The following is a 134,804-nucleotide window of genomic DNA, read 5'->3' as shown; positions in this document are numbered from 1 at the left end:
GAGTGTAGCATGATTATGACTGCAATTATTATTGCTAATACTTAGGCTATTGCAGAAATTTATATATATCTAGCTACTGTTTAGGTGAATGGGATTAGGAATTTTGAATTTTTGCTTTTGAATTGGTATATAAAGTGATTCCTATATCGATGGTTACATTATTACATTTATTATAAATCCTTGTGAAGAATTAAGCATTCTTTAGGTTGAAGGTAGCTAGTTAGCTATATGTTCAAGCCCTTGTTATCCTATGAAGGAATTATTAACTTGTTTCCATTTTGAATGAGTTATAAACTAAATTTTATTAAGAAATGTGCAAAACCAATGGATATATCGTGGGTATTAAATAGAAAACTTTGAAGCCCTTGAGCGAGCAACAATTTATTTAGTTGATTTCTTGAATTGTAGTGTTTTGGCCGGATGAGTATGTGAAGTCGTAAACCAGGTTCTTGATGCGGTATAAGCTTAAGTTTAGGAAACTATATTATTGTTGGTGGACAGCAGCTATTTCGGATACTTCGTACCATTTTATATAATCGGCATGGAAACAAATATATGTATGTATTGATATATTTAATACTCTTATGTCGGTTACCGCTTGATAACAATATTCTTGCTAAATTAACAATTCAAATATAAAACGCTTTAGCTATATCTAGAAGTTGTATTTTTATGCCAAAGACAGAAAAATTGATAGGCCTTAATTATATGTTTAAGTTGCGAGTTGGGTTACTTAAAGTGTGCATTAGTTTAGTGACTAATGTAGAGTTTTAATAACAATTAAATATGATGTTTATACCTTGAACAAGAATGATTGGTAATATGTTTGGAACAAGTGAAGGTTATTTTTAATTTGCGAGTTATGGTTGAATGGTGATATTGTTGTTTTGGAAGGAGGATGGGATTTTAAATTGATTGATTGCCCGACGGATGGGCTGTGTGCATTGATTGATAAAGATATAATAATATTGTGATATTTGAGCAGGTAGATAGTCCAATTTTTAAGGGAGGTGCTGCCGAAATTTTGATAGAACTTAGACTAAATTTTAATTAATAACATAATAAATAAGCTTATTTAGACAAATTCTATAATTTGATACATAATAAATAAAGTGCTCTAATTATTTATTTTCGTTGTTATTGTTTATTATTATTATTTATTTTATTGTTGTTGTTTATTGTTAATATTATTATTTATTTATTCATTTATTTGCATTTGAGAATGGATGTCTAATTGTGCATCGCATTACGACGTGCAACTGATCAATATGTCTGCATTTGATTGCAATGTTTGATTAATTATGTTGTGATAATGCTATGCTTTGTTTGTGTGGAATTGAGATGAAGTGGACCACCGTGGGTTTGTGAGGACGGTCTGTGATATGGATCCTGAATATGATATGATATTTGACCGTCGGCCGGGAAAATGGGAGATCGGCGCCCCCGTGTGCACCTGATGATATGGATTATGTGGAAAACCACAGGATGGCTTCTTGTTGTTGCACACCTGATAATCTAGATTTGATTGTAGCCCGCAGGGTGGCCTCCTGTTGTGAGCACTTGATGATCTAGATTGGATGGAGACCGCAGGGTGGCCTCCTGTTGGTATGGAAAAGAAAAGGGAGAATGGAAAAAAAAAAAACAATGAGAGGACTGGTTAGTGAGGATTAGACCAGTTGGCCGTATGGGGGATCGGCTCCCTGGTGCACATGTATGAGAGGGCGAGCCATGTGTGAGGACAGCTCGTTGGGGTTTCAGGTGGCGCCACCGACTAATTTCCACGTGATGTGATTATATGAAGATGTTTATGATTGTGAGTGTTGGTGATATGCCATTTGTGATATGCCGTATGGGGGATCGGCTCCCTAGTGCACATGTATGAGAGGGCGAGCCATGTGTGAGGACGGTTCGTTGGGGTTTCAGGTGGCGCCACCGACTAATTTCCACGTGATGTGATTATATGAAGATGTTTATGATTGTGAGTGTTGGTGATATGCCATTTGTGTGACTGGCTGTGTGAGCATATAACTAGTCGGATGACTAGATTAATATGTGTACACATTTGTGTGACTGCGTGTGTTGTGTAATAATTATTACTCCTTAGAAAACTCACATGTCTTATTTAAATTTTTCAGGAAGTAAGTTTCTCTTTAATTCGGTTGAAGCTATTTTTCTTCACCGCAGGGTTATTAAGAAGTTTTCCTAGTTCTATAATTATTTTGCTATGTAATTATATGTATAAGAAACTATGTATAACAAACAGTTAGTGACTCCGCAGTTGTAGAATTTACATACATCTAGTCGTGTAGTAATATAGATGAAGTAATTCTGTTAGCCCATATTAAAAATGTATTGTATTGTAAATGGGGCTCGAACTGTGAAATGTTGAAGATGATAAATTGAGCCGAGATATAATAAAAATTTTGAAATATATATTGAGATAATAGATTTTAGTGATTCAGGCTTACTACGAGTCTCGAGAGCCTTAAGCTTACCTGGGCCCTAGTGCCGGTCCGGTCCATGGAAACGGGTCGTGACAGTATTCAATTCAAACTCTTATAAGATCCATAAAAATATGATAGTATTCAATTATAACTTTTTAAAAGTCTATACAAATTTAATGGTATTCAAAAAATTGCTGATTTTGAAGGATTTTATAAAATTATTGATTTCGTTGAATTTTAAAGTACTAAATATAAAAAGAAGAGCCATTCACAAATCCATTATTCAATCCAACGATTTCGTCGGATTTTAGAATGCTAGGTATATTTTTATTTTAATTTTGGATTTTAAATTAAAAAATATATATTTAAACCTGTGATTTTTCCACAAGACGGTTGCTAGAGGTATGCGTTGCTAGAGGTATGCAAATTTACCAACCGAACCAAACTACCAAATTGAAAATCAAACCAACTATTTGCTCACTTTTAACCGTGAGTGTTCAATTAAGAGATGAGAAACCCGTGATCTTTCGACCACATGACTGTTATGGGGGTATGGGATGGGCAGCGACGATGTTGGTCATTGTAGGCCTTTCATTGTCCTGGCCAATGAGGTTTTAACTTTCAATAAAGAAGAAAATGATTTTGAAGAAAATTGACGCATTTTTTTTTATCCCTCATTGTTTTTAGTTTTCAATTGGGCTCAAAAACCTTTTAATTTGTTCAATTGGATCTTTAGATTAATTTTGATTATATATATAAAAATCATTGTAATTCAATCAAAATTTATAAAAAAAGTCTAAGCAATTTCATAAAACTGTATGTCAAATTTTAGTGGAATACGTGAAAATCTTAGAAAATCATTTAATTCGATCAAATACAACAATTTTTTTTTTAAATATAACAGAATCTTAAACCGATAAACCCTTTAATTATTTAAAATATTAATTCTATATTAAATATTATTTAAAAAATAAATTAACATAATATATTAAAATAAAAATAATATATTCACCTAAAGAAAGAATTGATTAGCTATACCAAAATGGCGTCAATGTCGTCTTCAGGAGAGAGTTTCTTCGTCTCCCTGCGAGCTCTCTTCTCCTCGGCTTTCGCAGTTTTCTCTTTGCTTTTTCCGGTTTCTTCGTTTTCTTTCCCATTTATCTTTTCTTCTTTCCTTAAACTAAGCCAAATAACCGTACCCTTTGTAAGTGCAGACTGCAGAGTGGTGGCGCAAGAAAAAGAAACCAAACTCTTGAGACTGGGAGATGCATTTTTAAACGATTGCTTCTCTGCGGAAACGATGCCGTTTTATTCGAGGCAAAAAAGTGCCGTGCTGCCGCTATTTTTCATGTTCCAAAACTAAGGGCCAGGCCCAATCCAAGTGCTAGATAATTCTCCGCCGGTTGATACTTGATAATACAGAATTTAAAAAAATCCCATGAAGTGCTACAGTATTTGTTTGGAATAAGTTTCAATTTGTACCCTCAAATTGGATTTGCTTCGATGGTCACTCGCTCTCGAAACTTAAGTAGCATATCTCATTTTCTTTCTCTCTGTCGCTTTCCTTCTCCAACTTGGTAGATTTCGTTTAACAGATGATAGATTTAGGGATATAAGTTTAAAGTTGGGAATTTTGGCTAAGGAGATTGGGTTAAGTGAAATAGTTACTGTTACTGGAGAAAAAAAAATTTTAATTGATTTATTTCTTTTTGTTCATTGCTTTTGGTACACACTTTAACCATTAGTGAAAAATTGGGCGAAATGAGAATAAAATACCAAGTTCGTTGATTTTTTGACCCAAAAGTTCGTTTATGGGTTTTTTGTACATTTAATCCAAGTTCATGATATAAATTGAAACTTTTTCCTATATGTTTCTTTTAAGTGCAAGAGAATTTTAATGGTTGGCTGATGGATATAATTGAAATCAATCAATCCAAATGAAATGCCTATAAAATTACATAGAAATTAAATAATAGTCTTAGCCCGGAAACTCGAAAATGGATATAGAAAAAGACATTTTAAATACAACTTTACACGAATAAATGAAAATATTTTAAGCACATGGAAATGCACATGGCTGGAGTTAAGAGAACTGCATAGAGAACCAGAGAAAGAAAGAAAGAAAATACTCTTATCATACTGAAGGAAAACACTAACAAGCGTGGGTAGCTTTCTCCAGTAAAATTGGATATAGACATATAGCGACCATACAACAGCAAAACAAGAATCCATGATAAGACATGACAAGAAATGAAGAAATTGAGCTCTGTAAGTGGAAGATGCAATTAGAGGTAAATGTGGAGTAAGTACAGAGAAATAGGAGAAAGGTTCGATCATAGCTCAAACCACATTTTTATTTTAAAAGCATGCTAATACTTTAAAAATTACAATTATAACTGGCATTTCTCATTTCTGGCTTAGTGGAAAGTGAGGTGTGGCAATGACATGCAGATGCACAGTTCTGTGCACTGATATGCCAAAAGCTTCTGTATTATCTATATCAGCGGCTTTTACTCCTGCAGGAAGTTCCCAATCAAAGCTATGGAGTAGTTGAGCTAAAGCAAGCTCAACCACTGCTGATCCAAATGCAATGGCTGGGCAGATTCTTCTACCAGCTCCAAATGGTATAAACTCAAAATCCAGCCCCTTATAGTCTATAGTGCTACCCATAAATCTTTCTGGTTCAAAAATTTCAGGATTTTCCCATATTTCTTGATCTCTTGCGATAGCCCATGCATTGATATAAATCCTTGTTCTAGCTGGAATATCATACCCATCTATCACAACATCTTCTAATGATTCTCTTGGCACTAAAACTGGGGCCGGAGGATGTAGTCGGAAAACCTCTTTAATAACAGCTTTCATATATTGCAGCTGATGCAAATCTCTCTCCTGCACAACCGTTCTAACTCCGACAATGCTTCGTACTTCCTTTTGTGCTTTTTCCATAACTCTTGGATTCATCATTAGCTCTGTCATTGCCCAATCCAGAATTATAAAAGTCGTATCAGTTCCTGCAGCAAACATATCCTGTCATACCATAGCAACTAATTAGTATATACAATACTTAAATTGATTTTAAAATTATCAAGAATTAAAACTATAACCTACTAACCAAGATTACTGCTTTAACATTATCCATGGTAATAGGCAAATCAGAAGATGAAGACCCGTTCTTCTCTGTATCAAGTAAAACGTCTACAAAATCTTTCTTTTCTTCTGTTTTTCCTTCGGAATTGCTATGTTCAGCTATTACGCTGTCAAAGAACCGGTCAAAACGTCTAAAAGTGTTGATTAATTTTGACTTCATTCCCGTTAACCTGTGTACAAACTCCATAGAAGGAAAATAATCTCCAAGGCTAAATCCGCCAAGCAAATCCTGGTAATCATTGAGCATCTTTTCAAAACCAATTCTATCATACTCTCCTCCTCCCGAAAAGTCTCTTCCAAGCGCAGCCCGGCAAAGAACATCATTTGCATATAGTCCAATCATCTTGCTTAGGTTGGTGGGTTGTGGATAAGACTCCCCTATCCGCCTAACCAAACGAGCAACTTCTTCTTCTCTAACATAGCCAAAAGATTGGACGCGCTTGGCGCTTAGAAGCTCAAGTACGCAAACTTTTCTTATATTTCTCCAGTAAGCACCATAAGGGGAAAAGACAATATCAGTGCAACCGTAGAAAAGGTATTTAGCAGAATAGAGTTGAGGACGGCTAGAAAGTACAAGATCATGGGTTTTTAGGGCTTCTTTAGCTAATTTAGCGGATGAAACCACAACCGTTGGAATCTCGCCAAGCTGCAAGAATAGGATCGGACCGTACTTGTGAGATAGGCGGTAAAGAGATATGTGAGGCATGTTACCCAGTTGGTGAAGGTTGCCTACGATGGGTAATTTTTTCGGGCCAGGAGGGAGATTCAGTTTCTTTATTTTGTTGTGTTTGTTCTTCGACAGAAACAGATGTATGATCAGTACTATAAAAATGGAGGCGAAAAGCAAGGAGGTTTTGATGGAGCCTTCATTTGTAAATTGAAGGAGAGCCATTGGCTTTGAGTTTTCTTCAACAAACTTTTTGAGTGGTCCGATGTCCAGGTTCAGCGAAGTAGATTTATGTGGCAAGACAGTATCGCCATGCTAATTCTCAAAACAAAGCTAGCAAAGGTCCCATCACAGTATTTTGAAAAGTTATCCATAATTCTGTGAACAGCAGTGGAGAAAAAGACGGCTGAATAGGTAAACTCCGCTTGGAATCTTGTAATTTTAATATTATGAAACGTTAATTTGCAGATGATTTATTATACACTTAAGTAAATTTTGATGATATTACGTACATTTCAATATTTATGGTAATTATTTTAAGATTTTAAGTTTTTATCTACAAAATATCAATTTAATATGTTGTTAATATGACTTTTAAAATAATAATTTTATATAAATTTTAAATTTTAAATAGTGTTTAATTAATTTAATTCTACAAATTGAATACATTTAATTAGAGTGTTTAACACATATAATATTATAAATTAAAGTGTTTGATGGATTAAAATAAAAGTCAAGAGTATACAAGATTAAATTAATAAAGTTCAAAAGTTAATTTATGTAATTCGGGAATAAAAGACATATATTACTAATATTTACGCAATGGAAAATTCGACTGACTACATGCCTCCACTATAAATTAAATTAATGAAAATAAAATATTCATAAAAAATATTTTTACTTTTTCCTTTTTTTTCCGACATATAATTAGAAATACATATTATAACAAAATTTTTATTTTTATTAATTTAATTTATAACTGGAATTATGTATTCAATTTTAGGTAAATATCTTTAAAGGGACAACTCGATAGCCACTTATATGTATATATTAGTCGCATTCTTCTAACGGGTCTTTTATTTATTGAAAAGTTCAAAAAGTATAATGATTTTTCGTTTTCTCGTTTTCTATACAAACATGAAAAATCAAAATTATCAAATGTAACTATGTAAGTGAAACACCCCGAATTTTTATTTTCGAAACCTTTAAAATTTTTATTAAATCAAAAACTGGAATTTTTAACTGTGTGGGCTACAAATACAATACAGTCTCAATTTGAGTCCAAATTGGCGAGTTGGGCCCAAGCCCAAAATATATTATAGAAATTTTCGATTTAAAAACACTTAAAATTTTCGAGATATAATATAGAACTCTAGCTATTAATCTATTTTATATATATATATATATATATGTGTGTGTGTGTGTGTGTGTGTGTGTGTGTGTGTGTGACTACTATATAAATTAATTATCCTAAAATCAATTATCATTGTTTCTATTATTATTGAGTAAATCGAGGAAATGTTCTAGAACTTAATTAAAATAATCAAAATAAATCAAATCGGACCAGAAAACCAAGCAAATCGAGCCAAATCATAGAATTAGACCAAATCGGTTCGAATCGAATTGAAATGGTCTAGAAGCTCTAGAATTCTCCTTTCTTTTCTTCTTCTTCCTCCTCCATGGCGCGACAGCCTCCTCTTCTCCCCATGCACTGCGTTTCCAGCCACCGCACGACTAGCACGAGGTGGCGGACGACTCACCTTGTGCCGCTGACTAAGTTTCCAGCCTCCTCTCACGCGAATGGAGCTCCAGCGTCGCGATCGGACCTGTTTTCGCAAAACCGCACCCTGCTATTCGATTTTTCGACGAAATCTCGCCGTTCAGTGGATATCAGGCTTCGGGAAGGGGCCCAATCGACTCCTAGTCACCTCCAGAACATTTCACCACCATTAATTTTGAAGATGGAGCCCGTGAAGTGGAAGTGCCATTGAAGGCGGCAATGAAGCGGCTGTCGAGCCCGCTTTGTCCAATTAGATGGCTGATCTCACTAAAATAACATCGGAAATGGAATCCTTGGTGAATTTTGAGTCGAATGGTACGATCGTTGCAAATTTTTGGGCGGTTTTGACTTTGCCGGCCACCGTGCACGGCGACCGACCGGCGACACTCCGGCGAGGCACCAAGAGCCAGAATTTTCCTCTCCTAGCGTGGATCCTGAAATCATCACCCGAATTTCCATCTGTATGCCCTAAGACCTATTTTCCGATTTGTGTTATAAACTCTGAATTTAAAACTATTAATTGATTAAATTGAATTCGAATAAATAATTAGTCAAACATAATCCTACAAATTAGTTTTTAACATTGTTAAATAAACTACATGAATTATTATTATAATTAGGTGATTTGAGGAGGAAGATAAATTAGAATTAGTTAATTAGTTAATTAGATGATCATTAGTCTAAAACTAGCTGGTTGTGCAAAAGAAAAGTAAGACGAGTTTTAGTCGGTTAATGGTTAGATGCGAAATTGCGATAAATTAAGGTTCGGGAGGCCTAACCACTTTTGATATTGACATAATAATCGAATTTAAATAGGGAGTAGCTATAATTAGTTATTGTTAACGTAAGTGTTAACAGCTTAACAAATTAGTTACCATAAAGCAATTAATTTAGTTAACTTATGATTTATTAAATAATATTATATTGATATTATTGGAACTGGTTTGTAAATTTACGGTTGAAGTTTAAGGAGGATGGGTACTTAAATTGATTGATTTCCCGATGGATGGACTTTGTGAATTGAGTGAATAAGTAGATGAATGAATACTGGTTATGCGGACGTAGTTAATTATTTTGAATTTGCCCGAAGGATGGGCTTTGAAAACGTACCATTGAATTGAGGTTTAGTCAAATTTTAGGAAATGTGCTGCTGAAATTTCGATAGAACTTAGGCTAGTCTTAATTAATAACATAATTAATAAGTTTATTTAGATTAATTCTTTAACTTGATACATAATAAATAAAGTGCTCTAATTATTTTATTGTTATCATTATTATTCATTTAATTATTCAATTATTTATTTATTTTTATTGTTATTGTTTATTATTATTATTTATTTTATTATTGTTGTTTATTGTTAATATTATTTATTTATTTATTTGCATTTGAATATGGATGTCTAATTGTGCATGCATTACTATGTTTAATTGATTAATATGTATGCATTTAATTGCAATGTTTGCTTAGTTGTGATGTGACAATGTTATGCCCTGTTTGTGTGGAATTGGAATGAAATGGATCACCGTGGGTTTGTGAGGACGGCCTATGAAATATGGATCCTGAATATGATGAAATTATGGAATTTGACCGTCGGCCGGGTATGGTAGATCGGCGCCCTCATATGCACCGAATGATATGATATGGATGATATGAAAAACTACAGGGTGGCCTCCTGTTGGCATGAAAATAAAAGAGAGAATGGAAAACCAATGAGAGGGCTGGTCATGTGAGGATTAGACAGGTCAGCCATGTATGGGGATCGGCTCCCTGGTGCACACGTTGTGAGAGGATGAGCTATGTAGGAGGACAGCTCATTGGGGGTTTCGGTGACGTCACAGACCAATTTTCACGTGATGTGATTATGTGAAGATGATAAGGTTGTGATTGCTGTTGATATGTCATTTGCGTGATCATTTGTGTGATCATATAACTAGTCGGAGGACTAGATTGATTTATTTAAGCATTTGTGTGAATGCGTGTGCCGTGCAAAAATTATTACTTCTTATAAAACTTACATGTTTTATTTAACTTTTCAGGTAGTAGAATTTTTTTTATTTCGATTTAAGCTTTGTTCCTTATCAAAGAGCTAGAAAGAAATTTTCTTAGTTTCAGTCATTAAATTATGTACAATAATATAATTGTAATTATCTATTGGTGAACTCCGCAGTTGTAGAATTCATATACTTTTAGTCATATATTAATATAGATGAAATAATTCTATGAGCCCATATTATAAATGTGATGTATTGTAAACTGGGCTTGATCTGTGGAATGTTTAAGATGTTAAATTTGAGCCGAGGTATAATATAATTCTGAGATTTATTTTGCATGGTAATATGGGCTGAATGTTTGAAATTTATATTGAGAAAGTGGAGTTTTAGTGGTTCAGGCTTACTAGGGGCCTCAGGGGCTTTAACCTTACTTGGGCTCTAGTGCCAGTTCGATCCATAGAAATGGGTCCTGACAGTAACCACAATAAAGGAGGAAAAAATTTGCTCTAAATTTATAATTCCTCTAAGAGTCCTTTTCGAACAAATGAATTTCACAATCATGATTCATTTACAAATAAATTCTATAATCATATGAATCATTTGTTTCAGACGGGTGTAAATTTCCTCCAAGGTTATATTAAGTTTCTTGTAACAAACTAAAAGTTCATAATATCTATAAGTATCTTTTCATCACAATATAATACTCATGAGGAGAAATTTAGATTGTCAACAAATTTATCAGAGTAAACTAGTCTGGTTTAGTGTAGAATTATAATAAGAAAATAAAATAAATTAAAGAAAAAGTTAGGAAGAATATGTAGTTGCAACGGCTAAAAGAGAAAATTTTGGGTGAATGCTGAGGCCGGTGCACTCGGCAACGTCCAAGTCCTCTTCTCCTTCAACACCATGCAATGCCCAATCAAACTTATACAGTAAATTTGAAATTTTATAAGTATTGAGGAGGAATGATTCGAATTTATATTTATAGTTAGATTGTATATACACTTATATTAATTAGATCAAATTTTTTATTTAATTTGTAAATGGATCAAATCTTTTATTTAATTTGTAAAAAGATAAAATGCTGGTGGCCATTAAATTGGGCCTAACATTGGTAGATAGAAAGAAGACCATTTTCATCCATACAAAATATGGGTGGTCTATATATTATTAGCAAAAGATATACCTACATCAAATATAAGTCTAATAGCAAATTATATGTGATCTAGTTATACAAATATCAGAAGCAAAATGTATTGTGTTTGAGTTCTTTCGATAAGCTTTTATCAATTTAACAAATCAATATAAAGGTAGCCCTTTTATATAGTTTAAAATATTATTTCAACCTGGTCTCCAAATAAATAAAAATAGAAAATGTGCCCATATTTAGTTTATGGAATAATCTATAAACCAAATTAATGAAAAAATATTTTTTTTTTCAAAAAAATTACTATCTCGTCATGATAGTTTGGCCAATTTATTTAAATAGTCCCCGCTATTTGGTCAAATATTCACTATATCCTCAAGTTTGGCTTCCCTAAACTATATAGTGATTCCATCCAAATTTTGTATTTTTATTGTTAAATCACAAGAAAAAAACTTAGGACGGTGTATTGGATTATGATTCTGTTAAATTTTCAAATATTTTAAAATTCCAATAACATTCAATCTATATTATTTTAAAGTCTATTAAAATTTTGTGGTATTAAATTTAAACTCTTCTAAGATCCATAAAAATATTATGGTATTCAATTATGACTTTTTAAAAGTCTATACAAATTTAATGGTATTCAAAAAATTGCTAATTTGGAAGGATTCTATAAAATTATGGATTTCATTAGATTTTAAAGTGCTAAATATAAATAGAAGAGTCATTCACAAATCTATATTCCAACCCAAAGATTTCGTTGGATTTTAGAGTGCTAGATATATTTTTATTTTAATTTTCAATTTTAAATAAAAAAAAATATTTAAACCAATGATTTTTCGACAAGACGGTCGCTAGAGGTGTGCAAATTTACCGACCGAACCAAACTACCAAACTGAAAATCGAACCATCTCATTTCGATTCGGTTCAATCAGCTGAATCAAGAAAGGTTTGGTTGTCGATCTATTCGATTTGAACCGAATGTATGACTCGGTTGGAGTCGGTTTCATAAAAATCTATCGATTACCCTTAAAATTGAATTGAAATGGAAAAACTGGTCAAAATTGATTGAACCGACTAGTTCGATTTGATTCGATTGAGAAGGTAAATTCAGTTCATTTTGTTGATAAAAAACTTTAGTTTGTAATTTTTTTATCTCGGTTCAGTTTGATTTGAACCAAACCGACTATTTACTCACCTTTAATCGTGAGTGTTCAGTTAGGGGACGAGAAGCTCATGATCTTCGATCACATTGCGACTGTTCTGAGCGCGTGGGATGGGCAGCAATGATGCTGGTCATTTCAGCCTTTCATTGTCCTCGTCGGTGAGGTTTTAACAAAGAAGAAAATGACGGATTTTTCGATCCCTCATTGTTTTTCAGTTTTTCAATTGGGCTCAAAAATCTTTTAATTTATTCAAATGGATCTTTAGATTAATTTTGATTGGATATATAAAAATCATTATAATTCCATCAAAATCTATAAAAAAATTCTAAGCAATTATATAAAACTCTATGTCAAATTCCAGGGGAATAAGTGAAATATTAGAAAATCTTCAATTCCATCAATTCAACAATTTTTTTAAAATCTAATAGAATCTTTATCCGATAAACCCTTTAATTATTTAAAATATTAATTTTATATTAAATATTACTTAAAAAATAAATTAACATAATATATTAAAATAAAAATAATATATTCACCTTAAGAAAGAATTGATTAGTTGTACCAAAATGGCGTCAATGTCATCTTCAGGAGAGAGTTTCTTCGTCTCCCTAAGAGCTCTCTTCTCCTCGGCTTTCGCAGTTTTCTCTTTGCCTTTTCCCGGTTTCTTCGTTTTCTTTCCCATTTCTCTTTTCTTCTTTCCTTAAACTAAGCCAAATAACCGTACCCTTTCTAGGTACAGAGTGGTGGCGCAGTAAAAAGGAACCAAACTCTGAAACTGTGGGTACTTTTCAGGTTCCAAAACTAAGGGCCAGGCGCAATCGAGTGCTAGAAAATAAGAATAAAAACACTAACAAGTGTGGATAGCTTTCTCCAATAAAATTGGATATAAACATATAGCAACAACACAACAGCAAAACAAGAATCCATTATAAAACATGACAAGAAATGAATTGGGTTGGAGAACCAAAAAAATCAAAAGCAAAACAAGCAAAATATTGAGAGACATTTAAACAATCCTATACAAAAGTGAAATATTGCATAATTATAGATCATTTATAACGTTATATTCCATTAAAGGAATCACTTAACTTGCAAGGCTCACCTTCTTCAAATCGTCCAATCATGTGCCTGATGCAAGTATACAACTTCTTAATTTACACTCAACAAGTGGGTGGGAGGTATCTTCGGTTGGTTGATTTTGGTTGCTAATAGTTAAGCTAACCTAGATTGCAATGCCATATTTGTTATTTTACTTTATTTTTCTTCTAAACTTCAGTTTATGGAAGCTTATAGCCTTGTACTATCAATTTTCTTCTTTTCTTGGTGGCGCAAGATGGAATTAGATGTAAATGTGGAGTAAGAAGTACAGAGAAATAGGACAAAGGCAAAGTACATTTTTATTTTTATTTTTTTTTTGAATATAGGAAGCAAACAAAGAAACAGAACATTAAGCAACAAAGAGCATAGGGCAGCTCACCCACTGATATCATGAAGATGAAATGAAGAAATGCCATTCGGAGGCGTTTCAAAGTAATGAACCCCCAAAGGAAGCTGACTTCCATAATGAGCTAACCAATCCGCACTGTGATTACTTTCCCTGTAAACATGATGAACCTCAAGACACCACTGCCTCCTTGACATTTTTATTTTAACAGTATGCTAATACTTAAAAAATTACAATTCCAACTGGCATTTCTCATTTCTGGCTTAGTGGAAAGCGAGGTTTGGCAATGACATGCAGATGAACAGTTCTGTGCACTGATATACCAAAAGCTTCTGTGTTATCTATATCAGCGGCTTTTACTTTTGCAGGAAGTTCCCAATCAGAGCTATGAAGTAGTTGAGCTAAAGCAAGCTCAACCACTGCTGATCCAAATGAAATGCCTGGGCAGATTCTTCTACCAGCTCCAAATGGTAACAACTCATGATCCTGCCCCTTATAATCTATACTGCTATCCATAAATCTTTGTGGTTCAAAAAAATTTCTGCATTTTCCCATATTTCTTGATCTCGTCCGATCGCCCATACATTCACATAAATCCTTGTTCTAGCCGGAATATCATACCCATCTATCACAACATCTTCTACTGATTCTCTTGGCACTAAAACTGGGCTGGAGGATGTAATCGGAAAACCTCTTTAATAACAGCTTTCATATATATATATATATATATATATATATATATATATATATATATATATATATATATATATATAAATAGTACATATATATAATAGTACATCATAATATATAAAAATAATTATATTTTTTTTATAGGGATATTAATTATTTAATCCCTAAGGTATGATGAAAATATTTAAGCAGTCTCTTTTTTTTTATGAATACCCAAGGCAACCTTGACGTTTGCCTCCGTCACTCTAAATAGTCTCTCTGTTTTTTTCATTAAACAGTGGCAAAAATAAAAAAAGGTGAGAGAAAATATAGAGAAGTAACAAAATTACCCTTCTTTTCTTTTTTTTTTTTTTTTTCAATGGAAAATCCTTCAGCTGTGGATATTTGGTAATTTACTTCGGCAGTATTGCAATTGGAATAACCAATTAAAAAATTCCTAATCAAGAGGAAGTAATTGCTCCAAAACCGCTATATTTTTTAACTAATTTCTCTTTGTTGGCTAATAGCAAGAAAATTCAAGTTAAAGAAGATCACTTGAACAGTACAATACCGAGAAGGTCAAGTCCATTTGTGAACAAACGACAATGGAACAACTGTCACCTAGAGATCAGGATTAGTTGTTGTTTTTGCAAATTGGGGGAATGTGGCTTGGCTCACCTGGCTGTGGCTGGTGAATTTTCATCACCTGTTTATAGGGAACCGTGAATAACAGTTTTTTAATAGCCGGATGCACATGCGATTCGAGCTGTGTATCAGCGCCCTTTAAACCCTCCACGAGTGCCAATTCGGCTTTCGGCCCGAATGGTCATCAGAAACTCGTAAAGTTCTAGCCCAAATTCAAATAAGATGGTCCATTAAGTGTTCTAGTTTCAGGACACACGGCATCCTTGGTTCGAACAAGCAAAACGCCGATCATAAAACTAGGACTAGGATATGAAATCACTGGTGGCCAAACAGGCCGAAGCATTTAGCAGAAAACGTCGTTCTCTCTACTGGACAGAGAGATGAAGAAAGCCACAGCAACAACTCTACTTCTTTTATTGATTTCAAATTTCCTGCAGCAAACGTTATCTAAGGTATTGAATCATAATTTCTATTTTTGTTCGACTTCTCTTTGTTTTGATCTAAATCATTCGGTGAGATTGGTCTGATCAAGCAACGATTTCATTTAATTTGAAAGACAATTTTTAAAAATTGCGTTTGATTCCTTGAGATTCTTGTTTCTTGAGCTAATTTTGTTTGATTACGTAATAACTTTTTTGCTTGAGCTCTATTTTGTTTCCTTTATTGGTACTAGAATCAAAATGCATTAGCTTACGCTAGAATTTATTGATTTGTGCCAGGAATTTGGAGAACACGCAGATGAAAGGTTAAGTTTTTGATTCAATTATATATATATTCTTTTTATCTTTCTTGCGTTGCTTTATTGGTGATTTTATAAACAATATTGATGCTCTTCTTGTATTTGGTGAATAGTTTTATTCAATTTTCTTTTGGATTGATGTTTCTCAATCTCATCATTGTTTTGTTTAGAACTATTAAGCAAGAAAACCATGCACATGAAGTACATTGCTCCAGAGAAAGAAGCAGGGCTGCCTGGCAAGTTATAGATGAGGTGAAGAGAAATTGCAATTTTCTGAAAAAATGCCGTGTGATATAAACTTCGATGATATTTTATGTTTGTATTTGTACAGTATTTGATGCCATTTGTGGAACGGGAAAAGTACCAGATTTCACGGAAGTGTAGACTTCATCCCGACAATGATCTGTTCAGGGACCAAGAGCAGCATAAGGTTCACCTAGACATAACTGAGTGGAAGTGTGGATATTGTAAAAAGAGCTTTCGCGCTGAGAAATACCTTGATCAGCATTTTGACAGCAGGCATTACAATCTTTTGAATGTTGTATGTGGATTCTGGACCCGCATTCTGTTATGAGCATTACTCATATCTTATGGTTGATGCTTTTTGGATACACCGATTTTTTTTTCCCTCTTTTTTGTTTGGTGGGGAAGGTGAAAGAAATTGATTTGAGACCTTTACTTTATGACAAAAAGACTGTTTCTTTTTAATGATTTCAGAGTGATGGCAAGTGCTTGGCTGATTTGTGTGGGGCATTGCATTGTGATTTTGTGATAAATTCCAAATCACCAAAAACAAAATGCAATCCAGCAGCTGTTGCAAAGAATCGCCACCTTTGTGAGGTCATTGCTGACTGCCATATTTGTTGCATTCTTGGTTACAATCACCTGCACTAATAATCTTTCCTGCACAGAGTCTTGCAGATAACTGCTTTCCTATTAATCAGGGTCCTTCAGCCAGCCGTTTGCATGGTAGTTTTTCAAATCAATGAGATAAATTTCTTTTCTTTTTTACTTTTGTGACGGTCTGATGTTATCATACTGACTGAATTCTTTCATTTGTTTAAAAAGGCGTATTTGTTGTATGCACTAATTTCTTACTTCTGTTGACATTCTTATTTGTAGAATTGTTTTTGCGCCAATTCTGTGATGCTCACACTTGTTCAGGAAAAAGAAAATATTTTCCAAAAGGTGGCCAGGTAATGCTTTACCCCAGGTGCAGGAGTTGCATAAGAGATCAAATATTCAGTAGAGAAAACTTTAGAGTAATATTGTGATTATAAAGCTTGTAGAGGGATTTGCTCGACTTTCCATCTATAAAACTTGTTAAGAAAATGTTTAACAGAGCCTAAAAAATTTTCATGACCTTTAGAGCTCAAAGATATAGTACCAGGTTGAGTGAACTCACTAACAGTAACTTGCAAATTTCTCTTTAAATGCTCAAAGTTTCAAAATTTCCTGGCTTTTGTGTTCTTTATTTGTTCTAATAGACCATTAAAATAATTCTAAATTGTCTGTTTCTTATCGTATTTTTGCCATTTGCTTTAGATGCTCAATGCTTTACATTTGTTTCTTCATCTTTTCAATTTGTGCAGAAGCAAACGAGTGTGTTCTACCTGGCTATTTCAATACTGACTTTGATGTTGCTGCCTCTTTTCTATCTTATTGTTTATTTGTATCAAAGGTACTATTTCTAGTTTTTTAAAATTTGAAACTGACCTAGTTTAGGGGAGCATTTTCACGAGTTTTTTTGTTTGCATGCAGAGAAATGAGGCGGGGAACCCAAGAGCTGAGGCGAATACCCAAAGTTGGCCAGAAGACAAAACCATCGTGATTCAGAGGTAAATCTTTTGTATGTCTTGTTTGAGAAACTTCCTTATCTGATTACCAAAGTTGAAAAGAATTTTAATAACTAAAACAGTGGACTCATGTAATGGTATCATGATCCTGAACTTTTGGTTGGAACTGTGAATACTGGATTTCAAGCTAGTGGTTCAAACTTCAAACAGCCTTCATAGAGGCTTTTTTTCTAGCAATCTTATAATATTTCAATATTTTCTGATATATCTATTTTGGATTAATGCAACTTTTGATTTCCATTCATGGAAATAAGGAGGCTGTAAATTCATGTTTCTGTCAGCTAATGCCTCAATCGGAGGAAGTAGATTTATACAAGGTATTAATGGAAATTTAGCAAAGTTTAGTCTTCTTGCAGGCATATTCATAGGTGTCCACCCCCAGACCATCAAAAATCATGTGCATTAACGGAGGGCTCGGTTAAAGGTCTCAGTTGATGATTTCCAATCACCTTGTATTGGCGTTGTATTATCTCTAGACTCCAGTGAAATAGCGTCCAGCTTCTTTTTCAGTCCTTGAGATGGGAAAATGTGAAGATACTCCTATACATTTTTGTAATAGCCTTAGCTTTTACTTTTTACATTTCAGATTGATGCTACACTGGGATTCAAGGGGGAATAGAAATGTCTTTCCAAATCGATGTAATTTTAATTTTAACAGTTGACATTTCACATTAGTTGCAATTATCTTGATACATGCTTCAATTTTCAGTCTTTTACAATCATCTTGAAAATCTAGTCTAATTCCCTCTTGTTGCTTATTCAATACTGTGTCCTGAAATCTAACATAAAAAGCACCTTGTTCTGCAGTGACTATAAGGTAGTCTGCTCTTTCTTGTTTGCTAAACAAGGCCACCCAGAAATCAGTAATGAAGATGAGTATGTTAGCAAATCATCTTCAACCTCACAATTTGCTGATTCACTTTCACTGGTAAATTCTCCAATAAGGCCTTCTCGTGAAGAACCTGGGAACCTGTGAACGAATATTATGCATTTAAATACTTTAAAAAACCAGTAATTCTGGCATAGTGAAATTAACACCTTGTTTCTCAGTGACAGTAAGATAATCTGCTTTGTGTTGTAGCAAAGAATGAATGGAGCCAATTATGTTAAGAACTCATCTCCAACCTCTAAGACCATCTGCCTGGTTCAATCCCATATGTTCTATGGAGCTATGACCCTAAATGCAAGGGATATCAATTCATTTGATAACAGAAAACCATCTGGATCGCTGAGCCGGATACAACCTAGTCGACTTGCAATATCTTCTTCATGCGTAAACAACGTGTTCAATTCATCTGCAGTCAATTCCCTTCTCTCCTCATCTAAGCAAACCACATGTCCACTCTCTATGTAAGGTTTATAGACCTTGCAGAGAGAATAAACAAGGGAGCCACCGAATTCATTTGCAAAAAACCTCAAATCAAGGCCTCTTGCAGTTCTAAGCGAAAGCATCACAATATCCATGACCATGTCCTTGGCATCAATATGGTTATTCCCACAGCAATCCACTTCTCCAGTCTCCAAATTCTGCACATAACCCATGTACTCTTTCATCTTTCTTGGCCTCGAAAACCTTAGTCCATTAATATAACTAGCGGAGCCAAGGCCAAAACCATAGAAAGGCTTGTTCTTCCAGTAAGTAAAATTGTGCTTGCATTCAAATCCATCCTTGGAATAACTACTAATTTCATAATGGCTGTAACCAGCATCAGAAAGTATCCGCGAAGCCATTCTATAAAAATCAGCAGATTGCGTTTCTGATGGCAGGGGAAACTCTCCTGGTGAATACCTGCAGACACACCGAATATGAATCGCAAAAACATCACTACGAAGGCAACAGCCAACATTTTCATCAATGGGTTTTATAACTAGACTTACAAGATTCCAAATTTTGTGTCTTTTTCAACTTGCAAATCATATACAGAGACATGCTTAGGCTGTGCTTGGATTGTATGTCTCAAGCTCTCCTCCCACATTTGTGGAGTCTGGTGAGGAAGAGAAGAAATAAGATCAATGCTCCAATTCTGAACCCCACATGATCCAATAATCTCAATTGCTTCGTAAACCTCCTTAATTCCATGTGCTCTCCCACAAGATTTCAGCAACTCCTCTTGAAAAGCCTGCACTCCCAATGACACTCTATTCACGCCCAGCCCCATCAACTCCTCCATTTTACCAGCATCAAAGGTCCCAGGATCCATTTCCATGGATATCTCAGCATCTTCACAGAGCCCAAACTTCCTTTTCAACGTATCCAAAATGGAGGAAACGAGACCTGGAGACACCAAAGAAGGCGTGCCACCACCAAAAAAGACAGTTTGAAGAGGTGGGTGGGAATCGAATTCTGGTTTTGTTGAGACTATTTCTCGTAGAAGCAATTCTATATAGTTGGAGATCCGAGGGTCGGCGTCAGTTGGGTTAGCAGAGCCAAGAGCAACGATCGGAAAGTCACAGTAATGGCAGCGTTTGCGACAGAAAGGGAGGTGGACGTAAGCTGAAGTAGGAGCGGTTGAGGAATTTTGTTGAATAGGTGGTGTGCTTTGCGTGAATGCGTTGGCGGCCGTTGTAAAACGTGGAAACTTTTGAAGTGCACTGAGTTTGGCAGGGAAGGTTGAGAAAATGGGAGTGAAGGTTGATTTCAGCATCACTCTATTACGATTCAAACTCGATTGAAAGAGGATTCAACTATTAAATTAAAGCTTCAAGAGTTTCAAATAAAAGTTTTCAAGGTCCCGTGTGAGCAAGATGCCGCGTGCTTATATAATTTTTCTCAATGAACGCACAAAAAATTTGTAGAGGAAAAAAATTGAAACTTGAGAAGTTTAACATGCGACCTTACCTGTTCCCAACTTTTGACTTCCTGGGAATTGTTTAGGACCATTTTAAACGGTGTCCTTGTACATATTAGATTTCCAGTAAATAGGTAATACAGAGATTCCAGTAACCCAAAAAACTGGCAGAAATCTGATATAGCAAGCAAACATTTTAATTCCTGATTAGTTATTAAATAACTGGAAAATGAAAATTTTCACACTAGTCTGGCCAGGTGTGACTTTCTTAATAACTTGGAACCGAGACGACAATTTTAAGCTACATTAAGTAGAGTGGTTGAATAAACAAACTTCATCTTTTTTTCCCCTTTCAGATAACAGATAAACTGAAAATATACAAACATATGATTTAAGTGAAAATGCTAAAATTCTCTACTAACACTGAGGAATAAATTACAAAATTTTGTTTACGTCACAACATCAGGAGCTGTCTAAAATTAAGCAAGACATTTAACCATGTAGGGGCCTTCAAGCTCATAGCCCAATTTCCTATAATAATGACGCGTTCCGACACCAGAAATGACTGCTATTTTAGTTGATCTATGCTCACTGCGAGCAATCCGCTCTGCTTCTTCCATTAACAATGTACCATAACCCTGCCGCGATAAATAAGAATAAGAAAGGGAAGAAAATATGTAAATTTTGAATGAAAATGAAGATCGTTTCAATAACACATGAAATTAGATGCAGGCTTGGTCCCATGTTCAAAGTTCAAACATTTATCATGACACTTAAACAGCATCCTAACAACCGGATCGCATTGACTACTGAGGCAGAACAATTCCCACCTCATTCCGGTCCAAGAATAAGGGAAAAATAGGAGACTAATCTTTAAAAAGTATTCGTATGTTACCTGATGTTGCAACTTGTCTGCCTCACGCCCATGAACAGGAACAGCAGTTCCATAAACATGGAGCTCACGAACAATAGAGCATTTCTGCATGAGCTCTGGGCAAGTAACATTGCGACCACACTTTCGCAATCGCAACAAGCCAACAAGGATGTCCTGCAACCAAACAGAATTTTCTAGTCCATGTTATGTTCAGCAAGCAAAAGCTTCTGGAATAAGCTGCAATCAAGAAGCAACTACAAGTCTAGGAAACATGAGGTTAAATTTTTTTTTTTTTTCCAGCAGTCCACATGTGATTACTAATAAACAACGTCAGAGGACTTGCAAATATCCCTTCCACCAACAAACACACATTCATGCACGCAGGAAAGGTGTCCTACATACCTGCCGCGTATCCTCATATGACAGAAATGTTTCCCAACCTTCATTTGCTGTATAATCACGGCGAACAAGCTCAACTTCTTCTGGCCTAATTTTGTGATGAATGTCCTATGTTTATTACAGAAGCATCTGTCAGAATCTCAACTTGTTCCAAGTACTAGTAACAACACCTGATAAAATGTCGCAATAACTCCTTTTGCTTACCTGGATTCCAGCCTCACGTGTGCGGACATCACGACATTTCAAGCCCAAGTCATCCATTCGTGCTAAAGCTAGCTCCCTAAGATTTCCTTTTTCAACCCCAGATGTGACCAAAGGCATAGGAATATCCCGCTGAACTCTATAAACACGTGTCCAAGGGGGTACCATGGCTAGGATCCGTGCAACAATATCTACAAGTTGCTCAGGTGGGTAATTTCTATATCTGCAAGATGAGTCAATATAATTAATGCTTTCACACTGTATTACACCACATCCATCTTCAAAACCAGAGACCAGCTTTTCCAAATAAACATGCAATAGCAAAGCATTAATAATTGATCACATATTCACATATGTCCCTGCGTTTGCAAAATCGATAAAATTTACTTTTGGCCATGAAAAATGAGATAATTAGCAAGATCTCACTCGTGAGAAACAATGAGGATGACAAAAAGATGCATAGAAGTGTATGCCTGGCAATATAGATTATCATTACCTATCATAAAACAAGGGAAAAATAGCTAAACAAAATTCCAACTAAGCCCATATTGAACCTAGGTCCAACATAGTTGCCTTGATATTTAATTTTGCATTTTGCGTCACAGAGAGAATGAATAAGGCAGAAAGAAGATTAAGCAATAAATAGGAATAATACCTGCCAGTTTTCCAGAGCTCATAAAGCCCAGTTCCACGAATTACAAGTGTAGGATAAATTTTAAGCCCATCTGCTCTAAATGAAGGACTCTCAAAGAACTCCCGGAAACTTTCCAAGTCCCTCTCAACACCAACATTTGGCAGATCAGGCATCATATGAGCAACGACCTACAGCAAAGCAATAAAAATAGAGATTAAACAACCCACAGGAAACATTAAATAATGATCAACAGGAACAGGAAAGCATAAAACAACTAGAACACTAATCTGAAGTACTTCAACCACCTTTTATGAAAAGTATCATTATAGGAGTAATATATGACGATACAAGCAGGTTCATCATTGAAAAACCAGCAAATTCTATAAGTGAAAAAGTGAACATTTGGAAAACCCCATTTAGGGTGAAATCAAATGAGGTGCATGCCATGGTTTTATTCCCACTTTCATTAAGTTTAACTATGTAGGTTTGCATATAATACCTTGAAACCAGCATCTTTTGCCAAACAAAAACAATCAGCCACAGCTGCTACTGTGTGTCCTCTATTAGTATCACGGGCAACGTCCTCATATGTGCTTTGAACTCCAATCTCCAATCGTGTACAACCATAAGAAAGCATTTGACGCAAATGAGGTCCAAGACAATAATCTGGCCTCCTGTAAAGTAAAAGAAGTTAGCATAAACTTATTCCAACAATGGAAAGATGCATTGCAGGCCTGTAAATAAAACCAAATACTCCCTCCGTCCCATTTTGTTTGCATGGTTTGACAAAACACGCATATTAATAATTTAATCAACAAAAGTTATTTTGCCGTTTTTACCCTTAACTCATTGAGATATTAATAAAAGTCATTTATTTAATGAACAATCATAAAGGTTATTATGGGAAAAATAATTGTTTACACATCTAAATTTAGAAACCTTGCAAACATTTTGAGACATCCAAAAAAGGAATAACAAACAAACAAAATGGGTCGGGGGGAAGTATTTTTTTTAACCATAAATACAGGGCAAGACATGCTCTATGTTCCGACAATAGTAACAATATAACTGATGATACTTTATACAACCTGTAGTTTTGTGCAATACAATTATGAGTCACCAATTGCAATTTTCCAGAATAAGCCATATACCCACCCACTTACATCACACAAATCATCATGTGCTTATATGAACTAAGAATGATGAAATGCAGCCAAAAAAAAAAAGGGAAAAAATTAGGCTTCTCTCTCTCAGAATATCACCTAGAGTATTTCCAATGAAAAAAAAAATATAACTCTAAGCACTATTAGTCATAGAATTAGAAAAATAAATATACATCTCATACAATTCAAACAATAACTAAAAGCTTTTCCTTTTTGAGGGGATGATTTATACAATAACTTACGTTTCAATTGTCATGCCAATACATTTTGTTGCACCATGCTCAGAGTAGGCAACTGCCTCTTCAACATTGGCAGAAGTATGTCCTGACAAGGCATCATGAAGGTTCCTTATAAAATAATCACGGTAATCTGCTGGCAATGACATGAAAGTACCACCCATCAATATGAACTCCACCTGAAAATACACACACATGAAACCAGGTGAAGATGGTGCATATATGTTAATGCATTCACTTTGGACAACTAAAGTAAAAGTGGATAATAAACAAAACCTTATCTACACTGTGACCCAATCGCTTAAGTTGATCAATCCGGCTTCTAGCCTGAACATATGGGTTATATCTGGAACCAAAAAGCAAGCATGTCATCAACTCAATGATTATCAGAGTAAACACCAAAATCAAGAAAACATCAGCAATTTACTTCCAAAATAAAAAACTGAAAGCAACCGCAAGCAAAAATTATTCAGAAATAAGACAAGTCGAACCTTTATGATTGGTTAGAAAAGATATTTATGAGTAAACAGATTGAGTATTCCATCAATGTTTACGACAGAGTCATCATTACATATATAATAGAGCATCAGCTTATTGTACACAGATGATGAAGTCAAAATCTATTACTTTTTTCAGATAATTGCACTGACACCGAAGTAAATATATACATAAAACAAGAAAATTGAAGGAAACAAAGCTATAAAAGTTCAAAAAAACTGGAAAAGCTAACAATGAAATTCACTCGATTATTGCCTGAGATATTTCCCAAGCAACTTAGCATTGCACTTCTAAATCTTAAAAAGTACATACTCTATCCATTAGACAAAATTTATGTAAGAAAACATGCATGATAGATGAATGGATGAAAACATGCAGCAAGGAACTAAAACAAAAATCTGCAAGGTTGAACAGAACCGCAAAAATGCAATGACAAGCTAGGAACTACTAAAATCACCAGATAACACAGTTCACAGTCTCCGCTAGTTTATGTGAAAATGTAAATGTATTGACTACAAAGAACAGGAATTTTCGAAATTTTTGAAGCATTATATTCATTTATAGTTTTGGTTTGCGTATATGCAAGTAGCATTACAACCTATCAGAAAGTTAAACCAAATACTGCAACCCATTATACAATATGAAGATTAAAAAATGTAATTGACTATAATTATTTGAATACTAATATAGTTCATAACGGGCAAGCATATCACTATTTATACATATACGATAATTAACGCTTGAGCTGCCCCGAATTTGAACTCCTAAATAAATCAAATTCAATTTAATTATCCTTTTATGCTAACTTAACACTTGATTTACTACTAGACAACCTACCTGGCTCGAATTGCGCGCATGCTAGTAGGTTCATAACCAGTATAGGACTGTGTACTATACTCAAAATCTGAGTCCGGTCCACCAGGACAATAAACGCAAATATTTCCAGTTGTCGCAATATGGGGGCACCGGTGCGGCTTCGACATAACGGCCACGACCGCTATTCCGGAAGCGGTGCGGACTGGTTTGGCACGGAGCTTGGGAAGTAGCGAGTCGCGGTCAGACTCCGGCAAAGCAGCGATCATTTCCACTAGCTTTGGGGCTCGTGCAAGGCCATATTTGCGGCAGGCGGCGGATTTGATAGCGTTGAGGTCCACTGTTTGGTTCTTTCGCGAAAGTTCGACCATTGAGTTGACGATTTCTGCTATGGCTCGAACTCGGGCTTCCTCTTCCGTAAGACCATGAGCTTGAAACCCGCCGCGCCCCGGTCGCGGCACCTTTCCGGGCTGCGAAATCGCTGCAGTTGCCATATGAGAGAGAGAGAGAGAGAGAGAGAGACCTCAAAAGTTCCCACGCGAAGTACAAAAGCGAAAGGTAAAGAGAGTAGGGGTGGTAACGCTGTAGTTATACGTCGTCGTTTCGCTAATTCAAAGTCATATACATACAAGTACGCAGCGTTGTATCCTACTGGATTATGCATCATCTAAACGATGTCGTCAATTTCCTCGTCTTGGCTGGTGATCTGACTCGACCATCTCACCGCTCAAATCCTTGGTTCTGCACGTATAACCAATTTCAACAGTCTTTTGAGTTTCTAAAACTGGCGAGACCATTGATATTTTGGGCTCTAAAAGCAAATCTTTTAGTAGGATAAAGCAGATTGGTAGCAGAAGATGGAAGAAGATGCAAAGAGAAGGAGAAGAGAGATAGACAAAAGAATACTGAACAAGGTAGGAGAAGTAATCTCAGCAATAAACACTGCCAAACACGTCGACCAAGTTATTTGCGCTCTTCATTCTCTTGCTGTTCTTCTCTTCCCTATAGATTCCTCTCTAGTCGTAGGTATGTTTCACCCTTTAATTTTTTTTTTTAAAATTATCAAATTCATTTAAGTTAATTGGATACTGATTGTATTTATCTGTTTATTTGATTTGCAGGTTGTCTTGATGAGAGTTACAGAGACCAAATCCTCAGCGCTAAGGTCCCCTCTGCTGAAGAGATTGGCGAATGGTGGCAAGCATTCTACAGAGGAGTTGCATTTCCAACACTATCTCGAGTTCTATTGCTTGGTAATTCTGTTTATAGATGCAATGTGCATTGCAAGTCAAGCTTACGTTCACTGCTATATTGGTGTCTAATGTATCTCTTGATCGACTGCTTGTTATCATTGTTGCTAATATAAATTGCTTTTTGTGCAGATATTGCTTCCAATTGGTTAGCTTGTTTTCCTTTCTCAGCAAAAAAACATGTATACGATGCTTTCTTTGTTCATGGACTTTCCACGGAAGTTGTTCAGGTTTTAGTTCCTTGCTTACAGCCAAATGGAAATGATACTCTTGATGTTCATGCTGTCCAATCAAATTCTGAAAGGTATTGTTACTAGTCATCCAGGACATCTTCTATATGATACTTTTAGTTCAATTTGTATAATTGATCTAATTGAAGATTTGGACTTTTAAAGGAGAAGAAAAGGAAAAATTAAACGCAACCTTAGAAAGTGTGTTTAAGATTTAGTTAAACCTTCTTAATTTCAATTTTCATTTTGTAAAAAGCTCTCGTCAACATTCATGAATTTACAGTTTTTGGAATGAATCCTTGTGAAGTTCATTTCATTTGCAAATGAATTTCATTAAAAGAAATCGTTTCTAAGTGAATGTTCATATTTGGATTAACCACAAAATTCATTTTAAATATATAGCTTTAATAACTGTACTTAGGCTTTTGTAGTTTGCTTTCCTTTTACATTTAGAATCATTTGCAGATTCTATTGGTTGTGCTAAAATTTGGTCCAAGCATAAGCAATTCTATAGAATTAAAAATGGGGAATTCCAAATGATTTGTCATTTATACCAAACATGAAAATTTGGATTCTAATAGAACTTTATGGAATTCATTTATACCAAAGAAGCTCTTAATTTTCATTTTCAAATCTTCTACATTTGTTGAAAGAACAAATAAGAGGCATTGCAGTAGCATTTTGATCAGTATAATTCTACCACTATTTTCAGCTAGCTTAGGTTGCATTAGAGAAAACTTATGATCCATCTGTTGGCATATTTTTTGACTTCAGAGAAAACTTATTACTTTCTGACAGGTTACTTCTCCTTTGCTTGATTGAAAATGATGGAGCAGCACTAATTGCCAGAGAATTCGGCAGTGTGCACCAATATGTGAATTTGACAAACACACAACTCCAGTCTGTTGTATCGAGGGTGGCACAGATTGTTACATCTATTCCTGACAAGGCACGACCAAAAGCCCCAACTTCACTCTCATCACAGTATCCTTATTCTCTAATCTTTTATGCTGGTTATTTTGTGAGTTTTGGAACACCGACTCCTAGTAAACCTGACTAGGACCCCAATCAAATATCAAAACGCAAGGTTCTTCCATATGCTGCATATAAGAACATATGATGAATATGTCTGTATGTGTTTCCACAGCTTAATGTTGTTTTTCTTAACTTTTTTGCATGTCGTATCATTTGCTCGTATAAAGGGATTTCGCAATCTATGCTGTTTATACATAAATTTAATATATTAGTTTTCCCTTTACAAGAGTTATAGTTTGTTCTTCAAGCAGATTACTATTCAACTCCTGCATGAAGTGCAAGATAGGTTCAGGAATCTACAAGATAGGGGATCCATCTTCAACAAGAGTGACTGGGATGGTATAATGCTATTTGTTGGGGAAACATTTTCTCGCATATGCCGTCGTGGTTCTTCAGGTAATTTAATTATTTCAAGCAAAGTAATTGAAATTAATATTTGAGCTACATGTAATGCATGTTGCCCTTACTAAGGAAATCATCCTTCCTGATTAAGTTATCTTTTAGCTTATATGAGCAAAAAGCAAATGCATGCTGCATTGTACTACTGGTTGAAAATTTTGGTTGCCATTTTCCAATTTTCTGAAACACCTTGTTTAATCATTTCTTCATGATTTATGATAACAAATAAAAAGATACAGGCTCTGTTATGGTCACATGGTTTTCTTGCTTCAGCTTCCAAGATCAACCTGATTAAAAAAATCCAATCCTGTAAGATTATATTTGTTTGTGTCACTTCTTAACAAATACTTGTGTATAAGATTCCTAATAAAAATACATTTGGAACTATTTGGGAATATCCTCCAGAAAATCTGTTTCTCAACAGGCCACTCTTTTAGTTGTTGCTCATAAAATGTCATTAGAATTTATTTGGAAACTTTCTATTTTACATGCCTGCAGATGTGCTTTCGGGTGAAGTAATTCCTCAGGTTCTTAGATATGTTCAATGGTGCTTGTCAAGCTGTGATCCAGTAACAGAAGAAGTGTTTGAGACAAATCCCAGATCTCAATTTTGGTTAAGGATGATGGAAGCAGTTAAAGATCCCTATGCTGTCGAAAGAATGTCTGAACAGCTTTTGCACCAGATGGCAACGGAAAATGCAACTGATATTGAAGCTTACTGGACTCTTTGGATACTGTTTAATCGAATTTTGAAAAATCAGCCACCTGTCAAGTCAGCAAATATGCATACCCTTTTATGTCCTTTTCAATTACATGACATTGCAGCGAGACTTCGACGATAAATTTCAATTGCTTTTTCATTCTTTTCTGCAGGTCTATGTTTGTTGATAAATTTATACTTTGGAAAGTATTTCCTATTTGTTGCCTACGATGGATTGTTCAATTTGCTGTGCTTGAATGTCCACCTGTTGCTATTTCTCTTATTAGAGGTCGTGAAGCCAATGTTCTCTTAGATACAGTGCAACGTCTGGTAGCAGTATGGTCTAAAACGGAGTTTGTGCAATCAGCCCCAATAGAGCAGCAAGCTTGTATCCTTTCTTCACTCTTTGACTCTTCTGGTTGAAATTCATGATATTGTTGGAACTTGATTCTAACAGAGAGTTGTAAGATCTCAGGAGTAGTCTTGTTTTACATAAAGGGAAACACCTATTTCACCATCATCTTGATCCCAGCCTATTCTGGATGTCTTAGGCCATGCAATTAGTTTTCTATTAACTGTTACTTGTTTGCAGATTCTGTTGCCCCTTAATCTGGTATACAGATGTGACTGCTGCTGTAGGTCTTTGCATGGAGCAGATGTCTAAAGAGGATCTAGATAAGTCTAAGGATGTGATGCACTCAATTCTTCAAGGAGTTAGCTGTAGATCCTTGTTCTTCACTGTTTGTTGAGTATTTATGAACCTTTCATATTTTTTCTCTTATTCCGGGTATTTGTTGCTGACAGGTAGGCTAGAGAGCCCTATTCATTTAGTTCGGAAAATGGCCAGTAATGTTGCTTTAGTGTTCTCTAAAGTGGTTGACCCCAAAAATCCTCTGTATCTTGATGATAGCTGCATTGAGGAGACTATTGACTGGGACTTTGGATTGACTAAACCCAAGATGAAGACTTTGCCTACCTCAAAGGAAAGTGATAAAGCAAAAACATTGAGCATCTCTGAGCCAGAGAAAGACTTAAAGTATTCAAGAAATAATGGAATGTGCAAAAACAAGAAATCATCACAGTTTAAGTTTGTTGATCCAGATGAGATTGTTGATCCAGCTACTCTAAATTATGGAGTAGTATCTGGTGAAGATGAGGATGATGCTGATGATGCAAGTGAGAATTCTGATTCTGCCAGTGATTCGTCCTTACAGCCATATGACTTAACAGATGATGATGCAGATCTGAAAAAAAAGTTTACACAGTTGGTTGATGTGGTAGGAGCCCTACGGAAATCTGATGATGCTGATGGGGTGAGTTAGTATAGATCATTGATCAATTATTTCATCAAAGGTTGTCTTTAGATACATTTCATGCAAATTATAATTTCAATTTGGCTCAAAATCTGACTTCGAATGGCTTGTAAGCTTTATTAACATTTAGGAAACGATTGGAACCCCTCAGTGCATTTTTAGATTCAGCGCATATTTGCCTTGAGGGAAGTTAATTCTTTTGAGGCTCTTAATTATTTTCCTGAAGAATGGCAAAAGAAGCTTTCGTTTGCATGTTTATTGATTCATAGTTCACATTGCAGGTTGAGAGGGCTCTTGATGTTGCTGAAAAGCTTGTGCGAGCATCCCCTGATGAACTTACACACATAGCCGGTGATCTTGCTAGAACCCTTGTACAAGTTCGTTGCTCTGAGTTGGCTGTTGAAGGCGAAGAAGAATCAGCTGAAGAAAAGAGGCAAAGAGCATTGGTTGCCTTGCTTGTCACATGTCCTTTGCAATCTGTGGATGCTCTTAACAAACTGTTATATTCCCCAAATGTTGACACCAGCCAACGCATAATGATTATTGATGTAATGACTGAAGCTGCACAGGAGCTTGCTGATTCTAAGACTATGAAACCTAAACAACAATCAAGGGTCCTTATATCAACAATATCGGAGAATCAACCCTGGTTCTTGCCTAGTAGCTCAGGACCTCCAGGTGCTGGTTTGTGGAAAGAGGTATCAGAGACAGGAACTTTATTAAACTACTCTAATCGTTATGAGAGAGAACTTCCAACTAAAGATAGTCAAAACAGAAGAGGAAAAACTCATCGTTGGAGCCTCAGATCTGCAAATATACAGGAAAGCCAGTTGGAGTGGACCCATAACAAGTTTCCTGTTTATGCAGCAGCATTTATGCTTCCTGCCATGCAGGGTTTTGATAAGAAAAGACATGGTGTTGACTTGCTTGGTAGAGATTTTATTGTCCTGGGGAAACTCATCTTCATGCTCGGTGTTTGTATGAGATCTGCTTCCATGCATCCAGAAGCAAATGATTTGGCTCCCCATCTTCTAGATATGTTGAGATCCAGGTAAATGATTAAACTTTCATGTGAAATTTTTGTTACAAAGAAGAATAGAAGGGTAGTTTTTTTTGGTATACATCCCCCAAAAGGTTCGGTGCGTGCTTTCTGGTTTGTGCTAGTGAAAATAACAGTTACACCTTTGCGTCCATATAACACATGCTTAGCAGTTGGGTAAAATCATAAGTTATGCATAACTTGAAAAGGTACCAACTTTTGCAGGGAGATATGTCATCATAAAGAAGCATATGTCAGAAGAGCCGTCCTTTTTGCAGCTTCTTGTATATTGGTGTCACTTCATCCATCCTATGTTGCATCAGCCTTAACAGAAGGAAACCTTCAAGTTTCTAATGGGCTTGAATGGATTCGCACGTTGGCCTTAAACATAGCGGAGACTGATGTCGATAAAGAGTGCTATATGGTAAGCAGGGAACTCCAAGTCTCTATTCTCAGACTCTCCTGATCTATGTTATTCTGTATTCCTAGTTAGTTGATTGATAGTTTCTATAGAACTGTTGTTTGAAAGATATTTTAAAGTTGTGCTTTCATGTCGTAGATGGCTATGTCATGCCTCAAACTTCATGCTGAGATGGCCCTTCAAGCTTCCAGGGCACTAGAAGCTGCAGAAAGTTCATTGAAGGCAAAGAATATTGGTTTTCCTTCGAGTTTGTCCAAGGGGACAATCAGAATCCCCTACTCAAATTCGGAATACTGGATGAATTGATCTCTGTCGTTTTGTGCAGTTTCTAGGTTGTTTATAATATACAAGTTCTTGCAAGTTACAATTTATTTTTGGTACCGGGTACGCTATTATCAATTATATGCCAGTTTATATATGTAAAAGAATTGCAGCTCTTCTTTGCAACCAGCCACCAAAACTCACAATTGTACATCGGAGATGGGTTACTTCATGGACTGTGATTGAACGTTTGAGCCTCTTTAATTAATAACTATAATCCCAAATTGAGATGTAGCAATTTAATGAAAACTCCATTCACTATATACATGGTGCCGTAGCATGCAAACATTCTGCCTACTGATTTAAACTCTGAAAATTTGAAAATTTTCTGATAATAAATTAATTAAGGATACTGGAGGCATCCAGGAAAATATAAGAAAATGAACTAAGGGGATGATCCGTTGCCGTTTTCTTTGCCAATACCTGACGACCGCCTGATGTTAACGTTGCATTCCACCGTTGTCGTTTCCTTTTTATTCGATACTCCGTATCGGTCACGTACGCACGTCCTTATCAAAACATTCGTATGGTCTTGACTTTACCGTCAATACGATTGATGATTTGATGTCGTTTAATAAAAAACGAAGAAAAATCAGGAAATATCCAATACGTTGTGTCGATCGTGTGTGCTTGCCGTTATCAAATCACTGAAAAACTAAACATTACGTGGTTCGATAACCGGATAATATTAACTTTATAACTCATATGTAATTGATGATTTGATGTGATTACAAACCAAAAGGAAAAGAAAACCAGGAAATAGTTGATACTCTGTTAGTCATGTATGTGTATCCTTATAAAAAATACTTAAAAACTGAATGTAACTGTGGTTTGATCGCTGTGTGTTATTAATTTTGCAATTCATAAGCGATTGATGATTCGATATAATTTAGAAAATAAGAAAAGAAAACTTATGAAATATCTAATACACTATGTTAGTCGTATGTATGTGCCCTTATCAAAGACTTAAATACTGAACATTTATATCTTTCGACGACTGCATAATATAACTTTACACTTCATACATAATTGATGATTTCATTTCATTTAAAAGAAAAGAAAAAGAAAAATCTGAAAATATCCGATACTTTTAGAGTATCGGACATGTACGTGTGCCCTTATCAAAATACTTAAAAACTAAACAATATTTCATTTGACGACCACGTGGTATTAACTTTACAAACCATACATGATTGGTGATTCCATAATCCAAAACCATCCCTTTTTCCGTCTTTTGCTAGTAACACTGATATCTTATTGTGGTTTACGCTTTATTGTCCTACATTGGTTGTGGGATAATGTTATTATTCAAAAAATAAGGTTTGGGCAATACTCCTCTTGAGCTAGCTTTTGAGAGGGTGTGATTCTTGGTCATTTTGAATGTGAAGTTTTATGCTTTATAAATGTATAGTTTACCAAATCCTTGAAGAAGCTCTTTTTTTTTTTTTTTTTTTTTTTTTTTTTTTTTTTTTTCTTTCAAAACTTGAATAGCCATCAAGTCGCAGCGCATGGTGTTTCATAAGAAAGTTGTGAAAAGCTGTAAAAATAGAGATATTGCCAATCTTATTAATATCAAGGATGCTTGTAATTTATATATGTCACACAGGATAAATACACTAGCCAGTGTTTTTTATCAGAGCCTCAACTGTTTTCAGATTGTCGATGTGTAAAGTTTTATTACTGCAATGAAGTTACAATGTTCCTTCATACTTTTACTTTGAAGCTTGATGCTTTGCTGTTAAATTGACATTGTTACTGCCATTATTGTTGTTCTGGACATAAAACTCTGGCATTTATTACAATCACACTCATATCAGTTTCAGATTCGATAAAAATGTCATCAAATAATGCATTCATAAACACATTCATACAGAAAAAACATGGAAGAGAGTAAGAAAAGAAAAGGATACATATAAAAATAGGAACAAGTACCAAGTTTTCAACACAAAGAATTGGACTGAAAAAGGAGAAACAGATTCCAGAATCTGAAAAATATTTATAAACGGTGAATGTATTTCAACAGAAGTATATCTTGGCATCTATAATTTAAATCAGAAAATCATTCATATCTCATTAGATATGGAAAACTTATAAAAGAGAGTTATGACAAATCACTTTCCAAATGATTCCAGTTCCTCTGAGAAGCGCTCCATGCATTCCAGACTGAACCAGTTCTGATTCATCTGTTTTGCATCAGAAAAATCAGTCTCATTCAATTAAAAAAGTAAGGTTAATATGTGTGTATATATATATCCAAGTTCAAAGGAAGCAACTGTAAGAACCTACAAAATAGGGGTAATTCTTGATGCTAAAATCATCTGGAGCACCCAGCACAAACAAATTTATGAAGTGTAGAACATACTTGCCGCATTCTTCACCATTTCTTTGCTGTGGCACCTAAAAGTATTTCAAAAGCATATCTAAGTTGAAATTTTAATAGTTGAAAATATAATTTGCATTGAGGTAGAGGTTGAGGTTACCTTCGGTAAAAAAAGTGGAATCTGATAAATCAGCTTTCTATTTTCAGACCTACCTTCTGATCTATAAATGTCAAATACAAACCTGAAAGAAAAGAGAACATGTTGATGTACAATTAAGCAACTAGGCGAGAAAAAATAACTTAATTTCAAAGAGTAATACTTTCTTATATCCGGTTCAAGGCGTCTTGGGTCTGCCACCGCAAGTGAATCCAACAACAACATGCAAGGTGTTCTGGCTTTTGACTCAGAACTCTCACCAAGATGACAGAAGATCAAGAGACTCCAGTGACCCCTAAAATGATGACAATTTCAAACATTTAAAATACTATAGATAAACAAGAAAGAAGAAATTAATTGGCCAAGCTTATGCAAAAATTTTACCAGCCAACAATGGGTACAAGAACATATTTCTTCAAAAAAATTTGCTTTCTCTTTATCCATGTAAGCACCTTCCCTTTAAAAGGCGCTTTCATGTACAAGTGAAACCACATGCTATCCAGGTAAGTGAAGGAAGTCCTCTTATCCTCCGGGAAGCTCTTCCATAAACTCCTAAACAATTTAGACAAAAATTTTGTGAACAGGACCAACAAATTAATCATTTAAAGTTTATTTTACCACAGTAGCGCACTAGATGTGAAAGCTTACTGAAAATAACAATCAAATTCTGCACTATTTAGCCTTTTGTTTTCTTTAATTACTTTTGCAATCTTGTTCTTGTGCTTAATTCTCCTCTTTGATCGCTCACGAGAAGGGAAGGTACCTAAAAAACACTTGGATGTTAACTCAAAGCTCCTCCGCAACTCTTCAGCTTTTCTTTTACTTATCTTCTTTTTATGAGCGTACAAGCTCACAAACATATGTTTCCAACATGAGCGATGTTTTGACGCTCGAGCATAGGCTTCTGGCAGAGCACAAAATCCAGTTATATAAATTCCCAATATAACTTGCTATGTGTTAGACAAGGAGTGAGGGTTTAAAACCCGGACCAACTTAAAAGGCCAATAAAGAAGGAAAAAGACAAATGTAATTGGATTCCAAATTTTAATATAAATGTTTTACAGAAAAAGGGATGAAGCTCCCATCATAAAATCCCCAAGCAGGGAAAAGTTTGAATCTTTCTAAAGAATAATGGAAGATTCAATATTGGTAAAATACACCACGACACAAAGTTCGAAACCTTCCTTCCTTTTCCTTCGTTTTCTCGAGAACCAAACGAGGGAATTGAACCACCATATAACTTGATTGATCCTTGCTGAAAGTGACAGAAAAAATAGAAACCGTGAATGGATTACCTGATATTGAAGAATCGACATCAACTGGAAGAATTCCAACTTCTCGCTTTCTCTTCGCCATGGCTAATCACGAGAATAGCAAACTGTGAAACTCTCTCTTTAGACGAAAGATGACAGTTTCGTTTTGGTACTTAATTTTTTTTTCTTAAAAAAAAAATAATTAGGAACATCGAGCGCAAAGGGTTGAAAGTTGTGACAACTGAGTAGTACGGCTCAGTACGGTATCGGGTTTGAAGAAATATGGATCTCCAAACCCATTTTAAAATTTGGATACTGTACCAGTCCACTTTAAATGGGTGGAAGTGGAACGGATCGTGTGCTCCGAAGGACGCAGTCTACTAACAACACGTAGTTACGCATTCATTGTCAAATTCAGATTTATTTAATATATAAAATAAAATTAGCAAAAAATATTTTAAATTTATAAATAGAAAAATCCATAAATAAATTAAATTAAATTGTTCCTTTATAATTAAACAATTAAACAATTAATTTCATGGTGATCTAAACAATTGTTCCTTTATAATTTCATTCGAATTTTACATCTTTTGCCATTAATTTTCAATAAATAAATTAGCAAAAAAAAATGTATAAATTGACAAATACAACTTTATATCCTTTATGCAAAATAAGTACAAATAAAAATTAATTTTTGCTTTTGGTATAAAAAATATAATAAAAATATAAAAAAATTATTTTAATCTTTTTCTTACAAATTAATAATTAGAAAAATTATGAATTTTGGATGGAAAAATGTATCTATTAATTAAATGAGAGTAAAACATAGGATCATTTATATATATTTTTTAAAAAGTAAAGATTAAGTGGTTGATTTTATTCAACTAGAGGGATTAAACAGTAATTCACCCAAAACTATTGGGATGGTACCACGTTTCCCCTGGCGGAAGCTACTCTAAGAAGCATACGATCACAACCCTTCAAAGTATTAAATGACCAGGAAAATTAAAATCAAATTATTTGCAGTCTCGCCTTCTGCTTCGGTTTCTCCTTGCTCAAGCAAACCCCCAAAAAAACGAAGCTAACAAATCTAGCTCACCGAGTCACTCGTAATGGAAGGGCAAGAAGGAACTCAGCAACCGCACCTCGTGCTCGCACACAAGCGCTTCCTCCTAACTCACCCCGATGTTCAAGACATTGAGAAGGTCCGCCTCAAGGAGGAGGTCTTCGCGGCCGTCAAAGACGACGGTAACTTACCGACTCATAGGTCACATCTTAGTGAGTTCTGAGCTAACTCCGACCTAACTTAAGTTTTATCGTCGATTCTGTTGTGTAGATATGGCGCCGTTGTACGAAACCCTAATGGCCGAAGGAATACTGGACAAAGATCAGAGCGTTTTGGATTCGATGCGTGCCAAGAATGAGGAGGAGCTCAAGAAGCTCGATGAGAAGTGAGTACTGTTTGTGTTTGCTGCATGCTGTTTCAATTTGAAGAGGCATTTAAATTTTGTTGCTCGCCGCATGGAGGATGATTATCTAGATTGGGATTTCTCATGACGAGTTAATAACCTAGCATCTGTAAACTCGCAAGCTTGCCTAAGTTTATACGTTGATGAGGCTAAAAATTAGTGGGAGGTTATTGTTAATCAGATTTGGCTCAATTTTTAACATTATTCCTCGATTGATTTGTTGGTTGATTGAGGTATGTTCAATTCAAATTAACTAAATTGGCTTAATATTATTGATTGAATTGTCAGTTGTTGATGCGTGCTCAGCTCAAAACTAAGTTTTAGGCCCAAGGTAAGTGTTTGGCTATAAATTGCTTATCAGTGGTCTCTGGTGCTACTGAATATTGTTACTGTAAAATTGCTCTTTTTTCCTGCCAACTCTTGTTTTTTTCTTAGTCTGAGGAGAATATACAGATTTGTAGAAATTGCTAGATTAAGGAGAGCTATCTGTGCTTTATTTTGATGGAATTTCTGATTTAATTGTTTTGAAGTGTCATTTGATTGGAGGCATAGTTCTATCATTTCAATGCAAGATGAGTCCAAGAGTTGGCATTCTAGGGATAATTAGAGCTGGAAATTTTAGTGGGATTTCTTTGGTTGATGGTCACACATTTATTTGAGTGTATTCATCATGCAGCACAATTGGGTTAAAAATTGTTGAGGGTGTGACTGTCTGATTGAGCTGTGGACAATTTCTATCACAAGTTATAGGGATCAAGTAAGGATACCCAATAAGGGAACTAAGATTTTGTTTTGAAAATTAGGACATGCTTTAAAGGAGATATCTTTTTTTAGAGAATCTATTGAGTGATTATGGGATGTTTTGAGGGATCCAATTGTATTCAAACAAGCTTAAGTTTGTGTTTCAGAATTGAGAAAATGATCTGGAGAAAATGAACTGAATATCCATTTCTCTAATCAATTGGTTTTAGTTTCGAATGGATATTCAGTTGTCGTCTCACCCTTGGTTTCTAAATAGATTTTCTGTTTCAAGTAGTTTTACAACATGAATTTGTTCGTTTTTCTACTGTTTTGTTGAGATGAACACTTGCTTGTATACAGGCCAATGTTTTATCATGTAAGGATAATGCTAAAACTTGAAGATGATACTAGTACCATAAATAAGTGTGTCAACTGTAATTGATACTGTCATATGTTTTGAAATTTGGAATTTACGAGCTTATCTGGTGTCACTATTACAATTGGTCTTCATTCCATCTTTTTTCTCCTTTATCTTTTATCTCTTACCTTTTGTTTTCCCTTTACTGGGATGATAGGGCATATTAACACAATTATCTCATTGCTCTCTTTCATTTTTTTTTCCAATGCAATTTTAATCTTGCCTGTTAATTAAGATATCTTTGTAGATTTAAATTCATCACCTACTATGTTTTCTGGATATATTATTGTAAATAATTTGTTTTCTAGTTTTACTCATAATAACATGCATTTACCTGGTTGTATTTGTAAGGATTGCTGATGCTGAAGAAAACTTGGGTGAAAGTGAAGTTCGAGAAGCTCATTTGGCCAAATCTTTGTTCTTCATTCGAATTGGTGACAAGGTGAATAAGAATTATAAGTAGCTGTGTGTATAGTGTTGTCTGTCTCTTCTACCAATGATATCTTATGTATTCAACTGCTCCTCTTTGAGCCCAGGAAAAAGCATTGGAACAAATGAAAGTGACAGAAAGCAAGACAGTTGCTGTTGGGCAAAAGATGGACTTGGTATTCTATACTTTACAGCTTGGCTTTTTCTACATGGATTTTGATCTCATTTCCAAGAGCATTGACAAAGCAAAGAAGTAAGTACAACATTATTTTCCAAATAACAATTTTGTTGTGGTTGTCTTTCCTAGCATTTATTGTTTATGCGTTTTACTTTGATGTCAGCTTGTTTGAAGAGGGAGGTGATTGGGAAAGGAAGAACCGGTTGAAGGTGTATGAGGGCTTATATTGCATGTCCACTCGAAATTTCAAGAAGGCAGCTAATCTGTTTTTGGATTCTATTTCAACCTTCACTACCTATGAACTTTTTCCTTATGACACCTTCATATTTTACACTGTTCTTACAAGCATTATATCATTGGATAGAGTTTCCCTGAAGCAAAAGGTATTTTTAGGGGTGATTTGGCTTATTATCTTGTATTTTTCTGCTGCACTTTCTATTACTACTAATTTTAAGTAAATTTGGCAGGTTGTTGATGCTCCTGAGATCTTGACAGTGATTGGGAAGATCCCATATCTTTCTGAGTTTCTAAATTCTTTATATGAGTGCCAGTACAAGTCATTTTTCTCAGCATTTGGTGAGTGGCAATCTACCGATAATTTGGTTTACTATAGGTCTTGATTCTTGTTCTATGTAGTATGTAGAACTCCGCAATTTACTGTGGTTATCATACAGTCATTTGTGGCAGTTGTGCCATTATGATGGGAGTATTTCCTTTTAAGATTAGTTCACTCCTTGCTTATTAGGGCTGTATGTCTCATTTTGGTTTCTTCTTGGGTTTCTGTTTTTTAGCTGGCCTCACAGAGCAAATTAGACTTGACCGCTATTTGCATCCACACTTTCGATATTACATGAGGGAGGTCAGAACTGTTGTTTATTCTCAGTTTTTGGAATCCTATAAGAGTGTTACTATTGAATCGATGGCAAAGGCTTTTGGTGTGACAGCAGACTTCATTGATTTGTAAGTGTTTGAAGTTTTGGATTTCTCCTCACTTACTGGGATGTTTCTAGGTTGTGACATAAGAAAACTCTTCATCAAATCAAAATTGTGTATACTTGTAGGGAAGTATCGCGTTTTATAGCAGCAGGGAAGCTTCATTGCAAGATTGACAAGGTTGCTGGTGTTCTTGAAACCAACCGTCCTGATGCAAAGAATGCTCTGTACCAAGCCACTATCAAGCAAGGAGACTTCTTATTAAACCGGATCCAGAAGCTATCTCGTGTGATTGATCTGTGAAGCATCGGATCCAGAAGCTATCTCGTGTGATTGATCTGTGAAGCATTAGGTGTTTCCTGAGTTACAAATGACGCCAAAATTTGAGATGTTCCAAAGAAAATGGAGCATGGGGACTCCTTGTTGGATGTTTTTCACTTGATCAATCCGATGCTAGTTGAGATGTTGTCATTCACTCTTCTCCAAATATATTAAGAATTGAAGCTTATCGCTAATTTCAGATGCGAGTTATCTGTTTTTATACAAATGCTTGTGTTGCTTATTTTTTCTGTTCCTTATTAAGTTTACTGCGCACGGATTATGGAATCAAAAGCACCAGTTTACAAGTCATTCTCAGCTGTGGCTGGTGTATTTCATCACATTTGTTAGCAAGTGGTTTGCTGAGGCTGCACCTTTTTCTAACTATTTTCAGTCATATACCGTTTTTGAATTCTTTCCGGATCATGAAATATCTCCTTAAGATCAGCAGCGGGAAAAGTGAGATTCTCTCAATACTCAATATCTCAGGCCACCGAATGCTCTTTCTTGTTCCACATTCTAGGAGAGGACCCTTTAGTGTGTTAGAAAGTTGCAAGTATCATGCAGTCGAGTAGCATGATGATAGCTGTAATTTTTTTTTCCAGCAATTTCCTCCTTTTGCTGTAGTGTTGGAGACAAGCATGGTAGGCCATGTTTGGATGGCTTTCTTGCCAAATCCCAGCCACAGGAAAATACGGATTGTTACACACCAATTTCACGTGCTATTGACATCATGAAAATGTATTCATGATGTCAATGATAGAAAATTCAGTTTACAGGATAGTTATTTGTAAATTTTATTCATCGTTAATAGTTATTTTGACCGGCTTTTTTTTCCCCTTCAACTTATATCAAAAGTATTTGAAATTTAAAATTTTAGACACAAGATTAAAAACAAAAAAATTGACTTTATTTACTTAGCTTTTAGTGTAAAATAAATTACTCCACAATATTGAAAATTATTTGATTTTTAAACACAAGAAGTTTAATTATTTTGCTTGATGATAATCCATTTACAAGATAATTGTTTATTATATGATTATAAATGTTCTATAAAATCAGAGGTTCGAAACTTAAATACCTAAATATCACCTCAATATATACTAAAAAAAGAACACTATGCCGGGGCTTTTAAGAAAACATATAGTGGATTTAAAATTTAAAAGTTACAAAATATGAAATTCAAAAAATCGGGCATTAATCTTTTCTTAAGATGTATTTAAAATGATATTACGTTTTCATTTTTAAAATTTTAAAAATGTTTTTGCATAAAGAGTAAAGAGTGTTAAAAAAAAAGAGGCAAGCTTGATTAAAGGTTGAAGAAGCCAAAAAAATATGTAGATATAAAGAGAGAAAAGAACTTATCCAGCTACCGAAACAGGGTAGAAAATTGACGATTTAAGTTTTCTTTTCCAAAAAAAAGGAAACAATCCCACAAGCCAAGCCTTGCAATTACTTCTATTGACGCCTTTTAACGTCTCCTCTCATTACACAGGCACTCCATATTCGTCCACCAGTCATTGTTATCTCAGCCACAATTCACATTTATCGTCCAGCTCTAATTCTCTCTCTTTTGGGTAACGTTGCTTGCGCTTCACATTCTTTCATGTGACCCAGAAAGTGAAGTACAGAAAGACTAAGATTTTTTTTGATTGAATTGATTACACCAAACTCCATGCCGCCTCCTGTTGATTTCAAAGACATTCAAGATAAGCTCTCCTTTCACTTTAGGCCTTGGCAACGGTCCTTTCAGTTCTGGGTTCGCGCAGTTGATGTTTATACTGGCTACAAGGTTCCTCTTTTCTGTCCTATCCTTTTCTGCATGTTTGTTTTGGCTTTCTATTTCCATGAGTTTCTTGTTTGATAGGATTTTGGGTATCGGTAGGTGTTTCAACTCCGAGTTAGTTTAGTGAAGGATGTGCAAAAGCAGGAAGCAATGTGGGAAAGGCAGCATGAGCTGGCAGCTGACAAGATTTATGCCATGTGTTCTGATCTTGGTGGGTTCTTCCTCAAGGTAATAAAGATTTTAAATTTATTTGGCCTTTTGCTTTTGTGTGCTTTTATCTTGAACAATATATTGAGAATGGTACAGTTTAAATGGACTTAATCCTTTTGCTCTTTAAATTTTTTTCTGCAAAGTGGGAACTTTAATCTGTTCGACTCAATTCTGTTATGCTATTCTTAATTTGTTCTTTGTACATAAGCTCAGTATTATTATTATTTTTTTATTTTTTTATTTTTTTTTTTGTATCTATTCTGTTTTCCAATTTAATTTTCGGGGACAATCGTGTTTCCTTTGGTTGTGTTTCAGGGGAAGTTCCATTTTTATGATTATATTTTGCTAATTTTGCTGAAACGTTTGCAATTTTTGAATGGGATTAAATCAGATTGCTCAGATCATAGGGAAGCCTGACTTGGCTCCAGCTGCATGGGTGAGAAGGCTCGTTACCTTGTGTGACAGAGCTCCTGCAACACCATTTGATACCGTTCAACTAATGCTGGAGAAAGAATTAGGTCGAAGTGTTGGGGAAATGTTTGAAAGTTTTGATGTAGAACCTCTTGGTTCTGCTTCAATTGCACAGGTAATGCATTTCCTCTAAAACCTGTTACATGGCGAGAAAAGTAGACATCCTTCCTTATAGTGGCATACTCTAGAGCAGTTTTATTTTTCAAGGCATAAGGGGAAATATAAAACATTGCTATTTTTCAATGTTAACTAAGAATTGAAAGTGGATTTTGTTCCAATAATATATAATTTTGAAGTCAAAGAGTTCTGTAAATTCAAAAGGAAAAGAAAAATAGTGGCATTGTTTTTCCATGTAGTTTTTTTCATTTTTTGAACTTCTATGCATAACATTTTTTGTAGATAAAGTTTGTTTTTCGAACTTGAAATTTCTTAGGTGGATGCAGAGAGAATGATATTTTTGAGTAATATCTTAGTGAAGTTGTTAATGCCTACAGTGTGAAGAGTGAATTGAATGGACATAAAGTCAATATTTGTGGTCAAGGAAGTGCAGTAGTAGAACCCTAAAGCTTTATTATACTACTTCTACGAGGTCTGATGCTGATGTTGTGTGGGAAAAAATGGTCTTCTTTTGTGATATGCATGGATTAAATGTTAATGAGAAATTCTTTTCAAATTAAAGTTGTGTGTAATTTGCATGTTTTTTACCAAATCAGGTCCATCGAGCAAGATTGAAAGGTGGAAAGAGCGATATTGTTGTCAAGGTAAGCATTCTTTGATGTGACCTCCTAATCTCTATAAAGTCTTCAAGACTATAAAGTCTTCAAGAATTTAACCATCAATTTTATAATAGGTGCAACATCCTGGGGTTCAGGAGCTGATGATGACAGACATTCGGAATTTACAAGCATTTGCTTTGTACATGCAAAAGACAGATATCAAATTTGATCTATACTCTGTGACCAAAGAAATGGAGAAACAGGTGTCTGCAATTACTGTTTTAAATTTTCTTCCTGTGCTTGTTCTTTTTCATCCCTTATGCTTTTGGTTGCTTATTTCAATATGTCTATTAAGCTTGTGTCTTCTTGATCTAAATTTGGTTCTGAACAGTACATAAAGTTACCGTGTTAGTTATTTGGAAAAACTTGTTTTTCTTGCTATTCAGAAGACAAGAAGATTATTTCAAAATGCTAATTGGTGCCTCATGCATAATTTTTTTTTCCCCAAAACATGGTTTTGAATTATGAACTAGGAACTGTTGTCTGTTATTTACCCCCTCAATATTTTGTAGTACATACTTATTCCCTGATTTCTTTGTGATTGCATTTATCAAATTTGTTAGTTTCCTCTAAGTAAACAATTTAATTGTTATGATTGACATTTATGTTAGAAACTGTAACTTAATACTGGGATTTTTTTTTTCTGTAAGCTTTTGAATCTAAATGTTTCCGGATATTTTGCTTATGTGGTTGAAGATTGGATATGAATTTGACTTCATAAGGGAGGCTAATGCTATGGAAAGAATACGGCGTTTTCTGTATGAGAATAACAAAAGAACTCCTGTTGTGGTGCCACGAGTGTTGAAGGATATGGTCACCAGGTATGTAATTCGGAAGATTTCAATTTTGGTAAAAGTTTGGGAAGTAGTAGGACTATTTTATGGTTGTTTGTATATCCACTGATCCAATCCTACATGTCTGTCTCTAAACTCTGAGTATTTTGCTTCAAGAGTTGCCTTCCTCAAGTTGTATATTAGACATTAAACACATTCTTCTGGTAATTTTCTGCTGAGGCTGAACATTTGAAATAAATAAAATTTTCAATTTATGCTTATCTAGCATAATTTCTTCTCTGCATTTTCTTCTTACTTTTCATGAGACATGACTAGTAAGAAGTCTTCTCAGTTGAAAGTGCCAAAACTGAAATCAGAACCCTAATAGACCTGACTATTAAGTGGGCAAAAAATAAACTTTCTTGCTTTGACTGGAAAATGGAAAATGAGGTTAGGCTCTACGTTTGGCCAAAGATAATTATCAACCAGAAGTTAGTATACAACATTGAAAAAATTATGCGAACAAGGATTCTTGTTGCTCACAATAAATCAGTGAGATTCAACGTGTATTGGTGGATGGGCATTTTTTTCTGTTGCTTGCAAAAAATTCTACTGATGATAGAGTGTTTTATCTATGTTTAATTTAAAGTAATTATACATTAGCACAAGTGCCTTCATTTCCATGATCATGCTTGCTCTTTTGTAAGCCTGTTTAACCATTAACATGTTTAAATCTCAATTCACAATGGTTAAGATTGCTTTCTTATTGAACTATTTTCAAACTGCTGGATGCTCATTTTCTCCTGAAGACAGAAATTTTTTGAGGCGTTTTATTTGGTTCATTTCTCTGCTTCATTGCTGTTGGTCCTCTAACTTCTTGAAGTAACCTGCAACTGATAAGGATGTTCTTGTTTAGGAGGGTCTTGATGATGGAATACATTGATGGAATCCCAATCCTTAACCTTGGTAATGAAATAGCCAAAAGAGGAATAGATCCTCGTGGTAAGGTTGCAGCAGCAGCAAAGCAGTAAGTCCTTGAATTATTTCAGAGCATATTGTCCTTATTTTACATGGTTGATGATGCTAATTCCACACTCCCCCCCCCCCCCACCCCCCGCGGGGGCAATTTGGAATTTGGTTTCTTGAAATCATTTTCATTGGTGCAAAATTTGTTCCAGTGCTTCTTATGGTTAGTTGATCACCGTGACAAATTTCTTTCCTCTTTCTCTGGCTTCTCTTAAAAAATGTCATAAACTTGCAATCCCCATCTCAAAAAATAGGCAAAGCATGACACACCGTTAAAAATTTCTGCAAGTGCAGGAACATACTTAAAAGTCTGACACTAGCATATGGGCAAATGATACTGAAGAGTGGTTTCTTCCATGCAGATCCTCATCCAGGAAATATCTTAATCTGCAAAGGTTCAGAGGCAAGTCGGCATTATCATTTGCCTGTGCCTTTTCCTAATAATTACAATTATGTTTGAAATCTATAAATGAGAATAGGTACACTCCATAAGATCATTGACTTCTTATGTTGGAGGTGCAACTAACTTAATTGCATGTCTTTCTACCTTAAGTTAGGTTGCATTGCTAGATTATGGGCAAGTGAAGGATCTCCCAGATTCATTGAGGCTTGGATATGCTAATTTGGTACTTGCTATGGCTGATAATGACCCTATAAAAGCATCAGAGAGTTACAGGTAATTATTAATCATTGTTCTAATTCATGCCATGGGTTTTTGTTAATTCATTGAGGTTCTCAACTAAATTTGAGACTTGAGACAAACAGAACCCATAACAAAAAATTACGAGCTGCAGGACACATTTTGTTGCATGTATGAGCTATGAATTCTGATGGCTTGTATTAATAGGGGATCTTATTTGATGATGCTATGTTTCGAATAGTAGAATATTATCTTTAACTGAATGACTGGATAGAATTAAATGGTTTATGATGTGATTAATTCAGGCTTATATGTTTTGATGATAGTGATAGCAGTTTAGTTGTCACATGGTGTTCGATATTTTGAGTTCTAAATCATGGTGAATTGTTGGACCGCTTTGTGCATCTGTTCACATTTTGATGTTTTTCCTGTTTAGAGAGCTTGGCATAGGTACATTGAGCAGCTGTGAGAATGAACTGCAGGAATTGCTTAAGTTGGCACAAACGATGTTCGATACTAAACTACCCCCTGGTGTAGTGATGTTGCAGCCTTTCTCAGAGGACTCTTCAATCAAAAAAATTGCTGTTGAGGTAAGCATTAATCAGTAGTTCACTAAAACATGAAATATGTAACCTTTGTGCCTTGATGATATGGAGAATATTCATTTTCCTGAAGAAAGGGTGAAAAAGAGCAGTTGCCAATTTCATATTCATGTAGTTTTGCAAGGCTTGTAGGTTTGCTAGTGCTGCTTATCTTTCTTTCTGATGTACTAGCTTTTTTGATAATATTCCCTATGCACTGTCAGTGGTTTATGACTATCATGGAGATTGTGATTCAACTTGAATTGTGGTTATTAAACAAGTCAAAATGTCTTTTTTTCTGTCTGTTAATCATGCTTATAATAAAGTAGAAAGGTGGGATAAACTATAAAATTTTCTTATTATCATGTTTTTGCAATTGTAGGCTTTCCCAGAGGAGCTATTTTCTGTTCTTCGGACGGTGCATCTCTTACGAGGTCTTAGTGTTGGTCTGGGAATCAATTACTCATGTGCAGAACAATGGAGACCCATTGCAGAAGAGGCATTGTATCTAGCTGGCAGATTAAAAGGTGGTTTCTAAGACTAAATTGTGGTAAAAATGGGATAATTTTATCATCATTTAGGATTCAATCATTTTCTTATACGTAAGCTTTTTGCTAGCGAGGATTCGTCAATAGCTTAAGGAAAAACACGTCAAGCATTTATTGATGGCCAACCTACCTGTGACTTCTATGTTTAACCGTTTTTAATTCCCATGGTTTCAGATGCAGATTTCAAGACTAGAGTTCGTAAACGCCGATTGTTTAGAAGATTACTTTGGAGGGAGTAATTGACTATTAATTAAGTAAGTGTGAAGCATTACTTTGGAAGGAGTAATTATAGGCAAGTGTATCAATCGAACATATTATCAGTAAATAGTTGCCTGCTATTGTTTACTTCAGTTCCTATGGTTATCACCACAAGTTTCTGCGTTGTGCTTCTCTACCATTGTCTTGGAGGCACATAATCTCTCCAATGCTTTACTGCTGAATGCTTTCTTGATTGACAAAGAAGCAGGAACAAAAGGAGGGTCACACCCAGATTATTGCAAAGTCAACAACAGTTTCTTATTCTTTCAAAGCTTTTCTCAAAGTTCACTTTGTTCCTCTTGCAGAGTTCGATTACAGTTTAATGTTATCAAATTCATTTTTTTTAGCATAAATTACTTGCTATAAATTTGGATCATGCCACTGTAAGAAAACATGACATAATCAAGATGCAAGCTTTTAACAATTTCGTGTCGTCTGTGAATAAACGACCGGACGAACCATTTTCAATATGCAACGCCATATTATATTCTGAGGCCCGGTTCAGAAATTAACGCGTCATTTGCAAAGTTGTCCGGTCGTTCGTTTATTGGATAGTTCCAGCTTTCCAAGTTCCAACAAGAACGGCAAAGTCATGCGTGATGTGTCCGTTAAGATGCGTTTTTCACACGTTCGGTCGTTACTTTAGCTAAACGACCATGCGATTCAAGTTTTCAAGTTTCCAACGATAACATCAAGCTCAATGGCTCAGCTTTTGTCGTTCAAGAACTGACATCCTATATTACCGTTGTTTAAATAGGTCGGTTCCATGTATGATGTATAAACGACCGGCCAATTATCAGTTCTAGGCAGCCCAGGTGTCGAGTTAAAATATGCATGGGTCTAATTAATGGGCTTATCGATGAGATTGGGCCCATCTGAGCTTGAAATACAGTTGGCGTCTTGGAGAAGATTTGTTTGCAGAATGGCGCTACCATGTAGTCAATAATGGCGCCAAAACAAAAAATCGAAAAAGGAACCATCTTTCTCTCTCTTCCTCTTTGCCCTAAAATAGCATCTATTTTGCTGTCTACCAGTGGACTCCAAGACTTAGATGAGGGAGAAATAGAGGATGTTTGGAAGGTTACGACCATCCTCATCTTCACTCGACACCCTAGAGAGGCCACCTTCCAAGATCTTCAAAGATGATACTCTCTCCATCTACGGTACTTTCTCTCTCCCACACTCTATCTAATTGCTCGGTAATTTTGATTTTTATTGTGTGATTTGGTTTTAATTGAAAATTAGAGACGGATTTTCTCCATATTTTGCTATCTAGGAGGTAGAAAATTCAAAGTCCAATCTTTTTTCTTGTTCCATTAGAAACCAACTGTTCTCTGTAAATGATTTGTGACCTCGATGACTAGAGTATGTGTTTTAGAAACGATGCCTTTACATCTCATGAACGATAGATGTCTCTTAGAGTATGTCTGCAAACTAGGGATTACAAGAACGGGTCCTGTAGAAAACGACTTATCGTTTAAATTCTTTTTTTTTGCAACCTACCGGGGTAGTTCTTACCATTTTCCTGGCCACTCATCTCTAATAAGAAACGGCAAAGTCATTCGCTTTTTTGGAAAGAAAGCGAAGTTGTCCATTATGAGAGAAACGGTAATAGATTTAAATTGAATGAATTTATATTTATTTTCATAAAGATTGTTGCTCAACCTTAAAACGGTAATATTTATTTTGTTTCGTTATAAAGATCTTTATTCCTCAGTCGTGGGAAGTAAATATAATTGCTTATTTCAACAGCATCATCAACATTGCTGGAACTTGGTAACTGAAGTTTAGGAGAACCTGTGTAATTCTTTATGAAATTGGTATTCCTTTTTAGGGCCTTTTGAATCGGGCATCTAAAATTGATCAATAATAAGTTTTACCAAATTGAATTCCCATGTCTTTGTCTCAGAGGCTACATTAATGAAGCTTAAACTGGGTTCTCAGCGCGATTTAACTTCACCTTCTGAGGAGGAAGCAGTAGACATGGAAAGTTATTGCAATACTGCAACTGGTTCCGAAAGTTCTGTGGAGCCAAATCTTTGTACCTCTACAAATGTCTCAGAAAGTTGTCAATGTCTTGTAACCTCACTTGATGAGGACGCAATGACCATTGATACCAATAGCTCTTCTTCAAGCATTCTATCAAGTACTAGTACTTGCAAATCTACAGGTGATTCTAAACAGCAAGGAAACAGGAATATGTCTCTTCTTTACTTGTTTTCAAAATATCAGAGTCATCGACATGCGTTAAGCTCATCAGATCAAGAGTCAATGACGGTTGAGAGCAATGGTTGTGCAAGTATTTCCCCAAGCTCCAGCAACTGCCAGTCTTTTGGCAGCACAAAAGAGCAATTTGAACTCAAGTGGCCATAGTTCCTCTTCAGGCTTTCACATGTGAGATCTGTGTACCTTATTTTCTTTTACAATAAACTCAAAATGTATAACATTTGTTTTTCTTGTATTTTTCTGATAGTCGTAGGCGTTGGGTTGAAAGGCACAAACAATAATTTTGTTGTCTGATTCAGCAGTCGACTTTGTCTTAGCCTTCCCTTTTAAGTACATAACATGTACCCAAAAAGAGAAATTTCGTTCTACGAGTTAAAGACGTTTTTTTATTTCAATCTTTGTTCTTCCAAAGGTTAGCTTATCATACAGCGCCAAGGCAATACATGATCGTTTGGAAGGAAAGAACAACAATCAATTTAGCAGGCAATCTCTGCATAGGAGGAAAATTACAGTATCCTTCGTTTCGGTAGGTTACTGCTTGTGTAATGGTTTAAAGCCAAATCAAATTGTCGTTCGTTAGGAACCTTAAGCCTAATGATATGGTGCAGCTCATATCATGATGCTGCCTCAGCACCGTATAAATGACAAGATCTATGCCTCAAAAATGGCACATTTAATTCTAAAAATTTTAGGGGCACTAAACTGATGAATCACAATTGAATATGAGTTCCATACTTCCAGAGTACTGAAATCAGAACAAAGATGACAAGTCTTGTACATGGGAAGCAGAAAGTGATCTGAATTTTCTCAGTATGCTTTTCTCATAAGTTTTGCATCTAAATTCATGCAATGATAATGGTATTATTTTGAAATTGGAAAATAAACAATGGATCCAATCTAAAATGTAGGCGCTCAGAGGAAAAATCTTCAAAAAAAACATCTCTTCATGTGAGTGTACTTTGAAAATCACTCTCTAAACCAAGAAGCTAAAGCCGGCGTCCACTGACATATTTCACCTTCTTTAAACCAAAGAGCTGCAGGGAAAGCAAAAGTCATGAATTATTAAAAGGTAATTTATCTATCACTTCAAGCATTGTAATAGAAAATATCAAAGCACCACCATTATTTTGTTTACTAACCACTGTCCCATCGCAAAACATCGAGTTTCAAGAATTGAAGTTGAATACATTAATCTGACTATGATGAGTGGTACCCACTTGGCATTTGAAACATTTTCCCCCTTAACTTTCTTTTATTGATCAATGAGATTGCATCAGGCCTTAGACTAGTTAATGGGGGGAGTTACCCCTCTCCCATCTCAAGAAACTCCCCATTCCCTATACTACTAGAAAAAAAGGGAACAAAAAGAAAAGGAAACACCATTCCATCCAAGATCTCAGAACTGAAGAACCTTAAGCAGGAATGCTGAGCTATAGTAATTGGATTGTCCTCTTGGGGGCTTTTCTTTCCTCTTTTTTTTTTTTTTTTTTTTTTTTTTTTTTTTTTTTGAATATTGCTCTGTTGTTTAGAATGTTTACTGCCCTCAAGCCTGGCTTCCTATGTACCATTTCTATTGTCAACTTGAGTGCTTCTAAGTTAAGATCTCAAATATGGACCAACTCCTGGTAACTTATAATGACTGCATTTAGATTAAGAACTACTAAGGCTAGATTACTAGACCCAAAACCATCTGCTAGAAGATTATTTGCTGTATGCAAGTACATCTGAAGCATAAAAAACCTCACCTATTTCACGCTTCCCATTCTCAGGGCTGTCACTGCCATGGACCACATTCCTGCACATAATTTCATCGTAAGAGAATAAAAATAAGCGCAACCCATTATAGCAAATACCAAATGCAAACATAAATCAGTCTAGTAGCAAATCTTGGGCTAACCTTCCAGTTTGTACAGCGAGATCCCCTCTTATTGTGCCTGGTTCAGCCTGAAGAGGATCTGTAGACCCTATTAGCTTACGTGCTGATGCTACAACTCCAACACCTTCCCAAGCCTGGTTAAGATAACATTATGATAAGTAATCTAGAAAGATTTAAAATCCTACAGAAAATTTCAGACCATGAATTTAGCAGAGACATAATCAACGAACATACCATACACACAACTGGACCTGAAGTTATGTAATTGATCAACTTAGGGAAGAAAGGTCTAGCCTTGAGATCCTTATAATGTTCCTATGATTATACAAAGTTGCTGATTAGAGAATGACAAGATATACGGTAATACATGGATATTATAAAGTCAACCATCAGTCATCGTCACCACTTGCATTAGAAAGTTAAAATTTTCGTAATTTCTTTAAACTAGATATTATAGAAAGGTACAAAGCCATTTAGATACTTGCAACTTGCAAGAATTACAGAAATGCTGATTACAGTTTAATTACACAAAAAATGGAAAAACATAAATGTCTCTAAACAACGAACCTCTGCCAACTCCTTAGGGCATTGGAAAAGCTTCAAGCCAGTAAGTTTAAATCCTTTCTTCTCAAATCTTGAGATTATTTCTCCAACCTAAAATAAATCAATCTCATAAAGACAAATTTAGAATGAGAAATCAAAACCATTTTCATTGCTGAGAAAAACCTATAACTAACCATTTGTTCTATAATTCTACAAATTCTACAATTCTTATTATTCTATAGTTTACATCAACTGTGTGTAATACATGAAGGTGGCACTAAAATTAATTAATCATTCTTTAAAAATCTCACCAACCATTCCAAAGCATAAACTTTTCTATCAATTAAGAGAGAAAAAAAATAATAATAAAGCTTACAAGGCCACGTTGAACGCCGTCAGGCTTGACCATGATATATGTCTCTTCAACCTGTTCCTGTAGCACAAAATTAAGAAAATAATAAAGAAAAAAACAAATGAATACTTGAACTGGGCTGCCACTATTTTCGCAAATATTATAAATTCCATCCAGTTCTCATCTTCCCTAGACTCAAAATTAGCAGTCAAGGGGATAATTTCAGACAGCAATTCAATTTTAAAAAAATTCAAGAAAGAGAAAGCATATACCAGGGAAGCAACCAAATGAGGAAGAAAGATATGGGTTTTGGTAGGCTTGCGATGCTTAGCATTATAAGGACGTGAAGGGGAATAAGAGAAAAGATGGGATGGTGAATGGAATGCTGCTAGGTGACTACTGCGTAGGCCAAGCTTATTGCCGGGGACGAAGGATAAGCTGTAAGTTGTGTGGGTTGATGAGCGATTAATGGATGACGCAGGGACGCATAGTCCACCACTACCAACTACACCTACGGCTTCCATTCTCTCTCTATCTGAATCTGTCCCAAACCCCCCACGAGACCAAAAATTGGTCTTTTGCTTAGGGCTTTAAGTTTAAGTAGCTGAATTCGCCATGCGATGGTGTTTAATTATTCTACTATTCTTTAATATAATTTTTAGGAAAGATGTCACACCGATTACGACAAAAGGCCAACCTTTTTTGACCTTATGATGGACTGTAACAATAGCTGTTTGTAGGGGTGTGCAAAATATCGACCGAACCAAAAACCGAGTAGTTCGGTTCGATTCAATCAGGTTGTTCATAAAGAAGTTCAATTGTCGGTTTAAATGATTTAAACTGAAATTTTTATTGATTCAGCTTTGATTTTATAAAAATTAATTCGTCAGATTTAAAATCTAATCGATTTTGATTCAGTTCAATTTCACATCTGAAGTTTTATTATCGGTTCAATTTGAATCAAACCAATCGTATGCTTGCCCCAGTTGTCTGAGGACTGGTCACAGATCTCAATTCCTGAAAAATAACCGTGGAACAGATTTTTCACCCTGTGAAAGATAATTATGCAACAGATTGTTCAAGTTTTTGTAAAATTTTAGCAATTTTTAAATTCAGACTCGACAAATTAATGGAACAAGATTCCAGAGTTCTTGTATAAATATATATAGAGAGAGAGAGAGATCAGGAATTTATGCTAGACATTTGAGCACTTTTTTAACATCCTGCTAGATTATGAAGAACCAGAAATTTGGGGGTTGAAATAGTGCCAATTTAATTCAATAAAGAATCAATGAATATGTTGATTAATATGTACAATGTGAAAACTATATGCACTGCAAAAACAACCAAATACAATTCCTTTATTTCATCTGTTCAGTCTCCTGAACAGCTAAATTCCAGACTCAAAATGAGTAATTATTTTCAGTGCAAAGTCTGTGCCTTGCACTTCCCTGAAACCAGAGCATTTGCACACAACATTTTCTGCCAGCAGAAAGTATTATTGAATTACAAAGCCACATGGGCCAATTTATTGAACTTGATTCTTGAAAGGCAGTGGTTTAGCATTTCCAACAAGAAGCTGCAACAATAGGCTTTGATTTCCAACCAAGAACCAAGCAACCCTTCTCTTCCACAACTGTATAGCCATCACAGACCTTGTTCTTACCCAGCCATTGCTTGGCCTGAGCCAACATCTTAATTGGTGCAGCCTGAAATCCTGCACGGCTCATTCTCCTGCGCCACTGGTCTACCCTCTCGTGCCGCTCCACCCTTGCTGGGCCCTCACAGCTCACAATGTTCTTTATCTCCTCTGCAAAGTAAAACTGTTCCATCTTGGCACGTCTTGTGTCGTACCTGGGGAGCATAGCATCCAAGGAGTCAAAAATTGCAGAATAGTAATGTAATGCTTCCATAAATCTACCAAGAAAGAATGGCCCATTGTGGCTTGAATCTTGCTCAACTAGAACAAGAAGTTTTGGTGAAAGAGAATGAATAATCTGTAACACAGAATTCAAAGCTCCTCTACTTTCTTTAACCACACAATGCAGCTGAAGAATGCTGTTCACAACAACTACTTCACCTTCATACACTTTTATATCATCACGATGCAGGTTTTCAAGATTGCTTTCAACCACTGAAAATTCCAAATTAATACCTAAATCTTTTGCATATTCCACCAGCTCATCACCGATGGTTTGGAACCTACCAACACAAAGGCCTACGCCAGTAATTCTAAGGCGGCTGGGCAGCTTGCCAGCACGATTAGCGAGGCTTTGGATCAGATGGCGCCATTGGTGTCCGTGTGGTAACCCAAGCGTCATGCCTAAGTCCACTACATGGACAAAACTCTCTCCCTCAAAGGCTTCCAGTATTGATGAATTGGCCACAAAGTGACCGAACTGGATATGTGGGCAAATATCATAAACAAGGCGTAAAGCTTCTTCTTTCTTATCAGAAGCAATGTCCATTATGTTCATCATTGGTACAACGAAACCTACCGTCCCTAGCGGTTGAACCAAGGACAGTCTATCAGCAAGGCCTTGGACAAAGCAAGATGCTACACGCTGGAAAGAAGAGCCAAAGACCAGAGCACTAGATCGAAGCTCAGACAATAAGGCAGAGGCATGAGACTTGTCGCGACAAGCCACTGCTTCAGCACAAGCAATTAAAAGCTGAACAAGCCTCACTCCATCAGCGTTATTCCCGTCTTCTTCATTTTCACCTTCCTCAGCCTCTTCAATAGCCTCGGCTGCAAGAAATCTTTGAGTATAAGACTTTATATGATCTCTGAGATGATGCATTCGAAAGCTATTTAGACTATTAGTACTATTACTGCGGCTTATGCTACTGTCAATATCTCCTGTCCCGCCAACACTATAAAAGCCACTATTACTTCCTGTGGATTCTGCAAAACTAAGAGTTCGCTTAATCCTCTTATGTTCTCTGCTTTCATCTGAGGAAATACATGCATTGTTCTCCAGTGTGGGTAAATAAGGGTATGGAAAGTAAGCCATATCTGAAAGACTGAGAGCAAGACTATTCATTCTATGAATTGTATCTTCGTCAAATAACTCACTCGAGAACAAATGATGAGCCATGTCTCAAATCTATTGCTTTCTGTCTCCTCCCTTATTCCTAAAGATTTGTCGATAAAGCACTGAAAGACCCTATAATTACCAGCCACAACTGGTTTATATAGAGAAGTTTCTTTTTCGCTGGAGACAATACCAAGGTTAAGGTATATAAATATTATGAAAGAAGTTGACAAAAAAACATTGGTAAAATATAGTTGTCGCCCTAAAAGCCCAGCATAGAGAAACTTTAAGCACATAGAGCAATCGAAAAATTCGGTTAATATTCTGCCCCAGAGAAATGGGATTTCTTGTACATTCTTCTAGAACTCCAACATAGGTGACAACTTTATATTCAGATGCTAATAAATGTAAAACCTTACAATATAAGCATCATTTTGTGCAATGTCCTAGTCTTTCAATTTAATACCGTTTTACCTTATATATTTATCTGTATCTAGCTTAGAGGATAAGTTCACCAAGTCATCAAATTCATAAACGATTTGATGTGAACCACCACCTAAAAATAGACTAAAGCAGGCGACTTTCGAAAGCAAATCTAGGGGAGAAAAGGGTACCTAAACAGATTGCTCGTAAGGCGACCGGAACAATGGGATTAAATATTTGTAGCCAGGAGCACAACCTTATGTCTTTCACTGTGTTCTATTACAGTCAATAAAAGATTATCTTAAGTGTTATTTTTTCACAATTTGGCATGGAAAGCAAAAGGGGAACTGTAAATCATGCAAGTACATATAAGTTCTGCAACAGTAAAATTTGATCAGGGAACTGATTGATTCATTGGAGCCATGGTTTGTTACAGAGTCTGACTATCATTGGAAAGCAAATTTACAAATTAATGAGGTCTTTGTCTGCTCAAGGATTTGAAAATTTGCATTTTCTTTTTCATCCTTAAAAATTTCAATATAGTTGGCTGTGAGTTGAGTTGGTCTTGCCGACTTGCATGAAAACATTCAGAAAGGACATAAATATGATTTGTCAGGACATATTGAGATTTATTTAGAAACCTCAGATTCCTCTATGCAACTAAAATCACATTATTGCATACAATAATAAGTTTTGATTGTAATGCATGGATTATTGTTTTTGTTGCAGTCGACCCAGGATATTCTAAACATCATGGTAACAAGAAACCATCACCTAACAATAGACAGCAAGGATGTTCCTCAATTTAGAATTTCTGTGTGCTTAATTCCATAGTAGAACACCCAACAAGAACACGAGTTTTAGAGTAAAATATTAAAGTCCTTTCATCCTGCCAATGACAGGAAATAATTTTAGCTGCTTCTCAAAGGTAATTGAAGGCTTAATCGAGTAAAACAGAACATATTCTATGATTAGTTCTTAGTTTTCATAGAAGCTATTGCCTACAACTTGAATTCTTTATCTGTTAATTTCTTGTTCAGGCATCAAGAGCTATACGTTAGAGTCCAATACCCACCATTTCTGTCAATTTCATTTTATTCCGTACATTGTTTGAATGCTACTTTAGGTTTTTAAAACTTGTTTAAACTTTTTCACATGTCTTTCACTTTGAAGACATAGTATTTTGATGTTTTCCAGGTCAAAGTTGATCGCTTTCCAGATAAAATCGAATGAAGGTCACATTTCATGCAGCAAAGTATGAGCCTTGTAATAGTTTCACTAACAAGAAAGTGCTTAGCTCGTTAGTTTACCTTCTTATCTTTCTTTCTTGGAAAACGAAAGGCGATCTCAGCTAAAATTCTATTCGAGTTGAGTTAAGGAAACTGCCATCTTAAAACGTTGGAAAACAATTTGGCAGTAATAGACAAGAATTTGACATCATTTCCAAAAGCTTAAATTCAGAAAGAAGACTTATCCAAGGGAAACTATTGGAAAGGAATTTTATTGGGGTGTGGGTATATACAAAAAAGGTCATCCAATCACAAGAAGAAAAGATGAGAAAGGGATATCAATCTTGCAACCTTAATTCCCATGCAATTGTAGCAAGAAAATATATTGAACACAAAGGAACCCTATTTTTAGCGAAGAAACTAAAAGCATTAAATAAAATTAGGATATGAGTTGAAGCTAATCGAGTTTGAAAAACCTAACAAGAACAAGGAACCTGAAAAAGAAGCCTTTCATGGTAGCAAAACGCAAAGTACTATTGTGCTTGGAATGAGCAATTTTTCTTTCTTGATTAGAACTTGCTTGAATCAGTTTCAGGGGCAATCTTAAATTAAACTGCTGAAGGCCCATTTAACTATTCACACTTCTAATAAAAATAAAAGAATTTGGGTTTGAGCCCATGTAATTTTATCTAAAACTTGCTTTTTTTTAAAATCTAATGCTTGTCAAGACAAACAATATTGTCTTCCTCCCTCAGGAAATCTTTCAATATATCCAGAAAAAAGAAAAGAAAAAACATCTGCAAATATTATTGCAAATTCAAATTTCATTTGATAGGCAGGAGAGATTACAAGAAAAAGACAGAACTACCTTACGTTGTTCATCGCATGCCACAAGTTCAATGATCAATTCATTTTTAAAACAAACTCTAAAGATTAGAATTAAGCAGCAAAAAGGAAGAATTATGAGTGGGAGAATCAAATGAAAGAATTTCCTGATTGCACTCAAAAACTGCCATTTCTTGTTGATCTAAGGTCACCCAAGCTTCAACTCTGTCACCAGCTCTGCTTTCAATCAAAACGACGACGTTCTTGAATGTCAATCCTGCACTACTTATCCAAACAGGCTTTCCCCACCCAAAATCACCTTCGTATAACTGAAATTTCCTTAAGCTAGTAAACCTGTATATATCAACATGTTTCAAAGCAAGTTCTGTTATTTGCTTAAGTGTCTCCTCTAACACTAAACTCCCATTTTCACCCTGCAATTTCTTGACATAATCAGTGTCAAATTTTTTCAAAGCATTTCGCACCTGATACACCAAATCTTGAATCTCAATCTTGCTACTGCCATCACTCGGCGCCGGCGCAATTGCCAGCCAAAGAAGATTTCCTGCTGCGGATTCCGGCAATGGTGGATCCATCCTGGCACGTAAATTAACGGTCTGCGTCGAGAAAGATGGTTTTTTAGTTCTAGAGGCATCAATAGCGCATTTCCATATTAAGGCAGATACTATTTCAACTCGACTAGGGAGATTATTATTATTATTATTGTTCTTGTTATTAACAGATGAATTTCCATTGCCAAACAATCTTTCTCTCAGTAAACCAATCTTGGAAAGATCAAACACAAATCTTTTTGTTGTGTTTTTGGCTTTTGGTATGTCAAGAACAGGCAACAATCCATAAATATCTTTTGGCGGGAAAATATGAGGCCCGACAAAAATAGGCGATAAAAGGTTATCATTAGAGCCTCTAGCCATTGCAGCCCATGTGTTGATAAAGGAAGTGAAAGTAATGCCATCAACGAGTTTATGCGATATGCTTGTCCCAATCGCCATTCCTCCACAGCTAAAACTATTTACTTGAATACCCATTTGGGAGCATTTCGTTGATGATGAAGACACATGAAAATGGTATTCCTGAGGAAGAAATCGATCCAAAATATGAGCCTCTGGTCGCCGGAGGATATCTGAAAGAGAACAGTTGAGTTTTGCTTCTATGAAATCTATTCCTTGATCATTACACTCTATGAACAGGTTTTGTTTTACTCTTCCTGCCAGTGGATAGAATTTGGTTAAGGTTTGAGATAAAGATTTCTTTAGCAGATTAATTCTTTCTTGATTTTTGACAATGGAATCAGCAGTTGGTGCATAGTACAAGATCATAGGGACATAAGCTGCAGGAGCGAGCTGGTCTAGCAGGGAAAGTTTGAAACATTTGAGATTTTGAGGAGTTGGAGATGATGGTTTAATGGTTTCTCTGGATACGATCAGAACATTCACAGAATTCATATGTAGTTAGATTTGTAAGATTTGGAAGTCAATAATGGGGTTTGCTAATACAGTTCTGAAGGGTTGCAAATATGACTTAACTAAGCAATGCATTGGGATATTAGGTTATATTACCTATATTGCATTATATATGCATATTTGATTATCCTAATTAAGCTTAGTTAAGATAAATTATTAATAAATGTCAATTCTGTCATCGTTTGCATCGAACCAGCATATCAATTTGTTGTGTGGGTCCCACTCAGTGGGACCCACACATGTTGAATATTGAAAAAAAAAAAAAGAAAGAGAGAGAGAGGGAGAAGGCAAAATGAGCTGCGTACAGCTCATGCACAACTTGCATGAACTGTACACAGCTCACGCCCATACCCATGCCCACAAGGAGAAGAATGCTTCTTAAATCACACCAACGGAAGAAATACATACATACATATATACAGAGAGAGAGAGAGTTTAGAAAGGGTTCTACAACTGAGGCAGAGAAAAATAGTGAAGATAATTTGGGGTATTTTTGGGAAACACTTTTGAGTGCCACTATTTTTGTATACTCTCTTTATAAGCCTATTATTTTTAATACTGGAAGAATAATTCAGAGTTTGTCCCGTGGATGTAATCCTAAACAGTTAAGGGTGAACCACGTAAATATCTGTGTATCACAATTTTATTTTTCCGCTACCATAATTATTTTCTCGTAATTTTTATCACCGGGCCTTATTGGTGTTCAGAGTCCAGATTACAGCAATCTCAGCCCAGTTTCCGAGAGAGTACGGGTTGTTGCTCCTCCGACCCATGGCCTGATGTGTGAGGGGGAGATTGTTGGGTTATCCCACATCAGTTGTGGAGAGGCTGGTGATCAAATTATAAGTGTGAGTGAAAGCCTCACCTCTTGAGCTAGTTTTTGGGGTTAAAAAGGCCCAAGATCACCGATCACAATTTTGGTAAACTTACAGAAAATCGATATTAGCGGTATTAATGTTGCTCTTTTTTTTTTTTTTTGTACTAACAGAACAGTTTATGATGTATTTGAACAAACAATTATTTCATTAACACTTTAGTACATACAGCACTTTAACCACAAACTTGTAATACAGACCATAAAATCAAGAAAAAAGAAAAGGAAAGCAGCACAGGATAAAGAGTTGCCTTCAGTGATAGCGAATAGAATAAAGCGTCTGCAAGAAAGTAAGAACCAAAGCTATAAAAGCAGCTATAACAGAAATAACAGACCAAGGATTGCTGAAGTAATCTCGCGCGAGAGTTGCTCGCCATCGAGGCCAATGAGATTGACAATAATCTGTAACCTCTCGTCCAAGATCACTATAGAGAGAAATCTGCGCATGAGTATTTTTGTAAAGCCCCTGGAAAAAACCATACACATCTTCACTGCTCAAGTAACAAACTATAATTCCTCTTTCACGCAGATAATCAACATCTTTGCTTGAATTTATAAGATTGTCTAATAAATAAAAGTAAGATGTGACCTTGTCTCTTAAATTTCTATCACATTGCTCATATGCAATAAGATTGCGAAAAAACAATTCTGCATAATCAAGAATTACTATTTGTGGAATTCTCAGAACTCCATTCTTGAATTCTATCTTCATCAACTTATTTTTCTCCCCTTCTTCAATTTTAATTCCAGCCTGTAAAAGCTCAGTCACAGAAGGAATTGGCTCATAACTACCTTCCGTGGTATGTTCTAACCCAGAAAGCAAGATGTTTCGGTGCAAGTCAAGTAAATGCTTGTTTTGAAGTGTTGAATCAACAATTACTCGAGGATTTCTGTAATTTCTGAGTGCATTCTCATGTAAAGAATCGTATGCAATCTGAGAAAAAGGCATGGTAGTAGTATTGGTGAGATTGTATAAGCTTTCAAGCACTAAAAATGGAATTTGATTCTCAAGTAAAAACAAATCACGAGTTACAGCTTTTATCGTCCATGGCATTCTAAAAAAGGGATCATCTGCCCTTGGTGTCACAATCCCTTCCTTTCGTCGAAAGAACTCTATTATGAAGCAACCATCAATAATCAACATTTCTATAAATTCATCCACGCTCATATAAAGTTCTTGAGAATAGTGTTTGTAGCAATTTTCTGCGTTAGTCCCGATGGATTGGATGAAGCATTCCAAATTAGTCTGCAAAGTGGGTGCTCGAGCAATAAGACGGTCCAAGTACCACAACTTTATTTTTTCAAAAGGCTGTAACTTTAAATTACATCGATGGTAAGGACCAATTGAAACCAAGTTGGGCTCAAAAAGATGCTCCTTATGGCTTGAAAGTACGCTAGGAACTCTATATATGCAAGATTGAGTTGACAGTGGTGAATTGGAAAGACGTTTTTCTTGCAGATATGATGCCAATTCTTGCACATTAATTTCAAAGTTCATATGTTGGATCATGCTTATATTTCTTGCTATCTTAGAAAGATAGGTTTTCTGCATGACAGAATGTATAATAAGTTTAAGAAGAGAGAGTTTTTATATTACATAACCTTGAAATTTTCAAATACATAATACATGAACATACCTGAATGAAAATTACACAATCATGAATATCGTTTATCTGCTTGTCTGTTGCTCTGTTGTGGTCAAATTGAATTTCTGCTCATTGTAAAATGATAAAGTGGCAAGTTTGAATTAGATAAAAGAATATTTTATTTCCTGAAATTTGAATTAGTATGCAACTTGAGAGACTCAATGGTTACTACTCTGACTTCAATTTGATTGGGATATGCTAATTAACAACAAGCATACGGTTCAAACTTTGAAGTAAAAGAAAGGTTTATAAAAAACAGAACCTGAAGGTTTAAGTTAAGTAGCCTTGTTGGAATAGTTGAAAATGCAAGCAAGCGATAGGATCACTCATCTACAGCCATTGAAGTGAGAATTCTTTAGCTGTCTTCAGTTTCTGTTATGTCGGATAAGAATTTAAAAAGAAACACATATATAGATAATAGATTCTTTGATTTCTAAAAAAAAAAAAACAAAGAACATGGAAAAGCAAACCGTATTCTCAAGTAACTATGGAATCTGATTCACTTGGCAATTTCTTTAGAATAAAGGTCATCTACCAAAAGAAAAGTAATACAAATTGAAAACTAACAAACATAAGAATTTTTAAAATGCCTTCACTCTAGAACATTTTTGAGAAATTGTGGAATACTATTCGTGGAGTCGGGATCAAAGAGAGCTGCTTCTTTAGCAACTATGATATTCTCAAATCACCTTCTACAAAATGGGTCTCCCACCAATCCTCTAAAGTTAGCATCTTTATTATTTCTGTACATCTAAATATTCAGATCATAAAATCAAGAAATGCAGAGGAGAGCCAAAATTTACAGTAGAACATCAAATGATGGAACCGAAAGAGACTGATGGTGCTTGCATAAAGCTTGGCGAGAAGGTGAATAGCAACACCATAAAAGCTGCGGTATACATAATATGACCTGTAGTTTTATATAGACGGCCACGTTCTCCACTCGACGGAAATTCACAGACGACTCCGCGACGGGGGAAAAGTTTCCCTTGCATGTCAAACGACGGAAAATAATACTGTGGTTTTCGAACTACAGACCTCATATCATTTACCCGTATAGCCCAATACATCATGGGCCTGGCCCCGACACATTCTTTTCAAATCACACTTGAGCTATGAAATTAAATTTTTTAAAATAATTTATCAATTATATGTATAACTTTTTTGAGAATAAATACACTTGAGCCATCAATTCCTTTTTAATTATACTCTCTATCCCATTTCAAAGTATTAGTTAAGAAAATTACATAAAAATTAAGCTATATCAATTTGATTAGATTATTTTTTTTTAAATAATTAAAACTTATATTCGGTGGATCTACCAAAAAATAAGAGTAAACTTAGATTCGGATAAGGAATTGCCACCTCACAAGGAAGATAAAAGTGACAGATAAAAACATAGACCTCCGTGAGTGTAGGAGCTACCTATATATATATATTATCTAGAAAGGTAAAAATGTTCTAAAATACCACAAGGAAGTTTTGTCGTTTTGTTTCAATTCAAAGTCAACAATGACTTTGTCTTATAATCTTGTAGTCTTGTCTTTGGAGAGAGTCCTCATATGTATCACGAGATTGTATACTAGCGAGCAATAATTAAGCATTTCAAGAACGACTAATTATAATTAGAGTGGTGTTACACTCCATTACACGTCATGAACAATGCCTGTAGCTATGTATTATATGCCATAGTTTTTCTAATTAGTTGATGTTGATGTTCATAAAGGTTGGATGAGAGGGTATGGCCACTGTTGGCACTTGAAGGGCTCCAACCGTCCTTAAGATATATAGGGTCTGATTTGAATAAGTCGATGATTTTTCAGTCCCTAAATAGTATAGTACAGTGTGTAATTTTTCCTATATAAACTTCAGATTGGGTCTCTTGTAATGCAACAAACCCTTTCTAGATATTAAAGAAAGTATAGAAATGGAAGTGCAAATAATTTCTAAAGAAATTATCAAACCCTCTTCTTCAGCACCACAAAACCGAAAAACCTACAACCTCTCTCTTCTTGATCAGTTAGCTCCTCCAGTTTACATACCCATCATTCTTTTTTATTCGCCAGCCTTTGAAAATGGCTATAAAATATCCGATCACCTGAAGAAGTCCTTCTCGGAGACATTAACCCACTTCTATCCTCTGGCTGGAAGAATAAATGATGAATTTTCCATCGACTGTAACGACGATGGGGCCCCATATGTAGAAGCCCGTGTAAACGGAGACATGTCTACTGTACTAATTCAAGAACCTGAAATACATAAGCTAGAAAAGCTATTACCATGCAACCCGCATGACTTAAGCTCTCAAGTGATTCTTGCAGCTCAAATAAACCACTTTGATTGCGGTGGAATTGCAATTAGTGTTTGTATTTGGCATGCAATTGCCGATGCATCAGCTATGGCGTCTTTTATCACTAGCTGGGCTACTATTGCTTCTGGCTCGAATTTTGATATTAATGGCGTCATCTTCGATAGCACATCGCTTTTCCCACCACAAGACATGCGAGGCTTTTCGTTGCATAAGTTTTTAAGTAAAGAATTATTAAGCAAAATTGTGGTTAAAAGATTTTTATTTGATAGTTGTAATATTTCAGCTTTAAGAGAAGAAGTAGGAAATGGGCCGTGTTTGGATCGTCCGACTATGGTGGAGGCTGTGGCCGCTATCATTTGGGCGGCTGTGATGGCCGGAAATGAAGAAGAGCATGTCGCAGCCATTTCAGTAGGTTTGCGAAAAAGAATCATTCCATTAATCCCAGAACTATCAATTGGAAACATATTTCAAGTGGCAATCGCAAATTGTTCAAAGAATGAGAATGTTTTAGACTATAATGGATTAGCAGGAAATCTTCATGAGTCAATAGAGAGAATGAATAATGAGTACGTGAGGAAGATTCACGCAGGAGGTAGGTATTTTGAGTTTATGAAGAAAAAGAGTGAGGAGCTTGGAAAAAACCCTAACTTGATGAAGGTGTTTGGTTTTAGCAGTTGGTGCAGGTTTCCATTTTATGAGGCTGATTTTGGATGGGGAAAGCCTATTTGGGTTGGTACTGCCTTGAAGCTTTATAAGGTTGCCATTTTTATTGATACAAAAGATGGTCAGGGTATAGAAGCTTGGATTGCTTTGCCGAAGGAAGAAATGCTTAAGTTTGAAAAAAATCCTGGTATTTGTTCCTATGCTTCTTTCAAGCCAAGCACTTAATTAGCTCCATTAACTGCAATTATATTCTCATAAACATAGAGTATTCTCCTCAAACAATGGAAGGTATCATATTGCAATAATAATGCAACGTACGTTGCATTATTTGTGCTTATTGGTATGCTTCTTCCACTTGTTCTAAATCGCTTCTTTACTTTTATTTTTGATGTCCTGTCTGAAGTAACTTATCCTAAATAGTTAGCGATTTGATTTGATTTTTTTTTTTTTTGCTTTTTTTTACTTATATGAAGGATTTGAATAAACTACGTAAGCAGGGTTGTCAACTTATTATTATTATTATTGAAAGAAGGTTGTCTCCTTTAATTATTTAAAAGTAATTAAATCAATTTTAAAAGGTAATAAATGGAAATTTTATGAAGAACGACGTCCTGATATTTTCCATTAGTTTCAGTTAATCAAATTAAAATTTTACTTTTCTTTAACGGTCGAGAATTCAAATTTAAAAATTTTCACTATTTATATTAGTAAAAAAATCAATCAGAATTATAGAATTTAAATAAAAGGAAATTGATTTGAGAGCACATGAATGAGGCATTACCAAGTTTGGACGGCCTTATCCGGAAACCGAAAAGATGGATATATCTCAATCACATGGCAATGTCGCAAAAATTAACGGTGGTAGAATTGTTTGGTTCCAGTTATTGATTTCCAACATTTTATGTAGGCCATTGGGATGATCAAATGATATATTTTATATTTTGGTCCGAAAGTCCCCCTCCAATTAACTTAATATAGACGCCAAAACGTACCTCACAGCATGTGCCCTCCTGCTTTTGTTCCTTAGCAGTTCATTTTATAATAAGAGCATTCACGTGATAGATAAGATTATAAACGCGCATTAATAAGATTATGTACAAAAATAATTATATGTCTATATCATAAAAATAAAATTTGTTTTAAAAATTACTAATAATATATTGCAATTTTAATGCATAAAATTAAAAATCTTTACTAAATCCTAATAATAATAATGATAATAAGAAATTTCATACATGCGATGCACATTATTTATATATTTTTTTAAATATCAAAATTATATTTAAATTAATCCCAAAAATGACATTTTTAATTTTATGCAAAGATTAGATAATTTAATATAATTAGATCTTATCAAAAACTAATAAGTGTATTTATCAACTTTTTGTGCCCAATAAAGTTGGTACATGCAATTACTATAATTCAGTTGTTTTGATGTGGAGAAAAATATAATAAATATCATGGTTAAACGTTATATTTATTATTGATATTTAACATGACTTAGTTGTGAAATTATTAAAAATTAATTTGGAACTTTCTGTTTGAGAAGTAGTTTTAATTTATTAAATATTAAAAAATAATTACTTCCCCTAATCTTAATTAGTGGTTGATTAATCACAGAATGATTTATAAGGGATTCAAAGCAGACTTTGATAGATCAAACGGCTGTTTATGTATGTTATCGTTAGAAGCTCAAATAGAGACTTATTTTAAGATAAATAAATGCAATTTAAGAGAAATAAATGAAAGGACATTAATTTAAATATTTAATATAATATCTCATTTTAAAGGATAAAAGAAAAGAAAATAACATTAGACTATAGTGAGAAGCAATAAATTAAATACGAAATTAATGATATTAAATATTCTATTAATTGTTACTACGAAACAATATTAAATAAAAATGATGAGATAAAAAAAGAAATTCATTATCATTAGGGAAAAGATATAGCTAAGTATAGAGAAATGAAAATAGCAAACACATGCTAATTATAAATTAATTAAGCTAGTTAATTACCAGTTAATCAACTAGTAACTTCAAACAGAGAAAAAGGAACGAAATTATAAGGATGAAACTCGCTAGCTATACCAATTAACATATATATGGGTAAATAAAGAAATATCAGTAAGAGGGAGTAGTGCAGGCAATGCAAGCAAGCAAGAAAATAGCAGAAGAAGCACCATCGTCTTCAAGATTGGAGCTACTTCTCTTGAACTTGCATGTTTTTCCTTTATTGCACTGTATCTGCTTCTGCTGATACTGGTTATGATAGGTTTGATGCTCTTTGCAGCCCTTTTGCTGCTCTTTCTGTGCTTGTTGCTGTCTCTTCTTCATAGCTGCTTCTTTCTTCTCTGATCAGTACTGAACCTTTGTTTTTTTTCCCTAAACTTGTGCATGCCAAACAACCATACATGCTCCTCGTTATATAGTCCTCTCCTACTTGCTTTTACCAAAATACCCTTCATTTCTTCCATGTTCTATAGTATAATATAGCATGTGATCAACTCAAAGTCCTTCCCCAAGTCTTCTTCCTATAAAAATATCATCAATTATTTTTAGTACCGTATTTTGGATTTGTACGTATATGCATACATATATGACATGGTAGAGGTGTGGCCATTTAATTTATCTATAAATAATATACATAAAATTAAAAAAGCTATAAATGATTAGATTCACAGGGAAAGACTTGATTTATTTAAATGAAAAATTAAATCAGAAATGCAAAACAGAGAATATGCTATTAATTAAAAATTGTCAAGAACACTAAAAACACGTATCGTTATATTACAAAATGATACGTTGGTTATTATTATTGTTGTATTGTAATTAATTAACGAGGAGAGTACAATTAATCCAGCTGGAATTGCCACGTATGATTGGGTTGTCTTTGACTTAATTTCATCGTTGGATTATAAAAATAATTAATTAGTTTTATTAGCTGGTTTGGACAACAGATAAAATACTAAAAAATTAGGGTATTAGTACCGAATTAGCATGTAGATTTAAGCAACTGTTAATCATATTCACAGATCATATATATAAAAAGACAATGATTTTATGATTGGACTTTAATTTCTATAGTTTGCAAAATAAATAATTAATGGGGTCAGATTGAAGAATTTTGCAGTATTAAGTTTTGAACGGTTGAACCCACTTGAGGCAGTTGATGCAGTTTGTCGTTTCTTCATGTGCAAACCCATGTGATCATGTGTTTATGTTCTTCGTCGTTTTCTAGTATGACCCGTCTACATTGGGCCCCTCAGGTTTTCTACAGTACTATTTTCCATGTCATTCTCAATTTTTAAATTTCTCTTTTTGTATTTTTGAAAAGGAATTTAAATTTCTCTTCAAATATATATCTGGAGATTGGCAACTTTTTTTTTTCTTTTGCTCGTTATTTGGAATAAAGGAATTCCACATTAAATTTAAATTTTCGTGTTTGATATGAAAAAAATAAAACTAAATCAAAATTTATAAAAAAAATGAAATTTCCAAATAAATTTTATAAATTTAAGATTCAATTAATTATTTATCGTTTATAATTATATATTATTTGTTTTTTTATATCAAAATAGGATAAATTCTAAATATATCATTGAAGTGGCAATTAGTGAATTTATAAATAAAAAATAAATAAATGAGATAATATGTGATAGAAAGAGACATGGAACCAATGGAGGGAGAGGAGGTCGATGAGCCCATAATTCTTAACAGGAAGGGGCCATTGCTTTAGAAAATGGGGTGTTGGCCAATCCAAGAACAAGTCATTCCTGTTGGTTTTGACCCCTCACAAGGGCCTCCTTAATTATTTTTTCTCCAATTTATGTACAAGATTCTATGTATGTACACACATTCCCTTGCCCTTGGGGCCTTATCTAATCCTTTTGGGGCGCAAAGCACGCTACTGAATGCCTGTGCTTGCACATGTTACCATTTCTTTCTTACTAAAAAGTAGGTGTCCATTTATGCTTTGCTTGGATTAGTTCATGTCATGGACATTGAATTTATTTTTTTGCCTTTACGAGCTCAATAATGACATCTTCATCTATATAATTGTGAAATTTACTTATTGTAAATAATGAGATAAAATTTCAAATTCAAATACAACATTGAGATTATAGGTTTGTCATGTTGAACTTCTCCCTGCCATGTGGCCTTTAGTGGTGCTTTAGAATAAAATCTTATTTACCCTTAAATTTATAATTCAGGAAACAAACGAGTTTAAAATCGATATTTTGATTCAATTTGCCTTCTTAATTTTTAATTTACGCAGTGTCACAAGCTAATACATTTGGGGTAACTTATCATTGAATTACAAGTTCAAGAGGTAAATTGAGTTAAAAAGTCAATTTTGAGCTAAATTTTTCTCGAATTAAATGTAAATTAAACTATAATTATTATGCCAAATAACTAAAAAAAGGAGCTGAACTTGTTTATTATGTCAAATAACTAAAAAAAAAAAAGTGGCCCATGAAGCCCACGTTCTCCCTGATTCAAATTTCTACTGGTAAGCCTGATGTGGCCTTTTCATTTTCATTGTCATGGGCCGTATGGACTTGCCTTGGACTGCCTATAACAAAGAATCAATGAGATATTCCTCACCAACTCGTGGCACACCCTTATTGGTTAATTCTTAGATTTAAGACATTTAGCTCTATCAAAGAACTCATCCAGCGAAAGACAGGTTTTGCAGCCAAAGAGCTGAAATTTTTAAATTTTAAGTACTAAAATCAAACGCTATCTTCGCATATATACACGTAAATCTTATACCATAATCTGCATTTATATATAAATCCACTAAATAATTTCTTAATGCAAACAAACTGATTTTTTTATCCAATGTAAATTTCATCTGGCAGTAGTTGTTAGTCACTGTTGAAAGTCAAACCATAATTCAACTCAACCCACCGCCTATTCCTGGCCAGAAATTGAAAGTCAAAGGGAAACGTGAGAGATCTGAATCAAAATCTTGTGGTCATTCTTGTATCTTGTCTGGCCAACCATCCATTTTATTTGAACCTCTTGTTTCTCTCAAGAGTCAAGACTATTATGGCCATTTGGTGAGATCCACCTAACCTAAACTCACAAAATTTCCTTTCTTTCTGTGAGTTGTGAGTCCTCTGATAAAAATCAAACTACCACAACACAGAACTCGTTCGTAGCCATTAAAGATTGCTTGTTGTTGGTAGCATCAGCGTAGATTTGTCTGGTATTTTCTTTTTGTCCTTGTCCTAAATTTTTATTATAAATGTCCGCTCTCAAATCTCAACATATATAATATATGATGAAAATGAGTGGAAGGTAGGTACACACACCATATTTATCTGGTTTTTTTTTTTTTTTTTCTCCCACGAAGAAAAACAAAATGTTAAAGGTTGGGTGTAAACATTTGCTGACCTCAAGTGTAAACTGTGAAGACATGTAGTAGTTGGGTGGGGAGAAGGTCAGAATAGTGCCTGAATTTCAACCACTAACTCCGTTGAATATGCTATCAACCTTTTTTTTTTGACATTGATGCTATCAACCTAATGGCCCAACACCAGTCTAACAGTGAATGTATGCACGTAATAACTTAGAATTTAACCAATGAGCGATTGGACCAGCGGCTCACCGCTGTTTATTAGGTAAAGTTAAGGGTCAAGTCTTTACAGATGAAACAAATATGCATTACATTTTGAAACGTGTATGGTTTAATTTACATCGGTCAGTTAAAAAATGTGGTTTAAAAAAAAAGTTCTATTAAAAGAGAAAACAAATGGAACAGTAATAAATTGGGAATGTTTTGAGAGAATATTTATATATTTGCTCATGTTTATTGTTTAAATAGATCGATTTTGTTGAAAAATGTAGATTATTATAATTGGTAGGAACAGATTACTAATGCACACCAAATAAATTAAAATGACCAATTAGATTAGAGTGACCGAACCAAGCAACTAATTAAAAGCTGAACGTTATCTAATTACGTTCAAGTAAAGTAAGGTTTAGTCAACGAAATCATTAAAAAATCATTAATTATCAAAATTATTGCTTGGCAATTAAAGCTAGGATTTTTACCACAAATGTACATGGTCGGTTGCAATTTGAGTTGTATTATAAATAACTATATGAAAACATAGATATATTATCCGATTTTCAGACAAAGAGTTATACACTCGTGGATCGAACATCTTTTAGTTTACTTTTATCAATAATAAATTTAATTTTTTAATTGTAGTGAATTGATGTACCGGTGAAACTTTATTTTTTAATATTCAAAACATAATCCGAAAAATCTTTTATTAGAAAAAGTGCCTATGAAAATTACAGACGATGAAATTTATAATTTACTACGGAGACAAAACACAAAAAAATTAAAATCACCGTAAATGTATATTTCCATTACAGACACTATATTCCAGGCCCAACATTTCCGAATATGAGCCTTATCAGGCTCAGCTGTCCGTGGTACATTCTAGATTGTACTGTTATTACTTTATGCATGCACAGCGTCTGTCAAACGGACCACTTGTCAACCGGCCAACCCAATCCTCATGACCTTCAAAAGTGACGTGGCCCTAAATAACACACCACAAAACCCCTGACGTGGCGACCACTTGCCACCCTTAACTTTTTCTCCGTGGACGTGAACCAAAAGAACTTCCTAGAGAATAACACTTGACTTTTCGCCATCGAGAACGGTCGCTCGGTCTTTATCTCAACGCAATCGTGATACTTTTTATCTTCCTAATATCAACGGCTGAGAAATATAGCCCACCTCCTCTCCTACCCAATCATCAAATCTAACGGTTTTTAGTAGCACCACTCGTGATGTACTACGGGCCTGTTTGCAATAGACACGTTACGGAATCAAGCAACTATTCCACCGGCTGTTCCGGTGTCCCGTTGCTTACCTTTATGTTAAAACCTCATTTTTCTTGCTTCAACAACTAATCTCTACTCTCACTCCTAGTGCTATTACTATTCCTCTCTGCTATTCACTAGATCAGCTAGAATTCTTATCTCTCTGTAGTCATGGGTAATGATTCCGTGGTTTTGAGATTGTATATTCTCATTTAGAGTTTCGTTTTTGTTGTGATCTGATCTGATCCATGTTTTTTTTTTTTTTTTTTTTTTTTGATGTACAGGAAAAGTTAAGATCGGAATCAACGGTAATAGATCTCACTCTTCTATTTTTTGTGAAGATATTTCGACTTGATCTTAGTGATTAAGGTCTGATTTGTGTTGTTGTAAATGGAAATTAGGTTTTGGAAGGATTGGAAGGTTAGTAGCTAGAGTGGCCTTGCAGAGAGACGATGTTGAACTCGTTGCTGTTAACGATCCTTTCATTACCGTTGACTACATGGTAATAGTTTAAGCTTTCGAACTCTGTAGTTGAGGTTTCTTCATGCATGGATCTCTCTTTTTAATATTTCAGTTGTTTTTTCCCCCCTCAATTTTTGTGTTTGTATTTTTTGGATCTATGTATTAAGTTGATGTTTGTTTTCGTAGACATACATGTTCAAGTATGATACAGTTCACGGTCAATGGAAGCATCATGAGTTGAAGGTTAAGGATGAGAAGACCCTTCTCTTTGGCGAGAAGCCTGTCACTGTCTTTGGTGTCAGGTATGCATTTTGTTCATTTTTCTCGCTCCGATTTGGTGATTTATTAGTAATTTTTATCTTGCTGAAGTTAATTTGTTGTTTGCAATTTAAGGAACCCGGAGGAAATCCCATGGGCTTCGACTGGAGCTGAGTATATTGTGGAATCAACTGGAGTGTTCACTGACAAGGATAAGGCTGCTGCTCATTTGAAGGTTTCTACCACCCGGATCCCACTCTTTTTACCATTATCATTTGCTACTGGTTCCTTTTTGCGAGTTTTATTCAATTTCGTCTTGTATTTTGTTGTCATTGCATCATCTTGGTGGGCTCTTTGTTTTGAAGTATCTCAGTATGCTGCTAATGTAATTTAGTATTATTTGAAGCGGAAAAAAAAAACGCCTGTTGAGAACTTACATTACAGAAACTGTATTGGCCTCAAATTGCTTTCTTGGGATGTTTGATGCAGCCTTCCCCTTGCTTTTTGCGGAGAGATTGTTCCATATCTCAAACCCTTGACCTTTCAGGGTCACTAGTGGTGATGTACTTCACCATGCACCAAAGCCACCCTCAATGATATATAATTATATAATTAAGAGTGCATGTCCGAGAGTGATATATTTTGTACTACTTCTGTCCATATCGTTTGTTTTCCTAATTTGATTGTGCTGGCTTTATTGACAGGGTGGTGCTAAGAAAGTCATCATCTCAGCCCCAAGCAAGGATGCTCCCATGTTTGTTGTTGGTGTCAATGAGCACGACTACAAGCCAGATATTCACATTGTATCAAATGCCAGCTGCACCACTAACTGCCTTGCTCCTCTTGCAAAGGTGCTATTGTTATTTCCTGTTCATCTGCTCTATTGCTTTAGCTAAAGTCTGAAAGTGATCAGTATTATTTTGTACTTATCCTTTGTCCAATTTTGCAGGTTATCAATGATCGCTTCGGCATTGTTGAGGGTCTTATGACAACTGTCCACTCCATTACTGGTATGCTTCATGTGTTTTTATTTTGTGCTGGTGTGGTTATAACTTATAAGAGCATACACCTTGTCCTTATTGTGTTTATTCTACCCTTAATTCAGCTACCCAAAAGACTGTTGATGGGCCATCAAGCAAGGATTGGAGAGGTGGAAGAGCTGCTTCCTTCAACATCATTCCTAGCAGCACAGGAGCTGCTAAGGTATGGACTTTCTGGTCGACAACCAATGATTGTTATGTATATTAGTTGGATTCTGCATTTGTGATGTGCTAGTGGTGGGGGCTGGTTGTAACAATTCTAAATTTCTGTCCTGAATTATTATGGTATTTGACTCCTCTCTCTTGGTGGATTTGAATTCTTGTTTTTTCTTAGGCTGTTGGGAAGGTGCTACCTGCTCTGAACGGCAAGCTTACTGGAATGGCTTTCCGTGTTCCAACTGTTGATGTCTCTGTGGTTGATCTCACTGTTAGGCTAGAGAAGGCTGCTACATATGAACAAATTAAAGCTGCTATCAAGTGAGTGAAATCAGTCTTAAAAGTTGCAAAACGATTATGTGATGTTTTTATTGCGACAGACAGGTCTCTCTTGGCTGGTCAAATTTAAAATGCTTAAGATTTTCAATTTATGGTCTATTTTATCTCCTTTCTTTTCCTTAAGTCTTATTGTGTACTAATTTGAATACAGAGAGGAGTCTGAGGGAAAGCTGAAGGGAATATTGGGCTATGTCGAGGAAGATCTGGTTTCCTCTGACTTCATTGGTGACAACAGGTAAGGATGGCCAATGTAAATGTTATTGGTTTTTGTTGCAGGAGGCATGACCTGCCTTTTGTTTGGTTGCTTGGAGGTAGTTTAAATTGACCCAAATAGGTTCTTAATAAGGACTGCAATGTAAATTGATTATATCTTTAAAATGGATTCTGGCCTTTTTATTGCTTGAGCTTATTAGCGGATAAATGGGCATGCATGTCTTGCACATTTATGTTTTACTTTTTATAGTTGTCTTTATAAACATATTCTACCCTCCTTGCTAACTCTTGTGGGAATGTCCTGTAAGTTCTTAGCTATAAAATCATCTTTCTTGCTATTGACGTGTGCTGTTTTGTTTGTTGGGATGTGCTTCTCAGGATTTCTACAAAAAGATAATATGTGTAATTTGTTAAATGCAGGTCAAGTATTTTTGATGCCAAAGCTGGAATTGCTTTGAATGATAAGTTTGTGAAGCTTGTTTCTTGGTACGACAATGAGGTTGGTTACAGGTAATTTTCATTCAAACCTTCATCTACTTGTGTATGCATTTAATGAATCAAATGTGCCTATTTTGGTCATGGAGGTTGAGGGGAACCTTGTCGGTTAATTTCAATTTTAATTTTTGAGCAATAGGTGTTTACAATTTACCAGTCCTGCTGGTGGTGAGGGTATATGATGCTGATGACTTTTGCTTTACAGTTTGCTAAATTGGTGTTTCCTAACAAGATGATGCTAATTTTTGTGTTGTGCAATTTTGCAGCACCCGGGTGGTTGACTTGATCTGCCATATGGCATCTCATCATTAAGGCTGCAGCAATATGTTATGAGGCTTCCTCCAACATGTCTTGGTGGTGTTTATGTTAGTACTGAGGCCAAATGAGAATAAATTCGTTCGAAGGCGGGATTGACCGATCAATTTCATGCATGCTTGTATTTGGTTTCTTAGATCTGGTATTTACTGTGTGTTGGTATTGAGAGGGAGTTTAAATTCCTCCTACTGGATTTGAATATTTTGTCTTGCTAGTGTGTTGAGATATTTTGAAACAAAACTATCGGCTCTTGTGCATATTCTGCACATTTATGTACCATTTTATGACCCCATGCTTCACACTTTGCTCGTCTCACTTGCATGTGCGTGCTATGCACTTTGCTCGTCTCATTTATGTACCATTTTATGACCCCATGCTTCACACTTTGCTCGTCTCACTTGCATGTGCGTGCTATGCACATCATCTCTCTCTCTCTCTCTCCCGCTTGCTTGTGCGTACAATTGTGGTTTGGTGGAATAGAGAATGAATACTGCTTCGGAAAGAATCAGAAGCAAACGACTACCAAAAAGTAAAGCAGGTGGAAACACTTTTTTTCATCGTCAGATGTTGAGATGTCCCAAGCGTTCATAATATTTTTCGTGGAGGGGTTAGGGTATAACAATTTGAGCAGTCAATTTGTTACAAGTAACTTTTACCCCAACAGTTCTGGTTTCGTAGCGAGGTGAGATGATGGTTTTCGTTTCATTATTGCAGTGCTTAAAGTGTTTTAGCAGCTATAAGCCTGTAACATCTTGCATCTTTGCCAATGTTTTAAAATTGGGCCGGACGTGAACCGCTGGGTGATGATTGGATCATTGGATCATAATTGTTGGATCATTGGATCATAATTGAACCGGTTCGGCTTAATTTTTTCTTTTTTTTTTAATTAAAATCACCAATTTTATAGCCAAAAAATAAAATTTAAAATTTTTTAAAAAGAATTGTAAAAATATCTTTCAATCTATTTGTAATCAACTATCGATAATGATAAGAATTTTCTATATAATAATACTATTAATAATAATATAAAATACGCATTTTATAAGAAATAAAAAATGGTTAATTTTACACCAAGCTAATTTAATAAAGAATTTTGGCACATAAGACATTTGGACAAATGAGGTATAGCTATGTTTTAATGAGAAAAAGATATAAAATAATATTAAAGAATGACAATTTTTTTTAAATGGTAATTAATTATTAAATTAGTAAATTAAGAGTAGGTATTAACACTTTCTTACTACAGCTCTCATCAATTCAATAAGCTAAAGAAAGAAAGCTACTCTAGTCCAAAATATTATTTGTGTGCAAGCCTCGTAATAAATAAAAAATATTTTCCAAACATCATAGCGGTCCGTTGCCGGAGCTAGTAATTTTGGTGTTTTATGCGGTTTGACCACCCCGCTGTTGGCGCACGCAGGTCCTAAGTTTGACCGAGACAACCCCCAGATTTTACCGGCCATTGTCATTTGTCAGTGGTATATCTCGTAATTTTGAAGAATACATACGTACAAGTAGAGCGACCATTTTCAAATTTTTCTGAAATATTGATCTCTCCGCCAATCTTCTTCTTTAATGTTCAAAAACTGAACCTTCTCTCTCCTTCATTATCAGTAACAACTAACTTCCTCGTGAGCTCCTTCTTTACTTTACCAAATGCCAGACCTCCAAATCCATTTTCATCAAATTAGCATTTAATTCTCGATATTAAAATGGTGATAAATATCCCTGATTAACTTTCCATATATGTTTGAATATTTCCTTTTATCAGATTATAATTGGGGATTTTTTCTTTACCCACTCCATTTCACATGGCGACGTCGGCGTTCAAGTCCACCACTAAAAGAACGCCTATTGCCAAATCCTCTGCTCCCGCCGCCACAGATGAATCTTCTTCTTCTAGTCGGAGTAGCTCGATTCACCGTCGGTCTCGAAGTCTCAGCCGATTCTCCCGACCTATGCCTGTTCCGGGAGATGACTTATCCGACGATGCTCCGGTTCCTAGAGGGAGGTTTGTCAATACCGTTAGAGGATCGGGGTTTCCAGATATTACTCTTGATGATCTCGCTGTTAAGTTCTTTGATTCTACTGATCGAGGTCGTTCTGGTTCGAGGACTGATGACGTCGCCCCTGGGGATAGAATGAGTGTGTCTCAAAGAAGAGGGAGGTCTGTGTCGAGGCATAGCTCGAGAGTTGGTGAAGGGAAGGCTAGTGGTGGAAATAGCTATGGTGGGGGACGGGTCAATTCGGAAAATAACTCGAGGAGGAGGCGATCGGTTTCGGTGGTTCGATATCAAATTAGTGATTCTGAGGTGAAAACTTTAGCTTGCTTCCCTTTTATTAGTTCTATTACTGTGCTAATCATCTTTAAATATGGTTATGAATATTTGTCTGAATTTTTTTCCATGTAAAAGTTTCTAGCTTTGGATTACGATTTTCTTGGATGAGGTAAAACTTTTATATGTACGCATTACAAGTGGCAAACTCTGGGATTGCATTTATGACGTTCTTAAAAATTTCTTCATTAGTAACAAGTTAATGATAGTTTGGTGTTTCGGCCCTGTGGCTGCATTTGTGATCAATGTTAATGTGAAAGTGAAATGGACCGATATGCATGTTAAAGCCAAGTGAACAGCTATAGATACTTAAGGTTATAGACTTTCATGGATTAGGAATTTTTCGCAATTGCAGTTATTAGGTAAAACTTGGAAAGAGAGGTGCTAATGTTACAACTTACAGTATTTGAGGGGTTCTTTTCATAAATTTTAGTTAGCGCAACTAACTTTGCAAGGATACGGTTTTTCATTATTTATGGGTACTGGATTGTATTACATGCTTCATGGAGCTGAATATTTGCGAACTTGTTCAATTGTAATTCCCATTGCATCTTTGATTAGCATGTATGGGGAAACTGATTGAATGTTCATTAATTAAGGCATGCATATGCTTGTTCTGCTGAACAAAGGAATAGTTTCAAAATTTGTCTAATCGGCTATCAAATCATGTATATCTACTGTACTATAGTACCAATACCCAAGTTTATTTAAATTTATCAATATTAAATTCTCTTTTGATTTAACCTTATAAGAAGGTTATAAGGAGAGGACTTTGACTCAACTATCAATGCATCTCCAGTGTTTTTGCTGCATTGAAAATGTCATTAGTAAGACTATGTTTGCATTTTGAGCATATGCCTTTACCTATTTGGGGTTCGTGCATGCTTCATGAGCATATGAATGCTTGAATGAGAATGTTTGAAACCACTTTGAGAATTTGTGAACAAATTAGTCTATTCTTGTACTAAAGCCTTGAATGCTCTATGGATTATGCCATTGTCTGTGGGTTAGAGAAATCAAACCTGATCTTTTCTAAAATATGTCTTTTGTTCTTTGAAACGGCAGAGTGATTTAGATCATTCGCAGACTTCAGCAAATTGTGCTACGTTGAAGAGTTTCAACGGTAGAAATAGCCAGGTGCCATTATCAAATAAGACAGGTGCTTCAAATCAAAGACAAGGACTTAGAAGGTCTCTGAGCCAAAAAGATCTGAAGAACCAGGATGGCTATTCTGTAAGCCTTATAATCTCATGGATTTTGTATATTAATGCTGATAGTCTGGCCTGATTCAATGACTGGCTGTTTTCATATGCATGTTTGTTATGTTAAATTCATGTTCATAATTTTTTCATCTGAGTTGTCTGAGAGCTGAACCAAGTTTATAAATGTTCATGGTCCTTTCAGAGCCACTCGTCAATACTAACTGATGATGAAGGAAGAGATGCTCATCCCGATGTACATCGCACTGAGAAAACAATACGAGCTGTTTATGCACAGAAGAAGGTTTGATTTTAATCTGTGACAATTGTATAATAGATATAGCACTGTGTTTTCTCTGAGTGTCTGGTTGTGCTTGCATAATTTTACCACCTTTTTACATCTGCCACTTACTGCCAGTCCTTTTCATTCTTTAGGCTGAGCATCCCACTGCTGATGATATTGATATGAACAGTGGGCTATATGCAGCAATGCGAAAAGAACTAAGGAATGCAGTAGAAGAAATCAAAATGGAACTTGAAAAAGTGTGTAATAGAAAATCTTATGAACCTAATTTCCAATGTCTTTGTGTCCCTTATTTTGTGTAAAACTTGCTGCCTTTCTCCTTGTCTTTGCTGAAACTTACCAAGATTTCCTTGCAACATATGCAGGGCAAGAGAAAACCAAATAACTCTGGTTTAGCAAGGAATGACAGCTTGCAATCCAAAAGTTCTGATGTTCTTCAGGCCGTTTCTACTATTAGGAAGAATTATGCATCAAAGTTGGAACTGGTATGAAGAGTCAAATTTGATATATGTCTTGTGTTTCAATGGGGTATCATTCTTGTACTAACTGTTAGCATCATAAACACGTGAGAAAGCATATCACATTAAAACTTGAAACGCCAACTTTGCTTTAGGCACTGTTTACTTATTCAGTAATTTGTTATGTCGTAAGGTTCTAGCAACTTGTGTTTACGGTATTACAATCCTCCAAAGGCCTTTTGGGAAGGAGCTGGTTCCATCTATCATTTAACATTAGTGCTTAACAAGCACCTGTTCTTTATTTATTAAAATATGAGTATGTTAATATTGCAAGTTCTTAATCACAATGATATTCTGTGGAGGATTACATTTCAGTGATATTGTGGTCTGAACGCATGATTAGAAGACTGAAAACTTAAAAATACTATATGTTAAGTTGCCTTCTGAGACCAAGCAGGAACTAGTTAAGTTGAATAATAGGATGATGTATACTTTTTTTCACTTGGACAGAGCATTCATTGGGCATTTCTTTTCCTATTGCATGATATGGAGGTGCCTTGGTAAATTTTGTTTCTCATGGACCTTATTTCTTGACAGTCTGAGAAACGTAAACAAGAGTTATTATCAGAAATATTGTTGGAGGAGCAGCGAGGGAGGGAACTTAACATGATTGTGAAGGAATTGCTTCCTGATCCAAATGACAGTGTTGTGGAAAGACCAGCACGAACTCGGAAGGTACAAATTCTCGTCTGTATCCTTTCATTTCATAGTCAAATTCCCATATGTTAGTTGGCCATACAGCCGTACTAAAGAGAAGAAAGATTTTATGTTGATTCAATAATGTGCAATCTATACTCCAGAAAAGCAATGACAGAAGCAGGATGTCTAAGCGATTGACTGAGGATGCAGAGAAATATATTGAAGATTTCATTTCAAATCTTGAAGATACAGATATCTCATCTATAGATGGGGAAAGGAGTAGCGATACAAGTTCAAGTTTAGGAGGATTACCAAAGACACAAAATTTCCAAAGTCCAGTGATGTCCACCAAGTCTTTTCCTGTTGAAATGGACGGGGTTGTCCTGCCTTGGTTACAATGGGAAACTTCTAATGATGCTTCTCCTTTATCGAGCAAGAAAACAGAGTCGATGGCAACCCCACAAACAAAATTTTGGCAAGCTCCTCAGGTGATATTGCATTTGACCTTTTGCGTTCCCATTTTAATCTTGTTTAGCAAATTTACATTCTCATTTCGTTATGTAAGTTCTTCCTTGCAAACTTATTTCGGATGTTCTGAATCTCTCTCTCTCTGAATTCTTGTTAATAGGACGCCACCCCTGTGCAAGAATTAAGTAACCATTCCATCAGTAGCCGTGGGAGTTGGAGTCCAGGAATTGATGGCTATTCTTCAAATATGAGTGGAGTGGCTGGAAATAAATTTGGGCATAGCCAAATTTCAACAAGTGCAACAAGGTCACAATTTGATCTTGACGAGTATATGAAGCGTCGAAGTGAAGAAGACTTTCTGTTTGAAAGATGGAATCAACAACAGAGAATTCATTCAGGCAATCTCCTGCTTTGTAACCAAATGTTCTTTTAGCTATAATCCTTTTCTCAATTCCTTTAGTTCTGGGCCACACTAATTTCTCTGTATAGATGTTTCGATTCAATTCTTGTGCAGGTAGCTGTTGACGCCTTGAAAACACAGGTGGAATTTAGTAACTGTTTAGAACTTAAATTTTAAATTTCAATGTTATCTTGTTTAAGATTTTTTTTTTTTTTTTTTTTTCCTTTTTTTTTTGAAGGAAGCACTTAAGATAGACATGAAACAAAAACATGAGGAGCCCTTCATTCAAAACCATATCAACTTTGACAAAGCATACTAATTTATATATCTTTTGTATATGTACATTTCACAGGCCATATGAGATTCTAAAGGATTAAATCTCTCGCACAACTCTCCACACATAAGGGATTTCTTAATACTCGTTACTTGTGTATTTTTAATTGAAATAATATTATTAAATTCATTCTGAATATGACAAGCAGATGGATTTTTAAATAATTTTGCTCTTTTAGAGTTTTAAAGCTTATACTATTCTATATTTAAATTTTAAAATTCAAATTTAGTAAGTTAAAAGAACACTTTTTTTTTTATTTATTATTATTATTTTTGTTTAAGTAATTAGCTATTTAAATTCCTGAATTTTAGTTGAAGTTATTATCACATCTCTATTATTTACAAATTATTGATTCATCCTTGAGGTTTGGTATAGTTACTGCTTTGTTTACACATTAAAATAGATAACTTTTTCTATTTTATTTTGTTTTGCATAATTTTACATAATCTTTTTATTTATTCATTGTTGTATTATTAATTAATCACTTATATAACTGTACATTAATACTTTTTGAATAGAAGGGCTAAATAATTTAATTAGGTTAAATCTCAAGAACAAATTAATAATTTTATCAAACAATATGAATGTGATAATAATTTTGGCCCTTTTTTTACCTTTGAAGTATAATTGGAATTTGTATAAATCAGTGGGTTTGCATAAGCATTATTTTTCATCAAGAAAGTAAATTTACCTCTAGGATTGATTAGGAAAGTTGTTTGTATTTTTCAAGAATAAGGATGTATTAGGACCTTCACAAGCGATCCACAGCGTTTATTAGGTTCTGTTATTCGCTTCCTAAAAACTCTTCGGCCAAATCTTTTCAGTCAAGTTCTGAACTACGAGGTAATCTTTTTTCCTATATGAACGATACGAAAAAGTCTTCTCGTTAGAGGGACAGTTTTCTGTTATACCAAAAACTATATTATATTGTAACCCAAAAAAAAAAAAAGAAAAAAGAAAACTATATTATATATATCTTTTATCTGCAACTGCAATGGTCCGTTGATCTTCTTTTTTCAGTCAGATTATCTGCGGAAAATTTCAGCCTCAAAAGATTATACCTACTCTTTAATCTTTATTCTTATTTAATCGGTGTGCAAATTGTCTCATTCGTCGTTAAATTTAAAATTATGTGAGATTTTTATTAAGGTAATTGTATAATTTAAAAATTCCATGACCGATATACAGTGAGAATAATAGTTAAATAAGGATATCGGAGTCCATCTTATTTAAGCAACCCACAGTACAAAATAAAATAAATAAAAAAAAAAAAAAAAAAAAACTATCTTACATTTAGATTAATTAACAGATTAAATTTGAAGTTGAAAAGGAAACTAACACCTGTTTTATAGTTAGTTCCCTTCATAAGTTCCATTATCTCTACCGAGATAAACTCCAATCTGTTAAATCCAAATCCACTGCATGGATTAGGATATATTATCTGTTTAAACAAAGCAATTAAGAAGCAATGGAAGAAATTCAAGTAGAGAAGGAAATGTCGAGTGAGAAACAAGTAGAGAAAACTCTGAATGATTGGCTTCCAATTACAAAGTCAAGGAAGGCAAAATGGTGGTACTCTGCTTTCCACAATGTCACTGCCATGGTTGGTGCTGGTGTCTTGGGCCTCCCTTATGCCATGTCTCAACTTGGATGGTACATTCACTTCTCCTAATGAAAATTAATTACCTTAATCACTGTATACGATAAAATTAAAACTAGCCACGAAAACAACCTCTCTGCAAAAAGTAGGGAGAACACTGTGAAATGCTGGGTCGCCCTTTATTTATTATGATAAAACTGACTGAATTAATTTAATTTGGTTTCATTTTAGGGGTCCAGGTGCAGTCGTGATGGTGCTGTCATGGGTGATTACACTGTATACACTATGGCAAATGGTGGAGATGCATGAAATGGTGCCTGGAAAGAGATTTGATAGGTACCATGAGCTGGGGCAGCATGCTTTTGGGGAAAAACTTGGGCTTTGGGTGGTGGTTCCTCAGCAACTGATGGTAGAAGTAGGGGTTAATATAGTTTATATGGTTACAGGAGGCAAGTCTTTAAAGAAATTTCATGATACTGTTTGCCCTGATTGCAAACAGATTAAAACCACTTATTTCATTATGATATTTGGCTCCGTTCACTTTGTTCTCTCTCATCTCCCAAGTTTCAATTCCATCACTGCTGTCTCTTTTGCTGCTGCTGTTATGTCCTTGAGGTATATTTATATATAACTTTGTCAGCTAAGTATCTATAAATGGACCCATTTATGAGTTGTTTACATGTTCGACATGTGTACAGTTATTCAACTATTGGTTGGGTAGCTTCAGCGCACAAAGGGGTTCAACCTGGTGTACAATATGAACCTAGGGCATCAACTTCGACAGGACAGCTTTTCGGATTCTTTAGTGCACTGGGAGATGTAGCTTTTGCGTTTGCAGGGCACAATGTCGTTTTGGAGATTCAGGCAACAATTCCTTCCACACCTGAAAAGCCTTCCAAGAAACCCATGTGGAAAGGCGTTATCATTGCCTATTTAGTTGTTGCTTTGTGTTACTTCCCTGTTGCTTTTATAGGTTACTTGGTATTTGGAAACAAAGTTGAGGACAATATCCTCATTTCACTTGAAAAACCTTGGTGGCTCATCGCTGTTGCTAATTTATTCGTCGTCATTCATGTCATCGGAAGTTATCAGGTACAAAAACTTACTCTCTAGACTGTCATGTTTTCGCCGTGCAGGTTTTTGACAAATGGTGGTTGTTGCTATGTGTCTTGTAGATTTTCGCAGTGCCGGTTTTTGACATGTTAGAATCATTTTTGGTATTGAGAATGAAATTGAAGCCAAGCTTAATTCTTCGGTTTATGACTCGAACTTCATATGTTGGTGAGTATTATGGAATGAGTTTTCCTTATATATAAGTAAAACAGTGATCTTGATTTAATGCTTTGGTGCAGCTTTGACGATGTTTCTTGCTATGACATTCCCATTTTTTGGAGGGCTTCTCAGTTTCTTTGGAGGATTTGCTTTTGCTCCTACCACATACTATGTAATATTTACATAAGACATGCAATATATTATTTTTCATGCAAAATTTTCAAATTTCTAATTATCTTAGATTATTATTTGGCAGCTTCCTTGCATCATGTGGCTTGCCATATACAAACCCAGGAGATTTAGTTTATCCTGGTTTGCAAATTGGGTATATATAACTAACTCCTCAATAATTGATGTTTAAGCTAGTTAATTTGCATTTGTTAATTACTTCTAATATATATTTTTTTTAATCCACAAAACTTGTTTCAGGTGTGCATCTCATTGGGTGTCATTTTGATGGTTTTAGCTCCAATTGGTGCACTCAGGCAATTGATTCTTCAAGCAAAGGACTTCAAGTTTTATTCTTAGAGTTTCTTCTATAAGGGCCTTTTGCTTTTAGCATTTCTTTTTTGTTCCTGTTTTAGTGTCCTTATTTTTCTTTTAGGTACAACCTTTTGTTCTTATTACCATTATATTTTAATGTAATGTGTATATAATATTATGACATTTTTTATTTTTCATTTCTTCTACAATTCAACTATTCATCCTTTAAACATCTCGAAATAAGTTAAAGAGAAGAAAATTTTATCATTTGATTTTTTTTTTTTTTTTAAAAAAGAATTATATTATCCGTTCACTTAAATGCTTGACATAAATAAATACCGTTAGCGCTTTTACTTTAACCAAGTCCTTCGGGGAGAAATGTTTATCCATTGCCATTCCCACCAAATGCAAGTCCTGCAGACCTCTCACCTTTTTTCTTTCCCTAAAGCCCTAAACCCTACGCCCAACCGCTACCACCGCAATCACCACCGTCAGTGCCATCCTCTATTCTCAAAAACTGTAGTTCCCTCCACCTCCACCGCTAGCTTACCGCCTCCAAAATGCTATAGCTCCGACGAATTCCCAGTAGACGAGACCTTCACCCAAATTTTCGGCCCTAGAGACGACGCAAAAGAGGAAGAATGGCGTCGTAAGAACTGGGTCGAGCGCGGGTGGGCCCCTTGGGAGGAAATCCTTACTCCTGAAGCTGATTTCGCTCGTAAATCCCTCAATGAAGGCGAAGAGGTTCCTCTCCAGTCGCCGGAAGCCATTGAAGCTTTCAAAATGCTTTCCCCTAGGTATCGACTCAAAAAGATTAAAGAAATGGGACTCACCGAAGACGAGTGGTACAAGAAGCAATTTGAAATTAAGGGAGAAATACCCGAAAAGCTGGAGACTCTTTGGGCAGGGCCACTGGTTCTCAGACACGTGCCTCCTCGAGATTGGCCTCCTAGAGGCTGGGAAGTCGATAGGAAGGAGCTTGAGTTTATAAGGGAAGCTCATAAGTTGCAGGCAGTTAGAGTGGGAATTGAAGAACTGGAGAATCGCGAAACTACTGATACTCAAGGAATGTGTTTAGATAGATATAAGATGTTCTTGAAGCAGTATAAAGATTGGGTTGTCGCAAACAAGGATAGATTAGAAGAGGAGTCTTATAAGGTATTCACCCGAAGGAAAAGGCTTCGTTTCTTTTCTTCTCTCTTTTTTGTCCTCCAGATTCCACTACAATAGGCTACTTTTACTTGACTAAAATTTAGGATGATGCTCAATTTTCTTGCCGATACAGATTGACCAAGATTATTATCCTGGCAGAAGGAAAAGAGGGGAAGACTACAAAGAAGGCATGGTAGGACCTGTTGCAAATTTTCCTTATTTGTATGCTTATTTGTTGATTGATTGTCATAGAAAGATGATCGTTTTTTTTTTTTTTTTTTTTTTTTTTTTTTTTTTTTTTGTGCAGTATGAACTTCCATTTTATTACCCAGGGCAGGTAAATTCTTGAGCTTATGCTTTTGCTTGAGGATTCTTTTCTTGAATTGCTTCAGTAGTTGTATCAGTCTCTTTCTATTTTTCTCAGAAATGTCCACATGAATGCCAGTTCATTTCTCTAATTCACAATCATGCTAACACAATAGGACCATATATAAGTTAATGTTTCGGGAAATGACAGAGCTTTTTTTTATGCCACATTTATTGACTGATTTTAGTTGGCAGGGTTGCTGCCCATGATTTTAGAGATAATTTATACCGGATGCATTTGATATTCTTCTGCTCAGAAATCTTTCCTTTACCTCTGAATTTGTCTAACTGTACATGATAAAATTTTAACAAGCAGCTGCAACACCACCACGGATATAAACCTCAGCCTGTATCATTTCTAGTTTTGTTTCCCTATCAGTATCTACATGCATATGTAAATGACGTACAAGTCGAGGATAAATCTTCTTTCCAGTGCTCAAAAGTTGCACATATTTTGCTCTTTATACAATATCATGATAGAGTATTCTGTGTGATGTTGATGCAGATTTGTGAGGGACAAGTGACTACTATTCATCTATATCAAGGAGTCTTTGTTGATATTGGAGGTGTGCACGATGGGTAGGTGTCATCACCTGTAGTGTTATATATGCTTGCACAAATCAAATTTTAGATGAAAGGATAGATTGTTTTTTTTCTTAACGTTTCACATTTTTACTATCTATCACATCTGTGTTTGCTCATCTGAAATTTGCTCATCTATTTCAGGTGGGTTCCTATCAGAGGCAACGATTGGTATTGGATCCGCCATCACATTAAAGTTGGTATGCATGTCATTGTTGAAATTCTGGTAAGCATTGTTGCTTTGATGCACACAAATGAAGACATTTATATGTTTATGCCTGCTAATTAGCATTTTATATAAATTTTCAAGTAGTGATTTGTACTTTTAGAGTGGGCTTAACCATGTTGATTAGTTCTATTGCCTTGCAGGCCAAGCGAGATCCTTACCGATTTCGATTTCCTATTGAGATGCGTCTTGTTTGGCCTAACATAGATCACCTTATGTATGTAACTCGTCTTCCTTTGATCGTAGTTTGATTATTTAAAAATCGAAGACAAAATATCTATTATAACTTAGTGCTTGTGGCTTACCAAACTTATTTTACTTGCTGGTGGTTGCTGCCTGCTGGCAATGAGGTTACCACATGGTTTGTGCTGAATCATAGGACAGACAAAAAGAAACAATCGCATTTGTCAAAAAAATAAAAATAAAAATAAAAAAAAGGGGGAAAAGAAAAAGGAGCAACAAAAATGAACTAATGAATAATTTATTATACTGCAATATTCAGTTGGTTTTTGCTATTATTACATAGAAGTGATGGTGCTATTTAAAAATCAATTGCTCTTTATCTGCTTATGCCTTGGCTTTTGACATTTTTATCTGTGTGCCAGCTTCAACAGATTTGAATTTCCCCCAATATTTCATCGTGATGAGGATACCAACCCAGATGAATTACGGGTACATATGCTTCCTCCTTGAACATTCAGTTTCAAAGCAATTCTTTCAAATCAGCCCTGTTCATCCTTGTAATACCTTCAAATCCACGTGCTACCCTTCTATAATGTCCCAATAGAATACCTAGTCCTCTTTGTAGTTTGGAATTTAGCTTCAGCTGGTTAATCATGGAGTCTACCTTAACCATTAACCAGTGATATGGTTTTAGAAGTGAAGAAGGAATATTCTGGAAGCTTATGGTTTTTACTTCTCTGTTTTCTATCAGACTGTTGAACATGCTATTTTCTGAAATTAATTCTTGCTGCATGAGCTTTTAATCATATTTGCTCACATTTGCAGCGCGATTGTAGAAGACCTCCTGTTCCTAGAAAAGATCCAGGAACAAAACCAGAAGAGGAACCACTTTTGTCAAATCACCCGTATGTTGAGAAGGTGCCATATATTCCCTTATTTTAGTGAAATAAATAATCGCTGATTGATTGCTGATGCAATTATAATCCTATCTCAGCATAGTGACTTATTTTTTAGGAAATTTGTGTATTTTATGCAGTTGTGGCAAATCCATGTTGCTGAGCAAATGATTTTGGATGATTTGGAGGCCAATCCAGAGAAATACAAGGACAAAAAACTATCCGAATTAACTGATGATGAAGAGTTTGATGAACAAAACAGTGTCCAATATACTGAAGCTTATTACAAGAAAACCTTATTGCCTAAAATAGTTGTGGTGAGTACTTTTCTTCTGACATTGCATCATATTTAACACAGTGCGTCATCTGATGTTGTCTAATATTCATTGGCAGAAACAAAGTGTCAAAGAACTTGACTTGGAAGCAGCCTTAGCTGAGCGGGAGGTTCACCATTATCTTATTATTATATTTTTTTGTTTAACCCATTTTTTCTGTTTTGCTAAATGTTGATCTGCAATACTTAAACCTCTAGTAAATATGTTAAAAGTGCATTTTGGTATCTGCATAATACTTTTTAAATTATTTTTTCTGCATGCAGCTTCATAATAAACTAAGAATGGAAGCAAAAGAAAGAGGAGAGATATATAAAATTACTAAGCTGAGACGAAATATAGAAATGGATGAGTATGATTTGTTGCATTGGCGTCGATCATTTGAGGAAAGGGAAGCTTTGCTCAGAGACATCAGCTGGTATCCTATTATTTTCTTTTTCCTTTACAGTTCTGCAAGTAATTTTTTTGTCAATTTCGTTTAAAGTACTTTTCTTAGCTCCACTAGGTTCTCTGGCATAAAATTGGATAATTGCAATTTGGCCATTATCAGACTTGATACTGTGTTGAACCATAGATATTTTTACATTCCAGTTAAACCTTTGATTTGATTCAGTGCTCCAAGCATTCCTTTGACTGCTCCGGATAAATCAGTAGTCTCGTAACATGCTGGCCTGTTAACTAAGGAGTTTGAGATTCTTTAAGTATATGTTAGAGCAATTAAAGTGAAATTCTATAATTTGGTTTGTTTTAATTTCTTATGTTTCCTTTGATTATGTCACCTCCTTGTTCTGAAGCTCCATGCTTTCTTGCAGCCGCCAAGCTCTTGGTTTGCCATTGGAAGAACCAGGAAGGTATAAGCCCGCAAGCTATTTTGGAAAGGATCAATATGATCCTGATAATCCTTTATACCGCTATGATTACTGGGGAGAACCCAAGAACTCAGAAAAGAGTAAGCAAGAGAGGATGACAGATGCTCACAACAAAGCCATTGTGGGCAAGGGCACTGTTTGGTATGAAATGTCTTATGAAGATACCATTAAACAACGGATGCAAAGAGAAGCTCTTTCAAAGGACGTGAAGCAAAAAGATGATGATGAGGTTTCAGACAGAGATCATGGAGACGAGGATGACGATGACGATTTTGATTACAGCATTTTAAGTGACTTGAATGACATTTCTAATCAACCTCTTGTAAATGGTACTAAATCCTCTGGACTATCAGATGAGGGTATGTTTGAGAACTAAAGTAACTTTTACAAAATCTATATAATATTCTCATTTTTTTTATTGTTCTTTTTGCTCTTGATAAGCTGCAAATTTCTTTTTTCACTGTTAATATTTTTTTTTTCTTTTTTCTTAATTCAGAATGTTTAAATGTAAATGGTGGTATATCATTTGTAGCAGGACGATGTTGGATAAGCTCTCTAAGTTTGCAGGATCAGTAATTCAAGCGCCTAAATTCGACTGTGTCCATTTAATCGACATGGTTTGTTTTTATGCACCAAATTCATAGAGGATGAATGATGAAACTCTGATCTTCATATTGTTGGAATTAGATCATATTCAGTTTAAATCACATTTATTCAACGTTCGAATGTCAAAGAAAGAAAAGAGACCAGCCGACATTACCCTAATGGAATCCTGAAGAAAACTGACAAGTACCGCCTTCTTGATACAGAAACCATAAATGAAGCTATCTGTTTTCTAGATGCTGCTATAAACTAATCCTATACATACAATCTAATATCTATGCATTACCCTGGAAAATAAATCGCACATACAGTGAACTCGAAACCAGAATTTTGATGCAAACTCTTTGTAAGGTAGCCGCCAAAAAGGGGATTCCTGATTATCAATCATTTACATAACCATTCCTCCATCGATGGTAAACACCTAAAATGAAGTGAATGATTGCAGAGGAAATCTTAAACTGCATTTCGTGAAAGAACAAGGAAGACTTAATTGAAACTATAAAACAGTACCTGTCCAGTAATGTAACTGGCAGAACGATGAAGTGCTAATAAGTATTCCACTATTCCAGCAACTTCTTCCGGCCGTCCATATCGCCCTGTAACCACATTTCCAAACATAAGCATTTTCCAATTACCTGTATCTCATTGTTTCCTGTGTAGCAAACAAATTTCAGAAACTTATGCAAAAGCCAAAGCCATCTTGAAGTAGAATGGTCATTTTCATATTTTTTGAATTAGGAATGTCTTTGATCCTTAACTTGGAAAAATGGAGAATTAGAAACTATTTTATTGCAAGAACAGTACTACACTAAAAATGGTACACTGGTTGAACTATAGACTGGTAAGGAAAGTTGTTTGATTCACCCAGGACAAGAAGTATACCGTGAAACATAATTGTTTGTTTGTGCAGAAATATAATATTCAATCAGTAAAAATATGACTATGCTCCCACCTAAAGGGATGGTTTCCAATATTTTCTTCTCAATATCTTTTTGGAGCTTGACAATCAAATCAGAGGCAATAAACCCTGGAGCAACAGCATTTACCTACATGCAAATTAAGGTTGAGAAGAAAGCCTTAGAAGAAACCTGCAAACCCCATGAAAAGGTTATATTCACAATCAAACCAGCAGAAACACAAGGGGCTTTGTCTTTCAACTTGATCCAAAGGTGTAGATCCTATTTACTTGCATTGATATTTCTGCAGGCATCTTCCTTTGCAATGCTTTTTGTGAAGCCAATAACTCCTGCTTTTGCAGCACTATAATTGGCTTGTCCAGCATTGCCAACCAGGCCAGCAACAGATGCTATGTTGATTATTCTTCCCTACAAAACCAAGAGCAGACTAAGAATGTAAAAGGGCAAGAGAAAGAATAATATTACAAAAAAATAAGGAGATCCAAATGATTTTCTAAAAGTTTCATACATAGACAAAAAAATTCTTCATTCCTATTTATCTACTAAACAGAAAGACTAAGAGCATATACTTGCTGACAACTTATTCAGCCTTTTCTTTGTCATTTTTTGTACATAATATGCTCAGGTATCTAAAATATTATTTTAATTTTCACAGGCAGCCTCAGAGAATTTGAATTTGAGGTCCATGGAAGTAGAAGTTATAAGGTTCATCCAGGCAAAGAAGAATGTTAAAACCAGTCCCAGTGTCCCAACTCAATCACTAAAGGGCATATTTTACTGTTAAGAGATAGAAAATTTATTTTTGCATCCCTCAACCCATTCATGTAAGTATTTAGGCCACTTCCCATTAGGCCTCATTCATTTTTGTATCCTGTCCCCCTTTTAAGAATTCACAAATTTCTTTTTTTCACTGCTAGCATTGCGACATATATCCCAAAAAAATAGAAGAAAAGAGAAAAACAACCTCAAATTCGCCTATACAAGTTCATCCATGTTATGTCACCGGTTAATCATTGTTATTGAGAACGAGGAAAGAAAAGGCAAATTTATCCTTAGAATAGCAGGAGACTCGAGTACATTCTCACCATGAATGACATGATATATGCATATTTTAACAGCATTAAAAAGTAGAATCGATTTGTGAGAGAACATAGTCAGTGCACGTCTTTCATTATTATGACTATTTTTTCCTTTCTCTTCTTTTCTTCTTCTTTTATCACAGTAAGGAAAGCAATCCCAAATGTAACAACTACCTTTCTATTTTTCATCATAAATTTGGTTGCAGCCTGCAGCATGTAAATATTTTTCATCATTAGCATTAAGTTATAAGTTAACACATACAGATATGCATCAAGTTTCAAAAGTGGCATACATGAGTGCATAGAAATACTCCAGTGAGATTTAAATCGATAACCTCTTGCCATTGAGACACTTCATTCACATCAGCAATCCATCACGTACTACTCCTATACATATTCTGTAACAGTCAGAGAAAATAAAGGAAGTTTAGTAGATGACAAGAGAATTTCCACCAACCTGCATTATTTATCAACACATCAATGGTTCCCCAAGCATCAACAACCTACAAACATGATGGGCACCATATTTACAAGCCATAATAGTAATTATTTAACCACAAGTGTATCCACTTACACTTTTAACCATTGATTCTACATCTTCTTGATTTGAAACATTGCCCCTAAAAGTAAGAGCCTCACGTCCAGATGTCTTGATCTGCAAGATAAAATTACTAAATGATGATAGTATAATGACACTCCAACATGACAAAGCAACATGTCCATAAGTAGTCTAGAGCCTATACCATTAAGATTGACAAAGAAAATGCCAGCTTTGTGAGTGTGAGATGACCACTTAACATTCATTAGCCTCTTATACATCAAACAATGGTATACACTGTTTAGTGTAATCAAATTATTAGCAACAAAAGTGAATGTCCCTCCCAGGTGCCTAAAACTTGTAAAGCAACAGAAATGAAATGGACACAGTGAAAGAAAGTGTATGAAGCCGTGGTCAAAAGAAGTAGAGATATTGAGGGACAAGATAACCATGAGACAGCATACACTATTCTAATGATGTCTTAGAACTTTGATTTTAGTTGTTTGAATAACTGTCCACGTGGACTTTGCATGTGTACCTCAAAGCTACAATCTAGCCCGTTGCTCTACACACACCAATTTGTAATAAACTAATATGGATGTTTAGTTCGTCATGAAAATGAAATGGAATAGATATACATGTCATCTAAATTATGATTTCTTGTAAAAGAGAGAAGAAACGGAACACATAATAGAAATGACATCATACCAAACATGCCAATTGCATATTGTAGGGTGAATACAAACTCTAATAGATTAACAGAAGTTTCTGGTTTTGCAAGGAAGTATAATGGTGAATTTGCCATGGAGCAAATCAACATTATGAGAAAGATAGCATTAACAGAAGTTATGGCTTGCAGGATAAGATCATAAATAATGCTTTCAAATACATACAAAAATACCTCTTTGGAAACTTCTTCAGCTTCCTTTGATGACCTCAAATAGTTAAGAAGAACCTGTAACAGCACAAAGAAATCAATGATTGATATACAAACAAAAATTGCAAAATTACTCAAGAAGCTATAGAGAGACTTGCCCAATGTGGACGCAATTGCTCTACCTATTCCCCCCGAAAAACCGGTACAAAAATAAGAAGAGATGATATTATTTTCAAATAAAAACTTGGAGCGGGAGAGAGAGATTTGATTCTACCAGAAGAGGAATCGGTGGAGAATCGAGAGCTTAAAAGGGAGTTTCGGAAAATTGGGATAGAGGAGAGCCTGGAAGGACGAAATTGAGCGGGAGAGAAAAGGGGGATTCGACGGGACATTGCGGAAAGCTTAACCAGAGCTCCGATGGAGTTAGAGGCCATCGTAGACTGTAAACAATCTCATGCAGCAAGTCCTGCAACTTTGAAACAGTTAATTAACCGCAGTAGCAATTAACTGCAATAGGCTGCCAATATGAACGATCCTGTCTAAGTCAATTTCACCCAATGAATTAAAAAATATATTATATAATTATATTGCTAATTATATTTAATTAATTTGTGGGTTATCTTTTCTTGAATAATTATATTTTATCTAAAAATATTTAAATTATTATTATTATTTTTTAATTCATCAGAGGCCTTATAGGCCGAATAACATACACACAAGAGATAGTCCTCCCCATCCCTCACGTAAATGAAAAGACTGACTAAACAGGCCTTTATTATTTATTAAATTTTTTATCAGCAAATTTATGTTCTAATCCGATCAGACATAACTTGCTTATTATCCGAAAACTCGGCCAATCCGATCGAAATCTACCCGTCTGATGTTTGCACTGAAAATTTATCTGATCACAGATTTACACAGTTGCGACATAATTTTATTTTCTTAAGTTTTAAAGAAAAGAATTGAGGAGGAATAATAAGATTTCCGAAAAAGAAAGAGAGAGAGAGAGAGAGAATGGAGAAAATTTCAATTAAATTGAATTGCTATAAAGTTTTTAGCTTTGCAAACAAACATAAACTCTTGCTTGAAAAATAAATATTTTCTATCCGGATAATACAAAATAAAATCACAATAAAAAATTTCATTACTCCAGTCCAGACCAGACTATTATCCACATTCCACAGTAAAGTACTTACATTTAGACTTGAAAAAAACTGATGAAAAAAAAGGAATTAAATGAATGACAAATCCATCTCAACTCTGAATATATTACAATTTCCTAGCTTTTACTCTCTCCTCCCTAAAATTGACATAAGATCTTACACCCACCCACCCACTTTCTTTGCTTCTCCTAGTCCAAACAAAATAAAATTTCTCTCCTAAGAAGATGCAGCTGTCAAAAAGTGCATCATATCATATCCATTACAAGCTACAACTTACTTTTTACAAACCACAAGAGAAAATTAACAAAATCCCACTTCCTCCTCCTCTTTGGTGTCCAATCTTTCCAATTTCTTCTTCCCCAACACAGATCACCCAGGTAATCCATAACTTTTAACTGCTGATAATGATTCCTCTGAGCATCTTCACTTCCATTATTTTCATAGCACTTTTATGCCTGCCATCAAATAGGAACAGGCCACAATATAGCATTTCCCATGGGACAATCCATGGTGAGATGGGAGGATATAAGAAATGCAAATCCATAGCTTTCAGGAGAGCCATTTCGTAAAATGCTTCTTCATCGACAGAATAATAAAAATAGTAATCTCATCAGTCGATTTCTCCTTCCTCCACATCTTTTACCAGCTCCAAAACACTTTTTGGCGGTTCAACTTCATCTTCTTCATCATCATCTCTCTTCATGTAGAGCCCTAGTTTTTCTAGTGGGTTACTACTTCCCTGAAGTTTGAAATCTGGGCTAGACACCTCCATGAAACTTGGCAACTCTTCATCATGTACAGTCCTGAACATTTCCAGATCTTCCAAAAACTGACCATTCTCATTAATCTCAACGGTCTTTTCCATCTGGGCATAGAACAAGAATTTTTTTTTTTTTTTTCAGATAACTAGCAAGTATGGAATTAGTTTCCACATAAAATAATCTGTTGGCTTTTACCTGTTGCAATGCTTGACGTGCAGCTTCTCTTTCCAGTTCCCTCTTCCTTTTTGCCTCAGCTGCAGCTTCAGCTGCAGCCTTTCTTTGAGCTTCTTCAGCAGCCTTGGCCTCAGCTTGTAACCGAGCTTTTTCTGATGAAAAATTAAAGACTCATATACTTTCAGAGATCTTAAAATATCAAAACTTAGAATTTCAAGCTTAATGTATTATTCCAAACCTTCTTTCTGCCGCCGCTCAAATTCCTCCCTCTCTAACCGCAATTGCTCAGGATCCACCTTTTCTCCCTGAACTCAAAACATTGTTTTAAGAATGATAGTACAGCATAAAAAGTTTGAACATTCCCTAATATGATAACCAATACAATTCATGTCAATGCTAGCCAAACAGCTGGATAATCAAACATCAAGTATTAGTCCTGACACCAACCTTTTCAAGTGCCTTTTCTCGAGCTTTAAGTATAGTGTCAGCAAACCGGTTCCTCAACAAAGCTGCACGATAGAGCTTATCGGGGGAGACTTGTCTCTCAGATGGAGCACTCTCCCCTAAAATATTATAGCATAATGGGTGAGATTAAGCCCCAAAAGTAACAGCAAACAGTCTTGTCAGTGATTATGCTTACCCTCTTGGCAGCTATCTGTCTCAGCAATAATTGGCTTACCCAGGGAATTTGACTCAATTTTGGCCAATCCATTTGTACATTCTGAAGAACACATTAGAAGCATAATTTAGAATAATGCAAGCTTTAGAAAGATAAAAATACAAATCACAAGATCAAGAATCTCACGATTCCCAACACCTGGATCACCAAGTCCACTTTTTTTCTGCTCTAAGTTTTCTCCCACATTTTCCTACAATAGTGGAAGCATGAGAAGTACAAAAAAAAAAAAAAAAAAAAAAAAAAAAAAAAAAAAGGAAAACAAAAAAGAAAGACAACTAAAACACATTTGAAAGAAAGATGAAGATAGAGGCCCTATTTATCTGCAGAGAGCCACCAGCTAAGGTAAATATAACATTACCAAGACATACCTTGGTCACAGCACTAGGAACTGAAGCTTTAGCTGCATCTGATTCACTGCCAGATGAGCTGCCAGAATCTGAATCTGAAAAGTTATACAAACAGCAAAACAAAATTAGATAGTAAACAAACTACAGAGAATTCTATACCCAGTAATTTACATATATATATATATATATATATATATACATATCATAATTCATAAAGCAAGCACACATGATGCTTGGTTTAGATGACAATGTAAGCCCAACACCAAGAAGACAAACCAAATAGAATTTTTCTGATTTTCTTGCACATCTGAAAAGGGGATTAACATCATGAGATTAAACACATGCCGAGCCACAAGTATAAGAAAAGGTTTAAGGCCCTTAGCATATGATAATCCTTAAAAATGCTTATATTTGCTCCAGATTTAGCACACACATTGGAATCACATGCACAAATTCCACATACGATGAAAACAGCCAACATCATGCATCAAATTAAGCCACCACATGCTCCCTATCCAAAACATGGAATGTGTCTGAAATGTACAGAAAAATATATGACAATGCAGAACTAGGATCCATCTTCATTACTCAAGTACTTATCCAGAGAGACAGATCCCAATCAAAATTACATTCCTAGCTATGGTACATTTGCTAAGTCTATCCATTAGGGGAACCAAACTTAACAAAGTCTATACAAATTTAAAATAGCCCAAATTTCTATATTAAAATAGAACATCCAATATTATATGTCAAATTTGAAATTGCACAGGTCTAATGCACTCAGCAAAACCATTGCAAAATTAAGTTGTAAATCCTCTATGTTGTATTTTCACCAGAAATGCATTTCATTGCATTACATTACAGTCCATCATGGCTTAACAAACGGATCCAGATTGTTGACAAGCTCCACCAAAGAACCACTTTTAGCTTTGTTGTCATGCTGCACTTCTAAGCAACTCTAGCTGAATATTTTTGTACCAAAAATTACATTGTTCTACCCCACATTCAAATTGAATGATTTAACCTATTCTTATACTAGACTAACTCCTTTCAAATGACACTTGTAATTAGACTCCGCTCTGTGGCTCGCTGCCTTCAAATATCACATAAGGAATCCATACCACCACTGATATATTCCTCCAGCTATTGCTACACTGCCACAAATGAAAAGGCTCTCCCTTCTTTGGTTTCTCCTTCCCCGACTAGCATTTTTGCCTCTAACCCTAGGGAAGAGCATTATACAGTAAACAAAGAAATGAACAAACCAAATCAATGTTATTTGATTCCTTTGATTCAGTTGCTTAAAATAATATATTTTTGATATAAATTTTAGAAAATTTTGGTTTTTAGTTTAATTTTACTTATGTAAACCTCAATAAACTGATTTAAAATACACAGGGTAACTAACCTATCACCCCATTTCTCCATATTCTCTCCTTCCCAGATAATCTCCAAACCTCTTTCCTCTGCCAGCCCTAACTCTAATCACCCCCATCTACCCCATTAATATCCTTATCTAACCTGCTATTCTAGATTTCTAAATTGGCTATGCAGAAGTTTCATACTTGTCTACCTTGAGATGTGTGGCTATGCATCTGCACAAATTCTATGAAATATGGCTATGGTTCCATTTTCTAGTGTTTTCTTGAATACAGTAAGCCTCCTTGGTCCAAATCCATTCAATAAACATGAAAATTTAAAACATGTTTCCAACCTGTTATCTTCATTAATGTTTATGAGTGGTGCAACACTGGATTTTTGAATTTCGGGTTTTCTATTTTTCTGTTCTTCTAAAAAAATTTTCTTTGTAGGTTTTGTTAATTCATGTTAGTTTTCTCTCTCACACGGTCCATATATTATTAATGGATGAATGAAATTTTGCTACAGAATGTAAAATCCTTTTTGCTACTTAATGGAATACGCAAGACTTAATATAAGTAACCCTCCTAGATGGTTAGCGAACTGCCAATCCCACAATGAATTTAATTAAAATTTCCTAACTTCATACATCTAAAGAAGCTTTTGCTTAAAGTCTATCAGAAACCGTATAACTCCAACCCAACACTAAAAAGCAAATCCTATAACATAAAATAAAATCTAAAATTTAGACTATTTTCTTTCAATGAATATTTCATGTTAGAAAATTCAGCTGCATTTTTTGCACAGAGGCCCATGTTGGGATTGATACTAGATTAATGGAAAAAAGAAAAAAAGCAAAATTTTACATTCAACAAGGAAGAATACCATAATGAAGTTTCCTGCACATTGGAAGATCATATAGCATTTAAAATTCAAATATTCTCAAATTCTGCACTTTAAAAGATCATATAGTAACTAAGTTTTCTGCACTTTAAAAGATTAGATAGTATTTAAATTCAGATGTTCTCAAAGTCAAAACTAACTCACTAAGAAACACACATAGACAGTAATGTCCCTTATATATGCCTCCAAAACCAAAAATCAGTATAAAGATTCAGAAGCAAATTGGAGTAATCAAAGATTATAAGGAACTCTAACCATCCGAAGAAGAGCCTGATTCACTACTAGAGCTGCTTGAACTACTGTATTTACTTTGTTTTTGGGTTGCATCTTTCTCTATCTCTACTGGAGGATAGCTTGAAATAGGCGGATCATTCCCACCAACAATATCAATATCTTCATCAACCGGCTCATTGCCTAAAAATCAGGAAGAGTTTTTAAATTAGCCATACAGTTACCATTAAGTAATGCATAATTAATATCAATCAGCATCTCGATATGTGAAAATTCTGGGTAGAAAGGTTACCTTTGCATTGTTGCAATGACGAATTGCTAAACCCTGACTCATTAAGAAGCTGGATCAACAAAAAAAGCATGCAAATAATGAATAAAGAGGAATTTCTTTTGAAGACATATAAATTAGAGAAGGGGGGGGGGGGGGAATGCACCAAAACTGGTAAGAAATAGACTTAATACCTCCATTTCACATGGTTCTGCTTTGGTCTGATTTTTCCGTCTCTCAAGTACATAATCATCTAAAAGCTTCCGCAATTTAAACAACGTCTCATCACTGAAAGCTTCAATATCAATCTCAATTTCATCCTCAGCAGTCTGATCAGCACCTTGACTGTGCTTTTGTAGAAAGTCAATAATGTTCTCAGGCAATTCACCCAGCAATGCCTCCAATTCTGTGCTCAAGTCACGCTTCTCCTCGATAGTCATAACACGCCTTGTAGGTGCAGGGCCGGACTTAACCTTATTGTCATTATGTGCTACTTTCTTCTTTTTTGAAGGCAGTACTCCAATATTTTTTTCCATTTCCATAGGGACACCAACTTTAGGAGGCAATGATTCCATATTAGTGGTCACTGGAAGCTTCTTCTCTATAGATTTCCATCTCACTTCAAAAAATTTACTAAGTGCCTCAGCCATGAAATGGACATCATTTCCAGGCGGGTTGTACTTCAAAGCATTTGCAAAAGTTAGTCGCACATCTGCAGCAAACCCCAGCGGACTTGAATATCTACCTGAAGCAATCTTGCCCTTTATTGTACTGAAATCCATTGGATGTTTAATGACAGTGAAGTAATCTGGTATATTCAACTTCACAATATCAACTGGTTCATTGAAAACCCAAGCAAATTGATGTGTCATCAAACGGCCTAGTAATGTCTCACACTGTTTCATCAAAATAGCATTAGGTGTACTCATTGGTGCAGCCAATTTTGGTGGTTCCAAACGACCATGCGTACTCTTTTTTGTCCGGGCCCCATTGCGGCCTGGAGGAGCCCGTTTCTTGCTCTGTGGAGCAGATACTTCAAAAGACTTATGCAAGCCCTCTAGTGGAGGCCTCTTTTGCCCATCACTGCAACTTCTAATGTCACTAGAAGGCGACAATAAAACTGCATTTGAACTCAAAGATGCCACTTTTCTCTGAAGGACCCTGACCTGCTCAAGTTCTCTTTTTAACCTAAGTTCTAACTCCTTCCTCTCTGACCGTGACATCTTTGACAAAGACAAGACTTGCGTTGGGACACCAAAACCATCATAACTATCAAGGTTCAGACTTATACATTTCCTCTTGGGAGCATAGGAATCCTCGGATGCTGTCATCTCAGTATCAACCCGCCCTGAACTTCCGAACCCCTCTGATTCACCCACAGTCTCAACAGCATGCCGGTAATCGGGAACAAAACCAGAGGAATGCCCTTTAGAGTACTTCCTTGATTTTCCCATCGGTTGTGAAAGGCAACACTTCTTGGATTCTTTCTGTCCAACGAACTCTATGGGAACAGTTGGTGCCATAAGATTAACTCCAAATGATTGCACATGACAACTTTAACAATAAAGTTCAAATCCTTTGCCTCACTTTCAAAAATTCATGTTATCCAAAGTGTACAAATTCATGACAATGTTCATCTTCTGTTTAACAATATAATTAGCTTTGATTTCTCCACATGTCCCATTTTATTAAAATTCTTTAAAGCTTCAAGAATGATTTCAAAAGAACAATAATTGCAGCTCAGAAACACTAGAAGTCCCTTCTTTTCAATAGTATTGATCCCTTTCCTTGCAATATCATCGAAGTTTCAGATTAATATCAAATCATAAAGTATCACTAAACTTATTAGTCCTCCTGAGTGTAATGTGAAGGGACAACAAATCAAATTTACAATTTAATTGGTCGGTAACACAAATTTATTGACATCTTCAATAGCAAGAGAAATTCTGGATGGTGCTTTGATTAAAAGCCTGAAGACCCAAAGTTGGCTGAGTTATTAACCTTTCCAAACCCTGAAATACAAACCATAAAACTTAGAATACGACCAGAGATTTCCACAAAGAAACAATCTTTCTGTATCGCTCAAAAACTTTCCATGAAAGCAAAATCCTCAAAATGAATCAAGTATAGCACCGTAAAGAACAAAAGTAAATACTTACTAGAAATAAACTAAGCTCCTTCGAGCAAAAACCCCCAGAAGCGAAAACCCTAGATCGAATCGAAGCTAAATAAATGCATCGACGCGAACAAACACAATGTGCGATAAAACCCTAGTAACGAGGTTTATACGTCGCAAGAAATCTCATTCAAAACCTGGATCTCGCGCCTGAGCCCTTGGTTCGAACAAAACCAGAGAAAGAGAGATTCAACAGAAACCCCTCTTCGCTATTATTCTTCTTCACCGAGAGAGCGAAAACGAGAAGAGAAACACAAAGTGCAAAGAGGGAGGAAGAGAGAAAGCTCGAAGCCTGTGATCGATGGGCTACTTTGCTCCTCTACTTAAAGGCCCAATCTGCCTTTGCCCGCCTCAATTCAAGAAATCACAGCCGTTCATTGCTGGCTGGATTACATCCAACGGATCAAATTAGTTTATTTTTCTCCACGGTCAAATTCGAGATCGAACGGCTGTGGTTATTCTCTGTCTTGCTGAGAAGATTTAGATTTATAGATCGAGCTGGAGCAATTAATTGTTAATGGATTAATAATATTAAACGCCACGTCAGACACACAAAAATCCCTCAAGTAGATAGAATTGGCACTCGCGGTCCTATATATAGGTGGAGGCGTACAGTTCTTATAGGAAAGACGAGACGGTGATTGTTTGTATTGGCGAGCGAGGAGATTTATCCAAAATCCGAGAAGTGGAAAGCAATGGATAAGGGAAGTCGACAAAATTACCTGGGGTTGCTGACCACGCGTCTCTTTTGACTTTTTACTGCGACGTGATGGGGCAAGTACGCTTGCACTTTACGCCCACGTGCTTGTTTGGTTGATTGTGATTGGCAGAGCCGCGCGTAGCCGATTTAAATCCCATGTGTAACCGTTGCTGCTTTTCTGTGGATTCTGCCTTTGCTTGTTTCATTTCACACCCTCACCGGTTTTTTTTTTGTTTTTTTTTCCCTCTCTTGAGTTGAATTTTTTTTACATTTTAGAATCAAATAAATAATTGAGTTTTAATTAATTAGTAGAAAGATATATTTTTAAACTAATTTAACTTTCCTTTTCATTTTCTTCTTACGACAATTACATTAATATTTCTCCATTATGATAGGTAAATTTAGTTGTTTTCTTCTTATAATAAAAAATACTATGTTGTCCCAGACTTTATTATATGAATTATTAGTTTTTTTTTAAGGTTTATATGAATTCTTAGTTCACTCTTAGATAGAAATAAATGTGTATATTACCACCTCAAATAATAATTATTAATATAATGAAAATCCATATCTTGTGTTTCAGTTTTTTATCATTTCCATTTTTCAAAAATATTCTCAAAATAATTACTATAATCGACAAAATATAAAAAGGAAAAAACAATATGAAAAAAGATAGTAAAACAAAGAGACTTTTGAGCACGGCCCAAACGCTTGGATATTTCCTATTGGGGATGGACGACAGAATCAGTCTAGCAGTCGCGGAGGAGTCCACAAGAAGCAGACAATGGGCCTGGACTCGAAAAATAATTACTATGCAACTTACTGAGCCCATTAGTCAAACCTAGGCAGAAAGGTTAGAAGCCCATTAGTCGCGTTGGCACATCTCTAATATACATATTTCAAAAATCAATTATAACTTCGTCGGTTTAACTTGGAAAGGTAGCTTTGGAATTCGATAATCTACTAGATGTTTGTACTTTAGGAATTTTCTTTGTGCACCCACGGCAGCTTTCTTGATCATATTTGGCGGTTGCTGATTTCAATCTATCCGAATCTTTTTTCCACTTAACTAGAAAGAACACAACTTAGGATGCATCATGCATCATGTATCCTCCATATTTCATCCTTCTCTGTTAAAGAAAAAAGGTTGCCAAACGGAAAAGAAGCTCCAAAGAATGGATTCCGTACACGTTAAATTTATATACGCTATTATCCTTTTGAAAGTGATGTTTAGAAAAAGATGTAGAATCAGGAAATAGAAAATAGCGTAGAGAATTTATTTAACACACATGTTCCCCGACATTGAGGAACTCTGGAGGATCAATTTGATGACATCGTGATTTCGCTTTTTTCATATACATTGTATTGAATTACAGAAAGCGAATTCCTTTAAGGAAAAATTCATGCACCGGCCGCACACAACTACATTTATTTTCCTTGTCCGCACACTACAGAAAGTAAATACAAATACTGAAGTAGTCTTCACAAAAATTAACGAAAAAGATATTAAAATTTATAATTTATGAGAAATTTTATACTGAATATATATATATATATATATATATATATAATACTAAAATATATTGATTTTTTTTTTTGGACAATGAATAGTAAAATATATTGATAAATTTATTAAAAAAAACAATCTTAATTTTCCATTTAGTTAGCTAAAAAAAATTTTCATTCATCGACTTGAACACTGTAAATATTAAAAAAAAATTATATTCCAAATAAATTATTTTTTGAAAAGCAAAACTACTGAGAAAAAAAAAAAAAAAGTGAACAGGATCATGCCCATATTCTTTGTTGAAAAAGGAAGGATACAACAATTACTAAGAGATCAGTCAGGCTGCTACTTCCAATACACAACAATAATAACAATACATAAAGGAAATACAACCACTGCACTTCTCTTCTCAAATATATACACTGTAATGCAATGTTCAATTCAAGCACCACTAACTCAGAAAAATCAACGGCTTCTTGTCCACATTCCGTCGTCTCCAAAAGAAAATTACAGGTTTCAGGGTGGTGGTGGTCCATCTCATGCAAAACAAAAGCTGCAGAGAGATTTACTTATAGTACAAGGAAGAATGGCCTCCACAATAAATCCAAACCTAACTCATACTGCCCTCATTCTTCTTCACTATTTTCAAATCTTTCTCTCTCCCTCTTCATCAGTTCTTTAAACTTGCTCTTAAGATTATTAACAGACGTTATAATAATATCACTGACAGTGGAACGTGAATGAACAGTGAAAAGTTCAAATAAAGCAAACAGACGGGACCAGAAATATTGACATTCTCATGTTAATTATCGTTAAAACACTCTGTTTAAAGCTAATGCTTTGCTAGTCGGTCATTAATTCCGCTGATCCAATTAGATATACGGGTTTGGATCTTCGGGCTGCATAAATTTATATATTTATTATTTATTTACCGGCCCAAAGAGAGAGCAGCTTTCACGTCCAATCTCCATGCAAAACCACCACGGTCCATCCTCCACACATCACAAGGTACTGTGATCGAGCTCCCTTCCTTCGTACTCCTACACGTGTTCTGATTCTGCACCCTCACCCTGCATGTGAACGCACTGTTGCTCCCTAACGCCGCCGTTACCGGCAGTTTATCTTTCATCACAATCCATACCACCACCTCTCCTCTTCCGTCCTCTCCCTGGCCCACCATCTTTCTGTAGGCATCATTCGTCCGCGTTACTCTTCCAAAATCATCCGATATGAAACCGGGACACGTGTCCCTCTCCAGATTCATCCTTCTCTCCTCATCCGTACGCCCAAGTCCATCCACATCCACCCATGCGTCAGTTATACATTCCACCGTTACGCATGACCCGATAACAACCCTCATCACTTGAGGCATCGCCACAGTCCGATTTGTTGAAGTGGCATAAGATCCGGAGATCACCATCCGATCATGACCCTTCTTATTGCTGCCAAAACTAAGCCATGTGGGAACGCTCTTTGTCTCCCTTGGTGGATGTAATTCCATCGGCGATTCTCTTCCAGGAGTCTCTTTTCTGTCAGGAGTCTCCGGCAAGAGGGGCAGAGTCACCACCGTAACATCTACTTTCTCTTCGTTCAAAACCTTTCGTTTCCTATTGCTACCATTATAACACCTCTTGCTATTATTCCCGCTTGCGGCGTTTAATCTCTTCTTTCCTCTGCCAGACCTGGGACTAACCTCAGTTATCTCTGGTGAAGAGCCTGAACCGCCGTTGGCCGGTTTAGGTGCGATCGGCCGGAATCTCAGCATTATCCGATCAACTTTTGACATATCATATGCACCCCCCTGGTACCTCGCTATGCAGCATCCTCCCCTACCATCCATTCTACTTTTTCTCTCACTAACACGTAGAATCTATCTCTCTGTCTACCTACTTTTTCTTTTTTTCTTTTTTCTTTTTTTTTTCCTCCTCTGATCTTCAAGTCGCAGACGATAGGTAAGCACTAAATATAAAGCTAAGTGCGAAGAGAAGGAGCGGTATTTGTAAGAACTGTAGGCACGACGCGTGTGGATCCCCGACACGTGTGCAACAGTAGGGTTTAACAGCACAGAAAGGGGATTGGTTGAATGGAGAAACGTGGCGTTGCGGCTTCAGTGGGGCCCGCAAAGTGTGACATTTCTGATTGGGCCCCACAAAGTAGCCAATGGGATTGCTAGGAGTGTCCAGTGGTGGCGCCAAAAGACGGGCACGTATTCATCGGGCGTCGTGCGATGTGTATGGCTTCGGAAGGGAGAGGGGGGGCTCTTTTTTGTTTTTGAGTTTTTTGAATTTTGTTTTTATGATAGTTCGAGAAAGGGTACACGTGGGCCAATTGCATTTGGATAGCAATAAAAGACCAAACCTTAATTAGCAGCGGGAGATTTCGCCACCTGGACGGTCGATGTTGACACGGATCTCGGGTCTTAGAGACGGCAACCAGTCCAGGTCCAGGATTTGTTTTTTTGCACGGCATATATAATTTATCTAAAATTTTGTTTTTTTTTTTTTATACTTATATATAACTATTATTTATAACCTCTAATTACAGTTCAATTTATGGTTTAAAAATATTTTTGTCATTATTGTTTTTAATACAATAATAATAATTTTGACATTTGATAGTAGTAAAGATTTTATTAGTTAAAAATATTTAAAATTATTATTTATTTGTTTTCAAAAGTTAGGCCTTTTTACATGAAAATTCTGGTGATAATTATATAAAAAATTAAATTCTGATGATAATTAATTTATTCCTTCCTTCAGTTGTTTGGTATTTACATGGCACGTCGTCTTCAATTCTTTTTCTTTGTAGATTGTTGGATCTCTCACAGTCAATTGTCTCTTGTTAAATTTTTTAGCAACGTCACTCAGTACCTATTTTAAACTCGACCAAAAACTGTTCTTCCCCTAATAACACATTGTAAATATCTTACATGAGTTTGAAATAAATTATCCTTTTGATTTGAAATTTTTGCATGTTTAGTAATTACTAATTTTGGTGTAAACTAACCGTATCCGAACTTTATTATCAGAAATTATTTAATTCAGTTCGAAATTTAATCACGATTAAAACTCTTTATCCCTTAATTTAATTTTTTAAAATTAATAACTTACATTTTGTCCCTTCGGGAGACAACCTTTAAAGTGTTGTGATCTACATTGAACCATACATGGCATAGAAAGTACTGATCAGATGAAATCAGCGAGTGAAATGTCAATGCCACTGAAAAATAAAAGCAAGCAATTTAATTGGTACGTTTGTCTCCTTGATTTATCATCCACGTAGGATCCACAAATTAGTTTCCATCACCCAGTCTTTCTCCTAATCTCCTACATTAGTCTTTCTTATTAGTTAAATTTACAATAATTTTATATTTGAGTCAGTCTTTTAATCCCATATAATAAATTATTTAAATCTAAATAAATAAATAAAAACTCAAGTTTGTAAATGAGAAATCAAATAGATGTAATGTTTTTTTTTTTAAAAAAAAAGCTATTTCATGAAAAGAGAAGAAGAGTTATTGTCCTTGGTATCCCTTGACTTGTAAGAAATAGACCAACCTAACTTTATTTTTAAGGTCATTTAAATTATTGAAAATTAGACCAACCAACCACAATATAGTATAGATAGATTGAGTTGCTGTCAAAGAATCTAACAGCCAAATGCATTCCTAGATTGCAACACTGCAGGGAGATGGAAAGTCATATCCTCAAGAGCTTTTGAAACTGGTTTATATCATATAATACTACAAAATTTCAAATCATCCAAAATAAAATTCAGAAATTAACATATTATAGTTAAAAAGAGTGATTCTATTGTAATAATAAAGCAATTCCACTGATTTAGACGCTATGAAACTTCGTTTGTAGCTAACACTAATAGTATATTTTATAGATTAGACTTACTTAAATTAGATCTATGAATCTATTTATAAATCAAACTAATAAAATATAAATATTTTTAAAATTTATTTTCGTATTATTCTTTTTCTCGTGTATAATCAGAATTACTTTCATTTTAATAAAAATTTAATTTTTATTATTTTGATCCATCAGTAGGTTTATATATCCCTCTAATGAGTTAATCTGCATTTTATGTAATAAAACATCTAAAAAAGTTGTTTACCTCCCCACTATTTATTGCTTTGATTTGAGAGTGTGGGGCACTTTCTTTCTAATGCGAATGGGCTAATGTTGTGTGCAAATTAAGGCTTCTATATCGGGACCCGGCCGGATTTTCCCTCTAACCAAACAGAAAAGCAGGATTCCTTCATAAGACATTATATTAATAAAAAAAAGCTTATCAAATGAGATGTATACAAATCACATCAATCATTACTATTCCATAAACTGTAAAATAATGCCGTTTCCAAATTCAAATACACGTGTCCATGTGAGCACTTACTAATGTCGGAAACTTTGACAATAACTAAAACCTTCCTTGCCTCATCATCGCCTCATGTTTCTATAGGTTGCCCCACTTTTATATTTTGAATATTATACCCTTATTGTGTGACTCATTATGAAGCTCTCAGCCATCAAATGATCAAATATCATTTAACATTATCGTACACAAAACGGGCCAAAAATAAAAGGTAAAGTGGGCAAAAAAAAAAAATTTAAGGATAAAATTGAAAATATTTATAATTTTATAGGTAAGACTAAAAATTTTTAACATTTTAGAAGAGAAATGCGAAGAAAAATTTGAGTAGGAGATGGGCATTCCCAACATCATTTTTTTCTTTTTTGGTATAATCCCACTGTATAGCGTAAAAGTTTTCGCAAATATCAAAACAATTTGATTATAATTTATTTTTTTAACTTAAATTTAAAGACTATAAATTGACTCATTATATTCCTGAGTATCAAACCAAAAATATTCATATCTTAGCAGCACTCCATGATTGAGAGTTTCGTCGATGAAATAGAAGATGTAATAACTGCTAAATCTTTTATCGGTTCATGGATAACTGGGTGGATTAATAGGCGAAATAATTTCTCATTGCAAAATTATAGAAAATCCTTTTAACATTAAATAATTCCATCGAATTGATCTCAGCAAATTGCATTTTTCAGATATCGAACATGTTTCCTGAATATCCGACACTCTATCGCTTTGTCATTGCTACCACATTGATTTTATGCATTTAAAAATATTTTTTTAGTGAAATTGAATTATGATATTGAAAAATATCATTAATTATATATTTATTTTAATAATAACAGTTTGATGAATCAGAACAGATTTTGCTGTCTGAAGTGTTTTCACCATTGAGAGCCGCAAGAGGTCGCACGCCTGTGTTCAATAATTCCGGTGTGGAAAAACAGTTTCTCGTGGACCCTATTATAGAGCACACGTATTCAATCAAAACCTGAAACGACACCATCATAGGCCCCCCGCTGGTGATCTATCATCCACTTGTGGATCATCATTGAAGTCGTACGATGTGGACTTGGGAAGATAAAAATGATCAAACTGATTTCGCGAAAGAGAAAGGTACAGAAATAAATTACAAAAATAATTAAAATAATAATTGAGCGCTGAAGCTCAACCACGGCCAGTTATGTATTTATTTGTTAATTATAATATAATATAATTAAATGGATATGATATATTGTAATTAAAAATATTTTCAGTAATTGTATTATAATAAAGTATTAATTTTTTTCTATAAATTTTTTAATCTCATAACATAATCGGTTACTTACTGATAGGTCAAGAGATCGCTTTAAGTATTTGAATGAGACGCGTAAAAAAGTCGGTTACTTATTGATAGATTAAGAGATCGCTTTAATTATTTGAATGAGACACGTAAAAAAGTGTACATGTTACTTTGCATATTATTATATATATGATGCAAGTAAATCCAAAATGTTACAACTCCTGCATGTGGATTGCGGTGTACGAGAATATCATTGATGTTGAGGTATAAAATGAAAATGTGTAAGGGTTGCACGCAGGCCACCATTGTTGTATCCTTGTTGTCACATATCATAGCCTAAGTCTGACCTTTGTCCCATTGTTTGGCACCATAGCTGTTATGAAAGTATTAGACAGATGCGCTGTATCTTTTTGAAATTTCAGTGAATTTTGTATGTTTATGAGTATATATTAATCTATTTAAGTGAATTTTGAATGGTTATAAAAAAAACGCACATATAATAAAATTTATAATTACATTTTCATTTGTAAATTTTTTCATTAAATATATTTTACAAAGTTATCATAAGCATTCTCGTATCTTTTAAGTATGAAATTAATTTTACTTTGGAGTTCCATCTTTCTCGACATAATGCAAGCAAATTTAATAATATAAAATACGTTAAATACATAAATATTTATGTATTTTTTATAAAAAGATTTCGTAGCATCTTAAATTTTTATAGAAATTTTATTATATTACAAAAATTATGAAATTTTGTAGCTTTATACACGTTTAATTTGGACTTTAGCAATAACAATTTGTTGAATTTTTTTTTTTATATACTAAATATTATCTCGATTTACAATTAGAATAGTTTTTCGATAATAATCTTTATATTTTTAAATATTCAATAATTATTTAATTAAATTAATTTTATAAATCAAACCGTTTAATATATATAATTTTATAAAATTGAAATGTTTAATGTATTAAAATAATAGTTAGGTAAATTTATATAATTACTTATAATATACAATATTTAATACAATACAGCTTGGGGCGCGAATCTCCGAAAAATGACACGGTGCGGCTTGCAATCCCATCAAACGACGTTAGATTTACATGATGGAATTTGAAGATAAAGTGGAAAGATTGACGTTGTACAATCAAAGTCTTAAAAATAGTGAAATTATATTGTTAACTAATTAATTAATATTACGTTTTTGAGATCATTAAAGTCTTCTTGACTTTTTAAGAAACAGAAACTATGACTTGTACCATGTAAGAACAAGGCAAGCTGGTGGGATACCATAGGAGCAAAGTACATGTATGCCTATATATTTTAATTTATTTATTCTATAACTTAATTAATAATAGATCAGCATGAAAAATTATATCAATTTCAGCCACATGAATAATGAATTTGAACACCGTATTTCAAAATAAAATAAAATAAAATAAAATCCTTTTTCTTAGCAGCTTTTTCATTCTTGTAAAATCTAAAAACTCTCTTCTTTTTTTTTTCTTACACGGATTTTCTACGGATGGTTATCCTTTTTCATTTCTTATTTGTCTTTTTGCAGATAATTCTCGTATCATTTGAATTATTGTCTTCAAATGTTGGAGATTATTGCTCATATCTTAGAATTTTGTTTTTAGATTTACTTCTGAGGTAATCAGATTGGATTTGAAGAAAGACTACGACTTGAACAGTAACCATGAATAGTTACCAAGTAGAGCAAACGATCACCTATAATATAAATATTATGCTTTATCAATTCGATTAAATATTTCAAATCAAAATTGCATTTTTTTTTATTCTTTCTATAAGTGGTTTATTATTAGACTTCGTATACAAAAATATAAAAATATATTAATATTTATTCCATATCTATATAACGTATTCTCTTACTAAAATTTTTAATTTAATCTCTTCTAAAAAATAATAAAATATATTGAATAATTAATTTGTTTATTCTAATTATGTAATATTACAGAAACACCCATTCATACAAGCAATTGAATTTTATATATAAAATTAATAAATTTGTTTGTATATGACATAAATTTCCAACCGCAAAATCATCAATCATTAAACATACTATGAAAATGACTTTGAAAAACCCCTTATGGTTGAGATTTAGAATTCATGCATGGCTCTCAACTAGAACAATCCAGAGCACTTATTAGGATAAGAAGAAACGATAACAGCTTCTATATATGTATAAGTATTTTCTGCTCCTCCAACAGCTCATATTTAGCCAGACGACAAATGCATTTTTCAATTAGCTTACGTTTCTCTTTCTTTTTTTTTTTTTTTTTTTTGGTTAGCACTAGTAAGAGTATCGTCACTGTTTTGTTTGGAGGGGAGAGGGAAGGAAAATATAGGAGGAAATAAAATAATAAAGGAAAATAATTAGGAATAGTTAACTTCCTTTCTATAATTATTTTCAACACTTGTATTTTGATATATAATAAAAGAAATGATATAAATTTATTTTTATTTATTCGGAAATGAAAAATTTTTAGAGGAAAATACACGTTACTGTTCACAATTGACAATTATCTCCTTACTTAAATTATAGGGTATTTAAGGGAGGGTTAAACGTTGTTAATTTAATTGCGGTATTTAGATAATTTAATAAAAGTGATTGAAATTTTCTCTTTTATTTATTATTTTTTCTCTAAATAGAAGAGATTCAAAATATACTGATTCGACTGAAAAATAAGTAAATAAAAATAAATTATTATATATAAAAATAATATTTATTGACAGACTGATATAAAAAAAATAGTTAGTAACAAAATTATTATATATAAATAAGTTTTTTTGTAAAAAATTTTCAAAAAAAGCAGGCGTTGAATGATATAGAGCATTGAAAAATGGGGACGGGATGTGAATGAGAAATTCTAAGTGGCATCTGAACATAGAAAAGTGAAAAGGACATATATAGATTTAGAGGAGACAAGATCATCTGTAAATGTCTATTCTCAAGAATTTGTACCAATGGAGTTAGGTCACCTTTCAGATAAAGGGTAAGCCAAAGACCAAGGAGAAGGGAAGGAATGGTGGAGATCTGTCTCACTGACCTTTCCTTTTATTCGGTATCAAACCCCTTTAATAAATATTTCTTGTTCTTCCATCATTTATCCATACTACGTGTATCCATCTTTTTAAGTGCTACTTCACACGATTTCTTTTCAACCGTCAAAATATATATTCAACTCCGTTATCTTCACACGTTTTATCTGATAAATAATTTTATTATTTTACACGTAATTAATATTCACCATCAAATAAAATTTTTGATTAATGAGTAGAGCCAATCATTAAATGTGTTAATCTCACACTTATGTGTTATTTAGATTTGATGTGTGTGTATATAAATATATATCATGTGTTAGTTTAGGATTTCGAACTACCTTTGTCCTCGAGTCTCTGCCACCCACATGGCATCTGCCCCATTCATTTCTTTAATTAATTACGTGTTTTAGTATTATTTTTCACAAATTAAATTAATTCTGTCCATTTTCATTACTCACATGACTTTCCACAGGTTTCTTGCTTGGTAGAAGAGCAAAGTCAGATTCAAATCCAATAAAGATTTCATAGTATCTGTGTTGTTTGTTCAAATTCAGCAAGTATTTTCAAAAAAAATATTTATCATTTGTTTAAATTGAATTCTGATGGCTAAATCTGAATTTACTGTCTTATTGAGCGAGGAGCTGAATGATTAAAAATAATATCAACAGCTAATTATCGAATGATTAAGTGTAATTTTATAACTGTATTGAGCGAGTTGAATGATTACAAGATGGTATCAGGAGTTGATTGCTAAATGATTAAAAAGTGATATAATGAGTAAATTTTAATTTTTTTATACAATAAAATGTATAATTTATACTAGAACTGTTCTAAAAAGCGCTTTTTTCATTTAGACAAACTTGATTTTCAAATTCAAATTAGCAATTAATCATTTAGTTGAAACTAATAAATAATTTTTTTTTTTAATTTTTATCTAAATTGAAACAAACAGTCTCAAAATCCTAAATTCCAACCATCAATTGAAACGTGTAATTATGAAAATATATTCAGGAGCAATGCATGTGCTAAAAGCACTATATAAATGAATTTTTTAAATTACTCATGACTCATTATTCTTATCATTTTGAATTAAACACAAATTTTAAAAAGGAAAAAAAAAAAAAAAAAAAAAAAGAGAGGCTATCTTCTTAGCCCCATCATGCAACACACAGATAAGGCTTGTCTGTCATGTGAAAATTACTCATTTTTCTTTTCTAATAATGGAAGTAAAAAAAAGAAAAAAAAAGCCTAAGAAAATGACTTACAGTATCAAATTGAGGTAAAAAAAGTTCCATGCTATATATATCTACAAGATAAAGACATTGATTATGTCCCTAATCCTTTTAATTAATTAATTAAATAATTAATTAAATTGGGGGGAACAAACCACAAAGAGCACGACTTTTTTGTTGATTATTTTAGTGGCACACTTCCTAAATTTAGCTAGAAGCTGTATCTCACTTCATCATTTCAACACCTGGACCAATCAGATTTCAACACATCAAAACATTAGAATAATTATTCTAACCTTGTTCTTAATGAGTCAATTAATTTAACCTTGCCTTAAACTAGAGTATTGGGTTTCTGCCACGTGTTCATGTGGGCACTAACTGCACAATTTAAAGCTAGGGCTAGAGCATCTCTACTTTCTAAACTAGAGTCCACTAATAGCTAGATTAGTCTCTTGCAAACCTTTTATATATCCAATAAAGAATTACATGTCCAAATCTAACAATATTAGAACATGCTAGCTTCCACTTCTTCAACAAAATAGAAATTTAACTTCTTATCTAAATGCTACTTAGTCAAATTTAGACATGCTATTTTGGGTATGACTTACGTTTGCAACTAAAGAACCTAACCCAATTCTTTTTTCTTTCTTTCTTTCTTGCTCGAACCTTATTAATCGTTCTGTAGTGATCAGAAATGGCAAGGAAGCTTTGCTAAAGTGGAAAGGAAATGAATGAGGATGAGAATCCCTTACATGTATCTTTCCCAGGTTGACTGTGTTGAGACTGGAGAAATGGGGAAGGATTATTATTTTTAATTTAATTTATTTTTATTTAGTTCTTTGTTTGGAATGATATTGACAATCATGTTAATTAGGTTGAATATTTTATTATGAGTTGATGATATCAACTGAAGAATCATACAAAAATGGTCACCTGCCTGTTCCCTTACTGAAAACAACAATTTATATATTGCTAAATTTAATTGTTCATGGAGATTCTCAATATCTATTCCGCTTTCAACACGAAAGGGAAATCAAAGAGAAGAATAATTTTCTTTTTCTTTTTTTTTTTTTTTAAGGTTTTTCGGTAGGTTTCCAATATCTTTTTTGAATATGAGATTAATTTCGTTAGAGTTTGTGGCTACCCTTTTTTTTAAGTGTTTTTTCTCATAGGAAATTCTTAATTTTGCAGAAATTATCTGCTAAAATCAAGTGCACCTCGCTACAACTTGAACCGCTCTTTATAGATTAAATGAGAAAACAAACATTAATATGCAAGTTATGAGTCAATTTCAATTTTGAAAGAAAAATACTATTAAAATTTACACAGAGTCGTTTAATCAATAAATTTAATTTGTTCACACACACGTCTAAATTTCAAAAGAATGAGGATACAAATTCGATATTCTGGAAATATACTCTATTGAAAGGTCGAAAACATTTATTCTCTATGGTTTGAAGTAGATTACACCTCCTGGTTATTAAAAAATATATATAATTTTGAGTTAGGTTAGAACTTGGATCCCATTTGAAAATGAATTTAATCCTTTTCATTTTACTAGATTAGGCAGTTAAGCACCTTAAATTTTGAATTAATCATATCCTTGTACCAAGGAGAAAAGTGGGAATGTGTGATGGTAAAACTCAAGGGACCACAAAAAGATAAAGGAAAATATTAAAAGAGAAGTAGTCAATTAGCAAAAAATAGAAATAATAAAGAAAAAAAAAACAAAATAATTGAGAGGACAGGCCTGTAATGTTGTGATCTCTAGAGGCCCATTTGTAGCCCAATACCACTGGGCATGTGAAGAACTAAATAAATAAAACGCTGCCGTTCTATATGAGAGAACGACGAGTTCTTTATGTGCTGTCGTTCACCCGATTTCCACAGTATATCACTCGGCGCAAGCCAGAAATTAAAATATTAAATACGTACTCAGAAGTAACATTTTGGGTTCATCGTTCAGGCATGGTTCCAATTTGTTTAGCTCAGCTTTTGTTCATTTTCTGCCGTTTCTGTGTTTTAACTGTTTATAGCTTAAAGAGGAGGATTGGACAATCTAAATAGTTATCGGTTTCTCAATATTGCGCATCAATTTTTGAACTTTCACATGAAATTTGCATTATTGAACCAGTAGCTTCTGATTTGGGGTTTCATATGCTTTCAATTAGAACTTGAATTCAAACAAAAGTGAAATCACAGGGGAGTGTTATTAATAAAACAAAGACGAACTCCCAATACCAGAACTGATAATAGGCAACACATGAAATTTATTTAAAGCTTAGATGATCCCTTGGGGTGATATCTAACAATATTGTTATATGCATCTAAGGTGAGAAAATCATCCAGCGTTTTAGCTGTGCATTGCCTAGTGAAGATCTTGCAAGCCTCCTTATACATTCCTTTCTTGAATTTCTCTTTTCCAACTTCCCTTTCAATCCTAGCCATTTCTTCTTCTACAACTCTTCCAAAAAGATCATTTGTCACCTTCACTCCCAGTCCATCTCCATCCAACTCCACTCCATACTTAATCCATTGCCAATTTTGGACCCTGCTAATTTCAGCAGTGGCAGCATCTTCCATAAGATTGTAAAGAGGCACTGAGCCTGTTCCAGTAAGCCAGGCTGCTAAGTACTGGATTCCAACTCTAGTGTTTAGGCGAAGACCTTCCATTGTTCGAACTCCTCGAGGCCTTTGTAATAGGTCTTCCTCTGTTATATTTGCAGCATCTTCTCTTTTCTTGGCTTGAATTTGGTTTGGAGCATTTCCCATGTTGTTTGTGAATACTTCCATGCATGCTGGGATAAGTCCTGGGTGTGCTGCCCATGTTCCATCATGCCCTGCTTTAACCTCTCTTAGCTTGTCCTTTCTTACCAATTCTAGTGCTGCTTCATTTGCTTCTTTATCATCTCTAATTGGAATTTGTGCTGCCTGTTACAAAATTAAGAATGAGCTCTCTTTTTCATGTTGAATATGATTTTAGAAGATAAATTGAACATACCATGCCACCCATGGCATGCACACCACGCCTGTGGCATGTCCAAATGAGGAGATCAGAGTAACTCTTCATGAAATGTTGGGTCATGCCAACTTGAACCCTATCGGGTAACAGGCGATCCAGGTGAGCCTGGAATGTCTTGACATAGCTGAAAATATAATCCCATCTTCCACAATTCAAGCCAACAGAGTGATCTCTTAATTCATAGAGGATTTCATTCATTTGAAAAACAGCTGGAAGTGTTTCAATTAGAACAGTAGCTCTAATACTTCCTCTTTCTATTCCTGCCATCTTCTCAGCTCTCTCAAACACACAGTTCCATATCTTAGCTTCCCTGCAATATTAAATAACAAAATTGCTTAAACTTATTATTTGAATTTCTCTTTTTCAGGAGAAGTAAAAAAGACTTATACCTTGAGTGCTCCATTTTAGGGAGATAGAAGAAAGGACCATAGCCTGCACCTTGTGTCCTGCGAAATGCAGCATAGTTGTGGTAAAAATAAAGACCGAAATCCACAAGGCAACCAGTTGCGGGTTCTCCATCAATGAGAATGTGAGATTCAGGTAGATGCCAGCCTCGTGGACGGACAAAGAGCTTAGCTATTTGATCATTAAGCTTGTAAACTCTGTTTCTAGCCTTATCATGGTAGGTTATAGTCCCATCAACAGCATCCCTCAAGTTAACATGTCCCCTCATCAGGTTCTCCCAACTTGGAGAAAGTGCATCTTCAAAGTCAGCCTATTATTAAAATGACAACTATTATTTTCAAAGGCTTGCACAATTCAAGAACTGAATTGAAGTACTAACCGTTAAATACACTTACCATGAAAACTTTAGCTCCTGAGTTGAGTGCATTGATGATCATTTTCCTCTCCACTGGCCCGGTAATCTCCACCGTCCGATCAGACACAGCTGGAGGGACAGGGGCACAAGTCCAATCCCCTTCCCTTATATACCTCGTTGCTGGATCAAAGCCTGGTAATGCTCCTTCATTGTATCTCCTCTTGGCTTCCTTACGACACTCCATTGCAAACTTGATGCGGTTTCTAAACTCTCGCTGCAAATCTGCAACGAATTGCAAGGCGTCCCGGGTAAGAATCTTATCAAACTCTCCGTCATACCGGCCACGAATCTCCACTCCTTCGGGAGCATCATAGGCAGCTATTGCACTAGCACCAGCACCAGCACCAGAACCAATATTCTTGCCTGGCGGTGCATAGTAATCATATTGACCAACCGCTACCATCGTTTCTTGTCTTTTCGCTTGTAATGCTTCTTTCTATTTTAAGGTGTGAGCCTGCAAAGGAAAGATTGAAATATATAAAGGGAAAGACCAGACTAAATGGATAAATGCATAGAGAGTTATCGTTGTGAAGGACATGGATGTATGTGCGCAACATTTGATCAAACGTGACGCAAGTTGTTGATAAAGGGAAGGGATATTAAGCTTGACTTTGAAACTTGTGCCTGCCTCGAGAGGTGTAGTTTGTTAGATGAAAGGCAATCGGTGCCATCTTGATCAATTTACACTGCTCTACCAGTGTCTAGCAAACCACCCCAGTTCTTTTGGGCTGGGCGTTATCACTCCATGTGGGTTTTGTATCCAGGCTTTTGGCCAATATATCTACAGTAGACGGAAGGAAAAATCCAAAACCTCAATTGCACGATCAAAGAGGCCTCTGGGCCCTTGATGTTGCCTTCCCATTGGGCCTTTTTAGCTGCCACAAGCAGGCCCTAGGAGTTGAAAAGAAGACAATAAAAATCTGGGGAGTAAAATGTAAAATAAGAGAACGAGAGAAACTGATGACCGCCAACTGTATGTTAAAAAACGGGTAACCGACTCTATGTGCCATATATGACTATTCGAAACGCGGAATAACCCTGCACACGGAAACATAAGAAAAGAAAAGGCTTTCTAAGCACCTTCGTTTCGTTTCCATCGTTTTCTTTTATCTTCTTCTTCGCATGTCTTAATATCTGCGGCCCTCATCTGCGATTAAAGCGCCTCCGTATATCTTCGATCTGTCTTTTTCCTTCCGGTAAGGCCATTCAGTTCTTGTGTCTTGTCGAGGACAGACGGCCTAGAGCACAGAATTCATGGTCTAGGGTTTTCAATTTTGATTTTTGCGTTGAATCGATTGCTTTTTTCCTCTCTCTGGTTATCGCTGAATCTGGTTGAGTTTACTCTTTGTTAATATTTTTGTTTGTTTGCTAAAACAAATCTGTAATATCTTGCTAATTTCTAGGGTTTGATTGGGATTACTTTTGAAAAAAAAAAAAGAAAGGAGAAGTGACAATAAAATTTTTCATTCTTTGGTTTGGGGTTTGGTTATCTGTGGGTTTGTGCTTTATTCATTTGAGCTTGAATTTTGATTGAGAAGAAATTGTGGTTTCTTTATTAATATGGCGGCAGGGCGTGTTGATGTTTCAAGGAGAAGAGGTTACAATGGTCGCTTCAATAAATACTTTGATCGCAATAGGAATGGTTCTGTTGAGCATGGTGTGGTATATAAGAATGGCTACCATAGCTCGTCAGATGCTTCAAATTTTTACTTTCGAAGAACTGGGCTTAGTTGTAGAGATGCAGAGGGAATATTGGGTTATTTTCAAGAGGGAAACGTCATTGATCATTCCTCAAGGTTGGAGGATGGAGAGATACCGAGGAATGATGATGGAATCCAGTTGCCTCCAGAGAAGAGAAGGAAGTTTTCCCCTATTATATGGGACTTGGAGGACAAAGTAGCATTGAAGAATAGTGTTTTACCGGCAACTACTGCGATTCATTCTCAATCTCCGCCAAGTGCTTCTGTCAAGGGGCTAAATGATGCAACGGATGCAGGTGCTGCAAAGTATGCTGTCCCAGTTATGAGTTTGGAGCTTGTGTCAGAAGAGACACGTGTGGCAGGAGGATCTGCTCCTGAGTCCTGGTCCAAGTCTCCAGCAATTTTGTCCTCTCCATCTCCTCTAGAGAAGTATGGGGTTGATGGGCAAGACGAGGAGGAAGAGTTTGCTGAAGCACGGAACATATCCATGTCACGGTGGGCATCTGAGAGTGATTCTCCCAGGGATGTGAATTTGTCTGATGATGAAGGCATTCCTCGAGATAGATTGAAATCATCTGGCTCCAGCCAACGAGATTCCTGTTCAGTATCTGTCTGTGAAGATGAAGATTTTGGAAACAAGTTGGAAGATCATGATTCCAAAATGGATAATGGTGGGATCCAGGATGAAAATGGTTTTCTTAACCAGATACAAGATAGTTTAGGTGAGGTTGAAGAGCCTAATTGTACTACTCAGAAAGGTGTAAATATGCCCCAGACTTCTAGAAGTGTATATGAGTATGAGAAACTTCATGAAATTAATGAAGGCACATACGGTAAAGTATACAAAGCCAAGGATAAGAAGACTGGAAAATTTGTGGCATTGAAGAAAGTAAAGATGGATGTCGGAGGAGACAGGAACTTAGAGGATTACGGCTTTCCCTTGTCATCTCTGAGGGAAATTAATATTCTTGCTTCTTTTCATCACCCCTCAATTGTAAATATTGAAGAAGTTGTCATGAGTGGCCTTGATGGTGTTTTTATGGTGATGGAGTACATGGAACATGACCTCAAGGGGCTTATGCAGGTGATGAAGCAGCCCTTTAGTACAAGCGAGGTCAAATGCTTGATGTTACAGTTGTTGGAAGGTGTCAAGTATCTGCATGACAACTGGGTGCTTCACAGGGATTTGAAGACATCAAATCTTCTTTTGAACAATCAAGGGGAGTTAAAAATATGTGACTTTGGCATGTCACGCCGATATGGGAGCCCATTGAAGCCATATACTTCTCTTGTGGTTACATTGTGGTACAGGTGAGATAAATTTTATATAGTTGTTTGCTATGTTTGCTATTTTATATAATTATCTTGTGAAATTCCAACATTGGAAGCAACTAGGAATTCTGTGCTCATGTACTGTTTACTTTGCAGGGCCCCTGAACTACTGTTGGGAGCAAAGCAATATTCTACAGCCATTGACATGTGGTCTGTGGGTTGTATAATGGCTGAACTGTTGGGTAAAGACCCATCATTCAAAGGAAAAAGTGAAATCGATCAACTTGCCAAGGTAATTATCAACTATACTGGCTCTGTACTCTTGTTTTATCCACATTTATTTTCCCCTCTCTAATCTTTCTAGTGGTAAAATGTTTGAAATAAATAATTGCAGATTTTCAGAGTTCTCGGCACACCGAGCGAGGCAAGTTGGCCTGGTTTTTCTAAATTGCCGGGGTCTAAAGCAAATTTTGTGAAGCAGCCGTGAGTACCCATTTATGTCACATCATCTCTCATCTTGTTTGTTTGTTAATCTTCTTAAGATTATTGTCCATGTTTTAACAATAAGTATGCTATCCTTTTCAGGCATAATTTGTTGCGGAAGAAGTTTCCTGCCACATCTTTCACAGGATCTCCAGTTCTCTCCGATTTGGGATTTGACTTGTTAAACAAGCTTCTATCTTATGACCCAGAAAAGGTATGGTCCATGTCTCAAGTAGTAAAACTATATACTGTTTCAAGTTGCATGATTGTTATACATATTAATGTTGTTTTTGCTACTGCAGCGAATAACTGCTGATGCAGCCCTCAATCATCCATGGTTTAGTGAGGTTCCACTTCCCAAGGAAAAAGAGTTCATGCCTACTTTCCCCCCTCAGTATGCAAGGAAGATGTAGAAGCTGTTCTACTAGAAGTGGCAAATTACTCTACAGCACTTGGGTATCTGAGAAGCTCAGAATCATTTTTGGTGGAGCAACGGGGAAAGAGTGAGGCTCATCGAGGCTGGTGGATTTGAATAATCTGGTGCTTGTATTCCTCTTGGAGATATGTGTTTGTAATTATCTTTTAATCTCTGAGTTGAAGATCTTGACTGTTGACCTTTTTTACTCTCTTGGCATTATTTTTCTGTTCAGGATTGTCTCTTTCAAAAGAAAGAGATTGATTCAGACAATCCAATGGGATACATATCTTTCTTTGTAATGATCCTCTGTAGCCTCCCTGAACTTGTAAGGTGTAAGGTGCTTTAACAGTCATCTTCAGTTCTTCTTGAATCAGCTCGAGTTCAAATTGGTGTAAATAATTCAGCCTACTCACCTTAATGTTTGAAGTTCTCTTTTCTTCTGTAACAAACTGCTGTTTCACTATTTTCCCTTTAATAATTTTTTTGTCTGCAAGAGGAACTCTTTGCGACAAAGGAAGAACATCATTGATGCTTTTCAGTCGAAAGGTCGGAAACCGTTGCACCTGTAAGGTACTCGATATTTTTAATGGTAACCAAGTATCTGGTTTTCTTGCAAGTGGTGTTTTGAAGCCAATTTAGGCATATCATTCAACATTTCATCAGCATTATCTTTTCAGCTATCTTGTTGTTTATGAGAAAGTAGGAGAATATGCTTCAATCTTGAATTATACATGCTTCTTCTTGCTTTCAATCAGAAATCATGACTAGCTTTCTAAGACACTTGAAATTAGAATCACTTCTTTCATACCTTGAAACTTATTTATTTAAATATCATTCGCAAGTGCAAGAACAAGAAGTGACCTTAGGGAGCTAGGACATTTATGGGTCTGTTCCACTGTTATCAACCCTACTTGTGATCATCCTGTCATAAGACAAAGAATCATTGCACTATTTCTGACAAAATATGCATCGTTGTGAACTTGGGGAATTTTGCATTCCTGTAAAAATGATTTGATGCCTGATCAATATTTCTTTTAGTAAGGCGTTGTCACCATTTTTCTGTGTGTATGGGGGCATACGTACAAGTGTTCTGTTGTCTTTAGCTATCTATTTATTTGATTAGATTTTAACTCCGCTCCCACCATTTGAACTGAGAACTCTAAGGTCCTTTGTTGAAGGTAACCAGAACTGCTGCTATATTGTAGACTTTGTATTGGATCAAGTATTCAGCTGGTATGTGGGCGGTATTCCCCTTTGTGGATATTGTTAGTAAGTTTTACTCTTACCTGAGTGCGTAATGTGTATAAAGATAAATAAATTCCTCTTTGTTATGTTCAATTAGGAATGTGCACTTTCTGGCTGTCTTCAAGTTTTCTTCCTCGATTAGTTATCTCATATATGCTTCTCTTCTCAAAGGTGATTGGAGGTAACAACCAATACTTCAATATGTACTCTCTCACCTTTGAAATTTGTCAGCATTGATTGTTGAATCCAGGAGATCTTTATCATGAATTTCTCAGTTTGTTCTGGGATCATGTTTGCAGTCATGCATCGTAGGAAGATGATTTATACAGAAGTAAATCAAAGGGTCCACTGGGACATCATGTTAATAGTGCGAAGACCAATTTTGAACATCTACTTGATTGCTGTGTATAGATTATATAGATATATATCTCCTTTTGTAAAATATTTTTTCTGTATCCTTTTCTTTCTTATTGGATGAATCATGTATGGCTGTGGATCCATACTCGTGATGAACAGAAATAATATATGTTGGAGGAAGGTATCCGTGCGGTTGTGAATTGGAAAATTCTTGAGCATTGATTTAATGGTCAGCTTTTTGTGGTATGAAATTCTCGTATTGATCCTTTTGGCAAAAGTGAATTAGTGAATTAGATCGTTTAGAAATTTCTATTTTTGGTTTTGGAATGAAAGAAAAATGGAAATTAATTCGATTTTATGAAATTAAATTAATGTATACTAATAAAAAGTAAAATATTTAACAACTTACGACAAAATTATCTCTTCTTCTATAAAGTCAAATTTTTATTTTTTTACTTATTTAATTTATTTATTTTATCATTTGACTGTAATAAATTTTTTAAATGATTATTGTGTTTTTTTATTTTAATATTTTTAATCTTTTATTTTATAATTTTTTAGCTTTTTTCGCATTAAGAAAATAGATTCAAGTTAAATATATATTTCTAGCTAAATTAAATGCAATAATTTTATATAGCATATAACATAAATATAGTTGCTATTATTATTTATTTTTGTGAAATTATTATTTTAAAGATGTTTTAAGAAATAAAAATAAATAAATTTTCAGAATTTATTTTATACAGAATCATATAAATTCAATCATTTTATACAAATGAATCTCATATTTTGAATTCATTTATATCAAACTTTAATTAAAAGAAAATTTGAAAAAAAGAGTCATTGAAGTTTACAATTCGGCAAAAGCAACATCTTTTTATTATTAATGATTAAAATTGAAGCAGACGAAGGCCTATTTCTATTTTCATTCCGTCGTTATTATTACTAGTGAAGTTGCAAACTTTTTAATGTGAGGTACCATCAAAGAACAGCTTACTGTATACAGGTTTTACAAATAACGCGAATGATGCATCATCAACATCCTTTGCCAACAATCTAATAATGCCTAAACATACATGCTAATTGAACTAACCAATACATGTAACAACCCATACCTAAATGAAAGCAGAAAATCACAGATAGGAGGGTTTGCAATTTTTTTCCTTTCTAATTTTAAGTGCAAGTTATTGTCTTCCCAAGTACAAAAAGCACAAGTGAGATCTCAAGAAAGAAGATGGTGTTGATGAGTGTCCGGTCAATTCTCCATCCAAAAACAGAAAAACCGCCAGGGTTGGACTGCAAATATGTTACTGCAGAACAGAAACAACCTTCAATTAATAAGCTGCTTTTTTTTAAGAAGATAACATGTCATGCAACCAACACAAACAAAAAATGAAACATAATAGTCTGAGATCAATGTTACTCTTCCCGTTTTCCCATGCAAAGGATATTCATAGAAGGAAAATGGAAATCTGAACTACAATGGTTCTTCTGGAACATCAAAATAAGCATCCTACATAAGAGCAAGCTGTATTTGACTTTGTAAAAGCAATATGATAAACGACCAGCGAGTGTGATCAAGTCATCCAGTACAATCTAATTTAATATTCAGTAGATTATATCACATGCTTTGAGATTAATTTATCTAAAACGCACTCAAGCAAGAACCCTTTAGGAGCATTCAATCACTTGAAAATGTAACTTACAACATAATTTGCAACGGAGAAAATAAAATAAAAGAGATAAGAAAACATTTTTGCATACCAAAAGCTTGTCTCTTGTGATATGAAGAAGTTGATTGTGCGTATGCAGGTATTGGCACATAGTCAACCGATTCAAGATCACTTTCTGAGTAATTTACACGAAGTAAGCTGGCCACATTGGCAGCCTGCAAATTTCCACTATTAGCTGCCATTCCTACATCGCTGGAGGTGCAAGTAACTAAAGAATGCCATTTGGTAGCAACTGATGCAACACTTTGAGCTCTATGTGTGGTCTTTGCTGCCGCATGTAGGCAAATGATTATCCCGACTAGCTGAGCTATGGAGGAAATCTGTCATATAGTAGCAACATTTGCCATAAGAATTAAGTTTAAAAAGTCTTCAAATGCTGAGCAAACAAACATAAACAAGTTGTTAATTAAAACCAATAAATCATTAGAAAGCAGGAAGGAAAGCTGCGCATGAAGCAATGAATAGCATGTTCAGGTGAGATTGCAATTACTGGATTCTCGTAAATCTGTTGATTATGGTTAAAGAGCTTCTTCATAGGAACCAAGAATAACACAAGTTTTTTCAATAAATGGAGTCAGTTTTATGGCTGTTGGGAAGTTTCTTGGGTTCTCTATTTTGGTTATATCATTATCAACTATGTGCAAAAGACATGGTTGATTCTTAGCCAGAGCCAGAGGGATTGTCCTATCGTACTTGTTTTTCTATATTATAGAGGAGCTTTCTACCATGTGCAGGATCTTCAAAACTCGCTTAAACTCTTGATATTATTAATTGCGTGATTCAGTTCGATCACAATCATAAATGGGCCGTGATAGGCCCATGAAATGATATTTGAAGGTTCCCAGCTATTATCAAAGCCATCTTTTCAGAGTTTGTCACTTTCATCCACTTGACGACAATTACAGGACTGTGGTGTACAAAAAAATGAAGTATGCAATTGGCAGATTTTATTAGAGGAACCAAATCTCATATCCTAGTCAGTTCTAATCCATTTATCCATAAGAATAAGAAGAAAAAAAAAAAATATAAGACAAAAAGACTACTACTTTTTTAAAAATTAAAAAATATATATTAATTAAGATTAGACCTAATTTCCTAATCCATTCAAATATTTAATGATTGATGATATTTTAAAGGGCGACCTCACAGCTTATTTAAGGCAACATTGAAAGAGTTCCGAACAAAACAAGTAGGGTTTCTTAGTCAAAAGCAGCAGTTGTTTTATTCTTAAAAACACAGTTACACCTCAACAAATATAGGTTGAGGGTTGTTCCACCAACCAACATCATCTTTGCTTTTCAACTCTTACGTCTTTTTCTTTTTTCTATTTTTCTTTTATTCCTTTCCCACTTTCACATTGTATATATGTCAAAATTAAAAACATTTTTTTCTTTTTTTTTTGAATTCAGTAGTATTTACCCTAACCAAATTCTTAACTGCATTCTTTCTGGTTGGCCTTTTTAGTTACTGTTGTTCCACTAGGTTTGAAATCTCGTACATTTGTCAATTCTTGTTCTTCTATCTTTTACCTTTGCTTATCTTCAGCAAAGAAAAGAAGCCTGCAAAATCTACTACTCAAAAAAATCTTCTTCAATTTTGAATTGTACCAAGCCGGTTCCACCATCGATGTTGCCATAAATAGTAATTGATATTATCTTCCATGGGATCTAAATAATTTCTTAATTTGAATAATAGAATCATTTGTTTTCATTGTAATCAAAACAGGATTGATTTTCTTTTTTTCTCTTTGACTTGTGAGCTATTAATAGACATCATAATTGACCAAACCTGATCTTGAGCCTGCACAATCAAAGATTTATCTAGCAGAAACAGCTCTCCACCAATAGCAGAGAGTATCATTTAATTGTATAATACACAGGCAAGCTTTTAACCCCAAAGAATAACTATATTACAGATTGCAACTGTACTTAATAAACCTCCGCAGCAGCTAGCCGGTTGTTTAACTGCAACCAGTAATGGTGAAGATTCTGATATTAATTTTTCTGTACGGCCAAGTTTTTGACATGTCTGTTGTTGGAACCTAATCGTATGGATCATAATTTGGATGCACCACCAGAGACAGCATGAATAACCAGCTCGCGTCTCAGAATCTTTCCAGCTGGAGATTTTGGAATAGAATCGATGAAAGCAACTCGCCTTATCTTCTTGTATGGTGCAACCTGCAAATGCAAATGGCTGAATAACATTTTCGGAGAATTCAAAATCTCGCCAATGAAGAATAACTACTAATTTGGCTAGCAACTTGAGGCCATGGTTATTGTTAGCTGCTTTACAATAAGGGCATCACTTTAGCTGAAAAATGTTATACTTAAGTAATGAGAAGCGTGCCTGTTTTGCAATGAAATCCATAACTTGAGCTTCAGTAATATTTCTTCCTGGTTTCCTCACTATATAGGCCATGGGAATTTGACCTGCATCTTCATCAGGATATCTGCTTCCAGATATCATGAGTCAATGAAACAAGAACACCTGTTAGCTCTTCACAAGCAAACAAAATATGCACAAAGCTAATGAAATTTAATTAACAGGCTAATTCAATGGGAAACTAGGACACCAGTATTCTTTCATATTCTTGGACCCTCAAGGTATTGCCCTTGATTCGACATAAACAGTTTTTCCTTATTGGTGTGAATCTTCTTGCTATTATTAATATTACGGCCAAAAATGTATATTACGGCCAAGATTATTGTAATAGCACATCTATCTAAAGAGGAAGAGTGAAGATTGCACATTCTCACAGCTAATTCCAGAAATCTGGGGAAGAATTTATGACTTATCATACGAGAAATACCACTTTGTAAGCTTAGAAAAACTAGTTAGCTCGTGAAGTCCTGAGCAAAATGCCTGTGAGAAATTGACAGAATGCAGAAATCTATGACGTAGAAAAATGTTCAGCCGATAAGATGGCTAGATACTCACGGAACTACAGCAGCATCAGCAATTTCAGGATTGGACTGAAGTAACTGTTCCAACTCAGCTGGGGGCACCTGCAAGTTATAAGATAATTTTATAAAGGAGTTAAATAATTTACAATCATGAAGTCTATAGCTAGTCAAGATTAGGCCACAAAGGTCAAGGGCAATTCAATCACCTGATATGCCTTGTATTTTATCAGTTCCTTTAACCTATCAACAATATAGAGGAAACCATGAGAATCAAAATAACAAAGATCTCCAGTCTTTAACCAACCCTCTGAGTCCAAGGTTTCGGCAGTTGCCTTCTCATCTCCTACATAACCTGCATTAACACCATCTGGCTCATAAAGAAACAAGCTTTCATCTTTAACACACAGATTTGAGTGGAACGGTTTGAAAATATAATTAAGTAGCCAGAAAGAAGTAGTGTCAAGACATTAAAAGTGCGAAATTAAATTTTCCACACAATCACCAATAAAAAAGAAAAACAATTAACTCTTTGTCTTGGTATTTAATTTTCCATCTTTCCTTTAATTTATATCATTTAGATGGAGGCATGCATCAATCTCTACTTCATCTTAAACAGTGTGACATATATTATGTATAAACATGGTAGATTAGATGTAGTCAAAAACTGTAACAAGGATTGTGCAAATTTTTCTAAAGTAGAATTAGAACCGATTCAAATCAGAAAACTTATGAGAAAAAGACCACCTTAGCTGAGGTTATATGAGCAGGAGAGGCAATAGCAGAGGCTACCTATTGCATTTACAGTCAAGAACAAATACACATAATTGATCATACCATTGCATAGAGCTACCTCAACAAAGCAAACGCAATACTCAAATTGCTGCTTGCAGTATATATTGGCCCGACAGAATGAATTTAACAAATCAAGTACTATCACTTTTCACCGATGTGCTTATCAAAAAGCAGATATGCATCTACCATTTAATTCTCTGATGCTAAACAAGAAGTGCAAGACATTTTCAAGCTTACAAAGTAAGCACAAGAATTAAAAAAACATCCCATGTATTAAATTAGTTTAAAGCTTTCAGCGAGGATAGGCACAACACTGGACACAAGAAAGCAGGTAAAAACAAGCCAAGAATTAGTCATTACCTTTCATGACCGTTGGCCCTCGCAACCACAGCTCTCCTCTCTGGCCAGGAGGCAACGCCTCTCCAGTTACAGGATCAACAATCTTGGCTTCCATATTTTCAGCTAAACGACCAACAGAACCATGCATCTTGGTCTCTTCTGGCTCTGACATCCTTGCTGCCCCGCCTCCAGTTTCAGTCAACCCATATCCCTAAGACAAATTAGCACAAGAAAGAAAATTAACATTTCCTCAACTAACATAAAAGCAAAGTAACCAACTTTCAAGAAATTAAGTTTCACACAATTCCAATTAAATCTTAATATCAATATGGGTCCAATTGAAGTTTAACCAATGCCTAAACATTTGTTTTACAGTAAAAAATTTAGAAATTTCAAAAGCTGAACTTCTTTCACAATAATCATCAGGTTACTGCGAATTAAGAACGTCAACCAAAAGTAAAGAATAAAGAGACCTACCTCTGCAATTTCCACTTGTGGAAATTTTTCTTTGAATCTATGGGCAACATCCTTTCCCAAAGGAGCTCCGCCGCTTCCCAGCAGTAACAACGAGCTCAGATCATATTTTTTAGTTAAATCCGATTTCACCAACCCTACAATCAACGGCGGCGAAACTGGCATGTAATTAACCTTATACTTCTCAATGGTTCTCAACATTCCTTCAAAATCAAATCTTTCCATCAACACTACAGTCTCTCCCATCGCAGCAGCTCTTATCAACATAAAGAAACCAAAAACATGAAACATTGGCAACGTAAACAGCGCTATTGGGTGAGGTTCCGGTTCGTTGGGGTCAGACTCGCCTCTATTATGACAAAACCCAGATATCAACGCGATCAAGTTCCGGTGAGTCAAACATACTCCTTTGACTTTCCCTGTGGTTCCTGATGAATAAAGAATTGCTGCCGGATCAGACTGGTCCACTTTAACCGGTTCGAATCGGTAACGGCCGGCGGGTTTGGATTTGGTCAACAAGGAGAGGAATTCTGGCGAGTCGATGAGGACTGTACCGAGGGGGAGAGAAGGGAGTTTGTGAGCTGTTTGGGAGGTGGCGAATGCGATTTTTGGCTTGCTGAGTTGGATTTGGTGAGTTACCTCCGAGTTAGAACCGAGTGGGTTGGCAGGAGAGACAGTTACACCGAGAGAAAGGAGAGAATAGTAGAGAATGGGAATATGAAGTGAAGGAGGGCATAAAATGAAAGCGACATCGTTTCTAGAAAACGGGTAGAGAGCTTTGAGAGAGAGAGCGAGAGTTTCAGTCTGTTCAATAAATTGAGCGTGCGTTAAAGAATCGCCAGTGCTAGAGTCCACAAGAAAAGTTACGGCGGCTGGGTCGGCGGTGGTGGAGTGAAGGAGAGCCAGAGAGAGTTGAGTAATGGAGAAAGGTTCATGTAGTGGTGGCAGAGGAGTACGTGGTCGTAGACTGTGAAAAGTTCTGGTTTCCTCGCAAAAACCATTGTTTGGATCAATTGAATGGACGGCGGTTTCCGATGCTTTTGTTGCCATTGATAGCGATACAGAAAAAAAAATGAAACCGAAGTTGTGGTGGCAATAAAATGGAGAGGACGAGAGACAGACAGTTTAATGGAGGGGAAGCTGATATTTTCCGCCATTTTCTGACTGTAGCGGAAGGGGATTTGTCGTTTTAGGATACTTTATTGCTGTCAGTTATGTCGTTTAGGTCGTCAGGCTGTTGTTGTTGACAATAACAGAAATATATAAACTCTAACCCTGTAAACGTGTTGAAATTTCAATTTTAAAACAGGAAATGGGGCGGAGAAATTTGACCGTTGCCAAATATTATGAGCATGGAATTATTAGAAATATTGTCACTCTATTAGGGTTTTTAATAAAATAATATAAAAACAGATCCCACTTAACAAGCTGGGTTAACTTAACCCAAGCCCCCAGAAAAAAATTAACAGAACTCACAGGTTTCGTCCATCCCCTTCTTTATACAGCAAATGCAACAAATCAAAATCTACAACAAATCAAAAGTTGCAAATGATATCAATACTGGACAGCAAATACCAATTTTTCCACCAACCAAACACTCAAACAAAGACTGAATCCCTATATACAGTTTTAGAGATTCTATCAATTCATCTCTAAGTTACACTCAACAAGCATTAAAAGCAAACCCATTTGCTCAGAATCTTCCCTTTATACTTAATGCTTGTCATTACGCCAGATTTAGAACATGGTTGCTAAAATTTCACAAAACAAAAATAAAGCGCAACGCACATGTACATTGCCACTGAGATTTAAGAAATAGATGGCAGAAAGCAGCCACTGGCATTGCTAATGCAGTGGATCGAGCACAGAATAATCAACGAGCAACTGCAAAAAACTCGAAGATAATGATGATTAGGGGTCAACGCAGATCTGGAGGTTTAGAGCTTATTGTTTGCAAATGAAATACTGATGGGAAGTAGAGATGCGTGGAAGCTGGATGGATGGTCGAGGAAGAAGAAAGAAGGGTATCAGGATTTTAGTTTCCTCATCCAAACGGTGTTAATTAATTTAGTTTAAAGTCAAAGGTAAACAAAATAAAATAGAATAGCCAGTACTCTTTCCTTCCCACAAGATAGACTGCTTTCAATTTTTAATTCAAATTAAGAAAAAGTAATTAATACAATTTAAAAAAATTATCTACATTTTTCTACTAATAAATTCCTGTATCAATATGAGATAATATCATTTTCAATAAAAAAATCAAATAGAGGGTATGCCATGTCAGCAAAAACCCGACGGTCAATTTGAGTGTGTCATTTTTTATTGACACGTGGATTTTTATTTTATGAATAGTTACTTTGGGATTTTTTGGGTTACGCTTTGGTAGGTTACATCTGAGCCAGTAGAATGAGTTAGTTAATTTAGTTATTTATTTTTTTAAAATAAAACTAAAAGAACGTAGTGAATGAAGGAAAGGTTTGCAACACCCGACCCGATACATGGGTCCACTTGGTCCTAAATTTTTCTTTTTTAGAGAAAAACATATATTGTAAAAATAAAAAGTATATTATAATTCGAATTCATGTTAAGCCTAACCATATTAACATCAGCCATTTAATTTTGGCACATTTATATTTTATGTGAAAATAAAATTTATTTCTGAAAAGTGCGTTTATGAATAAAATTATAATCCAACCGTTACAATTACATTTACTTAATATTTTAAAAGAATATGAATTTTGATTTTTACAAGTTAAATTGCATGTTAGTGGATTCTGAACTTTCATAAAATAAAATACATTATTAGCTGTACTTTCAAAAAAGAAAATAGTCCATAATTTGAAGAAAATTTAATGTAAAAAGTATTAATATTCGTCAAAGTGCTTAAATGTACTTCGATTGATAAATAATTGTTGAAAAATTAAGAGAGGAGTTTGCATTTGTAAGATTAAAATATTGATATTTTTTATTCAATGATTTTAAAATAATATTAAAAATATTAATTAATGTGAAATTTGTGAATAATAATATCAATATTTTTTATTAAGAACAATATTGACTATGTTTGCTTAAATTTATGGAACCTATGGTTGGTGATGTTTGAACTATTATTTTGTTTAAGAAATTTGCTAGTGTTTTAAAGAGAATAGGATAATGATAATTTCCATGAGGAGATATTCAAATAATTTTAGTTTAATCTATTAAAATACTTTGAATTTTTGCTGATAAAAAAAAAAATATTTGGTCAGTAATTGGATGCTAGTATACACAATACTTACATGAGTTTAATCGGGTGAGTTTGTTAGATGAGCTGTTGTAACTAATTGCTGACTAGGATTTGATATTTTCTTTTTCCTCTCGAAGCTTCTACAAGCTTCCAGCATCTAATTCTGTATATATAAACTCTGTCTTCTATCGATAAAATACCAGAATGAAGTTTTTCCATTTTCTTCAATTTTAATAGTGTGGGTATGCATATACTAGTACTAACCACCCCAACTCAAAGTCCATAGCTCTTTCTTTTGCAGCTTTGTCATCTGATTCAGAATCATAAGGTTCAAAATAATAAATTTTGTGTGAATTTGACGGGATCTGTGCTCTGGCAGGACGTGCTTGGCCGTAGATTTTCACGCACCGCATTATACGCTATTCGCCGCGGTGCCGTGCGTGTCCAACGATTTCCACGACTTAATCATTGTAACCAAACCAATTTTCGTGGAATCGTTGCCCCGGCGAATACGGTATCATGCTGGCCGTGAATATCATGCTGGCCGTGAAAGTGTACGGACATGCACGTCCTGCCAGAGCCCAGATCCCGTCAAGTCACACAAAATTTATGGAGGAGCACACCCTACCAGAGATGAGCACACCGTACCAGAGCAGGCTCAGGATCTTGGTTATGCTTGATTCTTTTCTTTCTCTATTTTGGGTATTTCTATTTCAAGCTTCATTCACAGTTTCTTTTAGCTTCTCTTTCTACAGCAAATGGAGAAGATGAGCCTGGACTAGCAAAGAGTGTAATGGTGCCATTACCCGCTCAAGGAGCTTCCGGTAATGTGTCAAAAGAGGAGAAAGAGTTTTGGGAGAAGCCCGATGGAGAAGGGTATAAACCAGACCAAAGCAGAACCATGTGAAATGGAGGTATTCCGTCTATTTCTTACCAGTTTTGGCGCATTCCCGCCCCCCCCCCCCCCCCCAATTTATACGTTTTCAAAAGAAAGTCCTCTTTAATCTTTATTCATTATTTGCATTTTTTTTTTTAATTATTTGTTGAACCAGCTTCTTAATGAGTCGGGGTTTAGCAATGCGTCATTGCAACAATGCAAAGGTAATCTTTCTACCCAGAATTTCCACATATCTAGATATTACTTGCGCATTACTTACGGTAACTGTATGGCTAATTTAAAAACTATTGCAAATTTTTTGCCTGGATATGTCCTTTAGTGATTGAGTTGGGACACTGTGACTGGTTTTAACTTTCTTCTTTGCCTGGATGAACCTTATAACTTCTACTTCCATGGACCTTAAATGCAAATTCTCTGAGGCTGCCTGTGAACATTAAAATTATATTTTAGATGCTCGAGCATATTATGTACAAAAATGACAAAGAAAAGACTGAATAAGTTGTCAGCAAGTATATGCTCTTAGTCTTTCTGTTTAGTAGATAAATAGGAATGAATAATTTTTTGTCTATGTATGAAACTTTTAGAAAATCAATTGGATCTCCTTATTTTTTTTGTAATATTATTCTTTATCTTGCCCTTTTATGTTCTTAGTCTGCTCTTGTTTATGAATATAACCTTTTCATGGGGTTTGCAGGTTTCTTCTAAGGCTCTCTTCTCACCTTTAATTTGCATGTTGATAAATGCTGTTGCTCCAGGGTTTATTGCCTCTGATTTGATTGTCGAGAAGATATTGAGAAGAAAATATTGGAAACCATCCCTTTAGGTGGGAGCACAGTCAAATTTTTACTGACTGAATATTATATTTCTGCCCAAACAAACAATTTTATTTCTCGGAATACTTGTTGTCATGGGTGAATCAAACAACTTTCCTCACCGGTCTATAGTTCAACCAGTGTACCATTTTTAGTGTAGGACTGTTCTTGCAATAAAATAGTTTCTCATCCTCCATTTTTCCAAGTTAAGGATGAAAGACATTCCTAATTCAAAAAAAATATGAAAATGACCATTCTACTTCAAGATGGCTTTCGCTTTTGCATAAATTTCTGAAGTTTGTTTACTACACAGGAAACAATGAGATACAGGTAACTGGAAAATGCTTATGTTTGGAAATGTGGTAACAGGGCAATATGGGCAGCCAGAAGAAGTTGCTGGACTAGTGGAATACTTAGCACTTCATCCTTCTGCCAGTTTCATCACTGGACAGGTACTGTTTTATAGTTTCAACTAAGTCTTCCTTGCTCTTTCAAGAAATGCAGCTTTCCTCAGCAATCGTTCAATTCATTTTAGGTGTTTACCATCGATGGAGGAATGGTTATGCAAATGATTGATAAAATCATAGCTGAAGTGGATGTCTTACTGGTTTAGGCCAAGAATTTGACAATATCATAGCTGAAGTTCGTGAAGCTCAACCAGAATACCTTGCTGGAAGGCTAAACATGAGTCATACTCAGAGAAGACTCGCTGGTTTATGTCCTCTAAATGCATTAGAAATTGCAAGGTTAAAAAACCCACAAGCCTGAACTTGACTTTGTTTACAGCAAACTAAATAAAATTGTCTTATTGCAGACTTTTGAAGGCTTTAGGAGCCCCAAGAAGTGCACGCATATATGTAGCAGGAGGCGAGCCATTTGGGGGTTCTCAGGCATTGCAGCCACTTGCAGCAGAATATCAAATTTTAGAAATGCTGGCGAAGGAAGGAGAACTTGCACCTTATAACAAGAAAGCTTCTGCTATGGCTGCAATTGATTA

At 35.1% G+C, this 134,804-nt stretch overlaps 26 protein-coding genes across 45 annotated transcripts in view; 12 read left to right on the top strand and 14 right to left on the bottom strand.

The window, feature by feature from the left end:
• Positions 1-4,695: 4,695 nt before the first annotated feature.
• On the bottom strand, positions 4,696-6,596 carry LOC149492953 (cytochrome P450 71AP13-like). The gene is made up of 2 exons (XM_089726574.1): positions 5,560-6,596; positions 4,696-5,474 (listed from the first exon to the last, which is right to left on the bottom strand). Exons 1-2 carry the CDS (start codon positions 6,484-6,486, stop codon positions 4,851-4,853), a joined length of 1,551 nt encoding a protein of 516 aa, XP_089582700.1. The 5' UTR covers positions 6,487-6,596; the 3' UTR covers positions 4,696-4,850.
• An 8,541-nt stretch (positions 6,597-15,137) lies between these two features.
• On the top strand, positions 15,138-18,434 carry LOC105640250 (C2H2-like zinc finger protein). Of its 2 annotated transcripts, none has more exons than XM_012224520.4 (10): positions 15,138-15,556; positions 15,824-15,849; positions 16,014-16,095; positions 16,175-16,384; positions 16,561-16,683; positions 16,755-16,812; positions 16,966-17,039; positions 17,436-17,524; positions 17,605-17,681; positions 18,045-18,434. In XM_012224520.4, exons 1-9 carry the CDS (start codon positions 15,485-15,487, stop codon positions 17,672-17,674), a joined length of 804 nt encoding a protein of 267 aa, XP_012079910.1. In that variant the 5' UTR covers positions 15,138-15,484; the 3' UTR covers positions 17,675-17,681; positions 18,045-18,434. The 2 variants fall into 2 exon arrangements, with proteins under 2 accessions (XP_012079910.1, XP_012079909.1); XM_012224519.4 differs by having other exon boundaries at positions 15,149-15,556; positions 18,056-18,434.
• LOC105640249 (Radical SAM superfamily protein) lies at positions 18,326-20,659 on the bottom strand. The gene is made up of 2 exons (XM_012224517.4): positions 19,578-20,659; positions 18,326-19,488 (listed from the first exon to the last, which is right to left on the bottom strand). The coding sequence occupies exons 1-2, from the start codon at positions 20,342-20,344 to the stop codon at positions 18,861-18,863; spliced, it is 1,395 nt and encodes a 464-aa protein (XP_012079907.1). The 5' UTR covers positions 20,345-20,659; the 3' UTR covers positions 18,326-18,860.
• Positions 20,660-20,807: 148 nt separating this feature from the next.
• ELO3 (radical SAM domain-containing protein / GCN5-related N-acetyltransferase (GNAT) family protein) lies at positions 20,808-25,870 on the bottom strand. The gene is made up of 9 exons (XM_012224516.4): positions 25,331-25,870; positions 24,272-24,341; positions 24,002-24,174; positions 23,096-23,270; positions 22,618-22,784; positions 21,966-22,185; positions 21,765-21,869; positions 21,384-21,536; positions 20,808-21,126 (listed from the first exon to the last, which is right to left on the bottom strand). Exons 1-9 carry the CDS (start codon positions 25,798-25,800, stop codon positions 20,968-20,970), a joined length of 1,692 nt encoding a protein of 563 aa, XP_012079906.1. The 5' UTR covers positions 25,801-25,870; the 3' UTR covers positions 20,808-20,967.
• A 124-nt stretch (positions 25,871-25,994) lies between these two features.
• EMB2423 (telomere length regulation TEL2 family protein) lies at positions 25,995-32,238 on the top strand. Its single transcript, XM_012224515.4, has 12 exons — positions 25,995-26,332; positions 26,428-26,559; positions 26,689-26,860; positions 27,585-27,770; positions 28,057-28,217; positions 28,719-28,992; positions 29,094-29,308; positions 29,542-29,640; positions 29,725-30,233; positions 30,515-31,284; positions 31,498-31,696; positions 31,832-32,238. Exons 1-12 carry the CDS (start codon positions 26,164-26,166, stop codon positions 31,997-31,999), a joined length of 3,054 nt encoding a protein of 1,017 aa, XP_012079905.1. The 5' UTR covers positions 25,995-26,163; the 3' UTR covers positions 32,000-32,238.
• Positions 32,239-33,990: 1,752 nt separating this feature from the next.
• LOC105640245 (Cysteine proteinases superfamily protein) lies at positions 33,991-36,022 on the bottom strand. 2 transcript variants are annotated; one of them, XM_012224514.4, is made up of 7 exons: positions 35,787-36,022; positions 35,140-35,254; positions 34,876-35,043; positions 34,655-34,786; positions 34,495-34,576; positions 34,301-34,411; positions 33,991-34,197 (listed from the first exon to the last, which is right to left on the bottom strand). In XM_012224514.4, the coding sequence occupies exons 1-7, from the start codon at positions 35,845-35,847 to the stop codon at positions 34,126-34,128; spliced, it is 741 nt and encodes a 246-aa protein (XP_012079904.1). In that variant the 5' UTR covers positions 35,848-36,022; the 3' UTR covers positions 33,991-34,125. The 2 variants fall into 2 exon arrangements, with proteins under 2 accessions (XP_012079904.1, XP_012079903.1); XM_012224513.4 differs by having other exon boundaries at positions 35,140-35,395; positions 35,787-36,019.
• A 727-nt stretch (positions 36,023-36,749) lies between these two features.
• LOC105640244 (26S proteasome regulatory subunit Rpn7) lies at positions 36,750-40,571 on the top strand. Its single transcript, XM_012224512.4, has 8 exons — positions 36,750-36,992; positions 37,081-37,195; positions 38,724-38,814; positions 38,909-39,054; positions 39,143-39,362; positions 39,447-39,555; positions 39,771-39,939; positions 40,041-40,571. Exons 1-8 carry the CDS (start codon positions 36,857-36,859, stop codon positions 40,213-40,215), a joined length of 1,161 nt encoding a protein of 386 aa, XP_012079902.1. The 5' UTR covers positions 36,750-36,856; the 3' UTR covers positions 40,216-40,571.
• A 1,008-nt stretch (positions 40,572-41,579) lies between these two features.
• LOC105640243 (Protein kinase superfamily protein) lies at positions 41,580-47,723 on the top strand. Of its 3 annotated transcripts, none has more exons than XM_012224511.3 (13): positions 41,580-42,022; positions 42,116-42,244; positions 42,618-42,812; positions 43,411-43,458; positions 43,548-43,676; positions 44,170-44,294; positions 45,163-45,273; positions 45,567-45,675; positions 45,830-45,948; positions 46,349-46,502; positions 46,876-47,020; positions 47,222-47,295; positions 47,393-47,723. In XM_012224511.3, exons 1-12 carry the CDS (start codon positions 41,906-41,908, stop codon positions 47,278-47,280), a joined length of 1,440 nt encoding a protein of 479 aa, XP_012079901.1. In that variant the 5' UTR covers positions 41,580-41,905; the 3' UTR covers positions 47,281-47,295; positions 47,393-47,723. The 3 variants fall into 3 exon arrangements, with proteins under 3 accessions (XP_012079901.1, XP_012079899.1, XP_012079898.1); XM_012224509.3 differs by having other exon boundaries at positions 41,584-42,022; positions 47,216-47,295; XM_012224508.3 differs by having other exon boundaries at positions 41,584-42,022; positions 47,216-47,723.
• A 143-nt stretch (positions 47,724-47,866) lies between these two features.
• On the top strand, positions 47,867-49,920 carry LOC119371040 (uncharacterized). Its single transcript, XM_037640429.2, is given in 3 exon segments — positions 47,867-48,462; positions 49,209-49,657; positions 49,659-49,920. Coding segments are annotated over 3 exon segments (582 nt in total). The 5' UTR covers positions 47,867-48,368; the 3' UTR covers positions 49,698-49,920.
• Positions 49,921-50,228: 308 nt separating this feature from the next.
• On the bottom strand, positions 50,229-53,000 carry NDPK2 (nucleoside diphosphate kinase 2). Its single transcript, XM_012224506.4, has 7 exons — positions 52,569-53,000; positions 52,321-52,377; positions 51,969-52,055; positions 51,636-51,716; positions 51,423-51,535; positions 51,271-51,320; positions 50,229-50,559 (listed from the first exon to the last, which is right to left on the bottom strand). Exons 1-7 carry the CDS (start codon positions 52,818-52,820, stop codon positions 50,492-50,494), a joined length of 708 nt encoding a protein of 235 aa, XP_012079896.2. The 5' UTR covers positions 52,821-53,000; the 3' UTR covers positions 50,229-50,491.
• A 637-nt stretch (positions 53,001-53,637) lies between these two features.
• Positions 53,638-55,710, bottom strand: LOC105640240 (GRAS family protein RAD1). The gene has a single exon (XM_012224505.4). It carries the CDS (start codon positions 55,392-55,394, stop codon positions 53,856-53,858), a length of 1,539 nt encoding a protein of 512 aa, XP_012079895.1. The 5' UTR covers positions 55,395-55,710; the 3' UTR covers positions 53,638-53,855.
• A 2,055-nt stretch (positions 55,711-57,765) lies between these two features.
• LOC105640239 (stemmadenine O-acetyltransferase) lies at positions 57,766-59,384 on the bottom strand. The gene has a single exon (XM_012224504.4). It carries the CDS (start codon positions 59,272-59,274, stop codon positions 57,910-57,912), a length of 1,365 nt encoding a protein of 454 aa, XP_012079894.1. The 5' UTR covers positions 59,275-59,384; the 3' UTR covers positions 57,766-57,909.
• Positions 59,385-60,294: 910 nt separating this feature from the next.
• On the bottom strand, positions 60,295-62,808 carry LOC105640238 (UPF0481 protein At3g47200). 3 transcript variants are annotated; one of them, XM_012224503.4, is made up of 4 exons: positions 62,075-62,808; positions 61,804-61,877; positions 61,200-61,712; positions 60,295-61,100 (listed from the first exon to the last, which is right to left on the bottom strand). In XM_012224503.4, the coding sequence occupies exons 3-4, from the start codon at positions 61,674-61,676 to the stop codon at positions 60,420-60,422; spliced, it is 1,158 nt and encodes a 385-aa protein (XP_012079893.1). In that variant the 5' UTR covers positions 61,677-61,712; positions 61,804-61,877; positions 62,075-62,808; the 3' UTR covers positions 60,295-60,419. The 3 variants fall into 3 exon arrangements, with proteins under 3 accessions (XP_012079893.1, XP_012079892.1, XP_089582707.1); XM_012224502.4 differs by having other exon boundaries at positions 60,295-61,712; positions 62,075-62,807; XM_089726581.1 differs by lacking the exon at positions 62,075-62,808 and having other exon boundaries at positions 60,295-61,712; positions 61,804-62,066.
• Positions 62,809-63,462: 654 nt separating this feature from the next.
• LOC105640237 (limonoid 1-O-acetyltransferse) lies at positions 63,463-65,030 on the top strand. 2 transcript variants are annotated; one of them, XM_020681803.3, is made up of 2 exons: positions 63,463-64,715; positions 64,798-65,030. In XM_020681803.3, the coding sequence occupies exons 1-2, from the start codon at positions 63,740-63,742 to the stop codon at positions 64,866-64,868; spliced, it is 1,047 nt and encodes a 348-aa protein (XP_020537462.1). In that variant the 5' UTR covers positions 63,463-63,739; the 3' UTR covers positions 64,869-65,030. The 2 variants fall into 2 exon arrangements, with proteins under 2 accessions (XP_020537462.1, XP_012079891.1); XM_012224501.4 differs by having other exon boundaries at positions 63,471-65,030.
• A 6,644-nt stretch (positions 65,031-71,674) lies between these two features.
• On the top strand, positions 71,675-75,212 carry LOC105640236 (glyceraldehyde-3-phosphate dehydrogenase, cytosolic). Its single transcript, XM_012224500.4, has 12 exons — positions 71,675-71,808; positions 71,918-71,941; positions 72,035-72,135; positions 72,282-72,397; positions 72,489-72,588; positions 73,058-73,204; positions 73,303-73,363; positions 73,459-73,556; positions 73,728-73,870; positions 74,040-74,123; positions 74,522-74,611; positions 74,863-75,212. Exons 1-12 carry the CDS (start codon positions 71,805-71,807, stop codon positions 74,906-74,908), a joined length of 1,014 nt encoding a protein of 337 aa, XP_012079890.1. The 5' UTR covers positions 71,675-71,804; the 3' UTR covers positions 74,909-75,212.
• Positions 75,213-76,424: 1,212 nt separating this feature from the next.
• Positions 76,425-80,974, top strand: LOC105640235 (uncharacterized). 2 transcript variants are annotated; one of them, XM_020681835.3, is made up of 8 exons: positions 76,427-77,223; positions 78,313-78,480; positions 78,652-78,750; positions 78,882-78,989; positions 79,116-79,235; positions 79,806-79,943; positions 80,069-80,395; positions 80,536-80,974. In XM_020681835.3, the coding sequence occupies exons 1-8, from the start codon at positions 76,723-76,725 to the stop codon at positions 80,806-80,808; spliced, it is 1,734 nt and encodes a 577-aa protein (XP_020537494.1). In that variant the 5' UTR covers positions 76,427-76,722; the 3' UTR covers positions 80,809-80,974. The 2 variants fall into 2 exon arrangements, with proteins under 2 accessions (XP_020537495.1, XP_020537494.1); XM_020681836.3 differs by lacking the exon at positions 78,882-78,989 and having other exon boundaries at positions 76,425-77,223.
• A 1,576-nt stretch (positions 80,975-82,550) lies between these two features.
• Positions 82,551-84,673, top strand: LOC110010182 (lysine histidine transporter 1). The gene is made up of 7 exons (XM_020681837.3): positions 82,551-82,762; positions 82,941-83,324; positions 83,408-83,801; positions 83,885-83,990; positions 84,062-84,153; positions 84,238-84,306; positions 84,411-84,673. Exons 1-7 carry the CDS (start codon positions 82,578-82,580, stop codon positions 84,507-84,509), a joined length of 1,329 nt encoding a protein of 442 aa, XP_020537496.1. The 5' UTR covers positions 82,551-82,577; the 3' UTR covers positions 84,510-84,673.
• A 141-nt stretch (positions 84,674-84,814) lies between these two features.
• Positions 84,815-89,488, top strand: PDE312 (Nucleic acid-binding, OB-fold-like protein). The gene is made up of 12 exons (XM_012224498.4): positions 84,815-85,622; positions 85,750-85,809; positions 85,924-85,953; positions 86,488-86,561; positions 86,709-86,790; positions 86,934-87,007; positions 87,396-87,462; positions 87,799-87,891; positions 88,010-88,186; positions 88,263-88,313; positions 88,468-88,619; positions 89,014-89,488. Exons 1-12 carry the CDS (start codon positions 84,843-84,845, stop codon positions 89,444-89,446), a joined length of 2,073 nt encoding a protein of 690 aa, XP_012079888.1. The 5' UTR covers positions 84,815-84,842; the 3' UTR covers positions 89,447-89,488.
• Positions 89,489-90,053: 565 nt separating this feature from the next.
• LOC105640730 (3-oxoacyl-[acyl-carrier-protein] reductase, chloroplastic-like) lies at positions 90,054-93,518 on the bottom strand. The gene is given in 12 exon segments (XM_089726825.1): positions 90,054-90,094; positions 90,184-90,269; positions 90,724-90,761; positions 90,864-90,998; positions 91,844-91,876; positions 91,963-92,021; positions 92,024-92,056; positions 92,127-92,172; positions 92,244-92,324; positions 93,109-93,162; positions 93,243-93,266; positions 93,492-93,518. Coding segments are annotated over 12 exon segments (657 nt in total).
• A 687-nt stretch (positions 93,519-94,205) lies between these two features.
• On the bottom strand, positions 94,206-101,584 carry LOC105640233 (transcription factor GTE10). The gene is made up of 11 exons (XM_012224496.4): positions 101,129-101,584; positions 99,164-100,981; positions 98,994-99,042; positions 98,726-98,884; positions 96,230-96,303; positions 95,988-96,051; positions 95,823-95,903; positions 95,630-95,745; positions 95,421-95,487; positions 95,204-95,334; positions 94,206-95,112 (listed from the first exon to the last, which is right to left on the bottom strand). The coding sequence occupies exons 2-11, from the start codon at positions 100,490-100,492 to the stop codon at positions 94,858-94,860; spliced, it is 2,325 nt and encodes a 774-aa protein (XP_012079886.1). The 5' UTR covers positions 100,493-100,981; positions 101,129-101,584; the 3' UTR covers positions 94,206-94,857.
• A 2,035-nt stretch (positions 101,585-103,619) lies between these two features.
• Positions 103,620-105,312, bottom strand: LOC105640232 (von willebrand factor A domain protein). The gene has a single exon (XM_037640467.2). The coding sequence runs from the start codon at positions 105,190-105,192 to the stop codon at positions 104,281-104,283; it is 912 nt and encodes a 303-aa protein (XP_037496395.1). The 5' UTR covers positions 105,193-105,312; the 3' UTR covers positions 103,620-104,280.
• A 10,177-nt stretch (positions 105,313-115,489) lies between these two features.
• MLS (malate synthase) lies at positions 115,490-117,613 on the bottom strand. The gene is made up of 4 exons (XM_012224494.4): positions 117,133-117,613; positions 116,722-117,047; positions 116,312-116,642; positions 115,490-116,241 (listed from the first exon to the last, which is right to left on the bottom strand). The coding sequence occupies exons 1-4, from the start codon at positions 117,553-117,555 to the stop codon at positions 115,585-115,587; spliced, it is 1,737 nt and encodes a 578-aa protein (XP_012079884.1). The 5' UTR covers positions 117,556-117,613; the 3' UTR covers positions 115,490-115,584.
• Positions 117,614-118,178: 565 nt separating this feature from the next.
• On the top strand, positions 118,179-122,854 carry LOC105640229 (cyclin-dependent kinase G-2). Of its 4 annotated transcripts, XR_016318540.1 has the most exons (9): positions 118,179-120,163; positions 120,281-120,416; positions 120,519-120,607; positions 120,710-120,821; positions 120,910-121,147; positions 121,258-121,595; positions 122,204-122,258; positions 122,368-122,451; positions 122,570-122,854. XR_016318540.1 is itself a non-coding variant. In XM_089715671.1 (5 exons), exons 1-5 carry the CDS (start codon positions 118,713-118,715, stop codon positions 121,018-121,020), a joined length of 1,899 nt encoding a protein of 632 aa, XP_089571797.1. In that variant the 5' UTR covers positions 118,179-118,712; the 3' UTR covers positions 121,021-122,854. The 4 variants fall into 4 exon arrangements, 1 of the variants encoding a protein (XP_089571797.1); XR_016318538.1 differs by having other exon boundaries at positions 120,910-121,595; XR_016318539.1 differs by having other exon boundaries at positions 120,910-121,595; positions 122,546-122,854.
• Positions 122,855-123,500: 646 nt separating this feature from the next.
• Positions 123,501-125,244, bottom strand: LOC110010192 (uncharacterized). Its single transcript, XM_020681942.3, has 3 exons — positions 124,851-125,244; positions 124,392-124,680; positions 123,501-123,937 (listed from the first exon to the last, which is right to left on the bottom strand). The coding sequence occupies exons 1-3, from the start codon at positions 124,893-124,895 to the stop codon at positions 123,801-123,803; spliced, it is 471 nt and encodes a 156-aa protein (XP_020537601.1). The 5' UTR covers positions 124,896-125,244; the 3' UTR covers positions 123,501-123,800.
• A 910-nt stretch (positions 125,245-126,154) lies between these two features.
• Positions 126,155-130,110, bottom strand: LOC105640228 (AMP-dependent synthetase and ligase family protein). The gene is made up of 6 exons (XM_012224488.4): positions 128,875-130,110; positions 128,419-128,608; positions 127,473-127,618; positions 127,301-127,368; positions 126,710-126,812; positions 126,155-126,540 (listed from the first exon to the last, which is right to left on the bottom strand). The coding sequence occupies exons 1-6, from the start codon at positions 129,919-129,921 to the stop codon at positions 126,415-126,417; spliced, it is 1,680 nt and encodes a 559-aa protein (XP_012079878.1). The 5' UTR covers positions 129,922-130,110; the 3' UTR covers positions 126,155-126,414.
• Positions 130,111-132,289: 2,179 nt separating this feature from the next.
• LOC105640227 (O-fucosyltransferase 37) overlaps positions 132,290-134,804 on the top strand; it is a 3,049-nt gene continuing 534 nt past the window's right edge. The window contains exons 1-6 of one of the 9 annotated variants that reach the window (XM_089715634.1): positions 132,296-133,011; positions 133,150-133,198; positions 133,751-133,818; positions 134,177-134,259; positions 134,343-134,553; positions 134,622-134,804. The exon at positions 134,622-134,804 is cut by the window's right edge and continues 67 nt beyond it. In XM_089715634.1, the coding sequence (XP_089571760.1) occupies positions 134,492-134,553; positions 134,622-134,804 (245 nt within the window). In that variant the 5' untranslated portion in view covers positions 132,296-133,011; positions 133,150-133,198; positions 133,751-133,818; positions 134,177-134,259; positions 134,343-134,491. Of the gene's footprint in view, positions 133,012-133,149; positions 134,260-134,342 lie in introns of all 9 variants that reach the window. The other 8 variants (XM_089715633.1, XM_089715638.1, XM_089715635.1 and 5 more) reach the window with 8 other exon arrangements.

The sequence above is a fragment of the Jatropha curcas genome, chromosome 10 (genome assembly GCF_041381405.1).
Source record: "Jatropha curcas cultivar XTBG-Jc1 chromosome 10, XTBG_Jcur_1.0, whole genome shotgun sequence".
NCBI classification, from domain to species: Eukaryota; Viridiplantae; Streptophyta; class Magnoliopsida; order Malpighiales; family Euphorbiaceae; genus Jatropha; species Jatropha curcas.
Note: the sequence above shows the minus strand (reverse complement) of the source record. Positions and strands in the feature narration are given on the sequence as shown.

Bases quoted from the DNA above. Each gene is read 5' to 3' on its own strand.
- LOC149492953 (XM_089726574.1), bottom strand. From the start codon at position 6,486: ATGGCTCTCCTTCAATTTACAAATGAAGGCTCCATCAAAACCTCCTTG. The intron at 5,475-5,559 runs GTTAGTAGGTTA...ATGGTATGACAG, and splicing joins ATGTTAAAGCAGTAATCTTG to GATATGTTTGCTGCAGGAAC.
- LOC105640250 (XM_012224520.4), top strand. From the start codon at position 15,485: ATGAAGAAAGCCACAGCAACAACTCTACTTCTTTTATTGATTTCAAAT. The intron at 15,850-16,013 runs GTTAAGTTTTTG...TGTTTTGTTTAG, and splicing joins GGAGAACACGCAGATGAAAG to AACTATTAAGCAAGAAAACC. The intron at 16,096-16,174 runs GTGAAGAGAAAT...GTATTTGTACAG, and splicing joins CCTGGCAAGTTATAGATGAG to TATTTGATGCCATTTGTGGA.
- LOC105640249 (XM_012224517.4), bottom strand. From the start codon at position 20,344: ATGCTGAAATCAACCTTCACTCCCATTTTCTCAACCTTCCCTGCCAAA. The intron at 19,489-19,577 runs GTAAGTCTAGTT...GTGTGTCTGCAG, and splicing joins GACACAAAATTTGGAATCTT to GTATTCACCAGGAGAGTTTC.
- ELO3 (XM_012224516.4), bottom strand. From the start codon at position 25,800: ATGGCAACTGCAGCGATTTCGCAGCCCGGAAAGGTGCCGCGACCGGGG. The intron at 24,342-25,330 runs GTAGGTTGTCTA...TTTTGGTTCCAG, and splicing joins ATGCGCGCAATTCGAGCCAG to ATATAACCCATATGTTCAGG. The intron at 22,785-23,095 runs GTATTATATGCA...GCTTTGCTGTAG, and splicing joins CAAAAGATGCTGGTTTCAAG to GTCGTTGCTCATATGATGCC.
- EMB2423 (XM_012224515.4), top strand. From the start codon at position 26,164: ATGGAAGAAGATGCAAAGAGAAGGAGAAGAGAGATAGACAAAAGAATA. The intron at 26,560-26,688 runs GTAATTCTGTTT...CTTTTTGTGCAG, and splicing joins ATCTCGAGTTCTATTGCTTG to ATATTGCTTCCAATTGGTTA. The intron at 31,285-31,497 runs GTAAATGATTAA...CAACTTTTGCAG, and splicing joins CTAGATATGTTGAGATCCAG to GGAGATATGTCATCATAAAG.
- LOC105640245 (XM_012224513.4), bottom strand. From the start codon at position 35,847: ATGGCGAAGAGAAAGCGAGAAGTTGGAATTCTTCCAGTTGATGTCGAT. The intron at 35,396-35,786 runs GTAATCCATTCA...GTGCTCTGCCAG, and splicing joins TGTCGATTCTTCAATATCAG to AAGCCTATGCTCGAGCGTCA. The intron at 34,198-34,300 runs GTAGGTTCTTAC...GATGCAAAACAG, and splicing joins TCAAGAATTACCCCTATTTT to ATGAATCAGAACTGGTTCAG.
- LOC105640244 (XM_012224512.4), top strand. From the start codon at position 36,857: ATGGAAGGGCAAGAAGGAACTCAGCAACCGCACCTCGTGCTCGCACAC. The intron at 39,055-39,142 runs GTAAGTACAACA...CTTTGATGTCAG, and splicing joins AGCATTGACAAAGCAAAGAA to CTTGTTTGAAGAGGGAGGTG. The intron at 39,556-39,770 runs GTGAGTGGCAAT...TCTGTTTTTTAG, and splicing joins GTCATTTTTCTCAGCATTTG to CTGGCCTCACAGAGCAAATT.
- LOC105640243 (XM_012224509.3), top strand. From the start codon at position 41,906: ATGCCGCCTCCTGTTGATTTCAAAGACATTCAAGATAAGCTCTCCTTT. The intron at 43,459-43,547 runs GTAAGCATTCTT...ATTTTATAATAG, and splicing joins AGAGCGATATTGTTGTCAAG to GTGCAACATCCTGGGGTTCA. The intron at 45,949-46,348 runs GTAATTATTAAT...TTTCCTGTTTAG, and splicing joins AAAGCATCAGAGAGTTACAG to AGAGCTTGGCATAGGTACAT.
- NDPK2 (XM_012224506.4), bottom strand. From the start codon at position 52,820: ATGGAAGCCGTAGGTGTAGTTGGTAGTGGTGGACTATGCGTCCCTGCG. The intron at 52,056-52,320 runs GTAAGCTTTATT...GATTTATTTTAG, and splicing joins ACGGCGTTCAACGTGGCCTT to GTTGGAGAAATAATCTCAAG. The intron at 51,321-51,422 runs GTTAGCCCAAGA...AATTATGTGCAG, and splicing joins CTCGCTGTACAAACTGGAAG to GAATGTGGTCCATGGCAGTG.
- LOC105640240 (XM_012224505.4), bottom strand. From the start codon at position 55,394: ATGGCTCATCATTTGTTCTCGAGTGAGTTATTTGACGAAGATACAATT.
- LOC105640239 (XM_012224504.4), bottom strand. From the start codon at position 59,274: ATGAATTCTGTGAATGTTCTGATCGTATCCAGAGAAACCATTAAACCA.
- LOC105640238 (XM_012224502.4), bottom strand. From the start codon at position 61,676: ATGATCCAACATATGAACTTTGAAATTAATGTGCAAGAATTGGCATCA.
- LOC105640237 (XM_012224501.4), top strand. From the start codon at position 63,740: ATGGAAGTGCAAATAATTTCTAAAGAAATTATCAAACCCTCTTCTTCA.
- LOC105640236 (XM_012224500.4), top strand. The intron at 72,136-72,281 runs GTAATAGTTTAA...TTGTTTTCGTAG, and splicing joins TCATTACCGTTGACTACATG to ACATACATGTTCAAGTATGA. The intron at 72,398-72,488 runs GTATGCATTTTG...TTGCAATTTAAG, and splicing joins GTCACTGTCTTTGGTGTCAG to GAACCCGGAGGAAATCCCAT.
- LOC105640235 (XM_020681835.3), top strand. From the start codon at position 76,723: ATGGCGACGTCGGCGTTCAAGTCCACCACTAAAAGAACGCCTATTGCC. The intron at 77,224-78,312 runs GTGAAAACTTTA...TTGAAACGGCAG, and splicing joins ATCAAATTAGTGATTCTGAG to AGTGATTTAGATCATTCGCA. The intron at 78,481-78,651 runs GTAAGCCTTATA...TGGTCCTTTCAG, and splicing joins AGAACCAGGATGGCTATTCT to AGCCACTCGTCAATACTAAC.
- LOC110010182 (XM_020681837.3), top strand. From the start codon at position 82,578: ATGGAAGAAATTCAAGTAGAGAAGGAAATGTCGAGTGAGAAACAAGTA. The intron at 83,325-83,407 runs GTATATTTATAT...ACATGTGTACAG, and splicing joins GCTGCTGTTATGTCCTTGAG to TTATTCAACTATTGGTTGGG. The intron at 83,802-83,884 runs GTACAAAAACTT...TGTGTCTTGTAG, and splicing joins ATGTCATCGGAAGTTATCAG to ATTTTCGCAGTGCCGGTTTT.
- PDE312 (XM_012224498.4), top strand. From the start codon at position 84,843: ATGTTTATCCATTGCCATTCCCACCAAATGCAAGTCCTGCAGACCTCT. The intron at 87,892-88,009 runs GTGCCATATATT...TATTTTATGCAG, and splicing joins ATCACCCGTATGTTGAGAAG to TTGTGGCAAATCCATGTTGC. The intron at 88,187-88,262 runs GTGAGTACTTTT...ATTCATTGGCAG, and splicing joins TATTGCCTAAAATAGTTGTG to AAACAAAGTGTCAAAGAACT.
- LOC105640233 (XM_012224496.4), bottom strand. From the start codon at position 100,492: ATGGCACCAACTGTTCCCATAGAGTTCGTTGGACAGAAAGAATCCAAG. The intron at 96,304-98,725 runs GTTAGAGTTCCT...ATAACTTTTCAG, and splicing joins ATCAGGCTCTTCTTCGGATG to ATTCAGATTCTGGCAGCTCA. The intron at 96,052-96,229 runs GTATGTCTTGGT...CCACTATTGTAG, and splicing joins TTCCTAGTGCTGTGACCAAG to GAAAATGTGGGAGAAAACTT.
- LOC105640232 (XM_037640467.2), bottom strand. From the start codon at position 105,192: ATGGATGGTAGGGGAGGATGCTGCATAGCGAGGTACCAGGGGGGTGCA.
- MLS (XM_012224494.4), bottom strand. From the start codon at position 117,555: ATGGTAGCGGTTGGTCAATATGATTACTATGCACCGCCAGGCAAGAAT. The intron at 116,643-116,721 runs GTATAAGTCTTT...TTAATATTGCAG, and splicing joins CCTAAAATGGAGCACTCAAG to GGAAGCTAAGATATGGAACT. The intron at 116,242-116,311 runs GTATGTTCAATT...ATTTTGTAACAG, and splicing joins TGCATGCCATGGGTGGCATG to GCAGCACAAATTCCAATTAG.
- LOC105640229 (XM_089715671.1), top strand. From the start codon at position 118,713: ATGGCGGCAGGGCGTGTTGATGTTTCAAGGAGAAGAGGTTACAATGGT. The intron at 120,164-120,280 runs GTGAGATAAATT...TTTACTTTGCAG, and splicing joins GTGGTTACATTGTGGTACAG to GGCCCCTGAACTACTGTTGG. The intron at 120,822-120,909 runs GTATGGTCCATG...TTGCTACTGCAG, and splicing joins TATCTTATGACCCAGAAAAG to CGAATAACTGCTGATGCAGC.
- LOC110010192 (XM_020681942.3), bottom strand. From the start codon at position 124,895: ATGAAGAAGCTCTTTAACCATAATCAACAGATTTACGAGAATCCA. The intron at 124,681-124,850 runs GTAATTGCAATC...ACTATATGACAG, and splicing joins AACAGATTTACGAGAATCCA to ATTTCCTCCATAGCTCAGCT. The intron at 123,938-124,391 runs GTATGCAAAAAT...TCTGTTCTGCAG, and splicing joins TCACAAGAGACAAGCTTTTG to TAACATATTTGCAGTCCAAC.
- LOC105640228 (XM_012224488.4), bottom strand. From the start codon at position 129,921: ATGGCAACAAAAGCATCGGAAACCGCCGTCCATTCAATTGATCCAAAC. The intron at 127,369-127,472 runs GTGATTGAATTG...TATAACTTGCAG, and splicing joins TAAAATACAAGGCATATCAG to GTGCCCCCAGCTGAGTTGGA. The intron at 126,541-126,709 runs GCACGCTTCTCA...TTGCATTTGCAG, and splicing joins TGGATTTCATTGCAAAACAG to GTTGCACCATACAAGAAGAT.